At 41.3% G+C, this 144,179-nt stretch overlaps 1 pseudogene; it reads right to left on the bottom strand.

Annotated features, from left to right (window-relative positions):
• Positions 1–73,691: 73,691 nt before the first annotated feature.
• On the bottom strand, positions 73,692–73,787 carry LOC125358937 (annotated as a pseudogene).
• Positions 73,788–144,179: the final 70,392 nt, after the last annotated feature.

The following is a 144,179-nucleotide window of genomic DNA, read 5'->3' as shown; positions in this document are numbered from 1 at the left end:
GCCATAACTTGGGTGACCATGGGTCCAAAGTGGACAAGACCTCATGAATCACTGACAACCTTCCTGATTTCTGGCCCCACTTTCAACCGAAGATCAACCAGGAAAAGCCACATCTACACCTCTTCCCAATCGCAAGAGGATTCCCTGTTTCCGATGAGCCTGCTCCCAGTCTCCCCCTACCAACAACGCTCAGTCAGGGAGCACCTGTAGCCCTACTTTCTCCCAACTCTAAGGATTTCTTTCCCCCCTGCCTGTCCTTTTGGCTCTGCCAAACAAAATGTGGCCAACTCTCCTACCATAGCAAGCTCACAATAAACAGATTTTTGCCTTGCTCATTTGGTTGGTCTCTCTACACCATTTTAAAATAAGCTCAGCTAGTAATGCATTCATGCTTCTTTCCCAATTTATTGAACTAAATTCAGCATTCTTGTCCTCGGCCTTAGCCAAGCGTGCTGCCATTTCACCCAGCTTGCCCAGGAGGAAGGGAAGAAGTTGGAAGAAGAGTAACACAAACTCTCCTCCTACAATGAAAAATTTAAAGAGACATTATTAATTTAAGGATTGGTTTTGTGTGTGTCTTTTTTTGGCAGAGACAAAATAAGTTGTAGGCGAATACAAAACATTCAAATACTCGAAATGCACTCTTTATATTGCTTGTCCAAATTCCCCCCACCCTTGTTACAATTCATTTGCTACTTGGATAAAGACAAAAAAAATGAAATTATGAACATGCCTTTTCCATAAATAATTAATCTCATCATGGGGAAAAAAATAGTACCAAAGTTGGTTTAAAAAGGAAGAAAAAGACCCTTCCTCTGATAGTAATTGATATTTATCTCTTCTGTCTTTTTCACTAGTAAAATCTGCTCATAACACTTATTACTGTCACCGAGAGAAAGAATGTTTAATTCATCATAATTCCGGGTGATTTATATGTAGATTGCGAATGGGGAAGTTCTGCTCTCTCGCCATTCACAAAATGGTAAGCTTACAATAAATCACCAAAATTTTCATTCATGAGAAATACAGCTCCCCTTGCCCTTCCCTGGTCCTTTTACTCTTCCTTCGTACCTAATATTTTACCAGCTGAGTCACATGTAATAGCTCCCCAGAGCCCCCTGGTGCTTGGGAACCACTATGTCCTGTCCCCAGATCCAGCCTTGTGCTCTGTTCATAAAATCTCTGCTGAGAATACCATCAATACCACTGTCACCAGGGCGCTTCCCTGCAGGAACAAGATCAAGGACCCCAGCCAAGAGCCTCACTCAACAGATGGGTTCCTTTCACCTCTTCCATCTCTCCGAGGATACCAGGACCCTACTGTTCTTATTGGAAGGAGACACTGGACAGAGAACCTTCTAGAACCTTCTAGCATGTGGACCATTGATTCGCTAGACTTCAGAACTATGAGAAATAGGGCTGGGAATATGGCCTAGTGGCAAGAGAGCTTACCTTGTATACATGAAGCCCTGGGTTCGATTCCTCAGTACTACGTATATAGAAAAGGCCAGAAGTGGCACTGTGGTTCAAGTGGCAGAGTGATAGCCTTGAGCAGAAAGAAGCCAGGGACAGTGCTTAGGCACTGAGTTCAAGGCCCAGGACTGGCAAAAAAAAAAAAAAAAGAACTATGAGAAATAAATTTCTGTTATTTAGAAATCACCCAGTCTGTGATATCTGGTTGCAAAAGCACCAAGTTCGTAAAATGTCATAGTCTAAATGAAACTGACTGCAGTTCTTGTTAAAACAATTCAGAAGACTTTATTCAGGATTAGCCCAATGGACACTAAAAGAAGCATAAAGGAGAGAGAAAGAGCTTGGTCATTAATATGATTGACATCCAACCAACAGAATGAGGGCAGAGAAGGCACCCTTACTACTTACTAGGAGGAGATAATATGGGTAGAGAGGTCCTTGTGTAACTGATTTCACTATATTTTTGCTGAACATGCATATGACAGGATAATCAAATAGCACAGGTGGGGGTTTCTCACTAAACTGACTTAGTGGATTCTTTTTACAAATGGCAGAACGAAGGGAAAGGTTTGGGAATCAAGTCTGGCCAGAAAAAAAGGGGCTCAGAGGAGCCTGTTTAAAGTTCAGTCAGCAGGAAAGTCCTTATGACATCTAACCAGCTATTTGTCCCCCATTTCTCACAAAGTCCCTGGTAAAAATCATTGCCATTGTTCATCCTTAAAGTTCTTTCTGCTGCACCAAACCCAGGACAGGTGAGACTCCGCCCTGCTGTTCATCCACACAAGGTGCATCCTGGACTCCTTAACACAAAGCCAAAACTTAGTGCCAAATGCTTTCTCATGGTTTGTCCTGCAGTTCCCCGAGCCTAAGATTGCTCTCTCTCTCTCTCTCTCTCTCTCTCTCTCTCTCTCTCTCTCTCACACACACACACACACACACACACACACACACACACACACGGCCTTCGATTTTCAAAACCAACTAACTTCCCTTTCCTCCTGGCTTGGCTCCTTTTTCCCAGTACCAGCTAAAGAGCTCCATGCCAATCCTGCCATTTGCAATGTTCATGAGCCCAAGTTGCTTCAGACAATTGAGACCAACAGAGAAGAAAAAAAAATGGTCTTTTTCTCTACTTTTCTCTACTTTTTTTTTCTTCTACTTTTTCAAAGTATATGAACAGCCTGGCACTGTTTTCCAGCTAACCATGTAATTTCTGATATTCATAGCATATTCACATGAGTCATCTCACAGGAGTCAGATGAAAAATCTATTTTAAAAAAAAGGCATAGGAAGTACTTCAAACACACAGAGGTTCAAGAGGCTGGAGCCACAGACTAAATCCACGTTTGAGTGCAAACCAGGTCCTGTCTGTCTGCAGAACACTTCTTTCCGCCTATTATAACTCATGAACATTCTCTCCTAACAGAACATCTGGAAGCTGTGCTCCAAAGGCATTAAAATATCAAACAAATGCCCCCAAATGTGTATTTCTTTCCCCTTTTGAAATAGGATATTTGGATTTCCCATGCAAAGGTGGGGAAAAAAAAGATGAGATTTAGAGAGAGAAAAACTTAATTCTCAGCATTTCTGGCTAAAGTAGGAATCTGAAGGTAATCTTTATGCAGCTTCTAGAGAAATGGGACTTCAAGAAATGACTGCTATTTCCTTACAAAAGTACCATGCTTACTATGGAATCATGACGCTTCAAAATCATGTAGAGCATTCAACAAAAATAATTCCTCAAAAGCCGTGCTGTATCCTAAGCAGTATTTTTTCACACGGACTTTTGAATCTGTGTGTGTGTGTGTGTGTGTGTGTGTGTGTGTGTGTGTGTGTATGGTGTGTGTGTGCTGATAGTGGGATTTGAACTAAGAGCCTCCTGCTCTCCCTAGGCTTTTTGCCCAATGCTGTCACTCTACTCCTTAAGTCACACTTCCTCTTCTAGTTTTTTACTGGTTAATTGGAGATAAGAGAGTCTAGCAGACTTTGCTGCCTGGGCTGGTTTTGAATGCTGATCCTCAGATCTCACCTTCCTGAGTTGCAAAATTAGGGGCCACCAGTGCATAGCTTAAATTTACGTTTTTTTAAACAATGATAGTATGCAACATCCCTTGTTCCTCATGTGCAAGGGACTGCACTGTACTACGTCACAATACAAGGACTGCATTGGCCTTGGACATTTTTTATTAACATGCATTAGTGGTACAAAGAGGTTTCATTGTGATAGTTCCATACCTGCATATAATGTACTCTTATCAAATTCACTTTTCTTATTCTTTGTGATTTCTCCTTTCCACTTTACTAAATAATTTTCATGGGTTTCATTATTAAAGTTACTTTTAAGAAATCCTATACAGGGGCTGGGGATATGGCCTAGTGGCAAGAGAGCTTGCCTCGTATACATGAGGCCCTGGGTTCAATTCCCCAGCACCACATATACAGAAAACGGCCAGAAGGGGCGCTGTGGCTCAAGTGGCAGAGTGCTAGCCTTGAGCAAAAGGAAGCCAGGGACAGTGCTCAGGTCCTGAGTCCAAGGCCCAGGACTGGCCAAAAAAAAAAAAAAACCCCACAAAAAAAAAAAAAGAAATCCTATACATTCCAGATATTTATTAGCAATGACCCTGTGATGTAAATTGAATACTAAATATCCTCCTCCTAATGTCCCTGATTTACATATTGACTTTTGGTTTGTTGTTGTTGTTGTTGTTTTTGTTTTGTATCCTGGAAAAGAACTTCCTTTTTGTAGCTTTCAGTCTTCCCTTCATAAAGAGAATTAGTGGGTATTAGCAATTCAAAGCCGATAACCGAAGATTAAAAATGTTAAACATGGTCATTCCTATGGTGTCCAGAAGGTGGCAGAAAAGGCAATGTGGCAGTAGTCTTAACACACAACACACCAGCTCTGATGGACTCAAGGGCAATACAATTCCACCATCATAAAGACGGGAGGTCTGAGATCCAAATGGTTATATTACACTGAGTTTTTTTCTTTGAGTTAGTGAAGCCTGGAAAAAATGATTAAACTCCACAACTGGTCATCTGTACAGTAGGAACATATTCTGTGTGCTTTGTGGTGAAATTTATAACAAAGCAGCATACGTAAGGGGCTTAATATGATGCATGGCATATGACACATTAGCAAAAAAGTACCAATCATTATCTTAATCTGAAGAGTCCAGGGTAGTGCATAAAATGAAATAAAGCAGACCTACTTTCTGAAATGTGAAACTGTAAGGATATTCCAGGTTCTTCCATGGATAAACTGGAAGAGATCAAACCATCTCTCCTTTTGTTCCTTTGGGTTGGTGTGTGTGTCCTGTGAACTCATGCTTCTAGGATAAAGACATCTTCAGATGTCATCATTTGGAATTGATCAGCTTCAAATGTCTTTACCGAAACCTACCAAGTGTTCACAATGGATTTACAACTGTTCTTCAACTGCTGGAACTCAGACGGTGTCTCCAAGGTGATGTTCTTAGTAAGAAAACCAAGAACACTCAAACTTGACAGTCTATGGGGCTCATGGTCTACCAGTGTAGCAACACTCTATTAACACATGTGAAACACAACAGTCCATAGCCTGTCTTTCAAAGAAATCCTACTGAGCTAATTTACTGAGAATTGATTGATTACAAGACTAGAAAATATTTAATAACAGATAGTAAATGCAGATTTTAAGGACAAGAAAACCAGGGCTAGGGACATAGTTCAGTTTGCTTAGCATGTACAAAGTCCTCTGTTTAATCCTGGACACTGGGGGGAAAAAAACCTAGAAAATTGGTGCTGTTAGAGAAAAAAGTAAGTAGACAAGGAAGACTGACAAACAGTCCCACTTGTTGGTTGGTTATAAGAATTCAAATTTCTGATGTTCCTAAAGAATCAATACACACAATCTAAGAAATATAATTCAATAATGGAAATTTATCTGTAAAGGGGAGGGGTGAATATGTTTCCTTAAAGCAACAGAATATGATAAATTATGGGGAAATTTAACATCGATTGTTCAATACAGAACTCTCTCTTGACCTAATATACTACACTCAAAGCATAACAAAACATTAAGTTATCCAAGAAAAGAAAGCAAATAATGAACTGGGGAGGGGGGTAGAAAGCAGGCTGGCTTTACAATTTCACACAAGCGACATGAAACAGTATGAATTTTCAATTTATGACAATACATTAATATCCAACCAGGAGAATGTAAAATAAACCTAACAAAGAGTGAGAGAGAAGGGCTTGAGGATACTCATATTTTTATTGCATCATATCTGAAATAGAATGAATGATCTGTACTCAATGAATGTTCCCAACAATCCTTTGTCTCCAGTTATCTAGGAATATGAATGTGTACATGGCACAAATGGAAGGCTACCTCACTAGCCCATACCATTGCTCTTGAGTTGAAGTACATGCTTTTAGGGTATTCATATGAGACTAGATGAAATTTCAAGATAAATCAGATATCATCTGAGAATAAATCCATTGATTAAAGTTGCATTGATTTAATTCAATAGGACAAGGATTTCCACAGCTACGAAAGGACAATGGCAAATACTTTTGCCTCTGCAGTCACAAATATTCAATGCTGTTATTGGAAGCCACCAGTAGTCATAAGACAACAGGTGGGTGAATGGAAAAGAGCTTGTGTACACAACAAACCTGGCACAAAAACAGGCAGCAAATTAGAGAGAATGATATTGTACTATTCATAAAGGAATGGAAAGGCTTGGAAAAAATTATATTAAGCAAAGTAATTCAGATCCAGAGAGACAACGGTTGTATAGATTCCCTCATATATGGAAGCTAGAATGTGCCTATAAGCCCATAAGTGAACACATTGGGAGGTGAGCAAGTGCTTACAAATGAATAATGAATTAACTGAAATACAATAGACTCAAGGAAGAACACATATAGTGTCATTCCTTAGAAAGGAAAAGTCAAACTCCAAAACATAAGCACCAGGAAATGGGTATTTACAAGAGGGGGGTGGGATTCAGGGGGGGGTGGGATAGACAAATGAAGAGGAGAAGGTGGGGGGAGGGTCAGGGGAGAATGGAGTCAAGAATTCCATGTATGGGGCTGGGGATATGGCCCAGTAGCAAGAGTGCTTGACTCCTATACATGAAACCCTGGGTTCAATTCCCCAGCACCACATATACAGGAAACGGCCAGAGGTGGCGCTGTGGCTCAAGTGCTAGAGTGCTAGCCTTGAGCAAAAAGAAGCCAGGGACAGTGCTCAAGCCCTGAGACTAAGCCCCAGGACTGGCCAAAAGGAAAAAAGAATTCCATGTGTATCTGTCTTACAAAATGAAGAAAAATAAGGGACGGGGCGGAGGGTGGTAAGAACGTTGAAAGGGTTGAAACTGATCAGGATGCATTGTATTAATAAACTAATTGTTAAATGGCAACTCTTTTGCACAATTACTTAAAAATAATAAAAACAAAAGGTAAACTTAAAAACAAAAATAGATGGCCAGTCACAGATAAGACCTATAAAATCCATGGGTGGTAATTTGTGCACACTTGCTCCTGAGTCACAATTCTTGTGCATATCATGCTATAAATTTTTCTAACCTTTTCAAAAGATACCCAGATCCCTTATCTACATTTTCTCTTTGGTACCAGTACTAGGTCCTTGAACTCAGGGCATGAGCACTATCTCATATCTACTTGATCCATACCTTCACTTCCCATTTATTACTGGTTAATTGGAGATAAATCGACTTCCCTGTTCAGAATGACTTCAAAAACTTCAATCTTCAGATCTCAGTCTCCTGAGTAGCTAGGATTACAAGTATAAACCACAGTGCCCAGCCATCTACATTTTTTTTTCTTTTTTATTTATTTATTTATTTTTTTTACAATACACATGTAAAATAGATTTTTTCAGTAAGAAGTTATACAGCAGATGGTCTTGCATAGACACATGAATTGATGTATTCATATAATTTACATGTAATACGGTAACTTATATTGTTGTTGTTTTTTTTTTATTAATTGGACATAAATTTTTTTACAAGGTGATGTGCAAAGAGAGTGAGGGTGCAGTTACATAGTAGGGCAGTGTGTACATTTCTTATGATATCTTACAACCTGTTTTTCTATCCCTTGTCTAGGTCAGGTTGACATATATGCAATATACAGTGTATCAAGAACATATACAGTATTCACAGACTTGGTCTCTACTGTCTCTCCGTCTCCCTTTGTTAACAGTCATATATCAGGGAGATCATGCCCCTTTGTTTTCTGTGTTCTAGGCTTGTCTCACTCAACATTATTTGTTCGAGTTCCGACCATTTCCCTGCAAATAACAATATTTCACCATTCCTAATCGCTATGTAGTATTCCATTGTGTATAAGTACCATATTTTTTGGATCCATTCGTCTGTGGAGGGGCATCTGGGTTGTTTCCATATTTTAGCTATTGTGAATTGTGCCGCGATAAACATGGTAGTACAAATGCCTTTTTGATATCTTGGATTTTGCTGTTTAGGATAGATGCCTAGGAGTGGTATGGCTGGGTCATAGGGTAGGTCTATATTGAGCTTTTTGAGAAACCTCCATACTGTTCTCCAAAGTGGTTGTACTAATTTGCACTCCCACCAACAATGGAGAAGGGTTCCTCTTTCCCCACAGCCCCTCCAGCATTTGTTGTTTCCTGAGTTCAGAGTATAGGCCATTCTAACTGGGGTGAGGTGGTATCTCAGGGTTGTTTTTATTTGCATTTCCTTTACTAGCAGGGATGTTGAGCATTTCCTCATATGTTTCTTTGCCATTTTTATATCTTCTCTTGTGAAGTCTCTCTTTAGGTCTTTTGCCCATTTCCTAATAGGTTTATTGGGCTTGGAGGGGCTTAGTTTTTTGAGTTCTCTGTAGATGACCGATATCAGGCCTTTGTCTGTTGCTGTGCTGGTAAATATCCTTTCCCATATCGTTGGCTGTCTTTCTATTTTGGTGGCTATGTCCTTAGCTGTGCAGAAACTTTTTAATTTGTAGTAGTCCCATTTGTCGAGTCTTTCTCCTATTTGTTGTGCCCCTGGGACTCTATTCAGGAAGTTCCTTCCTGTGCCTATAAGTTCTAGTGTCTTTCCTACTCTGTCCTTCAGTAGTTTCAAGGATTCAGGTCTGATGTTGAGGTCCTTGATCCATTTTGAGTTGATCTTGGTGCATGGTGATAGGCTTGGGTCTACTTTGAGTTTTCTGCATATGGCTGCCCAGTTCTCCCAGCACCAGTAGTTGAAGAGGCTATGTTTATTCCATTGTATATCTTTAGCTCCTTTGTCGAATATCAGTTGGCTGTAAGAGTGCGGTTTTATTTCTGGGTCTTCAGTTCTAATCCATTGGTCTTCCGATCTGTTTTTATACCAATACCATGCTGTTTTTGTTATGATGGCCTTGTAGTAGATCTTGAAGTCAGGTATTGTGATACCTCCTGCATTGCTTTTTTTGCCTAGAATTGCTTTGGCTATTCTAGGTTTTTTGCTGTTCCATATGAATTTATGGATTGGTTTCTCTATTTCAGTGAAGAATGTGGCTGGGATTTTGATAGGTATTGCATTGAATTTGTATAACAATTTGGGCAGTATGGCCATTTTCACTATATTGATTCTGCCTACCCATGAGCATGGGAGGTCTTTCCATCTCCTTGTGTCTTCTTTGATTTCCCTTATTAGATTTTTGTAGTTTTCATTGAATAGGTCCGTCACGTCCTTGGTTAAGTTGATCCCTAGGTACTTTATTCTTTTTTTGGCTACTGTAAATGGAATTGTTTCCATAATTTCCTTTTCTGTTTGTCTATTGCTGGTGTACAGAAAAGCTGCTGACTTTTGTGGGTTGATTTTGTATCCTGCTACTTTGCCAAATTGGTTTATTAGGTGTAGGAGTTTGGGTACTGAGGTTTTTGGGTCCTTCAGATACAGGATCATGTCGTCTGCGAATAGGGATAACTTGATTTCTTCCTTGCCGATGTGGATCCCTTTGATGTCCTCCTCTTGCCTTATTGCTATGGCTAGGGATTCCAGCACTATGTTGAACAGAAGTGGGGAGAGTGGGCATCCTTGTCTTGTTCCTGATTTTAGGGGGAATGACTTAAGTTTCTCTCCATTTAATATGATATTAGCAGTTGGTCTGTTGTATATGGCTTTTATTGTTTTGAGGAATGTTCCATCTATTCCTGTTCTCTCCAAAGCTTTTAATAGGTATGGATGTTGTATTTTGTCAAAGGCTTTTTGGGCATCGACTGAGATAACAATGTGATTCTTGATTTTAGTTCTGTTTATGTGGTGAATTACGTTGATTGATTTACGGATGTTGAACCATCCTTGTGACTGAGGGATGAAGCCTACTTGGTCATGATGTATGATATTCTTGATCACTTTCTGGATCCTATTAGCTAATATTTTATTGAGGAGCTTTGCATCTGTGTTCATTAGTGATATTGGTCTGTAGTTCTCTTTTTTTGTTGGGTCTTTGCCTGGTTTGGGAATTAGTATGATATTAGCTTCATAAAATGAGTTTGGGATTTCTCCCTCCATTTCTATTTCGCGGAAGAGTTTGAGGAGTATTGGAGTTAGCTCCTCACTAAAGGTTTTGTAGAATTCGTTGGTGAATCCATCTGGGCCTGGGCTTTTCTTAGTAGGGAGGTTCTTGATTACCTCCTGTATCTCACCGTAAGTTATTGGTTTATTTAGCTGGTTTATTTCTTCTTGCTTCAGTTTGGGCAGTTTGTACTTCTCTAAGAATTGATCCATTTCTGTAGAATTATTGTTTTTTGCTGAGTAGAGGTTTTGGAAATAGCTCCTTATGATTGTTTGAATATCGTGTGTACTTGTTGTAATTTTTCCTGTGGAGTCCCTGATTTTACGAATATGAGTCTCTTCTCTTCTTTTTTTTGTAAGTCTTGCAAGGGGTCTGTCAATTTTGTTTATTTTCTCAAAGAACCAGCTTTTAGTCTTATTTATTTGTTGAATGGTCTTTCAATTTTCAATCAGATTTATCTCTTCTTTAATCTTTGTGATCTCTCCCCTCCTAGTCGTTTTAGATTCTGTCATTTCTTGTTTCTCCAGTTGTTTTAGTTTCATCGTGAGGGTATTCACCTGCTCTGCTTCCATTCTTTTAATGTGGGTGCTGAGTGCAATGATCTTGCCCCTCAGTACTGCCTTAGCTGTGTCCCATAGGTTTCTTTGTGATGTGTTTTCTTTGTCATTGTGGCTTATGAATTCGTTGATTTCATCTTTAATTTGATCTGTGGCCCAAGTGTTGGATAGCAGCGTGGGGTTTAGCCTCCAAGAGTGTGTATAGGCTCTGTGGTATCCTTTGTTGTTGAGGGTTACCTTTAATCCACTGTGATCAGATATAATACATGGGATGACGTCAATACTTTTGTATTTGCTGAGGTTCTTTGTGTGGGCTATGACGTGGTCTATTTTGGAATATGATCCATGGGCTGCTGAAAAGAAGGTGTATTGGGTCTCTGTGGGGTGAAAGGTTCTATATAGGTCTGTTAGATCCATTTGGGAAATGGTGTTATTTAGGTCCTCAGCTCCCTTACTAATCCTCTGGGTGTTGGATCTGTCTCTTGGAGAGAGAGGAGTATTAAAGTCACCCACTATGATTGTGTTTGCGTCTATCTTGCTCTGTAATTCTTTGAGAATTTGCTTGACATATGTCGGGCCTCTTTTGTTTGGTGAGTATACATTTATCACCGTGATTTCTTGATTCTGGATTTTTCCTTGTATTAATATGTAGTGTCCTTCTTTGTCTTTTTGAGTGGACTTTAAAGAGAAGTCCAGCTTGTCTGAGATCAGGATGGCTACACCTGCCGTTTTGGTGGATGCATTTGCTTGGTAGATCTTGCTCCATCCTTTCACTCGAAGCCTGTTTTTGTCCCTTGCTGTAAGGTGGGTCTCTTGTAGACAGCAGATGTCAACTTTTTGTTTGCGAATCCATTCTGCCAGTCTGCTCCTCTTTATTGGGGAGTTTAAACCATTTATATTTAAAGAGATCGAGGATAAGGGTGTTTTTTCTCCTTCCATTTTCTTGGTGGGCTGTTTTTTCTTCTTCTTTTTTTTTTTTTCTTCTTGTCTTTAGTGAGCTTGTGTTTCTGCTGGACTTTGGCTATTGAAGTTTCTTTCTGGTTCTGTCTGTGTGTCTTTTACGATCTCTGTTGGGTGGGGTTCCCCTCTTAATATTCGCTGTAGGGCTGGTTTTTTATTCACATACTCCTTTAGCTCCTCTTTGGTGTGGAAAGATCTGGTTCTCCCTTCGAATGTGAACTCCAATTTCGCTGGATATTTGATCCGAGGTTGTAAATTGTTATTCTGGAGTACTTGGATGGTGTTCTTCCACTCGCTTCGAGCTTGGTAAGTTTGTGTGGATAAGTCGGATGTTATTCGAATCCTCTTCCCATTGAAAAAAGTTTCCTTCTTCGCTTTGGCTGAATTCAGAATTTGCTCTTTAATCTTGAGGTCTGTAGTCTTGAATATTATGTGCCTTGGGGTGGCTTTCCTGGGGTCTGGCCTGCCAGGTGTCCTATAGGCTTCGGTTACCTGGATGGGGTCCCCTGTGAGATTGGGGAAGTTTTCTGCAATAACTTTATTGAGAACATGATTAAGCCCTCTGCTCTGGTATTCGGCTCCTTCTTCTATTCCAATTATGCGCAGATTATATCTCTTTTCTTTGTCCATTAGTTCCTGGATTAGTCTTCCCTGAAGCTTCACGTTTTCTTGGAGTGTGGTCATTTTCTGGTTGTTGTCAGCTGCTTCATCGTCCAGGCGAGAGATTCTGGATTCTATATGGTCTACTCTTTGTGTCATGGTTTCAATTGCGGAGTTTATGGATGTCAGAGAGCTATTTATGGTTGTCATATCAGCTCTGATCGTGGGGATTTCTTCCTTTAAAGAGTTGTATTTTAAATCTATTTTTTCATGCATTTCAATTCTTAGGATGTGGAGATTTTCTTTAAAGGCAGCTTGCATTGTATCCATTTTTGCTTCCATTTCTTTAAAGCAGGTTTGCATTGTATCCAGTTTTGCTTCCATTTCTTTCTTGGCTTCCTGGGTGTCCTTCCAGATTTCCGCTCTAAATTCCTGGAATTGTTTTCTGATTTCATTTCTGACGCTTTCGATCATTCCTGTTAACATGGCCTCATTTGCTTTTTTAGTCTCCATCTCCTCTTCAGTCGTGCTGCTTTTTGGAGCTGGCGAGTTGGCTTGCCCTTTGATGAACTGAGTTATGTTTCTTTGTGATTTGCGCATCTGGAGATCTGGATGGCTTCTCAGGTTTGGTTTGTAGCTCCTCCCTCCCTCCTGTGTAGACGTGTCTACGACAGCAGGTGCTGTTGCTGTGTCCCCGCCCACCAGTGCAGGGTACGCCTACCAGAGCGGGCGCTGTCGCCGGGGGCCCCGCCCTCCTGTGCGCTGTGCGTCCAGTGCAACAGGCACTTCGGCGGGATATGCCTCCCAGAGCAAGTCCTGGGTTGTTGGGTTGTGCTTGCGCCCTCCCACGAGTCCGTTGGGGGGGGGTACGTGTGGGGCCCAGTGGGATCCGACTGTCCGGGTGTGGCTTGGCACCTTCAGACCTCACCTCCGCTGCGAGGAGGGGGGACGTGATCAGGCTCAAGTGACCCTGCTGGGCTGGTATTGCCCACCAGCGCCTGTGGTTTTAGTTGTAAGAGTCTTCGAGGTCCAGGCGCCTCAGGTGGGGCTTGCCCTGCCGGCCGTCTCCCGGCCCCTGTTGGGAAGGGGGTGGGGCCGGTTCTGCCAGTTCAGGAACCTGTGGGGTGTTGGTGCTGCTGAGCCCTTCCCCTGCTAAACTGACTTCCCAGCACCTGATGGGAGCTTCCCCACCTGATTTGTGGGTTCTTTGTTCCCTCAGGGGTGGGGGAGGGAGGAGGGAGGGCACTCACTTTTGCTGCTTTGTGTGTGTGTCCCGCGCAGCCGTTGGCCCTCCAGGGGTTGGCTAAGTGTCGTGGTGGCTTCCCTGGTTCCCGATTTCTGCCGCGCTGGGTTCCCTTGTCCAAACCCGGTGTGGACCCGAACTTCTCGTCGCTGCCGGTGTGTCTTGGTCCGCACCCTGCCTTGTGTCCGTGGGGTCTCCCCCTATATGAATTCTGCGCTCCTGGCAGCCTGTCTGCCGATCGCCGGGTTCCCCTTTCCCAGCCTGACCCTGTTTGGGCCAGGGTTGGCTGGAGGGGGGAGGGTGCCCCGGTGAATCTCCTGCTCCGTGTAGGTTTTCGATTCTTCTTTTTTGCTCCTTTTTGTTTTCCTGCGTTTCTCCACTGCTTCTGGCTGCTGGTTTTGCTGGGTTCTTGATGTGGTGTTGGGTGTTGGGGTTCCCAGCTCACTATGCCGTTGGAGCGAGTCGGGGTGCCTCTCTATTCTATCGGCGCCATCTTTCTTCGGTCACATTTTTTTGATATTTACTTTTAAAATATGTAAAAAGTTAAAACTAAAAAGGAGAATAATTATAAATAAAATATTAGAATAAAAGAGAAAAATATGTAAAAAGTTGAAGAGTCAGAAGCATATTTTGAAAAGAGAACAAAAATGATTCATAGTTGCATTATTCAACACTAGAAGCTCTAAAAAAGCAATGTATTTCCATCTTTATATGTATATCTCTTTTCAAATGATGCTACATTTATGGGCTTAATATCGATGGGCTTAATATACCTAATGTTGTAACATAAAGACCTCCCATAAAAGTAAAACTTTTGTCAACCTGATTTTTTAACAGATGCATAAAATTCTGTCATACAGTCAGTTCAAGATTTGCTTATTTATCCTCTTTTCTTGAGCATTTGGTAATTCAACTTCATCCCCTATCTATGTCTAAAATGCTCACCTTTGTATTTAAGATTCTCTTTCATATTTCTGACTCACATTATTTATTTGTTTGTTTAGTGACTGTCTTGGGGCTTGAACTCTGAGCACAGTCTCATGAGCTTTTGAGCTCAAGGCTAGTGCTCTACCACTTGAGCTCCACTTCTGGCCTTTTTGCAGTTAATTGCAGATAAGAGTTTCACAGAATTTTCTGCCCAGGCTGGTTTCCAACCATGATCCTCAGATCTCAGCTTCCTGAGTAGCTAGGATGGCAGGTATGAGCCACCAGCACCCAGTATTGGCTTTTTTTTTTTTTTAAGTACAGTCTCCCACAAGTAAAGTTACAGAATGTGAGGATGTTTGTGGCTCACAACAAACTTTTCTAAGTTCCTTCAAACCTCCCATCTATGACGTTGAAGATAAAGTGGCACAGGCTCATTTCGCACTCTTAATTTGGTGATAGAAATCTGGATTTACATGAGATTTCTCACCATCCACGTCAGTAGAAGTTGAGTGGCGCTTGGTTCCAAGGAACTTTTTAACTGTGTCTCTATGGCAAGACATATGGCATTTATTAGCTTCAGGTTGGGGGCTGAGGGGGCACAGTGGGGCTGGGAACAGGTAGCATGGCACAATTCATCACAGCAGACGTTTCAATGCCAGTGACATAAATCAAAACGCAAACAGTGTCCCTCGCTGAGTGATACGAAGTCCGCAGAAACATGGAGAGGGATCTGATGCTTGTCAGCTGCTGATATGTATTTTTCATTTCTCCTACAAATAAGAAGTAGAGCGAACGCTGCACATGAACACTTTCAGCCCTGTGATTTATTTCCTCTACTGAGTATTACTCAGATGGGGGGGAGGGGGCCGCAACAGAACCTAGCTCCCAGCCTCCTGGCACCAAAACAAAACAAAAGATAACAGAATCTAAATACCCGTATAAATCTACCCAGGAAATCCATCAGGCTTAAAATGATTGTAGAACAGGTTGACAATTCAACTGCTGAGACAGCTTGCCCATCACAAACAGAAGGGGGAGAAAGAAGATGGTCTCTTCCAGGTTTGGGCAGATGAGAAGGTGGAAGGCAATCCAGAAGTCCAAGCCCATAGACTGCTTTCCTGATTACACCAGGAAGAAAAGAACCATTCACATGGACTGTCGTTAAGATAGAAGTAAGAAAATACACACAAACTGATTACCACGGTCCTAGGAGGTATGCGATTCTCAATCAATGCCGAATGAATCAGAAACTCTTTCTTACATGCAGATAACCAAAAATTATCTTACTTTATATCCATCTGTAATCATGTAGCGTCTCCCTTCATGAGAGTACAGATAAGCTACACCTTTTTATGTCACTGGCTAAAACTGGATCCCAACTCACCACAGTCCTGATTGTGAATTTCCAGGAACTCTGTTTCATTCTGCTGAACACAGAAACAGATAAATAAGGCTAACAACGTCTTGCCACATAATTAGCTAGCTGTTCATGTCTCTGTTGCTCCTAGAAATGCACCTGAATCTCTTTTGGGGGGAAGAGATTCTCCTATCCACCAGGTACCAGGAAAGCCTGGGGTGTCGAACAGATGTTGGTAAGGACACAGCCTCTCTTCCCTTTAAACAGAGCACAGAGGGTCTGGAGTCTTCCATATCCTGCAAATGAGCAGCCTTCTCTGGGAGCTTCCAGAGAGCATGGGCTCATGGGAGCACTTCATTGTCCAGTGACATTGTGGCATGAATGAATGAATCAGAAACTGGGGGCCCATTAGGGAACTCTTGAACTTACTCTTCCTGGAACCAACAGTAACTTCAAATACAGTCGTTTAGAAAATTGCAAACTCTAGGTATTGGCTCTCTAGCTTTCTATGAGATGTTCTGCTTTATTGCATTGAAAGTCTGCATTTCATGGCAGCATACAGATAATAGGAATGTGTTCCAAACACAGTGGCAAAGGGTGGCCCAGTCACAGTTTAACCTGATCTCTGGGGTTTCCTACTCATCTCATTACACTCGGAGCAGAAGTTGTGGGGTTCAAGTCTGCAAAGGAAATATTCTAGGTTCCCTTTTAAACCACTTCATATTCTCTCCTAAGAGACCTTTTGAGAAGTTAAAAAGTTCATTTTAATATGGGCACTGGCAGCTCTTACCTGGAATCCTAGCTACTCAGGAGGCTGAGATCTGAGGATTGTGGTTCAAAGCCAGCCCAGAGCAGAAGAGTCCATGAAACTCTTATCTCTAATGAAACACCAGAAAACTAGAAGTGGCACTATTGGCTCAAAGTGGCAGAGCACTAGCCTTGAGCAGAGAAGCTCAGGGACAGCACCTAGGCCCAGCGCCTAGGTCATTGTAAGGAAATGAATAAGTATATTTAGAAATTATCTACAGTTGACACTTTTACACTCCCCCACTCTACAGAAAATACAAACTTATTCTTTTGTTGGAAGAAAGTTCTGTTTAAATAATAGTATTATTACACAAGGTAGCAGGATTAAGTAAAAACTATGCTAATGAAGATGAATGAAAGAAGAGAGTGTTACATGGAAATTTACCAAGCATTAATATAGCAAGACATTAAGAAAAGATTAATAAGTATTACTTAGAGTAAGAATTTAAGAAGGTCTTAAAAATATTGGATGAATGAGGAAATAGACCTACTCCATAATTTGGAGCCACATTTACCAAGAATGTCATATCCTGTTCAGGAAATAACATAATTATGTATAAAACAATAAGTGTTAGTACTTGGTCATAAATTACAGAAAACATAAGTTGAAGTCACTGTTTTACTTATTGGCTGAGTAGCTTAGTGAGTCACCTCTCCAATTCTTCTAGGCACCAACGAAAACATAATAAATTGACCCAGACACTGGTGGCTCACATCTGTAATCCTAGCTACTCAGGAGGCTGAGATATGAGGATCTTGGTTCAAAGCCAGCCCAGGTAGGAAAGTCTATGAGATTCTCATCTCCAATTAACTACCGAAAAAGCTGGAATTGGAGCTGTAGATCAAGGGTTGAGCACTAGCCTTGGGCACAAAAAGCTCAAGGACAGTGCCCAGGCTCAGAGTTCAAGCCTCAGAACTGGCAAATTAATCATCATCCTCACCATCATTGTCATTGTCGTCGTCATCACCATAAATTAATCCCCAACTGCCCACTAGGGACAGGACACTGTAGCTGACAGAGAAAGAACACACAGATACTTGAAATTTATCATGTCATTTGGGAAGGGCGGAGAAAGCCTTTAGATGTAATGTTCATTGTGGTTTATTCTTCGCCATTTTCTGCTTAGAATTGTATCCAGAGCTTTGTTTGCAAGGACGGTTGCGAGTTGACTTGTACAACATGACTGGCTCTGTAACTTCTTGCTACACACTGCTCTCTAACCACTGATTTGTGTGCACACGGGTGTAACACCAATTTGGTTGGTCTGGGTGGCTCTTGGGCACAGATTGTGAGGCATGGTAAAATGTCATCACCATTCCCAACCCGGGCCTCAGTTTCCTCAACTCAATATAACTGACCTAAGGGACTGTGAGTTTCTTCCTATTCCTACCATCTTTGAGTTTCTGAATAGGTTTATCTGGCATGGTATCAACCAGGAACACTTATGATTTGACATATTCTTATTCATCCAGTACAATGATAATCAAGACAAAAATATTATCCAGTCACTTATAGTAAAATAAAATATGATATTTCTTATACAGATGAAGTGCTATTGATCTCCTCCAAATTACTGGAGGATTTGAACAGGAGCCTGCTGAAATGTTAAAAATAGGGAAGACACAAAGACATTCTCTCTCAGTGGTTCCTCACAAGATAGCTTATAACCCCATCTCCTGTATGGTCTATGCAATCAGATTCAGGGCCCTTATTACATCAGGTGTCATAGGAAATCTCAATATATGACATTGTGCCAAGAGATCCAGGGGGCTGCTAGTCCTGGGATTATACTGAGAACCCATGGTTTAATCTAACCCATCATTTTCCTCTCCTCCAATGTCCCAGAAATGAAGAGATGAAGGGTAGAGGTTAGATCTCCCACTGAATCAGCTCCGAGACTGGTCTCCTGGCCTTTATACTGTTCTGCAGCCACCCATGTTGTCGCAGGCTTTTCTCTAACATTTGGACACAAAGAACAAGGTGCTAACAGGTGTTGTTGGGATGTTTTCCTGCATCCCAATGCTACATATAGGGTCTCACACAGGAGAGTGTCAGCCATGAGTGAGGCCTACATCACAGAACAGGAAACACACAGGAGAACTACACAGTAACTACCTCTTCGCATGCTCAGTATAACTTGGCATCTGCATTTTTTTTTTTACTTCAATCTCTCATTTGTAGCCAGGTTCTGTGGCCCACGCTTATAATCCTACCTATATTGGAGGCTGAGATAGGAGAACCAAGGTTCAAACCAAACAAGGCAGTAAAGTCCTTGAGACTCTGATATCCAATTAACCAGGAAAAATAAAGTGTAAAATAGAGCTGTGGCTCAAGTGGTAAAGCACCAACCTTATGCAAAAATGCTAAAAGTCTGCACCTAGGCCCTGAATTCAAGCCTAGCACTGGCACACACAGAAAAGAAAAGAAAAAAGAATTTCTTATTTGTAACCCCCTCTAACTTTTCAAAAGTGTTAACATTCATTCAATTACCAGAAATGTTAGTTAAAATAATAAAAACAAGCCAGAGCGCCACTGTCCCTGTGACTATAGCTACACAGGAAATAGAGATCAAAGGATTATGGTTCAAAGCCAGCCTGAGCAGGAAAGTCTGGGAGACAATCAGCTCAACTTAACCAGCAAAAACCTGGAAGTGAAGTTGTATCTCAAGTGGTAGAGCACCAGCCTTGAGCAAAAAGAAGTTCAAGGACAGCATTCAGGCCCTGGGTTGAAGCCCCAGGACTGGCACAAAAATAATAAACATAATCACACTCAGAATAATAGCTACTTTACACATTGATTCTTAATATGGAAAATTAAAAGGGAATTTATACATAGAATAGCTTCAACTATCCAGAACAACATCTATCCCATGAACAAAATGAATGAAAAAGCTTTGGTGGGAATACCTAGGATATGCCTTAAAATGAAAATTCCAGATATCCTAACTTCGAAACCCATGATGACTGCATTAATCTGAAGACAAAAGATGTATTGTTGGCTCTATCTGGCTTTGTGGCTGTATACTGTAAAGAAAACAGGAACACTAGCATGTTGTTATTATATTTTGTTTCACACATACATACACACAGACACACACACACACAGAGACACACACACACACACACACACACACACACACACACTCCTTCATCTTGGCTTCTTCCTTGAAGAAAGAGGAGAATGAGGAGTGAAAGAGCTACAGAAAGAAAACAGGGCTGCTTCTCCCACCATCAGAGCCTGAAGAAATCTGACGGAGCACAGCGAGGCTGAGCAAGACCTGAGAACAGAAAAGACTCTGCAGCCAATCCAAACAGCAGGCCCTACTAATTGGAGCATTTCATGGTCACTTGTGTTAGAGCTCAGCAATAAATCACAAGCTGTGAAGGAGCTGAAACTTTAGAACTGCATGTCAGAGGCACCAGACCAGATTAATAGGGCTCCAGGAAGTGAGCTAATTAAATCAACCTCAACATTCCATAACCATCTCAGAAGTTTGTTTCTGATTTTTTTTTGAGAGCCCAAGTATCAAGATACCTGACTCACAAGTCCTTACAAAGAACAGTAGTCTGGCACTAGTGACTCAAGCTTGTATAAACCCAGCAATTTAGGAGGCTAAGATCTGAGGATCATGATTTGAGGCCAGCCCCAACAGGAACGTCCATGAATATCTCCAATGAACCAGCAAAACCTGGAAATGGAGCTGTGGCTCAAGTGGTAGAGCACCAACCTGGGGTGGGGGGAGCTCAGAGACAGCACTTGGGCCCTGAGTTCAAGACCCAGGACCAATACACACACACACACACACACACACACACACACACACACACACACATATTGCCTGGAGAGATTAAAACAAAGAACACACATGTCCAGGTCTCTAACAGGAACAGTTACATGAAGATCTCTATAAGGGTCCTCTTCAATTATTATTGGCACAGCTTAAGAAAGATTTGCTTAGGAACTTCTCGACAAAAGTGAATAAAACACTTACCAACATCCAGCTCTAGTTCTCTGCCCTGTGGAACACCAACATGCACTGGAAAATGTAGAGGACAGAGGAAGAGCCAGGCCTGGTTAAGAACCTACTCTAATCACCCTGGAACATAGCCTGCAGAGCCTGGCTTAGCATGCACTAGCTGGTTGACCTTGGTCAAGTCTCCTGACCTTCCTGTAGAAGGAGATCTTTTGCCATCTATAAAAGAAGATGGCCATTTTTCTTATTTATGTCATAAAATATTGCAAGGTTAAATCACTTAGGTCAGTACTTATGGCACAGTAAGTACTAACATAACTTCCAAACCTCTCCAGAAAGAAGGACAACAGAATGATGTAAACATCCTTCAGAGGGAATGGGACGCCTCTGCGGGTTTGAGTTCTGCCAATATACCTGCTGTGTGATCCTGCAAACTCTTGTCTTCAGAAGAGACAGAGAGAGAGAGAGAGAGAGAGATCACACAAAAGTACTTGTATAAGCCAGGCACCAGTGCTTTCCACCTGTAATCCTAGATACTTGGGAGGCTTTAATCAGGAAGCTTGCAACTGGAAACCAGCCTAGGAAGAAAAGTTAATGAGCTCCCTTCTCCACCCATAGATGTACAGGGTAGCACACACCTAACATCCTAGCTCTGTGAGAGGCTGAGACAGGAAGACAATTTCAGGTCAGCCCTGGCAGAAGATACTGGGTGGGGGGAGGGGGATTCAGAATATGATGCTCTGATGAGAAACCTAAAATAGACAGGTGTCAGTCCAGGTAGGTTTCTGGGTGAGAAGCAACACCTTCTCTCAAAAATAACCAGTGCAAAGCAGAACTTGAGGCACCATTCAGTGGTCCGGTGTTTGTCTAGAAAGGGCAGAGTCCTAAATTCAAATCCCAGTACTGCCTCCAAAAAAAAAAAAAAAAAGTGTGCCTTACTGGTTGACACACCTGTAATCCCAGCACTTGGGAAGCTGACACAGGAGGGTCATGAATTTGAAACCAGGCTAAACTACACATGAGACCATGGCTCAAACAAACAAAAAGTGATCTAAATGGCATGATGTGAAATGGTATTTTTTCATGGGCGTAGCATAGCTTCTGGCTCGACACTCAGCCCTTACTGTCATTAATTTAGCTAATATAAGGAAAGGCAACTGATTTTTCCATGTCGGGCGACAGAGGTCATGGCAACTGCAGAGGTCACAAGTTCATTCTCCAGCAGGGTGATGGGAAGGGAGCTCAGTCCACCAAGGCACTGCACACCTCAGACATCCCTGGGAGAAAAGGGATCTTCATCAATTCACCGCTACTCTCTCCAGTGCAGATGGGAGAGCCAGAGGCCTCTTAATTATAAGCATCTTCCCCGATTAATCTCCATAATTCTAATATTTCAGAAATTAACCTCTTGTCCTGAGAAGGGCAAGGTAAATGTCAGTCCTGGATGGGACCTGGAGCGGCATTCAGTTTCCCCATCGAACCCACAGCTGGGAACATGGCTGTAAGGGCTCCCTAGAAACTTCCATTGATCTTTCCAAAAGCCCGAATCTACAGATGTTCAAAAACAAATGACAACACTGAGGTGGGATTTCTTTTTTTTTTTCTGTCTTAGTCAGAATGCATCTGAAAACTCAGTAAGGGACAAATCTGTGCTTAGCCCAAAGCCTCTGTGAGGCTGACAAGAGGTACTTACAGGTCAATAGAACAAAGAAGAATACATCTGGTCTTTGCTGGTTTGATGGTGTTGCTGTAGCTGTCTCAGTGGCTTCAAGGCTAAAAGATGAATGCAAATGAAGAAATATATACATCAAACCTTTGATTATCAGCAAAAAAATAAGGATCTGTACAAATTATATAGCTGGGCTAGGCATAGTGTCTCATATCTGTAATCCCAGCTACTTGAGAGGTAGATATAGGAGGGTCATGGTTTGAGGCCAGCCTGAGGAAAAAAAAGTGAGCAAGTCCTATCCCAAAGACAAGCTATACACAATCCTACATGTCTATAATCCTGGCTGCACAGGAGGCGAAGGTAGGAAGATCAAGGTCAAAATGAGTCCAGGAAAAAAAACAAAAAACCATGAGACCCTAATGGGAAAATAACTAAAGGAAAAAGTGCTAGGAGTATGGCTCAAGTTGTCCAGCACCTGCCAAAGAAGAGCAAGGCTCTGAGTTCCAAAGAACAACATTGCATAGACGGATGGATGGATGGATGGATGGATAGATAGAGAGATAGACAGACAGACATATATATGTAACTATACAACTAAATATATGTAACTATGTATTAAATTATTTTATATTACATATTTCATATACAATTACGTATTCTATTTTATATATGATTATATAATATATACACAGCTATATGTAATACATAGTTATATATATATATAGAGAGAGAGAGAGAGCTAGAGGACTTAAAGACTCAGAGATGAAATGCTATCCACTTTTTAATTCCTCAACGAATTGTGCCTTATATATTCTATGGTGATTGCATTTAATTCATAACATGACAGAGACAGTATGCAAATACACTTGCAGCTTATTTTTAATAAGTGCTAATACGTTCGTGCCATTCTCGCTAGACTCCCCCCTACACACAAACATTTGGCTTCCCAGATTATATCCATGAAAATTAATGATCTGTCACTGGCTTGCCTCCGTCCTAATGAAGTGGTTACTTGGAGTGATTGAAGCCAGGTGTGTGTGTGACTCTCTCTGCCGCTGAGCATGACAAAGCCCTTTCTTCATTCTCTGCACAAATTTAATTAGGTGAACCCAAAAAATAATAATAATAATAATAATTACTGCCACACAATGATTTTTTAAACTGTGAAAAGGGGGTTTTGTTGGGCTTTGAAAGCTTTTCTGCACAGAAGTGGCAATAAACAGAAGTCATACCTATCAAATTTTCAAATGTGTTTATAATGTCTTTGCTTTGTAAAAAGCCATCTCTGAGATTCACAATATGTATATCTTCACTAAACAACTTGTAAATAGAAAGGTTTGGTTTTCGAAAAGAAAAAAAGTACCTGAAAGACAGAAGGGAATGACTGAAACCAAGGAGGACCACCAGGGAATGTCATCAAAGGGAAAGGCACTCATTCCAAATCTACATGTCAAGCCCAGCAGGGTGGCTCTTGCCTATAATGCTAGCAACTCCGCAGGCTGAGATCTCAGGATCTCAGGACAAGAACATCTCCTTTCCAATTAATCAGCAGAAAGCTGGAGCTGTGGCTCAAGTAGTAGAGCAGTAGCTTTGAGCAAAAAACCTAAGGGACAGCACCCAGGCCCTGAGTTCAACAAGGAAGGGAAGGGAAGAGAAGGGAAAGAAAGGAAAGGGAAGGGAAAATGAAAGAAAAGGAATCAAGTCAAGGTGGAAGGAAGGAAGGGAGAAAATTAAAGTCTACACATCACAAAGCCCCAACCCCAAGGAGGCACAGGGGAAGAGCCAGGCAGAGGAGACATCCAGGGTAAAGATCCAGAAGCAGGTGCCATTCTATCACTTTAGGCAGAATTAGACAACTGTTGGCACTTGGGCTGGATAATTTGTCACTGGGCATTTTCTTGCGCATTATGGCATGCTTGGCACAATTCTTTCCCTTCCCCAGTAAATCCCCCTTTGTGGTTGTGACAATCAAAATGTCTCCAGGCGTTGCTAAATGTCCCCTCCCAGCAGGGGAACACAGAACCACAGTAACTGAGAAACAGTGCTTTCAAGGAAAAGCACAGATCTTGTAGGCCATGAGCAATGTAATGAGCAAAGTAAAATTAAACTCTACAGCAAGACACAAAATGAAGGCAGAGCTCATTGTTCCCTGCCAGCCCCACCACAGGCCTCCAAAAGCTGAGACCCTTGATCTGGGATGCTGTAGCTTTCTAACACCAGCTCACACTGGGACCATTGTAGTCTGACAACGCCAGGGATTTCTCTGTCCCCAGGAACCAGGGACCACCCACTGGGTTGGGTGCCCTGTAGCCTGTGTGCCTTGTCAGCATTCCTATCTGCCCACTGTGCCCACTGTACCAAGCTATGGGCTGAGGCTTCGCTGAGTCCACCCTCGCCAGCTCGGCCTTCGGCTCTATGCAGTCCATTATTGCCTTGGTAGCACTGCAGAAAAGAGAAAAAAAAGGTCTCCAGATATCAAGATTGGTGAATGAGCCCAAGCTTTTAGGAAAATGACCTCATGAATATAAAAGATGGTTGAGGGTAGAGTGATAGGGTTAAGAAACAAAGGAAGGAACGACATTGTCCAAAAAAAAAAAAAAAGAAAAAAAGAAATGTGTTCATTACTGACTTATGAAATGACAGCCCCTTGGTACAACACCTTAATAATAGCAATAAAATCCTATTTTAAGTATTAAATAAAAATAAAGAATTAAATCATGAGCAATTAAGCGTTCCACAATTTAATTCACATTGTATGCATGTTCTGTAATCTGGTTTCTTTATATTGTCCATTTAGTCACTAGACAGATTGATAGGGAGAAAGAGGCATTGCAAAAGCAGAATCCTAACTCTGCCATGGACAGTCATAAAGGAATGATGGAAAGGAAGCAAAGAAGAGCGCGGTAGGATGACCATAAAGTAAAAAGATAAATGATCCTGGCACTGGTGGCTCATACCTGTAATCCTAGATTCTGAGATCTGAGGATCACAGTTCCAAGCCAGCCTGGGCAGGATGGTCCATGAGACTCTTATCTCCAATTAACCACTAAAAAGCCAAAAACAGAGCTATTCCTCAAGTGGTAGAGCACTAAACTTCAGCAAAAAGCTCAAGGATAGTTCTCAGGCCCTGAGTTCAAACCCCAGGACCAGCACCAAAACAAAACAAAACAAAAAAACAGAACCCCAGACTCCCCCTGAATATAGGAGACATTACATACTGCTGGCTCGATACAATTCCAAAGAAGGGCTGTTTCTTTGCTTTTGTTTGTCAGTGTGGATGCAAATCAAATCAGACGCAGAAATGCCCTAAGAGTCAAAGGACTAAAAGCATAAGACAAATGGACATTTAGGGCACACAAAAAGGAAACAATCCCTGGCTATTGGGGTTCAATGATCCTCACCAGATTATTTCCATCATTACATAGATTTCTGTGTCTAAAAATGTAATACAAAAATCACAGGTTATTTATCCAATTAATCAGTAGCCTATTTCTAATCAGGCACCTTCAGTCCTCTCCTGACCCCAGTGGTTCCTCCTGACAGAACCTGACACCAGACACATGAGTCGGCAGGTTCCAGAAGGGCTTCTCTACCCCTACACCCCCTGCACCCTGTTTCCCGCCCCTCGACCCTCAAGATTACTGATTCAACATCCTTTCTTCTTTTCATTTTCCTCAATTTACAAACCATAATAAGTAGACAAGCTCTCAACAGTGGTATTTCAGGTCTGGGAGGCAATGAATAGCAAAATACTCAATTTCAGCCTTCAAACCAACATATGTCCTAATAAAGAAAACGTTACAGGCTTCCTGTGGGCGCAGTTGAGGTCCTAGCCAGCACTAAGAAAGAATATCATTTGCATATAATTAGAGTTGAAAAGCAAACAGAACTGAAAGATGGCAGGGGTATCTGTACATTTTTATGTGTGGAGTGTTAATGTAAACACACACACACACACACACACACCCCAATTATCAGCTTTCATGAGCTCATTCACCATTATTTGTCTTAATACTCCTGGATAACAACAGTATGAAAACCTGGTGCTTTTCTTGAGCTCCTCTCTAAACCAATCATGCTGAGATTGCCACACGTATATAAATAAGTGACTCTTTAATACTGCAATAATGCTTTGACCAGAGAAGGAATAGCCGAGGGTTATTCGGTGTTACTGAAATAATAGGAGAGGAAAATTGGGAAACAGAGAGCTGAAGAACATGACAAGGTGTACATAAATGAAGATGGCTGAGGCAGGACTGCAAAACCCAGTCAGGCCGCAGCATCTCCACTCATCTTCACCACGTAATCAGACTAAATACCCGTCAACCGCCCTTTTCTTTTAAATCACACACAGGTCTGTCCATATCCCAACCAGGGCCTCCTCTCTAGAGACAACCATGAGGAAGACATATGGCCATCTCAGTGTTCCTACACAACACATCTCAATGAAGACTACTGACTCAGCGAACCAAAACGAGCCAGGCAAAACACAACTGGAGTTGTTATTAGGCAAATGATAGACCATAAGTTATACATGGAGACTAGAGACACAAGCCCGGTGTTTCTAAACCAGCTTCCTATGGGTTGTGGACCCAGCCGATGCTGTTTGAACAACCACATCAACATGTGGATTCTCTGCCTGAACTCTCCTGATTTCCTTCTTGACTCAGGTAATGCAGATTAGGGCTAAAGTCTCAAGTAGATCTCCATTTTCTCAAGGACCTCCTCTCCCTAACCACATCAAATCGCCCCAGCATCTGCCCGGCCAGTACAGAAACCTCTTCACAAAGCTCACCACAATCAAGCATCGTATTGAATGGATTGCCCATATACTTTTTTTGCCCATATTTCTGAAATCCCTACTTTCAAAGCACATATTCTCCTTCTTAATGGCCGGGCTGCCTTGGTTTGGAAGAGACTCTGTCCATGTTAACCTAAACAGGTGACATAGGCACCTTTGGAATGATTCACTGAATGGGAGAACAAAAGTTCCCATTCCTGTGGGGGCAACTAAGAAGCAGAAACCCTCACCCCATCATGTTCTTCTTAAGCAAACTCAGCCACAAGAACACACCATGAATGAGGCTGTCCTGGATTGCCCCGGGACACAAGCTCATGAGTCGGCATGAATTCATTCCTGAGATGAGCAGATCTCACAGTGGCATAAAAGGCAAGGGGTGCTGTCTCAGGATTTCTACCAACTACCATAACAAATGTAATGAAAGCACTTCCTTCTACAGGTTTATTCTCCCCGCCTGCCCCCCCCCAAAAATAAATCAGGGACAATTTCTAGAAGCATGGCAGACAGCAGAGAACCAGAGGAGCAGATCAACTGCATATGCTACCTCTATAGCACACCAGCAAGTAGAAGGGTATAAGAATTTTCTGGAGTAAAGCTACTCACTACAACCCTGAAGGGAAGAAGCCATAGTACTGGGGAGTCTATCGCCAGTTTGTTTGTGTTAAAGAAAGCCAGTGATGAAGCAATGCTCCCAGATACATTGTGTTTCTATTTGAACATAACAAGGCTCTCTTCTCCAAGAGCACAATCTTCGATCTCAGCTTGTGCAAGATTTGGTTTCTTCATAACTGGGTGTTCATTCTCAATCCTCATTAGCCAGGGATTCGGTGAAGGCAGAGCTAGGCTGCAAGGAAAGTTTTTCACTATGGTGTCATTTGTCATAACATGGTCCCTTCCCATCATGAGCTTGGTGTTACAGCCCATTCTATGAACTCCCTTCCAGATGGTGAAAGCCTATCACATTTGTGTAAGCATTGCAACCATTGCCATATTGGATGGATTTTTACTCACCCATCCCCATCTCTCCCTGAGTACCTCAAAGCCTCCTGGAAAGGTTTCTTGCATGCGAGCCCAGGCCCTGGGTGATCTTCACAGAACCAGATGCGGCTTTGAGTGCCAGCCTTGAATTCCTGGCGATGTTGATTACTCCAAGGTCTACATTTTCTTTCTGCAAAGGACAAGATAGTAAACATTTCCCATCTAGATGGATAGAAAGGCTCTGAAACAACTACTGAACTCCACCATTATCTTACACACACACACACAAAAGTAGCCTAAGACTACACAGAAATGGGTATTTTGGTGTTCTCACAAAATTTTAATCAGTAGAAATTTCTATTTCATATAACTTTCTGCTGCTTTAAAGTATTAATATCTTTGACATTTTTTCCAGCCATAAATGTTAGAAAAAGAAAGAGAGGAAGGAAGGAAGGAAGGAAGGAAGGAAGGAAGGAAGGAAGGAAGGAAGGAAGGAAGGAAGGAAGGAAGGAAGGAAGGAAGGAAGGAAGGAAGGATGGAAAGAAGGAAAGAAGGAAAGGAAGGATTAGTCAGGCAGCAGTGGCTCGTGTGGACCACGTGGTAGAGCACCAGCTTTGAGCAAAAGAGCTCAGGGGCAGCACACAGGCCCTGAGTTTAAGCTCTAGTACTGGCAAAGAGAAAGAGAGAGAGAGAGAGAGAGAGAGAGAGAGAGAGAGAGAGAGCATTCTTTGGCTTCTCCTTTAAGAGACGGAATCCCTAATCACTGCTCGAAGGGCACATCTCCCAATCACGTCACTTTGGGGTTATTTTAGAGGGACACCCACATTCAAACCCTAATAATTATAGACAACATTGTTCAACTCATTGGAGTACTTGGTTTATTTGCTTCTTTGGGTTGGGCAAAGCATCTCTTGGGATCAGTATTTTACAAAAGACCCTGTAAGAAATCCATACATGTTACTCTCCAACGATCCAAGTCAGCAGAGCTCTGAGTGGACAAGCAAGGGGAGCTGCTGCATGTCCTCTGCAGGATGACTGCTTCCCTTCTTACTAGCAGGGTCCACCACACCCACTCAAGCCTTCTGTCCCGCCCCTTGATTGGACTCCCAACCAATCAGCCATCAGAGCTGACTGTGCAGGTGACAGCCCACATCTGTCTGGGAAAACAGCTGTCTTGGTCCCTAGTCCCCCATGTCCACAGCAGTCCAGGTTGTCTGATCTTTCACTTAGGGGGGAAACCACAAAAAAATCAGATGTTTCACAGTCAGATTACCAGCGTACAAATGGCCCATAATCAAGATCCCTGAGCAACGGCAAAACAGATGGAGGCCTCTCTCCTTCCAGGTTGATTGTTATTGCTATTATGGTACAACTCGGTCTCATTCCATATCATTATGTTTGATAGCTGTCATAAACCTGAAATCACTGCTTTTTGATGTCAGCACAAAAGTCATTCCCTGAGATGAACCAGGCCAGCCCAGGTCAACAAGGCCCTGTGAGCTTCCAGTCCTACAACCAGGTAGGTAACCTGCCCTACTGGTCATTCTGCCTAACACATCAAGCAAAGGATGCTGTCCAGGTGCTGAGCTGGTCTCACAGCCCATAGGATTTCTCATGAAGAGAAAAAATCCACACCAAACGCAATTTCCTTCAGACTATATCCAAATTTGATGTTCTAAAGTCTGGAACAAAATGAAGATATTTATAGAGAACCTTGAGAGAAATTTGGTTGTGATCCTTAGATTTATTTTTTTTTCCAAAAGCAGTGAAGGGTTGAACAGATTCTAGTCCCAGTGTTCTAAAGCTTACAGTCGAAGACTCAATTCAATGTTCAATCCCCCTGTAGTTCTGTTAGCAAAATCCCAGAGAAAAGCTCCAGTTCTCAGGGCAGAATTCGCTCATTCCTTCTCTTCCTGCTCTCCCTGAAGAGAAAATCTATGGGTCATTGCAAGAATATCACATGTCCAGCAGGAGAACAGATGTTAAATATTCTTGCATGGCCAGCATTCACCTCCGTGCATACTAAATGTCCATGCCCTTCCTGTGGTTATGTTCTTCCTACAGAACATCACTCCGATTGCAATATCCAAAAGCAAGAGCATCACTTCAAGGCTTCAGTCTGCTACTTAAACAAATTTCTACTCTGCTTTACCTTACAAGAACTCAAAAGAGTTTTCGTGATACTTTTCCGTCCCTCCCTTCAAAATGTAAAGCTAGAACCCTGGAGACATGAGCTGGAAACACAAGCTATGATGTAAGACAGATCTGGATTTAAATCCTGGCTCCATCGCTTTCTAGCTGGGCATAGGTTTCCTCCTGCCTTGTGATGAGAATCATATTTGAAACCCCTAAGTGGATGCTGAAATGGAAGTAAGATGATGCATGCAAAATTCTTAGACCAAAAGAGAGACAAAGAAACAGACAGAGACAGAGATAAACACAGAGAAAGGGAGGCACTGAGATAGAGAGAGACAACAAGACAGAGATAGAGACAACAGGCAGAGACAGAAATGGAGAGGCCAGAGATACAGAGATAGGTACAGAGTGACAGACAGAAGCACAGAAGGGCAGAGAGAGAGAGAGGCAGAAAGAGACAAAGAGAGAGATAGAAACAGAGACAGGCAGAAAGGCAGACACACACAGAAAGAGGGGAAAAGAACAGATACACTGACACAGAGATAAATAGGTAAAAAGACAGAGATTTTTTTTTTCAAATTGAGCCATACTCTCAGAGTCCAAATCCTGATCCTGTCACTTCCTTACTATTTCATCTTAGAAAAATTACTAAAATGTCTGTGTTTCACTTTCCCCCTCTATAACACTGTCCACCACGCCATGTCGTTTGGAGAAGTAAATGGGTCAAATGTGTGCAAAGGGCCTAGTGCAGTACCTGGCCCTTAGTAAATTTTGTATGTGTTACCTGTTACTACCTAAATGCACATCTCCAACCTTGTCAGACCAGGCTGTTCCCTCCAGCAAGGAGTCCAAGTAAGATTACCTAGTAGGCACCGATGGTGCAGAAATCTGGTGTCCTAACTACCCTGTTTCCTTGATGATTTAAGGGCACCTTTGATAGGCAACATAATTAGAGATGCCCAAAGGATAAAACGTGACTTTGGGCCCCTTAAAGTAGAAGCCTTGAGGATGTGAAAATCGTGGCTTTCGTTTCATAGGAGTCCGAAGCACGGAAAATGACAGACACGTGTAATGGCCCACAGTGGGTCTCATGCACCACTCAACTCAGAGTCTGTTTCCAGGGAAACTAACCTACAACAAGTGGTCTAAGAACCAGAGATAAGACCAGACCAATACTTATATGGAGCAGCTGCATGTCCAAGGCAAAGAGTCGAAGTACAAGATACAGATGTGAAATAACTTCTTTCATAATGAATGTAGATAGCAAATTTTACAAGGTAGAAATAAGCCAGGTAAAGAAATAAGCCAGATACATAAGGTAATGGGAAATTAGAAGGCTCCCTTTCAGGAGAGGAAAGGGTTATTGTTTTTCTTAATTGATCATCGAAAGATAAACTTCAACATCGATCAAGACATCTTTTTCCCACAAAAAGAAAATGTATTGGTTCTTTTTTTTTTTTTTTCTTGGCCAGTCCTGGGTCTTGGGGCTCAGGGCCTGAGCACTGTCCTTGGCTTCTTTTTGCTCAAGGCTAGCACTCTACCACTTCAGCCACAGGGCCACTTCTGGCCGTTTTCTACATATGTGGTGCTGGGGAATTGAACCCAGGGCTTCATGTATACAAGGCAAACACTCTTGCCACTAGGCCATATCCCCAGCCCCCCCTGCACTGGTTCTTGACCAATAAAATAAGGAGTCTAAAATGGCATAAACAAAGAGCTCTCATTGTTACTTGCCTAAAAGCCTCTGATTATAATTTAAACTACATAATTTGCCCTTAGCCCTGAACATGGCCTTTTCTCCGAATGCATTTATAGCTTTAGTCATCTATAACCCACTTGGTTATAATTCCAGAAGCCTGGCTGGGCAACTGATGACACTTTATCTCAAGATAAATGGTAAAAGGATGACATGGGAATTCTATAAAGCACAACTTTGCCTCGTTTAGATCTTCTTAGGCAAAATTCCCTCTGGCCTATGTTTTTGTTCTACGTTGACTTCAGTGCTCCCGTCTTCTCTGTATCCCCTCGCCCCTCTCCTGGACAAAGGACATGATGAGCTGTACCAAGGCAGAAAAGGCTGCTTGATTCAGAGCTGGGATAGGAGCAAGTCCAATCAGAATCCAATACCAGGCACCATCTTCACTACCTAACATGATTCCGAAACTCCCGGAGTTACCATGTTAAGCCCTGTTAGATTCTGAAATGAGAATTCTGACAAGGTTATGACACTAAGATTCAATCCAGGCTGTCACATTACATTTCTGACACAGTTAAACATGACAGTACAAGATTTGACAACTCTCAGGGGAGGATCCAATTTTCATACATCTGTAAGTAGAACCCAGCTTCGTATTAACCAACCTGCTTTGTCCCCACTTTGAAGACTAAATATCTCATAGAGTGTTGGGACTAAAGTAGAGCAGGTGTAGAGAATAACCAAGAGAAAAAACAAACTGAAGTTACTTGTCAATAACAAGCATATTTTAAATCTAGGAGAGAAATCAAACTCCACTTCCCTGCTCTAGGAGTTCATCAATAAGTAAGCCACCTTCAACAGGTTAAAAAGCATTTTTGAAAAAATAATAATAATAACCAACCATTCTATCTAGCAGTGAGAAGCAGGGGCAGGGTGTCTTTGTAAGTCTCAAACGCTGCAAATGAGACATTCCCAGGACCAAGAATCTGCTTAGGGAAGTAAGTATTTGTTAGAAATTTTCCTTCCCCGTTACCCCAATTATAACAAAGGGCTGGTGAATATTTTGTATTTTATCAGGTAGTTCTATCTCTCAATTAACTTAGCAAAGATTAAGCTCTAGGGACTCCATGGTCCCTATGACATTGATTCCATTTCCCTTCTCTGCATCTCTAATAGCTCCCAGGATGATGCGTGCCTCTTCGCTTGTATCACAAAGCCATCAACAGCTCTCGTGTTTTCGGAAGCAGTGACACCTGGCTGAGTCTCCTTGCATCTCTTCTTGCTCCCTCTTAGCTCAGTACCCGCGCAGATCAGACAGGTCACATCTAATGAAAGATTGTGGAAGAGAAAAGGCCAGTCTCTAAAAGGGAGCGAGGGGCTTGCGCCAGCAGCGTGGCACTAACAAGGAGGCCTGGGTGTTCTCCTGTGGCCCATGAACCCTCTCGTAGAACCCCAGCGTCAGATGAGGCTGCTCTGTGGTGATGAAAACACCACTCCCTAATCACGTCTCAGCACAGACACAGGGTAAAGTGTCAACCCAAAGCCCAGCCAAAGAGTTCCTAGTCCTGGATAATGCGCCCACAGGAACACGAGCTGCACCTCACCCCACGCTCAGAAATTAAGATAACCTCTCCCACCCATGCTAGGTTTCCCCCTGAACTTTCTGACCTTATTTTGCAATGACAATGAAAGCTAATATGTTGAATTAACAAAGGGCGTGTTTCTAGTGTTCTTCGGGTTCTTAATTGCTTTCAAAAAAAAGAAAGAAAGAAAGAGTTCCTGGGACCAAATGCCACCTCTGCCACTTAATCCCCCATCTCGCCACGTATTTCCTAAAGCCAGATCCCACGGCTTTGCTGGAACTCGGTTTGCTCATTTGCAAACAGGCATCCACATTCTTTCTTGGCCTCTTTGTCAGAGTTTCCATGTATGCGTGTCATGCCCATGGAAGACAGGATTTAAAACACACAGCAGATCAAGTCAGGCCTGCTTATGCTGATAGCCGCAGTCATCGCTGAGACTTAGAAGACCCTTTGGATTGCCTATGTCATCAGTCCCAGGGCACCCCCGTTTTCTCTATAACATGGGGTAATAGAATCATTGCCACTCCTACCATAAACAATCATGATAACTAATAATAATAGAGGGTAATAGCGATACCAATGCTATCACAAAGATATGGTAAATGTCCTAAGTACAGCTGGCTATGTGTTTGAAACACTTCTCCACACCACCACTTCATAGGGATATCATAAATATTATTTTATCTTCCTGCTGGAACAAAGTGCTAATTCTTTATTTTAATTTAATTTTATTGTCAAGGTGATGTACAGAGGGGTTACAGTTACATATGTAAGGTAGTGAGCACATTTCTTGTCAAACTTGTTACCTCCTCCCTCATTTTCCTCCCACCTTCCCTCCTCCCCAACCCCTCCCCCAAGTTGTCCAGTTAGTTTACAACATATTGTCTTGTAAGTATCGCTGTTGCAAAGTGCTAATTCATTCATGTGCTTTTTTAATCTCTAAAATAGTAGCATTCAATTAAACTACTGTAATCAAAATGGTATGCAGCAGAATGTCTGCAATGAGACTGAAGTCTTGCTACCTGTCACAAAATTAAAAACCTACACAAGCATGAGTCAGAGAAGAGACAAGAACCACATATAAAGAGTGTCACGCATACTATATAGGTCCACTGCAGGATTATTCAAAAACAGGTGAAACTAAGCTACGGGCACTAGCACCCAGGTTAGCGACCACAAGGAGATACAAAGAGGCTCTGGGGATGTTGATAATACTATGTCTTTTTATGTGTGCCGGTACTGGGGTTTGAACTCATGACCTTTTACTTGGCTTGTGTGCTCACAGCTAGCACTCTACCACTCGAGCCATACCTCCATGTCCAGCTTTTGGCTAGTTAATTGGACATAAAAGTCTCTCGATATTATCTGCCTGGCTGGTAGTCTTCAGATCTCAGTCTTCAGATCTCAGGCTCTTGAATAGCTAGGATTGTAGATAGGAGCCACCAGTGCCCAGCAAACATTCTGTTTCTTCATCTGAAGGCTGTCTATCCTGCCATTTTGAAAATGCATTGATTATTCAACTGACATTCACTGATAACTTTTATCTTTTTCTATATGTGTATTCTTCTTCAATAAACTTTTCACCTAAAATGTCGAAAAGAGCCGGACACCTATGGCTCACATCTGTAATCCTAGCTACTCAGGAGGCTGAAGATCACAGTAAAAAACCAGCCCAGGCAGAAACGCCAGTGAGATTCTTATCTCTAAGCTACTACCAAAAAGCCAGAAGTTGAGCTGTGGCTCAAGTGGTAGGGCACTGCTCTTGAGTAAAAAAAAAAAAAAAAAACTCAGGAACAGTGCCCAGGTCCTCAGTTCAAGCCCCAGAACTGGCGCGCGCACACACACACACACACACACACACACACACACACACACACATCAAAATGCCTGTCACTGTATAGGATACAGTGCTGGGAAACTGAATCAGGCCTGCATTTCCTGGTGTTTACAATGTTGTAGTTCAGCCATGTCCAGCTGAATGCCAAACTGACATTTCTCTGTGTGTGTGATAGAACCACAAACAGAAATGTCCCAGCTAGCTCGTATGAGAACAGCCTTGGTCACGTCACATCCCTAACCCACATTCCATAATGTCAAATTGGTAACTTGAAATCAGTCAAGGTGAGAATATTAACACCATAATGATCAGCAAACATTACAAGTTAATGACTTGCTACTCTCATATCCTGAACCTTAGCAGATTGTGAATTAGCAATTATTAGCTAAATATTACTAAATATTACTATTACTAGCTAAGTAAAATGAAAATGTTCTTGGGATTACCATGAGAAAGAAATATTTGTCTATCTTAACCTATTCCAGTCCAGTGACACAGAATGAAAAGCTTTCTTTAAAAAGTTCTAGAAACCATATTTTTTTTTTTTTACCAAATTAGAAAAACTAAAAGGCTATAAAGTCTTAGCTCTGGGCTGTATCACCCTACTGCCCTCCAGTGGTAAATAAAGTTTTGCACAGTCCTCTGAAAACTGGGTTGTAGCCAACATATTCTAGGCATCTCACATAATCAATGATTTTGTTTAGATTGCAGCAGCTGAATGGCACTAATTCTATAAAATCCACACTTGTGGAGAGATAGAATTGATAGGATATATTAACATACAAAGTATCAAATTTTCTCTTGCCATCGCATACAAATATTGGAACTAAGGGACTAGGTATAGAATAAAGAACTCAACAGATGATGATGCTTCAGTAAACTAGAGTCAGCCACCCCAGCTAGCCCAGCAGTCTATGCACAAATTTACAAGAAAGCCTGTGGAATTTCACAAATCCTACAGCCCATTAATAATGCAATTTGTTTTGTGAAAATTGTACAGTGAATAATACATCAGATGGAGAGGATCAGAGATCCAGAACAAAGGATAAAACCGGGGAGAACCTCAGGTAACTTGAACTGAGAGCTCCAAGCTATGTAATATTGCTAATGCCGACACTCCCTGATCCATAGTGTATTTTTAAAAAAAGAAGAAGAGAGGAAGAAAGGGATAACAGCTTTAGCTTCTTAAGACTTCAAACAAGAATGCATTGTTGGGAAGGATTTAATTCCTTGGACAGCCAGATAGTAAGTTAGCTGTGAACATTCATTTGTTGATCTTCGCAGGGCCCAGAAGAGTCACCAGAAGCAATCAACAGTCAATATAAAAAAAAAAATCACGTTGCTATGGTAGCCATCTATAGGGAAGGAAATGTATGCTGCCTGTCTTTGGCGACAGCTGGCTGAATAGGTATCAGAGTAGGTCTCCTTGCCTGTCCTGGAGCCCGCATTTGCTGCCTTTTGCTTATAGACACATGGCATTTAATCCAAGTCTACCCAATGCTAGGGCCCCACTCTTCCAAATGAAATGACCGACCATGGTATTGGTCTTAACACCGAGGCAGAGCCAACCAGAATCCTTCCTTCTGTGTCCTTTTAGCCTTACTCCTTTCAACTTTTATTTTCCTGTAGAGTCCTCTAAACAGAGGGCAGGTGAATTTGGAACTGTATGCAGTAGGGGAGAAGTATTTTGCCTATGCATTCACACAGAGAAAGATGGGTTTTCAAAAACAGAGAAAGAGATGGAGACTCGATGACAATCCCTGGATCCAGCCATGTGAAAGAGATAAAGTGACCTCAAGACTTTTCCAATTGTTGAATGAGATCACAAGTCTCTTATTTAAAAAAAAAAAAAACTATATGCAGTGGGGAAACCTCACAAATGCACGAGGGGCAGAGGAGCCCATATCGGAAATGTCTGTTTGCCTATTTCATATGAATACTGGCTTATTAGCTTGGGGAAAAGAAACGGATTAAGAAACAGCAAATACAGATAAGAAGTGAAAAATCACAAATAAACCTATGAAGGAGAATTCAGGGCCTACTTGAAATTCGACCAGACAACTTTTATCATTCTTGAAAGAGAAGTAAATTTGTTTTAAGTTTACCAGCCTCCAGTTTAGAGCTCAGGAGGTAGAATCCTCTAAGTAGGGGAAGATCATATAAGCCACACATCCTTCTGAGCAATGACACTCCAGCCTCCAATGTTTAATTAATGAATTAATATGACAGAGGAAGAAAGGAGGGAGAAGAGAGGGGAGGAAGGAAGAAACTGAGGCACTGAGAACTCAAATAATTGGCCCCAAATCACAGATCCAGTAAGTGACAGAGCCAGGATTTACACACCAAAGCAGCCTTTAAATACTAGTCTGTACATCCCAGAAAGCACAGGAAATGGCAGCACTGTGATTTCAATGCAAGCTCTTACATTCAGTTTATCTGCCACCTCATTTTTGCCTCTGAAAAGTAAGGCCTACGTGGTCCAAAAGAGGAAAGCAGAGGGGCTACCTTGTCTTTCACGTGGGCATTTCATGACAGCCCTCCAACCCAACGCAGCAAACCTCAGGTGGGGCCTGCAACCTCTGCTTCCCTCCGTGGTGTGCATGGTTCCTTTCCTGGGCAATGGTGTCTCAGGAAGCCCCGCCCCCGTGGCTCCACACTAAGCCCTGCCTCCTTCTCAAACCCCACATCGTGTGGTCCCTCCCTCCGCGCCCATAGAATGCAACTTCTTTCACTTAGTCACCTGCATGTCTAACCATCCTGTGACAGCCCGCACACAAGGCACCGAGGGTCCAAGGATGCCCATTTCCTGTGACGTTCTGGATGCCTCGCTGGCAATTTTAAAGTGAATTGTTTAACCCTCACCCAGTCCCACCTCCCCACCCTGCATCGCCTGTACAAGTCAATGGCTCACTTCTCAGCCTTCATCCAAGGCCTGTGGAAACTCAGCCTCAATTCAACATGTCAGCCACATCTCCCACTAGTGACCCCACAACGCAGAGTTCCCTCCCACTCAGTCACCCCACGGTCGTCCAGCACTGTCTCCATTAAGTGGAAATGTCCACGCCACCCACACCAGTGGGGCAGAACGCTGAAAACAGGGCGGAGGGTATGGATTACCTGATGATGTTGAGAAAGCAGACCCCTCGCCGATTCCCTCTCCAGGAGTTGTGGGTCAGCCCTGCCAAAGGTTGCCCTCAAAAAAGGACACCGTGGCAAAGTCTTCAGAGAAGATGGGTCTTTCAATCCCTAAGAAGATTATGTCTACTCTGTGAGGCAGTTTCTCAGACTCCCAAGTTAGCTTGCATCTGTGGAGTGGGAGGGAAGGAACAGGAAACACGAAGATCTAGGGCTGGCAAAGTCTAAGAGACCGCCGTCCACGGTGGCCCACGTGCTGCCCAGCTCCAGCACTACGGCTGTTAACTTATGTGGAATTTGGCACAAGGTAGCAGAGGAATATAGGTAATAAGAACCCTGGCCAGCCAGATACCAGTGGCTCATGTGTGTAATCCTAGCCACTCGGGAGGCTGCAAACTGAGGATCACAGTCTGAAACCAGCCCAGGCAAGAAAGTCCATGAGACTCTTATCTCCAATAAACTACACAGAAAAAAAGCCAGAAGTGACACTGTGGCTCAAGTGGTAGGGCCCTAGCCTTGAGCACAAAGAGGCTCAGGGACCGCACCCAGGCCCTGAGTTCAAGCCCCATGTAGGGAAAAAAAAAGTTGGGGGGGGCGGGAAACCTGGCTATCTCTGGCTCTATATGTGTCCGTTACTAAAAAAAAAAATGATATCCTGGGGAAAGATTGTGGTTGGACTCATGACACTTAGGAAAATGTAGACCGTGGCTTCTCAAAATAAATCACTTCAGGGCTGGGGATATAGCCTAGTGGCAAGAGTGCCTGCCTCGGATACACGAGGCCCTAGGTTCGATTCCCCAGCACCACATATACAGAAAACGGCCAGAAGCGGCGCTGTGGCTCAAGTGGCAGAGTGCTAGCCTTGAGCGGGAAGAAGCCAGGGACAGTGCTCAGGCCCTGAGTCCAAGGCCCAGGACTGGCCAAAAAAAAAAAAATTAAATAAATAAATAAATAAATAAATCACTTCAACATACTTCACGGGAGAGGCTGGAAAGCCACCTTCCCTGCTACAAATGTGGCTGCAGCCTTCACGGACACAGAATATTCTTCTCAAACTTGACAAGCTCTTCACATCACCCTGGACATCACGACTAACTTTTGTATGTAAAGACAGCCATGTTAGACCTCAGGGGAGGAGAAACCTATGACCATAACCTGCTAACTACACAGCCAGCAACACTGACTGCCAATTTTCAAGGTATTGCTCCAATACACATTCAGGTCAGATAAAGCAATCGCCCTGTCTTGCCAATCAAAATTCATAGACAACAATCAAACTGCCAGCCCCAACTTTAACTGAAGTCACTGGATCTGAATGGGGGGCGGAGGACATGGAAATGGGGATGGAGAGATGAGGTCTCTATTTCCCAAGTTTCAAATCTTTGATACATTCATCCCAGGAATCTGCCCTACTATTGATTTGAACATTAACTTGTGGCACTACCTTACTGTAGCTATTTCCTTCCTACCCCAAGCCACACAGATTTTGCTAAGCAGAGAATGCTTACTGTCTGTGAGAAAAGCTCATGGCTCCAAAAGATGTTTTGGAAATATGTGTCTGCCATAGAAATCCTTGCTCTGTGTGGATTCACACTTTAATGTGACACCATTGGCTTCCTGCAATAGAGTAGGAAGTCAGTGAGGAAAAGTGTTGGAAATATTAATAAGCAGAGTGTTATAAATTCTCTTGGGTTTCACAGCCTTGATTTTACAGTAAAGGCAATAATGTTTCCCACTTCATTCTGGGCTTCCATAGTCTCTGTCTCCCTGACTCCTAATACCATTGAGCATAGCAGTTAAAATGAGGGACGAATTGGAGCTAGGTAGATGGCCTAGTGGTAGAGTGCTTGCCTCATATGCATGAAGCCCTGGGTTCAACTCCCCAGCACCACATATATAGAAAAAGCCAGAAGTGGCACTGTGGCTCAAGTGGTAGAGTGCTAGCCCTGAGCAAAAAGAAGCCAGGGACAATGCTCAGGCCCTGAGTTCAAGCACCAGGACTAGCAAAAAAAAGAGTGAAGGATTAAACTTTCCAATGGATAATATTGCCAGGAAAACTGCCTAACTACCATTCCAGGTCAGATAAAGCAATAGCTTTATCTGTAGTAGAAGAGATCATTGTGAATGCACATCTCTATTGCCCATAACAAAACAGAGCTAGAAAACTTCCCTCTGAAATTTTATAGTTTTGAGGCCCTACAGAAAAGAAACTGGAGGTCTGAAATCCAGACAGAACATTGCATCCATTCTTACAAGCCTTTTCCTGTAGTAGAACTTGTGTCTACAGAGCACCTGCAGAGCTGGAGAGAAGGGGGGAGAAACGTGAAGAGGTAGGACTGGGAAATTCTTGTTTTGTCTGTGCCAGTCCTGGGGCTTGAACTCAGGGTCTAACATTTTTACTGGGTTGGTTTTGTTTTGTTTTGCACTCAAGGCTGGTACTCTACCACTTGAGCCACCCCTCTACTCCCAGCTTTTTAGTGGTTGATTAGGGGGTGCGGGGGGCATGGAGCCTTAGAGACTTTCCATCTCAGGCTGACTGTAAACTGGGATTCTCAGATCTTAGCCTCTTGAGTAGCTGGGATTTCAGGTGTGAGCCACAGGCACCAGCCGGTAGCAAATTCTAAGCGCTGTCCATTGACTATGACCTGGAATAAGCTTTGGAGCCTGTACCTTACCTGGTGTCAAACTCAACCAGTGCTTCTCTCCGAGCAGATGGAATTCGAAGTAATTTTTCCACAGTGATAAAAAAACACAACAGAAAGTTTCCTTATACTTTCTGCTCACGTATAAGAAAACCAGTTTCATATGGGCTGGTAGTTTCTTTGTGTGCCCATCACATCTCAACACGTGTACTCATTCTGCCCAAGACAGACCTCAGATCTAGTTTTCACCAAATTTCTGAATGAGTAACTAAATCTTACTAAAAGTATTTTTTAAACACTTTTACTTGCTGCAAGTTAAAAGACTGGGCTCATCTACTTCTGGACACCACTGCATTAAAAAGAAAAGTTTTTGGAACATTGTAATTTGCTAGTTCTAGAAGACTAAGGCTTTGTACTTCTCACTTTGTTATGCTTCCATGGCTTGGACCATAACTCTACTACAGTAGAACAGCTTGCTTAGGAAATGACTTGAGAGCATTGTCTCTGGGGGCAAAATGCTAGGTTCACCCCCACCCCCACCCCCCTTAGCCATGTAGCCTCCAACACAATAACCCAACCACTCTTTGTTTCAGTCTCTCCTTCGGAAAAATAAGAAAATAATAAAACCTAACTCAAGATATTGCAAGCATTACAGAAATACTACGCACAGAACACTTATACTATAATTAGAAATGTTTGGTAGCTCCGATAGGCAGGGAGAATTTCTATGAGACTTGCATAAAAATGATACTAGTTTATTAGCTATTTGCCATCCTAAGAGTAAGGCATCCACTCTTAAATACATGTGAGTATTTTGTTACCTAAGTCTGAATCAAACATATGTTCGCTAATTACTCTCTTTTATGTTTGGAGAAAGCTAGCTCATATGTCAATATTATTTTAGAATCGCAGCTCCTTCTGTTCTCTCTAAATTGGGGGGGGGGGATGCAGGAGGGGGGGGTGTGGTGGCGAGGGAAATGAAAAGCTTCCATTAAAATGCCCAAATGGCAAAACAACATAATGGTATTTGTTCAGAAAGGTTTCAAGGAAGAAAAGTGATTCCCAAGCTTGTCTGAACTGACTTGGCATCTAACCCTTCAGACGGCTCTAATACTCCTCACTGCCCACAAGAGACAAAATCCCAACACTTGGGTCAAGCATGCTACCATCTGGTCTATGCATTGCGCATGTGCAACCATCCACTAGACTCATGCTCAACATGATGGCTCTTGTCAAATTCTGAATGTACCCTTTACCTTCTCTCAGCTCTTTCATTTCAGCTGAATGTACAAGGCATTCTCAATGCTACCTTACTAAATTCGATCAACCTTTCTCTTAGAGTTTGACTTCAGAATATACCCTCAGGACCTTTTATTTGAGTACTGGTCTCCAAGCTGGAACTACTGGGAGGTGGTAAGAACTTTAAGAGGCCAGGACTTAGGAAAGCTAATTAGGTCTCTCGAGGCCATATCTCGAAAGCATGAAGAATAACTGCCTCACCTCTGTCGGTCCCCCTTTCTCATCTTTGTTCAACCATGAGCTTTTGCTCTGTTTTGTATACTCCCCACACATACCAACAGTCCTAAAAGCAATGTGTCGGCCCAATCACTGACAGAACCCTCCAAAACTGCAAACCAAAATTAATCATTTCTCTTTATAAACTGATCTGTCTCCGGTATTCTGGTACAGTCACAGAAGGCTGACTAACACACTGTCAAATGGTACCTACACCTCCCCATTCCCAAACCACACACCATCCTTCCATACTTTGAGTTTCCACATGCCTTGCAGGTGCTTCTATGCCAGTGAGTCTAACAAATACTATGCAGGATACTGGAAACAGATATTTCTGCTGGAGGTAGGGAAGTGATTCCTGTAATTCCCACACTGTTATAATGTACAGAACATGGAAGCATGAGAAATCTATTCTGAAATTTCCATTGCAGCCCGGTGAATCAAAGCAATTCCCTCTGGCTTAATCAATGGCTGAATTACACCATTTGTTGGAGAAACTTAGCACGCAAGTCCTGTCTTCTTGAAAGCAAAAAGAGGACAAAGTAAAATTCTGTGCTGGAAGCTGTAAACCCATGGAATCAAAGATTCAGCAAGCTCAGAAAACCATCAAGTCTTTTAAATTATTTACACTAATTGTTATGATTTGCAAACCCAAGGCCCTCTTTCTACCTTCAAGCAAGCTCAAATATTAGTACATACCTGGACTCTATTCATTTACCATGTCTTTTTATTTCTTTCTTTCATTTTAATTCTTTTTTTTTTTTTTTGGCTAGGTCTTCTCAAGTCTGCATCATTACCCATTCTGTCTTTCATTTCTCCCATTACTCAGCTTAAATATGAGTTGCTCTGAATGCGCATTGGTAATTCACATAAAATATAGTCCTGTTACTTTCCTTTTCTTTAAAAGGAGCATGATAATTGCAAACTGCAACAAACGGAGCTGAAAATAACTCCCCAGGCAGTTGTGCATTAGGAATTAGATTAAAATGAGCCCAATTTATTTTTAAATGACCTGGTAATTTGTAGGAAAAGATTTAGGCTACTTAAATTTTCATCAGTTGGAAAACCAGGAGGCTCAGGCAAATCAACACATGGTCAGTGCCACAGAGAACAAACCCTTTCACAGTAGTCAGAGAGGTGGCCTTGATCCACTTGTTGAAAGATTTACATTCCAATGGCAACAAGAGAGAGGAAAGATCTACTTTAACCTGAATTTAATCTTCTTGCAAAGTCTAACATGAACTAAGTTCAATGTCAGCTCACAGTTCTAGATTTTATAAACCTACACTTGGCAACTAATTTTCCAACTGGGATTTGACATCAAAGTGCTAGGAATTTTAAAAATTGTAGGCATTTTGATGGCTCGCATTTGTAGCACACAAAGGATTCAATTTTCAGTGCAAAGAGTATGGTGACATTAAAATTCTCTTGCACCCAGGGAAAGACAGGTTTGGTTGGAGCAGGAAGGCAGTGTCCACACCATCTCTCCTTTCATATCCATCCCCACTGCCCATGGGGTAGAAGAGTTCCCATAAGGCCTTCACTGAAAGGCACTTCTGCTATTCCTGGTCCCCTGGTGCTTACACAACAGCTATGACTGTAATGTTCCTGCACATCAAAGAGACTGGCTGAATTGGATCTATTCTCATGCAGAAGCTACTCAGATGTATTGATCCAAATTATCCCCCTCCCCCGCCCATAGCCTTGGAAGGAGACTATGGCAATACTTCTAATTATGCTGCATTTAACTTAGTATACATATAAAAGTCCTTCAAACGCGCTAACTATGAGTATCACATTGCACATAGTATTATGGTATTCAGATATTTTCTTGGCATATATGACTATCATTCGCCCTTCTCTTGTTGACCATCAAGAAGTCCTTTGGGCTTCAAACACGTAGACACATTGATAGACAGATGCACATAGGTACATACATGTATGTATGTATGTACATGTATATATACTCATATGTTCACATAGATATAATGTATTTCATGTAGCCACTATCAAAAGAAACAGTGTGATTTTTTTTGATACATCATTCAATTCTTTCGTGTTACTCACTTCAGGGAGAAATAGGCTAATAGAGGTGATTATTTTAAAAGAAAAGAAAAATGTTCCATGATGGTTTAACTTGTCAGTAAAAAACAAAATGCCTGTGTGTGACCTATGTGCCAGGGGCTCATGACTGTACTCCTAGCTACTCAGGAGGCTGAGACCTAAGGATCATGGTTCAAAGCCAGCCAGGGCAGGAAAGTCCGTGAGACTCTTATCTCCAGTTAACCACCAGAAAACTGGAGGTAAGTTGTGGATAAAGGGGTAGAGCTCTAGCCTTGAGCTATAGAGCTCAGGGAGAGTGCCCAGGCCCAGAGTTCAAGCCTTACAACTGACCAGAAAAAAAAGAAAGAAAGAAAAAACAGTGTATATAAACATACACTACACTACCTCAAGCTTTTCATGATGCCCAGAATACGCAAAGCTCTGGTGAGGCATGAAAAATGTGAAAAGATGAGCAAATACTGGACCATAGGTAGTCCTTTGATTCTGTTTTTCTACCACAGAAACACTCTGCTCTCTGGCCCTGCAATGCTGACATCTTGGTATTGCATCAGTGTCACCAACCCTGATTTAGCAATGGGCTTGGCCAACGGGTGCTCCGGCAGAAGACCAGAGAGAAGGAGATGCATTCTCACGCCTGAGAACACGTATCCCTCCACAGTTCCCTCCGCTCTTCAAGGCTGCCTGATTGCCAACTGTCCTATTTGTGGTCCTGCTTCGTGCTTCTGTTCCTCGCCCCCTTCCCGGAGCTGGAAGCTCCCGTGTGTGGCCGGCGTTCCTTTGGTATCTCTTGGGTTTCCTTCTCAAACCTTTGCAATTGTTCTTTCTATAAATAAAGCCTCGCCAAACTATCTTCATCTAAGTGTGCCATCTGGATCCTCCTACAACATGGCTGACTGCAGGTGGCATTCCTGTCTTCCCAACTTTTTAAGTCTGCTTAAGGAGAGGAGGAAGATTCCACTTAATTCCAACAGCTGCCATGAGGTAGATGCCAAAGCATAGAGAGAGGGGGAAGAGAGAGAGAGAGAAGAAGGCAGGGCTCGCTTTGAGTGATTAGGACCTAGAAAGGTCCGGTGGCCCCTGGGTGGCATTTGAAATGGACTTTCAAGCACTCTCGGGGAAGAATGGAGGAAATGTAATCCCTACAAGGCACAAAAGGAAGAACTACATCCGGACTTGAAAAGCAGCAAAATGCAGGCAGCTTTCAGAGACAGGTAGATCACCAGGTTAGGGAAAGATGGGGAATGGTGGAAACCGGGGACGTACTTTAGAGAAATTTGAACCTCAGGCTAAGCAGCCCTCACCAAGTCTATTCTGTAGAAAATGAAAAGCTTCTGAGAACCGTCATGTAAACGAGCAATAGGGCGGTCCTCGCTGGCCAGGCATGTGGTCCTCAGGATAGTGGTCCTTCCCACAGTGGCTTGGGTCAGGACCAGAGCTCAGTCCCTCCAGAGATTAGGGTGCTCTAAATCTCTTCAGGGACAGCATCGTGGCTCTGAATGGACTCTTCCTGGCAAACTCAGCAACCTTGCAGCCAGATGCCATTCTTCATCAACATCTGTCTGCCAGCGAAGTGGTGGCACCATTTCACTGTGGAAGCAGGGACGCAGCTGCGTATTCTCCTCTCTCTTCAGCTCTGAGGTAGACTTCTTCACCCCATGGTTGAGAAAGCCTACTCATCCCAGTGCTTGTTAGGCACAAATAAGTGGTGTATCTCTCTCGTGCTTTTCACATTGTGCGACTACTCTTCCTTTCCCATGGAAGGTTTATTTAGCACCACACCATAAGCTGAAGGATGTAATGGCTCACACATCCGTTGCTGCTTGCCAGGTGTTGGTAGAGGAGTTTTGTCTTTTGGGGAAATTGGAATTCCTTATATCGCTCTTGTGATATACAACATGACAACAGGATGACACCAGATTGTGGTGGGGGAGGTGTTGGTGGGAGAGGAGGTAGATGAGTGAAAAGAGAAGGGGACAGATACAGCAAGAACAGTCCATGTGCATATGTGGTAAGGGATGTGGGAAATGGAGTCTTGGAGGAGGGAATGGACAGGACGGGGAGAATGATGGAGGGGGTGACTCCGAGCAGGAAGCCCTCAACACTTAGATGCTCACATTATAGTGTTACCTCCTTGTACAACACTTGGGAGTTCAGAAAAAAAAATTAAATTTAGTTTTAGAAAAAGGTAACCTGACTTTAGAATAAGAAGCTCCTTGGAAATGAGAAATATCTACCTAACTTATTGGAAACAAAAGACAAATAAAGTAAAAGTCAATTCTTGGTTTTCTTGACTCCCCTTAATCATTCTCTTCAAGTGTGTAAAAGATGTATACTTGATCTGCTTATGTTATTCAAGAATTAAATCACGGTGAATTATATGTTTAAAATGACATATATATTTAATTATATGTTCAAAGTTAAATCATAGTTCTATAGCTTTTGTACAAGGTAGTATAGTGCGTGTTTTATGTAACTTAGTTAATGTCACCCTCGGAGAAATCCTGTAAAGCTGATGGCATGAATGGCACTTAACAGTTAAGAATTTAAGGTTTCGTTAAGTCTAGAAAATTGTCCTGAACGGTGCAAACTTAAAGTCCTACAGCAATATTGGTCTGATCAGATCTGAAGTCTACATGATTTCTTAACTCTTTCCTGTTTCTGAGTTAGGCTTTAAAACTATGTGTGTGAGCACATATGGGTTTACGCATTCATGGACATGTAGGTATACTTAAAAATATAAGTGAAAGTTTCAAAGTCAAATGCAAATGAAAACATAGCTCATCCATTTTCCAGTGCTAGATAACTGATACTGGAAAAATAAATGGAACAAGACTCATTTTCCCAACATGCCCTGGGGGTGGGTCAAAGTGTGAAGCATCCAAATTAGCTTAGTTAACAACATTTACAAAATCCAAAAGCACTCACGTTTACATTCTGTAACTCCCATTCCCAATAGTTCCTTAAGAGATAAATCTCTTTTCAAAAAACTAATCTCCACCAACTAATTAAGTTGATACTGAAGGAGAAGAACTCTTAGTATGATTTATATTTGCTGAGATATTAATGTATCTTTTTTCTATCATGATTTCCCCCCAGGCAAAACAAAGCAAGTACATCACATTTTAAAGTCATTTCACAGATCAAGTCACTCAGAGATATGATATAATTAGTCTTATGACAGTACACATTTAATTAAATTAGGGAGGAACAATTAATTAAATGACAAAAGATGAAAACATCAAAAATTAACATACCATTGACATTAATCCGTCAAAATGAAAGTGTCATTATGGATACAAATATTTAAACTGATAGGATTCTCACCAAGAATAAAAAGTCACTGTTGCAAGCATTCTGACGATGACAGAATTAGAAAACCTTTTCAAATTACAGGAATGGAACTATGTATTCCCCCACAGTGTCTATGAAACATTTTACAAGTTAATTTTTCAAAAGGAAATATTTATAGCTTTAACCTAGGAAGATTGGGGGGGTGCATATTTTCCACAACATTCTACTGAATTTTTGTATTCTTGAGATCACACGTGCTTGAAAGATTCAATGTTCACAGCCACAATCTCAGCTCAATAAAATCTCAGATCCTCACACTGAATGAATGAATGCCTGGAAGCAAGAGTTGTACCAATAATCAACAGACTCTGCTAGCTACTGTTGTTGAGAAGTCCTAATGACTTAAGTTGACAGGTACTTAATAACAGAGACCTAACATGAATTATAGACTTACAGGACACTCAAGAAGTAGAATGAGGCAGGATGATATTTAAAAAAAAAAAAACTTTAGCACCTCCTTTTGCTTGCCAATCAAAGATCTGAAACCACCTCCTCCTAGAGAAGCACCTTGAATCACTCAGCTCTATGTGTAGATGATTTTCACTTGGTTTTCCTATTTGTCCCAGTAGAGACAACTAGAATATCTAACAGTTTTTCTTCTGTGGTATTATTGGTAGAAAACCAATCAATTACTTCCATAAGAACTACTAAATGGGCAAAGGAGCTAAGGAGAGACTTCTCAGAAGAAGAGGTAAGAATGGCAAAGAAACACATGAGGAAATGCTCATCATCCTGGGCAAATGCAAATCAAAACAGTTCTGATATTCCATCTCACCCCAGTTAGATTGGCCAACATTTTGAATTCAAACAACAACAAATGCTGGCGGAAATGGACGGGTGGGGGGAGAGGCAGGACCCTACTGCATTGCTTGCCGGGGGAATGTAAACTAATAGAACCACTCTGGACAGCAGTCTGGAGGTTCTTCAAAAAACTAAACATAGACCTTCCCTATGACCCAGCCATACCATTCGTAGACATCACGAACCAGAATATGATAAGGACACCTGCACATCTGTGTTCATCACCATGCTATTCACAATAGCCAAAATGTGGAAACAACCCCAATGTCCCACAATAAATGAGTGGATTCAAAATATGTGGTACCTATATACAATGGAGTTTTACACAGTCATCAGAAAGAATAAAATCATGTCGCTGCAGGGAAATGGATAGAAGTAGAACAAATCGTACCAAACTCAGAGAGACCAACAGCGCATGTTTGTTCTGATATGTAGAAGTTAGATCTAAAATGCACTAAGATGTGACAAATTACCCAGGACTCCAGATACTCACAGAGGGTGAGACCGAAAGAGAGAATCACAAAGGTGTGCAATGCCTAAGTGCCTCTTTATATGGAAATAAAGTAATATACATACTGAAATGAACTCCTAAGACATGGAAACAGAAGACTTTCTTAACTTGTATTTTTTTTTCTTTTTCGGGTGATTCTGTATTCTTTACCTTATATACAGTGTATTCACATGCACATCTGTGGGAGGGTGGGAGAGGGGACAGAATTGGAGGAAAAAAGGTGGGAAAAGTGCAGCAGTGGAACTCACTGGACATTGATGAAGTGAACTATGCAAATCATGGCTGGAGATGGGAGGGAGGGAATAGGAGAGAACGAGGGAACAGAAGACACTGTACGAAAGGAAATGGACTCATTACCTGACATATGAAAATGTAATCTCCTGTGTATCATCTTTAAAATAATAATAAAGTAAAATTTTTGAAAAAGAAAGTTTTATGTTCTTACAGAAAACTTGACTTCTATATAATATGTTATTAATTATTATTATTATTATTAACCACATGAGTCAATGGCAAGCCTCAAAAACATGTAATCCCTTGTCTCCACGCTTCAGATAGCCTTTTACTTCTAAACATTTTTTTCCATTTGTTCAATGTAATAAATTCATATACTTGCTACTTTTGTTTTATTTGTATTTTTAGATATTAATTGCATTCAAAATAATTACTCACAATGTTTTATAATGGCAAGAAACCTAATAATATCATCGTTTTCTCTTAAAAACAAAGAAAGGATATTTCAGAAGCATCATAGGAAACCAAGAAAAAAAATTAGAAAGCTACTACTGAACAAGAATCTCAAGAAATAACAACCAAAAAAAGTGAAATACTCATAATAAAAGCAGCAGTATAGGATTATAAAACCCTTAAGACTTTCAGTATCTTTTCCCAATAAATTATGGGTGGGATTAAATATGGATTAAAGAAAATAGTCTCAATCCAAGAGACACTACACTGCTTTACCCCTAAATAGAATTCCAACTGAAAAATTAAAGATGCCAAAAGCATATAATGCAAATACAAATAAAAGGAAGCAAAGATTCTGCTTTTAACATTAAAAAGATGGAATATAATCCAAAGGCAATATTAATCATAGGAAAGAGTCTATTTTGCAAAAGAGGACAATTCATAATAAAATGAATCACTGTAGATATCTAAGAATTACAAAGCTTAACAGGAACACTCATAAACTAGGAATTGTGTAAATAAGATTGAACAAAGCAGAATTTCATTAACTTCTGTCAATGGCATAGCAAGTGTTCAAAAACCTAAGAAGGCAGAACACATTAGCAGAATAATTAACAATATCTCCTCAATAGGGCTGGGGATATAGCCTAGTGGCAAGAGTGCCTGCCTCAGATACACGAGGCCCTAGGTTCGATTCCCCAGCACCACATATACAGAAAACGGCCAGAAGCGGCGCTGTGGCTCAAGTGGCAGAGTGCTAGCCTTGAGCGGGAAGAAGCCAGGGACAGTGCTCAGGCCCTGAGTCCAAGGCCCAGGACTGGCCAAAAAAAAAAAAAAAAAAATATCTCCTCAATAAATATCTAATGTTAAAGAAAAGTTATGCTTTCTTTTCAGATACTAATATAACAGACCTGAAAACTCACATATACAGCTGGATAAATGTGCTTCCCACCTATAATTGTGGCTATTCCGGAGGCTGAGATCTGAGGATGGAGATTCAGAGCCGGGCCATTTAGAAGAACAAATGGTAATCTTGTCTACTCTGCAGTAAAACCCATAAAGTCGGTTTTAAAAATTAAAGACATTGTTCTTAAGTTCATAGAAGAAGAGACACTAGCTACATTTTCAGAATTACATTTAAAGAAGTAAGAAAAAAAAGGCAGTTTGGAGGAAACTTAGTCTTCAGGACATCAATCTATGGTGCAGATTCCAGATGACTTCGCCCAGTTCAGAAAGTTTGGACTCATGCCTGGCAAGGGTGCCACCTCCAACTTCGCTGCTCATACACTCACAGGGTGAGTGGAAGGCGCTTCTTCCCTTTGCTATTTCTCCCTGCTTAACTCTATTTTACAAAAAAAAAAAAACTTTGCACAATTTTAAAAGAAGAAATAGTCAATGAGAAATGTATCAGGCAGAGTTCAACAATCTTTCGGACAAGAATGTGGAAAAAGGAAACCCTATCACACTACTGATGGGAATATAAATTAGTGCAACCATGATGAAAGGCTGTCTGGAGGTTCCTCAAAAAAATAAAATAAAAATAATAATAGAACTACACGACAATCCAGCAAAACTACCCTCAAGGATTTATCTGAAAGAATGGCACCTGCACATCCATGTTTGTTGCTGCACTAATACAATAGCCAAGTTGTAAAAACAACAAGCCACATGCCCTACAACCAACAAACAGAAAGAAAATGCAAGATATGTGTGTGATTTGTGGCACTATATATTAGATAGATAGAGACATGTAATGGAATTTTATTTACTCATCCATCAGGAAGAAGAAAATCATGTCGTTTGCAGGGAAATGGAGCTGGAGAAAAATCCTATTGACTGAAATAAGCCAGGCTCAGAGAGACAAAAAAAAATATTTTTTTCTCATATGTGGATGCTAGACCTAAACTATAAATACACACACACACACACACACACACACACACACACACACACACACATCACATACAGGGTCATTTACATATATATTCAGATTGACAAGATAGGGTACATTCAGGAATGAGAAGCCATTTGAACAATTTAATAGACAATTAAATAAACAAACAAAGTAAGTATCAAGAAGCTGCAATATATCTCTACTGGAGAAGGGGAGCTGATGGAAGGAAACTTAAAACAGCTTTCAAATATCTGCAGAGAAACAGGAGGAACAGCTTTGAAGTAACAAAATGAAACAGATAAACAGGAAACAATAGAACTAAGAAATGAATGCCCAGCATTTCAAAAGCAAAGTCATTCCTTGGAAATAAAGTAAAATAAAGCACTAGCTACAGTCCAAACCACTTTGACCCAGTAATTACACCTCTGGAAATAGGTAAGTAAATGTCTCAGGAAATAGCCCTTGGAGATTATAAATGAATGGGTGGAAATTGTTTCATCCCCGGAGAGAAAACAAGCCAGATTGAGTGAACTGTTTCTTGTCACGTTCAAAGGCAGATAAAATTTCCCAACCACCACCGAATAATATTCAATGCATATCCTAGGAAACTAGGAAAATTGAGGGGAATGATGGGGTTGGGAGGGAAAAGGGAGCAAGATGAAGGCGGTGATATCAATCAAGATGCCTTGTATTTATAAACTGACATGCGGAATGATAGCCCTTCTGAACAACAACTTGAACATCATAAAACTTTTCCAACGGTGTTAAAAGAAGTTATAAATAGCTGTAAACAAAAAAGTAAACAGGCCCAAAAGCAAAGAGAGTGCTTCACTTTTAATGACTGACCATTCATCAGTTCACTTACACAATCCAACTGTAAAATTCAATTTCAAAAGCCCTCTAAAGTGAAGTACTATAAGATGCTTATAGTTTAGTTTTTTTACCTCAAGCCCTGGGGCAGAGGTTTTACTAGCATTTTAACATGGGTTCTCTTCCTGTTCCGGTGAAACAAATATCCTGATTTGGTCAGGTTTTAACTAACAATGGAAATCAGATCATTATACCAACTGAATATTTAAAACCGAAAGAAAAAAAAAACAGTATCTTTGAGATATACATTTATACACACATACACATCTATAATCTTTTAACAAAAAGGTTATTTTGCCAAAGTGAATACCAACCATAGTATTACTTTTCTAAACATGAAGATGTCATTACGGAATATGTGGGAAAATGTATGGCTTCTACCAATTAGAGGCTAATCCCACCATACAGACCCACTGGGACATCCAAGACCTGTCTCTGGGCAAAGGGAAGAGGAAGATAACTGCAAGAAACCTACTGGGCACCACGGGGCCATGTTGGATTTCATTGTCCACAGCTGTAATGTGTGTACACCCATGCCCCCCTGTGCAATATTTAAAATCAAACTTAGGATAAAGCAAGTTGAGTCAGCTCCTAGGGCCATTACCTCCAATAATGGCAAGAGTTGTACGAGATGGAATATGTAAGTATATTTGCATGTGCACATGCTCCAGGATTCCTAGCTAATACAACACTCATTGTGGGAGGATATGTTGAAAGAATTTGCAGCAGGGTGCCAGTGGCTCATGCCTGTAATCCTAGCTATAAAGGAGTCTGACATCTAAGGATCAAAGTTCAAAGCCAGCCCAGTCAGAAAAGTCAATGAGACTCTTCTTAATCTCCAATTGAACACCAAAAGAGCCAGACATGGAGCTGTGGCTCAAGAGGTAGAGCAGTAGCCTTGAGTGCCTTGAGAAACACTACCCAGGCCCTGAGTTCAAGCCCCAGGACCACCACGCCCACCCCCAAGCGCACCCCCCCACACATGTAGAATGTGGGTCTGTTTGGGCTTGTTTTTCATCTCACTTACAGGGTTGCTTACAAGTCCCTCGTGAACTAGCAACTGGATACATCACGCCCAGTCCCCACCTAAAGCTTCCCTGCTTAGCACCTAGAAAGTTTGCTGCATGACAGATTCCATTTTTATTATTAATATAGCCGTAGCGATATAATTTTTTATCCTAGTGCTTTCCAGTCGCAGAGTTTGGGTGGTTGTTTTTCATAAGCCAAATCCTTCTGTACAAAGGCAAACCAAGCAAATATCATTTTCATTATCTTTTTAATATCAGAGCTCATGTGGATATCCTAGTTGTCTCTTGGAAAGTCGGTGACAATCTTTTCCTTCCAAGCAAGCATGTGCTGCTCTGCACAATCACACACACACACACACACACACACACACACACAGAGCAGGTGCATCTTCTTCACATTGATCTTTGGTGATGACCTCCACACCCCTAGCTGTCCATGAACTGGATCTAAGAAGGTTAGATCTGGGCACAAACTAAGCACCTATAAACCACCAAAACTACTCTGACGGCTGGGTGCTGGCAGCTCATGCCTGTATTCTTAGCCACTCAGGAGGCTGAGAGCTGAGAAACACAATTTCAAGCCAGCCCAGGCAAGAAAGTTCATGAGTCACTTATCTCCAATTAACCACCAAAAGGCCAGAAGTGGAGCTATAGCTGGATGGTAGAGCACCAGCCTTGAGCAACAAAAGTTCAGGGACAGTGCACAGGCCCTGAGTTCAAGCCTCAGGACCAACACACACACACACACACACACACACACACACACACACACACACAGTGCTCTGAAGCATCATTTTTGTTTGTAGTAAAGCCATAAATGCCCTCACCATAAAGAACAGCTAATCCATGGCACATGGATCACCGTTGCAGGACTGTTGGAGAGGCATCATCAGTCCAGTCCTTGCATTAAGCATACTGATTGACAAGGGAGTGATGCTGTCACCACTTGGGAATGTTAGTTGTGGGTGTTGGGAATGTACCCCAAGTTGGGACCAGCCCAGAAGTAGAACAAGTTTAAAAAAGAAGCACCCCACCAAATGGTTTGATGTTTGCCCACTTAAAACCACATGAAAACTCCAAGAGATACAGTATTCCTTCCATCCCCACTAAAGTCCTACACAAAGTTACTGCAAATCCTATCAACCAGTCAAATGCTCATTTACCTCTGGGGGGTGGGGGTAGGGGTAGGTAACAACTCTGCATATTCCTTTCTAGAATGGAATTAACTTAGCTCAAGTCTTAAATACAATTACCTCTCCTTCCACAAAACAAATAAACTCCAGAAATTAAAGTTCCATCACCCAACTTAGGGATCAATTTCATTCACAGCCAGGTACCAGTGCTTGGCACTTGTGTTTGGTCCACCTAGATACGTGGGAGGCTGAGATCAGGAGGATCAGACTTGGAGGCTAACCCAGGCATAGACACCCGACTCCTTTTCAACCCATAGCAGGGTACAGTGGCATGTGTCCGTCATGCCAGCTGTGTGGAAAGCTGCATGGGTCATAGTCCCAGATCACCACAAGACACCATCTCACCAGAAAGAAGCCTCACATGGTGGCATCTCTCTGCCATCTCAGCTTCAACAGGAAACCTAAAATGGGTGAATCCTAGCCCACGTACGTGCCCAGACAGGAGGCAAGACTATATGTGTGTGTGTGTGTGTGTGTGTGTGTGTGTATGTGTGTGTGTGTGTGTGTGTATAATCAGGGCTTCCAGATCGGAGTCCTCACTCCAGACACTCAAGAGCAACCGAGGCAAACCCTGCCAATACCAAAGTTACAGGCCATTTAAACTGGACAGAGTCTAAACTTGGAACACTCAGTCAGCTATTCTATTAAATGGGAATACCAGTAATCCTTACTGGATCAAGAAATCATTCACATAAAAAATTGTTTCACATTTCTAGGATGCTATTTAGGTACTGACATAGCACAAGTAATGCAAAGCTTACTTACAAGGTAAATGGTGCTTACTTTCCCTGCCTATCAAATCACATACTACCCGGAAGAGAACAACGTTGAGCACGTGAACATGATGTATGTCTTAATGTATGCACATGTGAATAAAAAATAGGACTAGACACAAACATGTTATAAAACTATATAGAACATATATATATATGTCCACATGCATAACATGTAAACACACACACACACAAACTATAGACATATCCAGACTCTACATACCCTCTTAAAAGATGAGGATGGTATCAAGGCAAATACTACCAATGGTTATCTTGCCCTAGAGTGAATTTAAGTGTTGCAAATTTTCTTCATTGAATAAAGGTCAAATCACAATTAAACACATAACCGAAATGGCTGTCTTTTCATTTACATTCACTAAAGGCAATAATGCCTCCTAATCTAGGAAGTCATCTATTCTGCAATCAGAATGCCTGGGTGATCCAGACGCCACTATTCTCTTTCTTTTTTATTTCTAACACGATGTGGGGAGCGAGTCTCACATTCATTATGACACTGCTTACGTTCTCAGGGTTCTCCACATGACCAGAAATGAAGCAATCTTCTCCAAGGGGGAGAAGCGTTTCACTGAACTGGCAATACACTGGAGATATTGCCTCGGGTTTGTTTGATGTTCAAATTGTCCTGGCTCTTGAAAGAACTTGTTCTGCTTGCAGAAATTGTCCCTGGATCATCATCAGAAAGCAGTCCTCTCCTCGCTCCTGCAAAAGTAGGTCTGACATCTCAACACACTCCTGTCTGTTCATTTTTTTCCTCTGGCTTAAAATAACCTCTGAATTTGATGAAAACCAGGATGTGCATTTGGGGGTGTCATGTCACTCCCCACTGCAATCATCTCTACTTCCCTGGAGTACCAGGGGCGTTCATCTGACACCCTTCCTCAACTGCTTCGGGGGACCTCCTCTCCATGCCACAGCCTAGGCACTTCTGCAGGGTGGCTCCTGCCTGCCCCTCCAGCCTCCCCTACCCATGGCCCACCTCAGAACCCTCTGAGGGTTCGCTGCTCCCCAGTGTCATCCCATCCTTGTGCGGCTCCCTTGCCTGGGTTACACTTGATGTACACACACGAAAAGGGAGCCAGGTAACTGGAGGGGATGAGTGGGGTTGAGGGAGATGATGATGATGGAAGTGATGATATTTGCTGACAGACAGACAGACGGTAGCCATATCCTCAAGAAGGCTGATCACTTGATGTCCTCAAAGGAAAACTTCCTTCCACTCCTTTGAACCTTCAGCACAAGCTTCTAGTTCTTTTCCTATAATGCCTGTTTCTCAGGTCGGTGCCACTGGCTCACACCTAGAATCCTAGCTACTGGAGAGGCTGGGATCTGAAAATTTCAGTTTGAAGCCAGCCCCGGCAGCAGCCACGTCCATGAGACTCTTGTCTCCTATTAACCACCAAAAAGCCTGAAGTGGGACTGTGACTCAAGTGATAGAGTAACAGCCTTGAAAGAGAAGAGGAAAAAAAAAACTCAGGGACAGTGCCCAGGCCAAGTTCATAGTACTAGCATACTACTAGCACACACACACACACACACACACACACACACACACACAATAAGCCCAATGTCACTGCTGTCTCCTCACGAAACACCTGTCGCCCCCAAAGAGATTTTTTTCTTCCCATTCCTTTAAACCTTCAGCGTATCTCCTGATCTCGAAATCTTCTGAGCCACAAGCATTCCTTCAGAGCTACCACAATCATTCATTCAGCAAACATGCCTCTATCACTCCCATTATCGCCAACATACCAGGGGCTCTGAAGATTCAGGGAGAATGTAGAGATGGATTGTACCTCATGGGACAGACTTCTGTCTTTCCAGAAAGATCCCTTCCTTACACCTGACTACATTCCTAGTATCTTAAAGTCTGCGAGGATCCTACAGGAAAACACAAGAGACTGGATAGCTCACTCATAACCGAAATCTATTTCTCAAGAGGCTAGGCATCCAAGATCAAGGGGCTCGCAGATTCACTGTCCAGTGAGGGCCTGCTTTCTTTTGCTGCTCCACACAACATCTTTACTCTGTGTCCTCACATGTCAGATGGGATAGCAAGCTCTCTTCATCCTATCTATTTACTTCATTGCATATATACATAGAGAGAGAGAGAGACACTCAGGTTCCCCTGTAGATACCAAAATCATCTCTAGTTTACTTATAATACCAAATGAAATGAAACTTCTGTATGAAGAGTTATTATATTGTTTCGGGAATCGTGACAGAGGAAAATATCTGAATATGTTAAGTGCAGATGATTTTATTTCTGATGCTTCTTATCCATGATGGGCTTGACATATGGACGCAGAGCTCATGAACGCAGAGAGCTGGGATGGTGTGTTGCAGGGAGCAGAGGTAGGGGCGGGGGGGGGGGCGGAGACAGGGACAGAAAGACAGACAGAGAGCAGAGACAGACAGGCAAGAAGCACAGGACATTCCAAATGGTTTGTGATTGCAAGGAAAGATGCCAAAAGGCACAGAGCCTAAAACTAAAGAAGAGAAAGATACCCCCAAAAGCTTTATCTGAGTCACCACAGTGCCTTAATTATACTGAATGGGAACTTCTGGGGGTGAAAGGCCAGTTTCATTCCACCTCTTCGGTCCCATCTCTAAACCCTGGGCAGGTCCAGAACTAGCAATGGAAGTGTGGCTGATGGACAAATTGCCCATGTGCTAATGGGGCTGACACCACATGACATTGCAGAGGCTGCTGACAGCCCTTGGGTATCAGAACCCAGTTACTCTCAGACTGAGTCGCACGTACAGTTGTGCCTGCAGGACAAGACTCTATGAGTTTAGTCACTCACACTGGACTTCAGAAGTCGCCTGCTCGAATCAGCTATCTGTGGAAAAAAGGAAGTCTTGTTTACCAGAAAGCCAATGACTTGCCTAAGGCTTGCATTCATTCCTGGCACCAAACCCTCTTTCCATTGGCACTGAAATCTCAGCTGAGATATATTTATGCCTCTGGAACCATAGCTAGGTAAATGTCATCCTAATTTCTAGCCAATCTAGCCACAGTTCTGGCCAATCTTATTTCATTCTCTAAATGAGGAACTGATTAAAGCAGGAAAATAAATATATTACCAAATTTCACCAGAGGCTGGGGATATGGCCTAGTGGCAAGAGTGCTTGCCTCGTATACATGAAGCCCTGGGTTCAATTCCTCAGCACCACATATATAGAAAATGGCCAGAAGTGGCGCTGTGGCTCAAGCGGTAGAGTGCTAACCTTGAGCAAAAAGAAGCCAGGGACAGTGCTCAGACTCTGAGTCCAAGCCCCAGGACTGGCCAAAAAAAAAAAATTCACCAGAAAATATACTTACTGTATTATCTCTCTGACATGTTTTTACTCTCTCAAAGGATCATTGGATAATGAATGATTTAATCTTCTTCTAAGTAGACATGTTCCTATGATAACCTTATTAAAATAATTAGATATATTAATTATGTATATTACAACCTAGGTAATGCTTACAAATATTCTATTCAAATATATTTCTATATAAACACCTGGGTAGATAATCCATAAATAACACCGAGAAAATGGGAAATTGGGGACTGTGCAGCTGTCCTTCACATTATAACGAGAAAGGAAAACAGCAAACAATTTATCTTAACTCTGATTAATTAACTACACTGTATTAAGTACTAGCCCCTAGGTAAGGGAAAAAAACAAAACAAGCAATTAGGATTCTCTCAAGAAAAAAAAAATTAAACAACTTTTTCATACGTGTGTCAATTTGTTCTGTCCTGTAGTCAAATCCTTGGTGAAAAGACACTAAATAGTGAGCAAATAACTTATATAAAGGAAACTTAGAAATTCCAAAACTACTGACATGTGTTTTTTTTTTTTATCTTTTGATTTGTGTGCAGATAGTAGAGTTTGAACTTGGGGCCTGAGTGCTATTTTTCGGCTTTTTCCCTCGAGGCTAGTACTTGAGCCACAGCTCCACTTCTAGCTCTTTGGTGGTTAATTGCAGATCAGAGTCTCAAGGACTATCCTGCCCCAGCTGGCTTCAAATCTCAATCCTTGGAGCTCAGCTTCCTGAGTAGCTAAGTTTACAAGGTTACAAGCGAAAGCCACTAATGCCCAACTTAAAAAAAAAATCTTAGTCTTGAAATAGAAAACTCAAGGATTCTAGATGGCTAAAAATAGAGTACCAGCACCTCCTATTCAATGGCAGCCAGTTGAGGTGCCTAGCTGTAAGGAAATGATGGCATCTAGCAAGAGGGGGGGGGGCCTTGGAAGACTTGGAGACCTCGAACAGCAGAGTTCCTCAGCAATGACAACCTTGTCTCCACTGCCATGAGTGGGGAAACCCCTTTCCTAGGGAAAGGATGAATGAGAGAGTTCCAGCAACTCCATCTAGCACCGAGGTTGGCCATGGTAGCTACTGCAGAGTTTCATAGTCATCACAAGCATTCAGCCTAATTAGAGGACATTCTGCAGTGTGCCGGGTCACTTTGCTTTGGAGAAGGATCTCATACCATCCCTCCCTGCTCCTCTCCAGCCCAGGCTGTTGTAGCCAGGAACCATCTTGAAAGGATAGCTGCTGCCCGAATTGGTGGTGCCCTAGGGGTTCGACAGACTCTCCACCCCTCTGGAACAGTTCAGTGGGGCCTCACAAACTGGACTGGACCTAGTAGAGCAGTGCTAACCCCAGTACCTAATCAGCGGCCTCCATAGAGAGAGATGGGTGTTTGGCCATAAATGGGAGAGGAGGATGTCAAGCTCAAGACCTAAGAGGCCAGAGCTCTTTCCTCTGGGACCAAGGTGATGGGGATTTGCATGACGTCAGGGGCAGGGCAGGCAACTAAAAGGTCCTCTCAGCTACTCTGCCCCAATAACCATGTCCAGACAAGCACTGCTGTCAGAGCCAGAAGCTGATGCCCTGGTTTTGTTCTATGGGAATTCAGTCATGAGATACTGAGAAGCCACGTTTTGAGAGGTTGACTTGAGAGTCTTAATTCGAGAGCCAGCAACTGCAAGCCGATACATGCCCCCCCCCCAAAAAAAAAACTCACAGCCTTGAATACACTTAATAATGTTAGAAAGCTGAGCCACGAGGGTCCTAAAGCAAAGAAAGAGCAGAAAAACAGTCTCAAGAAACCAGACCAACTCTAATGCAGAGTTGAAGTAGGATGCCACAGTGATCTGAGGACAGTCAGAAGACATGAGGCATGGCACAGAATGGCGGTTGAGGTGGTTGTGGTGCCTAAATAGGTCATGGTCAGGGGGCAAGGTCACAGGGAGCTCAGAGTCTCACAAGTTCATGGAATGGGTCTGGCAGGTCCAGGAACATGTTGCCCAGGCCCTACCCCTGCCTCTAGGAATTCAGGCACATCTATCACCTGGGGATGGGCCTTCCCCTTCATCCTCCAAGAAGCCAAGATGGCTCCAGCGAAACCTAGTGTCCTTATTTTGGTTTTTGAATCACCCTTGTGGCACATCTGAGCAAAAGTGCTGTCAGTACGCCGGTGAGAGCAACCCCACAATCTCACACTGCATCTGGGCACCATATGATCTGTGTACTAAATAAACTCACAATCAAGTAGAAAGGATACCTACATAAACAAATAGTTGTAATCGTATGCTTGAGGTACCAGAAGAATGAAACCCCTTTGTACCACTAATTTTCAATTTAAAAAAAATAAATAAAAGGATGAGTTGGGCACAAGTGACTCATGCCTATAATCCTAGTTACTCAGGAGGCTGAGATCTGAGGGTCACAGTTCGAAGCCAGCCCATGCAGGTAAGTCTGTGTGACTCTCATCTCCAAATAACCACCAGAAAACCAGAAGTAGAGCTGTGGTTGAAAGCACTAGCCTTGAGCAAAAAAAGCTCAGGGACAGAGGCAGGCCCCAAGTTCAAGCCCCATGACGGACCAAAAATAAATAAATAAATAAACAAATGCTCCTCTAGAATTAGCAGTTAAACTAGACTTTGAATACTGTAAGCAAAGTAAAAGAGAAAATTCATACAGACAGAAGCAACAGCTCAGATAAACGCTTGGCACGTTAAACAAGAGCTAAGAATAGAGTTTCAGATTCTAGGGGAATAAAGCAAAAGCAGGCCAATGTCAGGAGACCCTCAAAACACTGGAAAGGATCCTATCTCAAAGAACCTGGTTGCACTGACTCCTTCAAATGTGGCACATTTGAAGAGTATAATTGGCTATGCATATAAAAGTAGTCATTAAAAAATCCACCAGCTAATTCCATTTCTCAGAGTCATTCAGATATTCATTCCCAATTTTAATAACTGGTTATTTGTGGCATGAGATCCGTCCTTATCCCATCCCCGTTAGAGTCACACCTAAATGTATAAAATTGAATTTATGGCTGGTGAAGGGTAACAGATTAATAGCACCATAAATTAATCTAGTCATCCCTATACTAAGAATAGAAAACCTAAAAAGAGGCAGTTCAATCTAACACCATCCATTACTATGCTTTAAAACGCAAGCCCAGGGAAATGAGATAAAAATTTATAACCCAACACCAAAGAGCAGGGGGGCATGCAATGGCTGTAATGCTTGATTTCTGGAACTTTCTCAGAATGACACTTTGAGGCAGAAAAAATTAAGTTACCTTCATCTATATACGTATATGCGTAGATATATATACATCTGCATGCATATGAATATATCTACATATATGATCGACCTGATTAACATACAGTATATGCATAATATGTATGTGTACAATACCATGGTGGAGCTCCTTTGAGCACTTAGCAAGCACTTTAGCAAAAATAAAGATTAGGAAGCTGAAGCATGTTGTATCGAGGGTGTAGGTACTAGTTTGGCAGGTGGGAGAATCAACAAAGAGGGCAAAGCAGGTGAATATAAAATACTCAGTGTGAAAATGGGACAACAAAGCTTGTTGTGAGGACTGTGTGTAGGAAGAGAGTGGGAGAGACGTAGGGATAAAGGGCATGACTCTGATCAAGGTACATTCCGTGTAGACATGGACATGTCAGTACAAAACCCCCTTGAACAAATAATTAACGTCCACTTAAAAACTGGAAAATAAATGATGCTCCCTTTTCACCAAATCAACTATCGGTTTCATCATATTATTAGTATACCTGGAAAAACATTTCCATAGGGCTTATTTAGGCTATCTATGAGTCAACGAATAATTAGATGCTAGTAGTAATAACAAATGAAAACTTAAGGATATAAAGGATATATAGTATGTTTAGAATTTCTCTTTTAGACGGAATAAGACTTTCATAATATTTCTTTGGCCACAGCTTAGGCTACGGTCATCAAATATAGACACAGCCAAATTATACCACCTTCATCTCTCTTAGAGCTGGAGACATCTCTCTTAGAGGCCTCCCTATCATCCGTCTTTCCTTTGTCCTTCTGAGCCAGTTGTCCCACACTGCCATTTAGAATTGAAAACCACATAATGTCAGCATGAGCCAACAGTATCCCTTTCTTTTCCTGACCAAACCAGATTTTTCCCATTCAAATCCATCTGCCACCGTCTGGTTTTACAAAACCATAGTTATTTTTCTAAAACTCAAGGTAACCATATGTACCATAAGCTACCTCATTTATGGTGTATTGCATGTGGTTTTGACCAAGTGCAAGCCAAGGAATAATAAATGATGTGAGGAGGGATGGGGGGGTGGAAGAAAATGAAGGAAGGGGTAATATTACTCAAGAAGCATTATACTCTATAACTTGTCTTACAGAATAGCAACCCCTTAGTACAGCTACTTAGTAACAATAAAAAATAACAAATAAAAAGAATCAGAAGAAAGTTTAAGCAGTATTTGAACTCCCTACATGTGCATCTCAGTGGATCTGGAAAAGCTCCTGGTACCATGTTAAACTTAGTGGTGTTTAAATCATTGTGTGAGAGGCTGAGTGCTCCCCACTCTAAATTTTGTGAGTATACACCTCCCAAAAAGCTAATGATACCTTAAGAGCAAGGTAAAGGCTATGGCAATAGGCAAAAGGGGCAATGTGATGTGCTTCAGTGAAGTGCTAAAATGAAGATTTCAGATGCGGTACAAGATAATGTGTCCTTCATGGAATGTGGGCTGCATTATGGGAAAAATAAATCAAGCAGCCACAGTATTGGAGAGAGAGAGCATGCAAAAAGATCTAGCTTTGGGTGACTAGTATTAAGGTATATGACAGTAATTTTGTGACAGTGATGTAGCCTACTCTATGTGGTTTTGAGCTCTGGATACTTGGACCTACTGTTCATACCCTACAATAATTGGGTAATTAAAGAGTACCAGATTCTATGCATCCTGAACACTCACAGTGTTTCCTCCATGATGGCCCCCTTGGAATCATATACCTATGGGTGCCAAGAGCTGAATGAATACAAATTGTTTAGCTCAGAATACCTAACAAGACTTTTTACCACATAGACTTTTGCCATCTTCTTTTCTGGCCTTACCCCTATTCTCTTCTCTGTCACAAACCACATTCAGCCACATAAACCATTCCCTCGGATACGCAAAGCCCTTGAATAACATCTTGACTTTGCACATGCTGGTCCATGGTTCTTTTTAGTTGTATTTTTTTTCCGTTTTGTTTTGGTTGGTTTGGTGCCAGTCCTAAAGCTTGGGCTCAGGGCCTGGGCACTATCTCTGAACTTTTTTTGCTCACTACCACTTGAGCCCCAGTTCTACTTCTGGCTTTTGGGTGGTTAATTGGAAATAAGAATCTCATGGACTTTTCTGCCCAGGCTGGCTTCCAACTGTGATCCTCAAATCTCAGCCTCCTGAGTAGCTAGGATTCTAGGTGTGAGCTGCAGACTCCTGGCTCCACTGCTCTTCTTCTTTACCTGGTAAACAGTTCTTCATCCTGCAACATACAAGACAAACATCCTGTCCCTGGTGATCCTTTTGTAATGGATATCTACCACCATCCATTTCCAGTCAGCCATATTGCATCTCTTCCCTACCCCCGGCACCTGGAACTCAGGGAAAGCTACATGAAAGGTCCTGTGACTTGGGCCTGGTTAAAGAGAAGAGCATTCTCCTGGAACACAGAGACTGGCTTACAGCTAGACACATGGCACATGCTGTAAGGAGTAGGAAAACTTCTCCCCTTTGAGTTCTCCAAAGCACCCCCCAAAAAAAAATCTTACGAAAAGTGGTTCTCTCGTTATCACTGACCATTTCTAACATATGTGTGAAGAGCCTCCAGACAAATTAAGCCTTCAGGCAGAAGTTGACAAGACAGACACCACAAGAGACCAGTTTCTAATGGACACTATTGAGTTCTGGATTCTTTTTTCTAAAGAGTTGGCTTCAGGGTCTTGTTTCTGGCAAGAGAAAAGGACCCAACTGATATATTTCCCATGTGTTTTCCAGGAAGAATTACTGGATCCTTCGTACTTCCATAGCTCTCTGTTTGAGGTGCCTAGAACAGCAATTATCATATCCTGTTGTAATTTATTTGTTTACAGAGAGTGTCAGCCACTGTAATGTGAGCCGTGGCCAGATCTTTATCCTCTGTTCAACTGAGTCACTAGAGATGTCTGTGGAATGGATGGGTCAAAGTCAGAGGAGATGCCTGTTGAATAAATGGGCTGAAAAATAAAATCCCATCCCACATTTTCAGTACCATTTCCCTCTCAAAAGAAAGAGCACCAATGGATACCAAATTCTCCCAATTTCTTCCATCTTCCTCCATAATTTCCAATGAAATGAAAGGTGGTAAACATTCCAGGATAGCTTGCCAGTCTCTCAGACCATGAATGTATTTATGACAGAATTTTCATGGAGTTAAGTGTTCTAAGAAATACAATATTAAGGTTGTACTTGGTATGTAAGAACTGCAAAGAAAACCAATGTTTTTTCATATAATGTAGGAAAATTAAAAGCTAATCAAATATTTTTGGCGGGCAGGACCATGAATATTCTTGTGTGTTTTCTTTTTTGTACTGGTACTGGGCCTTTGAACTCTCATTTGGCTCTCATTCTCATTTTGCTCAAGGCTATTGCTCACTTCTGGCTTTTTGCCAGTTAATTACCAATGAGATTCTCTCCAATATGTCTGCTTGGGCTGGCTTAGGCTGGCTCCGATCCACAGACCCCAGCCTCCTGAGTAGCTGGGATTACAGGCATGAGTCACCAGCACCCAGCTCCCACAGATAGCCATAAAAATCTGGAAGGGTACGTACCAAAATATTTAAAGAATTATTTCAAAGTGATATAACCTCAGATGGCATTTGGAATTTTTCTTGTGTACTCCTTTCTGTGCTTTTAATTGCATTCATGCGAAGTATGAATTCACATTCTGATAGGCACATAAAAATTTCTTTCATTTTTGAAAAAATAAAGAGTCACAGTCCATAGTGTGTCCCTTTGGGCTTGTTATAGCAGAAGGGAAGAAATGCATCTTTACGTGAAGCTGAAACCCAACGCTGATAGCTCAGCCTCACACACTAGCTCTTCCTCAGATCCTGACACCTTGGCAGAATTACAAATAATGGTGGCTATTCCCCAGCGCATTTGGCTATAGAGATGCCACCTTTAGGAAAATATCCCCTCGAGCGACCTAAGCAACAATGCCACTACCCATATCTGTTGTTTTAGAATAGTCACTCTCCACAGTTTCGAAGATTAAATGTGAATCATGATATAGCCATATGGCAGTCAAAATGAATCACATTTGCAATTAAAATTTCATGCACTCACTCATGGACTGTGTCTTGACGTTTCATCTAAAAATAAGTACCAAAAAAAAAAAAAAAAACAAAGTCGATCTTTCCCTCAGTTAACATTCCATTGCAGGTATTTCCAGCTTCTTAAAGCAACTAAAAAACTTGAATATAAAGTAGCAACCCCTAAAGAATATATGAATAAAATATATCAGGCTCCACATGCTGCTTATTAGAAAAAAATATATGTTTCAGGGAGGAGAGTGCCGGTTACCAAAATTGCCAACAATGACGTCATCCTCCACGGATTAGACCTTACATGTTCTAGATGCATACAGGCCTTACCAAATGTCTATCCAGGCTTCTATGCCTTTCAGTCCCAAGGCTCAGTCTAAACAAAAGTGTTCCAAAAACTGTCTTTTCCCAAAGTACCACCTGTGCGCCTGGAAATGACATGTGTGTAAATCTTCATCCACCAACTCTGATTGAGTAGTCAGGGCCTGGCATGTCCAGTTGGCCCCTTCCCATGATAAATTCGTCCGCCATGATGAAGTTCAAAGCCACCAGGGTGAGAGGAAGCGCTTGATGCACATGACCAGATAAACAATGAACACGCAAATGATGGAAAGGGCTGAGATGACAGGAATAAAGAGATAGGCGAATAATCAGGAAGTAAGGGCTTTGGAGTTCTGATCTTGGCTTGTGAGATAATTAATTATAACATATAATAGGAGACTATCTCATATGTGATTTCTAATGTTTATATTCATGAATACCTTTAATTTCAATCATTCCTACTCATAAAATGTTTTCTGACTCAACATGCCGCACTTACAAGTCCTAATGCTGAGCCAGCTCAGTGGTGTCAGGTCTTAGGATAAAGTTGAGGGACACGGGAAGAAAATACGGCCTCTGCCCACAAGAAGACCCTGCTCCCAGAGGGGCCCTCACGCTCAGAGGAGAGGTGTGTGAAGGAATGACACCAATGTGGAAAGTGCAAAGTGGAACTCTCCATGGAACACAAAAGGAACCAACAAGCTTGAGATGTCAGGTGAGGCATTCAGGAAACGCCTTGCAGAAGGTGCGGTGTGGGTCCGAGTCCCCCAACAACACAGATGTGGAGGAGGGAGCACACACACCACCCAAGAGAAATCTACGCATCCTCGCCCGGGAACTCAAGTAGACAAGAGTTCCAAGGCAAGAGAAAAAGCCAGATACTTTCTGAGAATTTTAAAGCACTTGAGGCACCACGGGCGCGTGAAGGAGGGATCAAATCTTTATCCTTGCCCAAAGAAAAATATCCATACAAAAGTGAACTTCGTAAAATTATTTTGAGGAGCCAAGTGTGGTGATACACACCTGCTATGCCAAGACTGAGGAGGCTGAGGCAGGAGGGTTGCAAGCCCACTCTTAATGGGCTACCCAGCACGTTCCTGCTCAAAAAAAGAAAGGTTTTCTAATTCTTTAGGTGTAATGAAGAAATAGTTGATACACAGCATTGAGCACATTCACTGTATACATTATTGTACACACATACGCATAGACGCATCCAGGATACCATGGCCAGAAACAAGCTACTAAGCATACACTTTGCCTCCAAGGTTTTACTTATGTTGGTAGTGGTAGTGGTGGTAGTGGTGGTGGTGGTGGTGGTGGTGGTGGGATGTGGGTGTGTTATTGTTAGTCTCTTTCTTTGATAAGGACTTGTATATTAAAGTTCATTGTATTATCTACTCTGGGTTCTAAGTTGCACAACAGATCTCTAGAATGTTTTTCTCTCACCTAAAAGAAAGTTTGTACACATTGAAGAATAATTATCCACTTCCCTCTGTCCTCAGAACTTAACAATCGCCAGTCTATTCTTTGCCTGCATGTGTCTAACCATTTCAGAGGCCTCATGTACATGACACTGTGTAGTGCTTGCCTTGGGACTGGCTTATTTCACATAGCCTAATGTCATCCGTGTTGATCTCTGATGTCACTGAAGGCAGGATTTCCTTCTTTTACTAAAGCTAATAGAATATTCTACTGTCTGTCCTTATTACCTTTTCCCTACCCACTGACAAACATCAAATTGCTTCTATAGTGTGACTATCATGTGCAATGCTGAGCTCCGAACACAGGAGTACAGATTTATCTTCAAAACTCCCAATTCTAATTCTTTTTGGATCTATCCCAGAAGGGGAATTGCTAGATCATATGGTAGTCCTATTTCGGAACTCAAAATACATTTCCTAAATAGATCGTTATATCAAATCCCATAAGCATTTCAGTATTTATTTGCTGTTTAACGTGCTGATGGAGACATAGAAAGTTACTTCAAATAAAAGAAATTTCAAAACTGGGTGAGATACCATACCCACTTTTAAACCACTTCCACAAGCTACATCAAGCAGTAGTACATGAAAATCCATCTGCCATGTACAAAGTGCTTGAGTCCCCCAAGCCTGTATGTTGGAATTCTAACCCTCAAGACGATGACATTATCCAAGTGTGGCCTTTGGGAGGTGATTAGGATGAGAATGTAGAGCCCTCATGAAGGGGACTCATAAAAGACACCCCGGAGAACTAGCTACGCCACTTACCATGTGAAGGCGTCCTCAACTAGGCTGAAAGTGATGGCTCCTCAAACACAAAACTTGTAATATCTTCACCTGGGGCTCTCCAACTTCCAGAACCATGACAGATCGCTTGCTACTGCCTACAACCCACCCTCTTTGCAGTACTTTGTTACAGTGACCCAACTACACTAAGACACAGTCTACACACTCTTGTAGCTTGCCCGTGAACACGTGGAAAGGGCTGTCCTAGATTCTGTGGTACACCTCCTAGATCTCACTTCAGTCACGAAGGGGTTTCCCATGGGTGCTAGAATGGCAGTCCCCTTTGAAAAAAAGCAGCCATGTTAGTATTTGAACCCCACCCTCAAGGAAGCTGACATCCAATTGAGGATCCGTGAGAAGCTATGCTAGGGATTGAACCATGTTGGGCAAGTGCTCGACTCCTGTGTTACTTTTCCCATTCATTACTCAACACAAATCAGTCAGTCATGAATCAGAAGGAGACTGAACGAGGTACTATTGTGTAAACCCGGTGTCATACTAACCTGACTTTCAGGAAACTGCTTGTCCTTCAAGTAAGGCTTTCAACCTTTCAGAGAATATTCCCATTAGAAAACCTGACCATGATGAAGTCAAAAACAAAGTTTTGCCATCCCTCAGCCAGGGAGACCTCTCTTTTCTCTACACCATGATAGGGACCCATGTCTCTAAACAAAACCAGGAATGTAGGGATATTTGTATTTTGTGCAAATATTTTTGGAGCTCCCTTTCTGATCTATGACAAAATGTATTTCTGAGCATAGTAACCTTTGTCAAGATAAGTTTTTACCAGTTTTCCCTCTGATATGCCCTATATAACTATTTACCATGAAATACAACCTGTAGGTTGTATTTGGCTCTCCAACCATGTCCCCTGAGCATCCATGTCACCTGGGAACGTATTAAATGCAAATGCTCCAAGACCTACTACCTCAGACCTACTGGGCCAAACTCTGCGGTAGGCCTCGATCTGAACAGCCCTTCTGGAAATTCTAAGTATATTAGAGTAGAGAATCACACAGCAACAGAATTATCTGAGAATCATTTAGAGATGAAAAGTGCTGTTTAACCCAGGGTAAATAAATATATTCTGTCAACATGCAGCAGAATCACTTTAACTTTAGTCTGAACCTTTCTTCCAAAAGTCATAAAAAGAAAATGGTTGACAACTTTTACTTTATTTTGCAATTTAACGGGCCAAGCAATAAACCCAACCACCTGAATTATCTGTCTTATCAAAACAAGGCAGATTCTGTTCTGGTGTGATATACAGTGGCAGCCACCAGATTCAAAGAAAATCAATATGCAAATCAATACATTCAATTCCAAGTCTAGTCTGTCAAGACTTTCATATAAACTAGCTTAATTAGGAGCTCAGTGAAACGCAAGATGAGGCCTAACTCAGTATTCCATGCCAAAGTGTTATCAATAATATATAATTTTCCAGAAGATGGCCCAAAGGATCAATAAGAAAGCTGCTTTGCCTCAGAAAATGGAAAGGTAAACGCAGAGACAACTTGATAATTCAACTTACCATATGTCGACAAATTGGAACCAGAAAAAAAGATGAACTTTGAATTTCAATTTATATAGATGCATTGTCCTCCCAGAAGATCTCACAAATGCACAGTATGACTTTAGTTAGCAGCGGTTACCAGAAGAGGGGAGGGTAACAGGCATGTAGACAAAAGTGGGTTACAAGACACAAAACTTACAGATAGCAGAAAGGAGTTCCAGTTCTATAGCACTATATGGCACCCCAATAATTTAGCATGTATTGCAAAACAGCTAGAGGAAAGGATTTTGAATCTGCCCAATAGAAAGAAATTACACGTGATTGAGCTGAGAAATCTGCTAATTACCTTCATTTGATCATTGTATATTATATAAGTGTAGAAAAACATCACTCTATCTCATAAATAAGTACAATTATTGCATGTCAATTATGATTTTTTTAAGTTCAGCTAAACTTTTAAAGACAACATTTCTGAAGAATATATAACAACAACAAAAAAAAACAGAATCAGATCTCAATCTGGGCTATAGGAGAGGACCACCCAGGATTAGAGAGGTGGGGGAGAATATATAGAGATATATAGATATAGATGAAAGAGAGATGATGGATGGATGGATGGATGCATACATTCACACAGACAGATGATATATAGAGATAGATAGGTGACAGGTAAAGAAATAGATGATAGAGACAGATAGATATGTGATATATACAGATAGATAATATATAGATGACATATAGATACAGATAGGCAGATAGACAGAAGGAAGATAGATAACAGATAAATATAGACAGATGATAGATATAGATAAAAGATAGATATAAACAGAGGAAAGAAAGAGAGATAGATAGATAGATAGATAGATAGATAGATAGATAGATAGATAGATAGATAGATGATGGGTAGATAAAACCTACTTAAATGCCCACAGCAATAATAGTGACAGCTCATCCTGTAGATGGTACATATGTTGCCCTGTAAGTTGACAGTGTGAGAAAATCCCCTACCCTTTACTCAGTATTCATAGTTCTAGGCCTCTATCCCATAGAAAACATGAGATAGTATTAAGTTTTCACTCACAAAAGTGTACCTGCATTATTCATAAGAGTAACAAATTTAAAACAACCTCAATGTCCAAAGCAGCAGAGTTGTAAAATAAATATGGCACATCCATACAATGAAAATTGTAATGACCAGGAAGATGACTTACGTCATAAATCAAAAGAAGCAGGAAATAAAACTTTACACACACGATGACACCAAATATACAAGTGTACACATATGCAGATAGAGAGAGCAGAGACCAAGAAATGAACCGTGATGTTCAGGGGTTTCCTCTGCCTGTGGGAAAGGGGATAGATTATTTCTTTTTCTGTACACATACTGACTTTTCCAAGCTTTCTATAATTTATAAGAGGAATCCATTCACAATATAAAAAGGTTTTGAGAAAGTAGATTTATAATTTTATCTTAGGTACCTGTGACAAAAGGATCATAACCAAAGTAAAAAGAAACTAATTCATAAAATTTGCCTTTTCTTTCTCCTGGACAGAACTATTTCTTTTTAAAGTTTATTAATCCTGAGCCCACAGAAATAAGCACTTGACCCAATAGTAAAATATTGACAATTTTAGCACACCAACTAATAAGCAGTTTTCACATTTGCACTTTTCTGCAAGAAAGTTTTCTTTTTCCAAATTGAAAGCTTTATATTGCCTTTCTAGGCAATATAAAAATGTTACAAGTGGCACCCAGAACATCCAAGTCAGCAATTTCCACCTTGGGGACCTCCAAGCCTTAGAAAGCCACTCAGAAACTCTGAGGCTAGAATTTCTAGAGTTAAAAGGTTACTTGGTTTCTCAGAAGTTCAAACCAGGGTTCTCTGTAACTCACTGCCAAAGAATAATTGTGATCTCCTCCTTCTGAATTATAGGTTTTGAGCCTGGATTGAGCAACTGTGCAATGTCCCACTGTGTATGTGAATATAAGTTTCTTCAAAGGTGCCCAGAGTTCACACCGCCCAAGAAATGGATCGATACACTGACAAGATACACAGGAGCCTTACTCCATAAAGGGTCCCTTAGGTTTTTAAAATGTAGTTTTCTTATCTGGGCGCCAGTGTCTCACACCTGTAATCCTAGCTACTCAGGAGGCTGAGACCTGAGATCGTGGTTCAAAGTCAGGTCAGGTTAATTACTGTCAAAAAGTAGAATGGTGGTAGAGCACTAGCCTGGAGCACAAAAGCTCAGGGACAGTGCCTGGACCCTGAGTTCAAGCCCAATCCTGGCACCAAATAATAATAATAATAATAATTATTATTATTATTATTATTATTATTATTATAAAATCATTTTCTTTCATACCATGACTTGTGACCACAGTATCTTTGAGGAAATTCAGTCCAGGCTAGGTGGATTTTCATTCCATAGATTGCTGTTATAAAGCCAATTGTAATGAGCTCAGCCCAACTCGAGTGTAAACTAGAGTGGCATTACTTCCACCTGGCACTGGGGACCAATGGCAGGGGAGCCAGGCTAGAGGGAAGAGTATTGCTCTGCTTCTCCGCCATCTCACTGAGAGCAATTCTGCTCTTCTTTGTCTTTCCTATGAGCACTTCACACTGTATGCAATTTGCAGGGAGAGAATCACTAGCAAAATTGGTAATTAACAGCCTTCCCTTCAGAGCTGACCCTTTCTAGGCTAGGATCAACTTGTTGAGGAAAGTAAAGGCCATCCTCTGATGCAAAAGTTGCTCCCATTAACATTGTATAAAGCAATCTATCTTATTTCCTTGGCCAGCTAGATGCTCATTTATATTTCTTAGTGAAATTTGAAGCAGACAATGTAAACTTCCTCTGTTTTGTTTTCAGTTAATAAATATAATCTTGGATACATTTTCACTAGATGTAAATCTAGATTATTTTCCACCTGAAGACACTCACTGAATGGGCTTTTACATAAAGATATCTGCTATAAAAAGCAATTTTCTAGCTGGGTGTGCTGGCACACATCTGTAATCCCAGCTCCCAGGAGGCAGAGGTAAACCACAGAGATAGATAGATAGGCCTGGCCTCAGAGACCCTATAGATATATAGGAATCTCCAGACCAGCCTGGCCCGTGATATCCTGTCTCAAACAGTAATAATAATAATTTTCTAAATCACTAAGCACACAGGAAAAGTATTTTGTTTTGGTCAGGAAGATAAGGCCTTTCCTAATACTGGAAATCATGCTGTTGACCTCTTCTCTATATCTGACTTCACATAAGCTAAAGCTACCTCTCAGTAGCGGTCAATTAAATTTTATAAAACAAAACAAAACGTCATGCTTCACGAATTTGCGTGCCATCCTTCGCAGGGACCATGCTAATCTTCTCTGCCACCATGAAAAGCTGTTTCTCATCAGCCACCAGTTTCATGCCAATTTGATATCCCCAGGTAGATAGTAAAAGCCATCATTATTGTCTTAAACATGGTTAGAAGGAACTATTCTTGTTAGATCCAGGGCCTCACAATACTAAGTGATCTGTAGAGTGGAACCACCATGAATGCCCTCTCCATGTTGTGGTCTCTTGGCTTATGTCTTCTTGAGAACCCTCAAGTCTCTCTCCTCTCTATCAAATTCCCCCGACGGAACATCGTGGTGCAGTGCAGGTATTTGCGGGGACCTGGTCCCTGCACAGAAACTACTTCAACGCTGGCTCTTTCTGTCTGAGCAATGGTTTAAAATTCCATTCAAAATGACAACGATTCAAGCCTACTCAAAGCACACTACAGAACTCTTGATGGAGACCTTTGTGTGAAGCAGATGTGCTTGGAAAGATTTGTCTGGGTATGAATTAAGTACCTCTGGAGAAATTGGCTTCACAAGTGATAACTCCTTAAGTATTTTAAGTGAAAAGGTATCAGATTACAAGAGTAAGGACTAAATCTCCACCACTCCCAGTCACCATTAGCCACAGATTGATCCATCCATTCCTCAATACTGGAATTCCCTTTCTTAAAATCCTTCAATGAGCCGGTGGATTGTGCCTGTGGTCAATCCTAGCTACTCAGGAGACATGAGTTCTGAGGATCATGGTTCAAAGATAGCCCAGGGAGGAAATTCTATGCAACTCTTATCTCCAATTAACCACCAAAATGCCAAAATGGGGCTGTGGCTCAAGTGGTAGAGTGTTAGCCTTGAGCTAGGAAAAACCTCAGGAAGAGTGTCCAAGCTCTGAGTTCAATCTCCAGGACTACCAGCAAAAAATAAATTACCAGAACAAGAAATACATTTTTATTATGCTATTTGAAGGAATAATGTAAAAAGGTGGCAGGAAAATAATCATGGACAGACCACATTCACTGGTTCCTTATGCAACATTACACAGAGTGGTAAAGAAGCAAAAAATAGGGGCTGGGGATATAGCCTAGTGGCAAGAGTGCCTGCCTCGGATACACGAGGCCCTAGGTTCGATTCCCCAGCACCACATATACAGAAAACGGCCAGAAGTGGCGCTGTGGCTCAAGTGGCAGAGTGCTAGCCTTGAGCGGGAAGAAGCCAGGGACAGTGCTCAGGCCCTGAGTCCAAGGCCCAGGACTGGCCAAAAAAAAAAAAAAAAAAGAAGCAAAAAATCACACAAACAGTCATGGAATGATATAGGGAACCAAATTATGTCCACGGGACAGACACCGAACTAGTGTTTATATAGACAATGCAGAAAAGAAGTGAACAAAAAAGTAGGATCCACATATAGATATAAATATGTATCCTTGTTATATATGTTTGTACTATATAATATGCATGTAAGTTTAAATTCTCAGAATGAATTATAATATGTAACATAATTTCAGATTTTTAGCCCAAAGCCCAGGAAGTCCGAAACAATGTAAAGTTTTTAAAATTCTATAAACCTACACATGAACACCTCTCAAACCATTAGAAAATCAGAATTATCACTCTGTTACACCATTGTGCTGTTAACCTGGTAATACTGTGCTGATATTTTTTACTCTTCTCCATTTGGGGATATTTGGGTTAATATCAACTTGTATAATGCAAAATAAATTTTATAGGAACAAATGACATTTCAAAAAAGAAGCTCTGAAAGGCTCATATGACAATCACATATCTGCGGTGAAACCTACCTGATCCTAATATATTGTGGTATTTATATATTTATAGACTTTGTAGGTTATATATTTACAACTGCTACCAGATTAATAAAACAGGAGAGATTCCACAACAGTTGAAATTATTTCTTGAGCAGGAAATCTATAGCTTTCTGGAATAAATTAAAATTCAGTCTACTCTGATAAAAATTATATACTTTTCATTTCAAAAACTCTTAAATGTATTTTATGCCTTCAAAATGGCTGGCTGTGTATATTCTTAGAAGAAAAAGTGGTAAGTAAAAAAAAAATACTCCAACTTAGGTTTAAAAAAAGGTACCTTGACCCATAATTATAAAGTATTAACCAGAAGTTACACAAACTAAGATAAAAATCTTTTTAATATTAGTAAAATTTGTTACCAAGAAGAGCTATAAATTCTCTAAACTTTTCTACCAAAAATTTCAGTAATAACATAAATTAGCTTAGCCTGGAAATACAGTAAAATATTTCCAATCTTAGGAGGGCATGAAGAATAATGAATTTTAAGTATCAATAGACTTAGACCTCATTCAATCAAAAAACAAAAGAGGTTAAGTACGTGCCCTTTTTAGGTTACCAAGTCTAAGAACTTAAATTTTAACACAGTTGGCACTCCTATAAAACAATGTCACCAATTATTTTACTCATTTTTCTAAGCATGATTCCATCTAAATTCCATATCATTGTGTATATTGTGAAACTAGTTTAATAAAAACCAAATAAGCAAATGCTCCATAAACTGATTCAAGAGAAGTTAAAGTAAAAAAATAAATTTTCATTCCGTTTCATGGGATGGTCAGCATTAAATACCAATCTCCACGAAGTCATGACTTTAGCCAAGTCAGAACTATTGAAGCCTGGGATTATTTCATCAGAAAATTCTGCCTTAGTACATTGGGGAAAATTACATAATTTATTTTCTCCACTCTCAAAATTTATCGGTGATCATCAGTGGAAGAACCTTCCTTGCCTAGCTTCTTTGCCCTACTTAAAAGTTACAATGAGACATTGTATCCTAACACTGATATTGCTATTCTACTTTTTACCTCCTGAAAGTCAAGATCTTACCATCTCTTTGGTAATAACATAGCATCAACCCTCAAAGAGCAGAAGTCCAGACGTTTCACTGGGTGTGCCGGTGACTCATGCCTGGAATCCTAGCTGCTTTGGGAGGCCGAGATCTGAGGATTGAGGTTCAAAGCAACCCAGGAAAGAAAGTCCTTCAAAGTCATCTTGAATTACTCTCGAATGGCTGGAAGTGGAGCTGTGGGTCAAGTGGTAGCATGCTAGCCTTGAGCAAAAGAAGCCCAGGGACAGAGCCTACATCCTGAGTTCAAGCCTCAGGATTTGGGGGGGTGGGGGGGTGAGTTTCTTCTTGACAATCTTGACTTGGCAGTATTCTAAGTTTCTTTTTTTTAACCTGTTGATTATATTTAAGTAGCTGTACAAAGGAATTTCCATTCCACAGCTCAGTTTGTGAGTACAATGTCTTTTGATGTCAGCTACCATTTCAGCCTTCTCACCCATCCCTCCCAGCCGACTCTTTCCCTCACACTTCATAATTTTGTAGGACATACATTGAATTTTGTCTCCTTTCTCCATCTCCTTCTTCTCTTCACGGGTCTATCCCCCTCCTCTAGATCCTAACCTACCCCTTTCCATTACTTGCTTCCTGGTGTTTACTTTGTTGAACTATGATTACGCCTTTCTAAGGAATTACACTTTTTTTTGAGTCCTGTAAGTTTCCTAATTGTATGATTTTCTAGACACAAAAAAATTTTACCCTGAGCTTTTATGGTCAATAATAGAGTTATACTACTTGAGCCACAGCTCTACTTCCAGCCTTCTGATGGCTAATTAGAGATGAGCCTCATGGACTCTCCTATCTTGGCTAGCTCTGAACCAGGATCCTCAGATCTCAGCTTCCTGAATAGCTAGGATTACAGGAATCTGTCACGAGCATCTGGCCCATGTTTTACTATTAAAAGAGTCTCCTGAAAGATCTTTACTAAGGTGGGAGGGAGGAGGCCAACACAAAGACTTTTATTTTCTGAGACAAACTTTGTAAAAATTGAACAAAGAAAATAGCTTCTTTTTAAAATGTGAATGTTGGAAGTGGCACTCTGGAAGTGGTAGAGCGCTAGCCTTGAGCACAAAGAGGCTCAGGGACAGCACCCAGGCCCTGAGCTCAAGCCTCACAATTGGCCCCCCAAAAATATATGAGGGTTTTCCCAACAAGCTAATAGGACTTAAAATCGCAGAAGGTACATTCAAATGAATCATTTTGTAAAGTAGTCACCTTATGTAGCAGCCCCCTTGTTTATGCATGACTATTTGTCATTTTTTAATCAGTGCAATTTTTTTTCTTTCTGGAATAAGAGTCTGTTTTCTTTCTGGAATAAGAGTCTCAGGTTTGAACTCAAAGCAAGCACTCTACCCACTTGAGCCACAACTGCAGCCAAGAACTATTTTTCTTGTCAAGATGATGTACTGAGAGGTTACAGTTACATGCTTAAGGTAGTGAGTACATATACATTTCTTGTCATACCTGTTATCCCCTTTTTTCTCCCTCCTCCCCCCCCCCCGCCCCGGCCCTCACCCCACCCTCTTGCTTTCTTCATTATTTCTTCAAAAATCAAAAAAAAATATTATCCTTAATGTACATTGTCACTCTAGTCCACAATGCTTATGTCTTTTTTTTTTTTTTTTTTTGGCCAGTCCTGGGCCTTGGACTCAGGGCCTGAGCACTGTCCCTGGCTTCTTCCCGCTCAAGGCTAGCACTCTGCCACTTGAGCCACATCGCCGCTTCTGGCCGTTTTCTGTATATCTGGTGCTGGGGAATCGAACCTAGGGCCTCGTGTATCCGAGGCAGGCACTCTTGCCACTAGGCTATATCCCCAGCCTGCTTATGTCTTTTATGATTATTAACTGTAAAAAAAAAATTCCTTCCAGATCAGGTGATATATACATATACATCTCTTTTCTTTACCTTAGTGTGATCTATTCCATCTTTTTCTCTAAATTTCCCCCCTCCCTGCTGCCCTTAAGCTGCTTAACTTGTTCTCCTCAGTGCCCATTGCAGCTGTTGGGCCCTTTCGATTATATTTTCCCCCCATTTTCTATTCATTCTATGCCCTCCTCAGCTTCTTTCAGATGTGCACCTGTGTATATCTTGTGTGAGGTAAAGGGTATAGGGTCCTTTAGTTTCTCTAAGATTGATTACAAATAAGTCTTTTGCTTCTTTATCTTAGGTGTTCCTTACAGCCTGGACCTTACCCCAGTCATATTGGCATACACACTGAACTCAGGCAACAACAAATGCTAGAGGAGATGTGGAGAAAGAGGAACCCTACTGCACTGCTCATGGGATTTTAAACTAGTATAACCACTGTGGAGAACAGTACGAAGGTTCCTCAAAAACTTAACATAGACATGCCATACGAACGAGCCATACCAACTCCTATGTATCTATTCTGAGGCATCTATTTAATAATAATAATTTTAAAAAAGAAATGATAAAATAATGACATTCACAGGGAAATGGACAGGTCTTAAACAAATAATGTTTTTTGTTTTTTTTTTTTTTTTGGCCAGTCCTGGGCCTTGGACTCAGGGCCTGAGCACTGTCCCTGGCTTCTTCCCACTCAAGGCTAGCACTCTGCCACTTGAGCCACAGCGCCGCTTCTGGCCGTTTTCTGTATATGTGGTGCTGGGGAATCGAACCTAGGGCCTCGTGTATCCGAGGCAGGCACTCTTGCCACTAGGCTATATCCCCAGCCCTAAACAAATAATGTTAAGCGAGACAAACCTAGAACATAGAGAATGGCGCATGGTCTCCCTGATATGTGGAAGTGAGAAATAAAATACAAAGAGACATGACAAAGAAAGCAGGACCCAAAGTACCAATTCACAGAGAGACCAAAAAAAAAAGGGAGGGGGGTCAGCCTTTGGAGAAAGGCGCCCAAAAGTGAACCACAAATGCTAGTTCATATGTACATAAATCCAAAAACCATTTCTAAACTTATGTACCATCAGGCTTTTCATTTTTTTCCATCAAGCCAGACAATTCCCCATATTCAACAATTTTGTCAGGAGTGACTTGTGTCTGTTTCCAAGAGCATCCTTGCAAGTGTTCAAGAGAACATACCGTCACCTCCAGGTATATGAGCTTAAAAGAATTGCAAACTCTATTTCCTAACATCAGCATCTTCAGAAGTGATTACATGCTGGCAGCAATGGAGGGAATCTCACAAGTGGATATATAAAGCTCTGAATGTGTTTATTAAATATTGATCATAGGAGCCATTGTAAATGCATTTTTTTTGCAAATAAGTTAACAGGGAAATTCTCACAATATAATTGATGAGGAGAATAAACACTACTTGCTTGTCCCTTCAGAGAACCCATTACTTACTGAAGTCCTGCATGCTACACACACTGAGGTGCTGGAGACCCTCAGGGGAACACGTTTGTAGTTGTGAACCGACTTAGTTCAGAAACAAAGGTCTTGATTAAATAGCTCCCATTTTGACATATATTGCAACCTCTGACATGCCCATGTTACAGAACTAAAAGAAACTACTAAGGCACCAGTTTCACACAGAAGGAAATTAAGCCACCTTATTAAGTGGCCTGCCCAATACAACCGAGGCATCTCAGCAGAGCTAGATCCACAAACCGGGTTTTTCCCCTCTTACCCAACACTGTGTTCCACCCCATGCTCAACTCGAGCGTGGTCCTCTCTACTCGCTCCACACATGTCCAAAACGATGGAGATCAGGACACATCTGAGATCCTAAAGATCCCATCCAGGTTGAACCCTCAAAGCCTTTCTTCAGCAAATAAAATGGTGACGAACGAACCATCCCAGTAAATTCCGGCACTTACTCAAAATTCTGTCTTGTCTGTTTAATTCCTCAGACGACTTCCTCCTTCTCCGCGTGAAGTTCTTTGGGATCCTAATAAAGCAAGGCTCACTTGGTTATCCTCCATAGTATTCTAAGTTACTAATAAGGATGAGGTGTTTTGTTGTTGTTTTGTTTCTCTATCTTCAGAAAAATCCCCAAATACTAAAATGATATCATACTGAAAACAGGGGACTAAAGATGCACATCTGATGGAATTTCATGCACATCTCCCTCCCCCAGCAGACAAATCCTGACACCCCCAAAGATCAAACAGGATAGAAATGTGGTCACTACTGATGGGGAACCCAATGTGCGCAGCGTCTGATGGCCTTCAATGTGGCCCCCTGGGTGTCACAGCTCCTTCTGGTTGTGTTTCTCTTGATTCCGTTGGACCCACCCTTCTTTAAACTTTAAGGTCTCCATCCAGATGTTGAATGCAAACAGACTCAAGGTAAACACAAGTTTGCTTCTTAATCACTTTGGGAAATGATATTCTATTGGGCAGCACCAGATTTAGAGGCCTGCCGGGTCTACAGGATTCTGGGAAATGTAGTTCCAGTGAGGAGCCCTCTTGGCAGCTGGAAAGGGACCTTGAATCTTTGGAGGTCAAATGATATGTTGGCCATATATCCTAACCAGATGGTTAGAGAAAATTAACAATGGAAAGGTCTGGAAAACAATCCCCCATAGGAGAGAGACTGAAGAACACAAATCAAAATAAAGCCCGGGCAAAGTAAGATCTGAAAGTCATGTGAGATATTTCAGGGTACTGGGGAGGAAGAATGGCTTGGCCACAGGGAATTGAGATCAATTCAGTTTCAATCAATAAGAGAGCAGAGAAACAGTTCTATTTTAAAACGGTGCCCTGTTTTCAGAAACTGCAAGCTGAGAAGAGGCACACATTTAATTGCTGCTTTGTCAAAAGGACTAACTCCCTTGATTGTGTTGTGGAAACAACTGGTGAAGAAAATACTTTTTAAAGCCCTCACAGAAAAATTAATATTCATATCCAGCTGGCCATTTGAAACCACATGAGGTCGAAGTCGATTATTAGCATGCCCTGAAAAGTTCCAGCAAGTGGCCTTATGTTATTTTCTTTTTTCAGATATGCCTTTCCCTCTTAAATAAACATGTTGATTGTCAATGTGAAATGAAAATAACCGGATAATCTGGCAGATCAAGTTATCCTATGTGGAAAGTCACTCTTTCTAGGAGCACCACACATCTGGATTTGGAATTGTTCCAGTTTAAAAGGGGAGATTTCAACTGCTTACTTTAAAGAAGGAGTGGGTAAGATGGAGTGAGTCCTAAATCTGGCTTTTTAGAATGAAGGGAAACTTTGTCATTACCTAATCCTGCCCAGATGAAGAAATCGAGGTTTTTAAGGGATTCTAAAACTTGGCCAAATGATTTTTTAAAATAGTGGTAAAAATTATGTGTAGAACAAGGATTTGTTGAACAGGGACTATCCATTAAACAACTGTTCACACATTTCAGCCTGGCTCTCAAGTCACATAGTGAGGTAAATAATTCAAGGAAATCTTGCTTCCAAAACAGGCCATTACAACAGGAGAAACTGACCTCCATAGTGGATAGGCCTACAAGCATAATGAATGACAAGATAGTAGGCAAAGGGCAAGAGAGTAGACTACTATGAGGTAGATTGCATTTTGAAAATACACAACCCTATGAACTGACAGTTTCAGGTACCTTCTGATTCTGTACCAATTATTGGGTCTAGGCCACTGACATAGTCTCTACACTAAATGGGGCCTGACACTAAGACCTCAGATTCTTTCTGATACTATTGTCTGGGGGGGGGGGGGGGAGAGGGTACATTATCTGTCTTTAATTTATAGCATAAATACATTCATCCATCCATTTTGCAAAGCTTATTTTAATTTAGGTCCAATTGTTAACTGTAAGAAAGTAAATGGTAAATACTAGACACATGTTGCTTTTGAGAGGTTCACTGTGGGTTGGAGAACAATTTTAATTTTTTTAATGCCACCCCAGCCAGGCACTGGTGGCTCACACCTGTAATCCTAGCTAATCAGGAGGATCTGAGGATCTTGGTTCAAAGCCAGCCCAGGAAGAAACGTCCATGAGACTCTGATTTCCAATTAACCACCAGAAAACCGGAAGGGGCACTGTGACTCAAAGTAATAGAGCACTAGCCTTGAGCTGAAGAGCTCAGAGACAGTGCCCAGGCCCAGAGTTCAAGTCCATGACTGACAAAAAAGAAAAAATACCACCCCATTATCATCATAGCCATACGCTTGTGATTTTCCTTGATTTGCAATTTTTGGATAAATGCACAGGAATTGTATCACTGGATCATAGAGTAGTTCTATTTTTAGGGTTTCTTTTGTTAATTCACCTTTTAATTATAAAATAAACATAAATCTCCAAACCAATGTCAAGTCTTACATATCTACATTCTCTCTGTAATGTACTTATTACCTTACTTATGTAACCTTAACCCCTCTGCATATCACTTTTAAAATTTAAAAAAAAAACAAACATAAATCTCAAAATGTTTTCTCCTTTAAAAATAAATGATATTAATATTTTAAAAATAAATAATTAATGATGTTTTTTCTTTCTCTTAAAGCATTTCCCATATCTTTTGGGGCTTTGTATTATGAGCCTGTCTTTAAAATATCAAAATGACCTCTAGTGGCAAGGGAAATGCCCATCTCCGACTTGTTTTGTATCTATGTGCTCATGTATGTTAATTTTTTATTCGCATGCTTGTGTGTGTGTTATAATTTTTTATTTGTAAAGGTGATACACAACAGGGGTTACAGTTACATAAGTAAGGTAATAAATACATTTCTTTTCGAACAATGTTACCCCTCTCTCATTTTCTCCCGCTTTCCCTCCCCTCCCAGACTTCCCTTCCCCCCCGCCCCCAAGTTGTAAAGTGCATTCCAACATAGTGTCTAGTGAATATCACTGTTGCATTGGGGCTGAATCTAAGATAATAAGCTTGAGAAGTATTTTTATTTGAAACTGGACGCCTTAAATAGAGACAGATAAGTACTGACAGCTCTATTCTTTCTTCATTCCAATATTCTCTGCCTCCATTTACTCTTCTTAGAGTAAATAATAATAACCTATTTCTTCCCTCTGGTGATCATGAACTATCAAGCCCATTCTTGTTTTGACTGTGTCCATGGGTTTCCTACATGACCTTACATACAAGTATTCTTGACCAACTTTCTCATCTCAAAGGCAACATTTGTAACTATGTGGAAAGCCCAGTTATCTCCCAAGGATTTTGGATTCCAATATAAGAACCTGCATGCTGTGGAATTCCATTGTGTGTATGTACATTTTCTGGATCCATTTGTTCACTAAAGGACTTCTGGAATAATTCTGTATCTTGCCTATGGTAAACAATACTGCAATAAATATGGTTGTGCTGGTAGCTTTAGTGTGGCTGTTTGTGGTCTACTGGATAAATGCCCAGGAGTGGAATTGCTGGATCATAGGGAAGTTCTATGTTTAGTCTTTTGAGGAACCTCCATGCTGCTCTCCAGAGTGATTGAAAAAATTTACATTCCCACCAACAGTGAAGTAGATTTCCCCTTTCATTGAATCCCACTAGCATCTGTTATTGTTAGTTTTTTGATAATGGCCATTCTAACAGGTGAGATGGAATCTCAATGTTGTTTTGATTTTCATTTCTTTTATGGCCAGGATGTTGAACATCTCTTCATGTGTCTATTGGCCATTCTTCCTTCTTCTTCTGAGAAATCTCTCTTTAACTCTTTAGCCCATTTATTAATTGGATTGTTATTTCTGTGAGGGTTTATTGGGGAGGGTTAATTTTTTTTAGCTCTAAGTATATTTTAGATATGAGGCCTTTGTCTGATGCAGAGCTAGTAAAACTCTTCTCCCAGTATGTGAGCTCTCTATTTATCTTGCTTGCTATGTCCTTTGCCATGCAGAAACTCCAGTGATGCAATCCCATTTACCCAGTCTTTCTTTAATTTGTTGTGACTCTGAATCTTTACTTAGGAAATTTTGACCCATGCCTGGGAGCCCTTGTGCTTCCTCTACCCCTCTCTGTAATAGTTTTATGGTATCTGGCCTTACCCTGAGGTCTTTGATCCATTTGGAATTGATTCAGTTTTATCAGCCTTGTAGTCTCTAGTTTAGAGTTTTCTGTTGTACTCAGCTCTATCCTGACTTCAGTATTGTATATATTAATCACATGGCACACCTAACAATTTCTTAGACTGTGCAGACATCAGCAGAGTCATTTTGATAGAAGAGATATATGAAAAGAAGATAGTAATAGTTCTAATTGTGGAGAGATGGGAGGTAAGGAATCGCTGCTGGAGGGAGATCCAGGAGAATGGAGATGACCAAGATTCACGAAGGTATTGCATTGTACAAACAGACGGGTGAGAGCCATATTATTGGTTAAAGGCCATTTCTTCTGCTTATATTCAGGTGCTTTGAGGATTTTTACACACACACACACGCACACACACACACACACACACACACACACACCAGCTGTGCAGACAGCTGTGTGCCATGAGGTTCTGTACCTATCCAAACAGGAAACCTTTTCAGGGATTGATGGGCCATGCTGAAGCAGTAGGCAGAGCTCTGAAGCTCAGTATCAATCATGTCTCCTCTCACACGATCCCTTTCCTTGGCTTAAACAAATACAAAGGGCTCTGAACTTACTGACGCCCTTCACCTCCAATTTGCACACCAACCACATTGCCTCTTGATAATAATATTCCTTCCCGGTGAGATATCCCATTTCCACATGAAATGCATCATGTCTAAAATAAGAAATTATTGTAAAAACTATTACTCCAAATCATGCAGAATGACCTTTTTTTTTTTCCAGAAAGACAGGCATAACCACAAAGAGGAAATCTCAAGAGTAGGATGGTTAGTGAATGCTCAAGACAACTGCCCAGGACAATGGACAAGGTTTGCCATCTAATTATGAAAGGACTAGCATTTGAATCCAGGATGCCAAGACAACTCCTTTCATCCTATTTCCACAACTTCCCTGATGAAAAGCATTTAAAGGTCCCTTTGAAGTACAGTCCTTCCTCTTACAGAAATTGGGACTTCAGGAAAGTTGACCTTAATGCTTTGAACACCAGATCTCCTCATGTGCAAATGGAGATAATGTCAGCAATCCCTGTTGCCCAAGAGACCTTCTGTACATGGGAGGAGAGGAGAGGGTTTTATTTTTGCTCTGCTTTCTTTCTACATAACAATAATCACTACCTTAGCATATTCCCTTTCCCGTGTTTTTCCATACTCATACCCAATTGCAATCATAGTTTATGGGTACTACAATATGTTGGTTTATTCATGTTGCTGTACAATCTTCAGAGTCCTCATTTTAATGGATCCATTCTATACTCTGCTATACTCTGACTTAAAACATCATTACCCAATTGTTAGGCTGCTTTGCAAACATTGCCTTTAGATATTTGTAAACAGCTTCTTTATGCACTCAATTTTATACACATCTTAAAGTTAGTTCCTTAGACTAAATTCCTCCAAAATAATCATTTGGGGAGATTTTGGATACGCAGAATTCTCTGAAATTATATTTTACTGTAAGAAGTACTTAAGTCACCGCAGCCCATACACATGATTTCTGCAATTCAAAATTATACATATAATATGTAAGTATGTGCATATATATGTATACATAACACATATATTCAAAAAGAAATAAAATCACCTCTTAGAGACAATGACAGAATAGATTTAGATCAAAGATTTTTAATGGCATATTTCAACACAAGAGTAGCACACTACTTGTAAGAAGTTTGATGGATGAGAAAGATGTAGCTGTGTTCATGTGACTCAGAAAAGAAACCATTTGTAAGGACTGGGCTTATAGAGAAAGAGCTAATGGTACTGTATGTATGTAGTTACAAGAAGGAAGCTCAAGCCAAGCATGGTGGCACATTTCTGCAATCTCAGCACTCCAGAGGCTAACTCAGAGAGGATCATGAATTCCAGGCCAGCATGTGCTACTTAGTGAGTTCAAAGCCAGAAGAAGCCCTATCTCAAAAAGAATAAAAGAAAACACTATTGCAAAAAAAGAAGAGAAACTCAAACATCCTCTGTGTTTGAGTAAGCTTCAGAAAAGTAAACAAAATGGCAGACATTTGCCATAATCTGCATCTCATCCTTTTGCTTAAAAACATTCTTATAAGAGTCTATGACACATTTTCTTCTACCCTCCCAGTTCCACCCCATTAATATTAAACTTGGTTATCTAGTATGAGTAAGAGAAGGAAAGAGAGTCATCCTCTCATGAATGAGTCACTTTTACTCACTGTACTTGGCTCTCTTTGTGCCTTGCCAAGCTATCAGAACCCACGGAACCGGAAAGAGAATATTGTAAATCATGTAGCTGCCGAGTTTCACAGTCCAATAAATAATGAGTTACTGCTTCCTTTCTAGGATACCTACTATTTCTTACCTCATATCCAGCAGAAGAAAAGAACATGAACATGTTCCCTTGTGTCATATGTTTTCTAATTCACACATGAAAAGCATATCAGTATGCATGCTATTATTTTTCTATTACCTTGTATGCCATGGGTATATAATGCTTTGTTTCACTAGTCAGTAGTGATTGTTAAAACACAAAATTCAAGATGGTTGCTGGTGGCTCAGGCCTGTAATCCTAGCTATTCAGGAGGCTGAGATCTGAGGATGGGACTTCAATGCAGGGCCTGGTGCTCTTGCCTGCATTTTTTGTTTAAGTCTGACACTCCATCACTTGAACCACACCTCCACTCTGGCCTTTTGCTGGGTAACTGGGGATTTTTCTGCCCAGGGTAGCTCCAAAATGGAATCCTCAGATCTCAGCCTCCCGAGTAGCCAGGATTGTAGGTGTAAGCCACAAGTACCTAACTTTTATTTACTCTTTTGTCATGGATTTTGTCCTTTTCAGTAGACAGGAAATTCACATGTGCAGGACTGAACTTTATTCTGGGACTACTACAATATCTGGCAGACAGTGATTGTTAAAACCTCTGATGTCCAGTGAAAACCATTATGTGCTGAGTGTCCGCTGTTGATCAGACGTTGACCTTTAAGTGTTTTGCCTCTACTGGCTCTCTTAATCCTCATTACAAACCAAGATACTTTGTATTATTATGGCCACTTTAAAGATGTGCAAGTTGAGACACATGACTGTTAAATAGCATGAGCATTAGCATTGAGTGATGTCAGGATTCAAACCTGAGCAATCTGTTAAATATCCAGATTAGTTGACCAGTAAGTTCAACAAACAACAGTGATAAAGTAGATGAACAGAAGCCTAGAGGGCAAAACTAGGCCGTGTGTGTGTGTGTGTGTGTGTGTGTGTAGATGGCCAAACTAGATTGTCTTACATATAATAGTTTATAGATTTATATATAAATAAAATAGATTTATGTATAAATAAAATCATCTGTATTATATATATACATATATATTAGGTAATAATATATATATATTATTATATATAATATATATATATATACACACATATATATTATATAACCCAAACACTCAAAATCCAATGTGGCCAAAATGCTCTCTCTGAATCTCACAGTGACTGTTTTTTCTCCTCCTTTTTAATCAAGTTCTTTATCCCTGTGCCTTGTTCAAATTTGATGGCTCAAGAAATTTGAGATAAGCATAATGTCTCTTCCAAACCCAAGAGCTTGGATGTAAATTTCTACAAGTGACTCATTGATGTATTTATTACTGGTGAATAGCCCACAGCTCCCTTTGGGAGCTCCCATTCCTGCCATTAAATTGAAAGGCCAAAAGTTGGGTTGGGTAGGACCAACAAACAAAGTTGGCTTTGATTTCTATGTCCCAACAGCAAGAAACTTTCCAACATTATGCTCATCTCACGGTGATCTCAGTGGTCATTTTTAATTCAAAACAAAACTATATGTAATCTTGGGTGATTCAGAGAGTTCATGGCCTGTCTTGAGTCACTCTGCTTTAGGTGCAATGCCCGTTTCTAGTCATTTTCCTCTAGAGGAGAATTCTGAAATGTTGATTTAAAGAAAGAGTTACTTGCAAGAATGGTCATCAGGTAGCTCCCTTGCTATCAGACCTAAGACACAAGCTTCCTCTCTTCTGATTCTGAATGAAAACATTCAGTCTGTAAAGTAACAAAAGCAAAAAATAAAAATAGAACTGAGCACCATCTGTCCATATTTCACATATTGGTATGGAGCTTACAAGGAGTTTGAAGTACTCATGCCTTTGGGAATCTTTGTGGATAGTTCCCAAGAGCCAGTTCTTACCTGGCTTTTGAAAGATCAGAACTATGACCAGAAAAAGGTTTGTTGTTTTTGTTTTCGTTGTTGTTGTTGTTGTGTTTGTTTGTCATGGGGCTTGAACTCAGGCCCTGAGCAGTGTCCCTGAGCTTTGTTCACTCAGGGCTAGTGCTCTACCACTTTAAGCCACAGCACCATGTTGGACTACATAAATTGTGGGGGACACTCGGCTCTGCGTGCTACTCCCACTGGCGGGAGGGCTGAGCATGTCCCCATTGAGACTAAACTGAGATGGGGTGGAGCCAACGAAACCCCCCGTCCCAAGCCCCCCTTATGTAGAGCAGACACTGGACACGGAGATTTCAGGGAGCCGTCTGATGAACTACCAAGAGAGTTTTATTCAGGGGAGGGGTTTATATAACAGTAATGGCAGCAGGAAGAGGAAGGACTAACTGGGTATTAATGATTGGCTAATGAACTGTCCATCACGGTGATGTCACGGAACTTCCCACAGGGGCGGAGACCACAGTCCCCCCAGGACCGGTCCCCGGCGCCATTACGAGATGTGCTCGCAGACGAGGGGGGGGGCTGGTTTGGCTCCCTCTTCCGGGGGAGGTTTCAGACCCGGGGAGAAGGTAGGAGTGGCTAACAGCCAGCAGTCCCAGGTCTTAAAGGTATAGCCATCCCCGACAGCACCACTTCCAGTTTTCTGGTGGTTAATTGGAGATAAAAGTCTCACAGGCTATCCTGCCTGGAGTTGGCTTTGAACTTCGGTCCTCATAGCTCAGCTTCCTGAGTAGCTAGGAATACAGGCGTGAGCCACCAGCAACCAGCTTCAGAAGAGCATTATTGAGCTTCTACTATTTGCCAGGTTCTGGCCTAAGGACTAAGGGCATGTCAGTGGATGAGACAAATTGGATCTTTGTTCCCATGAAGTGTGTGGCCTCAAGATCAAAGAGCTATGAAAAGTCCTCAGTGTGGTGGGGGAGTGGGCGAAGGCATCCAGAGTGATTTAGATCATGGAACCAGAGATCCCACAGGGTCTCCTGGACTCTTTCTACTTAATAGCCAACCACAGGGTGCCAGTGTTTCCTTGCTCTACTTGCTAACTACTGTGAGTAGAGTTGCTCTGCTCTACTGTCGTGGTTCCTGGCCACGATGGCTTAGAGCCTCTGAACCTCTGAGCCAAAATAAATCCTTCATCCCTTTCAGTTGTTTTTTGTCAGGTATTTTAACACAGTAATGAAACTGACTAAAACATACACATAAAAACACTAACTCAAAATAGATGAAAGTCCTAAATTTTTTTTTAATTTTTAAGCCTCCAGGAAGGAAATGTAGGAGAAAACTCGTGACATTTGAGTTGGCAAGGATTTCTTGGAAAGGACACCAAAAGTACAGGAAAAAAGAAGAAAAGAGAAACAGGATCTTGTCATAATTAAATGACTTTATCACAATTTAAAGACTTCTGTGGCCAGGCACTGGGGACTCATGCCTGTAATCCCAGCTATTCAGGAGTCCAGGATATGAGGATCATAGTTTCAAAGCCAGCCTGACAAGGAAAGCCCATGAGACTCTTATCTCCAATTAGCCAAAGCTCAAAGGCTCATTAGCTTTGAGCAAAAGAGCTCAGGGACAGTGCCCAGGCCCTGAGTTCAAGCCCCACAACCAACAAAAATAAAAAAGACTTCTGTGTATTAAAGGACACAGTCAACAGAGAGTGGAATGAGCTGACCCCATTCTCCTGTGGACTCCCACCCCTACACAGGCAAGACATTCATCACTTTCTAGTCCCCAGTTGGCCACATCTATCATTCCCCAGAAAATTCTCACCTTGGCCCTAGTAATAGATTCATTATACCTTATCATGTCAGATTGTCTGGTTATGAAAGCACTCTCTGTCCCTTTGTCTCCTCCCTCAAAGCAGAAAATAAAGCCAAGAATAAATGAAGAAATCCTAAGCTCCCATTTCTGCCCCCTCAAAATAACCACTATGTATAACATGCGTCTCAATACTTTCATTTGTGCGTACCTTTGACTCGGTGACCGTGGTCTTTTAATAAGTTTGTGTTCTGATTTGAGCCTCTCAAGATCACATTGTGAACATTTTCTAAATCATCACAAGTGCTTAGGATTCGATTTCTTATGCATCACCTCCTCATTGAGCATCAGCTAAACTCCCACTGTATGTTAACCTTGAGTGAACGTCATATGAAGATGAGTTCATACCTTCAAGTGTGCTCTGGAATAAACTCCCACTTAATCTCTTTAAGCCTCTTTGCTAATCTAGCTAATAGGGATGTCCATGTCATCCAACCAGGGTTGCACAGATTGTTAATTGAAATACTATACAGGAAATACTTAGAATTGCGTAGATAAATGGTAAATATGAATTCCTTCGGAGAAGAAAGCTTTGCATGTAGAGACAGTAACTTATCTCAGGAAATGGAGAATTGACTTTTCACTAGGGTATGAGGAACTCTAACAGAACTTTCTGTAGGTTGAAGCCTTGGTGTTCAAAGACTGGTTCATGGGCCCAATGCAAACATATCACCTGGAAGCTTCTTAAGACTGCAGAACCCACCAACCCACCGGGTGCTGGTGGCTCACACCTGTAATCCTAGTTACTCAACAGGCTGAGATCTGAGGATGGCAATTCAAAGCCAGCCAGGGCAAGAAAGTCCATTAGATTCTTATCTCAAAAAAAAAAAAACCCTACTAATAAAAACCAGAAGTAGCATGATTCGTGCAAGTGGTAGAGCACTAGCCTTGAGCAAAAGAAGCTCAGGGACACTGCCCACACCCTGAGTTCAAGCCCCAGGGCCAGCATAAAACAAAAATGCATAATTCCAAGCCACCCCCAGACTTAGTCAGAATCTGTATTTTTAACAATACTCCTGGGTAATACATACACCAATTAAGATCAGAGGAACACTGAGCTAGACAGAGTCTTAATGATGGGGGGGAAAATTAAATGTTCTAGAACAAAGAGGTCAAGGGAAATCCATATTTAGGGAGAGAAGAAAAAGGGATTTTGTAATCCAAGATACTGAAATGCTCTTAGTGGTACTTTATTTGAAGTAAAGCATTGTGTGGAGATACACTCAAAGCTGTATGTATAAACCTGAGCCATATGATTCATGCCTTTAGATTCTACACAAAGAAGTTGTGTTCTTATCCTTCCTCTGGTATAATATATTTGTTGTACATATTCCCACAAGTTCCTATTTCAAATACAGTTACAAGCCTATCAAAGTCATGCCTCCTAAAGTGTGAACAGATGCACATCCAAAACAGAAAGCCTAGAAAGCTAAGTGGAATTGCAGATCACTGGCCCCACTGATTCAAATTATCGAAAGGTGGATACTGGAATCTAAATTGGGGACCACTGTTACCCACTGTCCACCAGAAAGACACGATTGATAGAGAAACCACATTAAAATAAATTAAAACTTCTGTTAAGATTCCATTTCCTAATGTAAAACTAGCACTAGGAAATCAATCCATATGCATTACTTAAAAATGATCAACCATGATCAACTTCCCGTGTCTTCATTGCCAAAGTTAATAAACTTGGGTGATCAATAACTGCTTATTGAATGAGTGAACAAATGTAATGGGAATCAAAAGACTTAGTAGATGAATCGTTCAGAATAACTCTAAAATGACATGCATACTTCACACCTACATTTTACACCAAAAGTGATGATGAATGAACCAAATTATAACTCATTTTTGAAAGGGAAAAAAACCCACAATTGTCTATAACTATACTTCTTTTGAAAGGGCTAACATCTGAGCAACAACTAACCAATAAAAAACGTCAGGCCAGACACCAGTGGCTCATACCTATAATCCTAGATATTCAGGAGGCTGAAATCTGAGGACTGCAGTTCAAATCCAGCCCAGCCAATGAAACTCTCGAGGCTAGAAATGGTGCTGTGGCTCAAGTGGTAGAGTGCTAGCCTTGAGAACAGAGAGGCTCGGGGACAGAGCCTAGGCTCTGAGTTCAAGCCCCAGGACCAGAAAAAAAAATTTAGAAGACTGAATTTTTCCACCATGTAAGGGTAAAATATTATTTGGGTTACCAAAATTACAGTTCTGTTAGAGCCCAGATGATGCTGATAATCTATAAGTACAGCACACGTCAAAATGAGATTTTTAACACTAGGTTTGGAATTAGAACTAAACATAGAACTCTCAGATTTTATTTCAACATTTTTGTTACAATAAAAGCATGGAATTGATGGGGCACCAGTAGTTCAGGCCTGTCATCCTAGCTACTCAGGAAGCTGAGATCTGAAGATCACGGTTCAAAGCCAGGCAGGGCAGGAAAATCTGTGAGACTCTTATCTCCAATTAACTACCAGAAAACTGGAAGTGGCCCTGTGGCTCAAGTGGCAGCCTTGAGCTGAAGAGATCAGGGGCAGTGCCCAGGCCTAGATGACCAACAATTGTCAGAGACTGATGACCTGGTGTGTGCAATCCTAGCTACTCCAGAGACTTGCCTGCCCAGGCAAGAAAGTTCCTGAGAGTCTTATCTCCAATTGATTAGCAAAAAGCTAGAAGTGGAAGTATGGTTCAAGTGATAGAGCACTAGCCTTAAGCAAAAAAGACAAGGGACAGTCCCCAAGCCTTGAGTTCAACCCCAAGTTCAAGGGGGGTGGAAGGAAGGGAGGGAGGGTAGAGGGGGAGGGAGGGAGGGAGGGAGGGAAGATTGATTTTTTTTTCAGGAATTTTTTTCTATCAGTCATCTCACAGTAACATTTATGGAGTAGGTGAAAATTGAAAGAATTTGGAATGTGTTAGAAAAACTCACAAGATGAAAAGGAGAGCATTCCTTCACATTAACAATGATGAATTGCATCTGACAAAAGGGAATTCGAGTCACTGTACTGAAACAGCCTACTTCACATGCTGATTGCAGGACACTAACAGTGTCAGCACCCCGTTTAGGCAAATTGCTGCGGAGAACCTGGAGCTGGGAAGATGTTTACCATTGCAAACAGAAAAATCCAACCCAAACTGCTTAAGCAAACCTGAAAACGAAATTTAAACCTAAATCACATTTCTGAAAATTACACCTTTCTTTTAAATCTCCTCAGCTTTATGCAGAGCACAATTTAGGTCTCAGACAATGTTATGAAATATAGAATCACACGCCACTACTCTGCCCTTGTCAACCTTGGCTTCAATCCTGAGCCCCATGGAGTGATGGCAAAAATAATTGCCAGCAGCTACAAAGAAACAGCAGGTGGGGGAAAGGGAAAAAAAAAAAAAAAAAAAAAAAAGCTTTCCCTGAAATCATTTTAAGCAAATTTTAAAATAGTGAAGCTGATTGGCTGAGGCTGGGTCATGTGCCCAAACCTGAACCAATCACGGTAGTTCTAAAGCATGCTGTGTAACAAGCTAGGTTCACATGTACAACTCTTGCATCTCAGGCAGGGCCTTACCTGACAAAAGCCCAGATTCCAGGACCAAATACAAAGGGGCCCTATTGGGTATATTAGACTGTATCGAGTTCTATAGGGAAAAATATACTGAGCAAAGATACAGGTGGAATGCAATTTTTAAAAGTGAGATTAGAGTAGGTGTCGTCGAGAGAGAGAGAGAACAGCATCTGGGCAACAGTGGCTCGTACCTATAAACCTATCTACTCAAGAGGCTGAGTTGTGTGGATCCCAGTTCAAAGCCAGCCCGGCCAAGAAAGCCCATGACACTCTTTAAGGAACTACCAAAAAGCCAGACGTAGAGCTGTGAAAGAGCACCAGCCTTGAACAAAAAGCTAAGGAACAGCATCCTGAGTCCAAAGCCCAGTAGCAGCACAGAAATGAAAAATACCAGTAGAAGAAGTACCATTGAGGAATAAGTAGGAGATCAAGGGTGGCAGAGGTAGGGAAAAGGAAGAGAGGATGATGGTGAGAGGGGAAATGATCGCAGTCTGTTATTTGCATGTATGGAAATATCACAATGAAGCTCATTATTTTGTATAATCAATAATGATAATAAAAACAACTATTTATGCCTAGTTGCCAAAAGATCTGATCTACTTTTAATTTCCAATACAGCAGGACTACAAGTTCATTGGAACTGCCATTGTAGAATAACTTCGTAATGCCACGGGTTTTTGTAGGCAACCAAAAATCTTAAGAGAGAAGGAGAAAATTTTTAAAATTAAAAAACATTTTCAGCCACCATGTGGACTGACTTAAAAAATGTTCATTTGCAATTCATCTGAGAATTTAATGGGAAGGCCTTAATTACTTGGAGAAGCAAATATCTATTAAGATGTAGGGAAATCATGTAATGGTTGTGATGATTTTCTTTTTATTACTGCTTTAATAACTGAAAACCTCAACTGGTACCCACAATCATATTACTATTAACGCCTATTTTGTTCATTAGAAGTTGAAAAACATCTAAGCAGTTAGCTTGAAGATTTTTTTAATCCTTGGTAATGATAAGCTTTCTTATTTGCCGTCTTCCCATCTGCTTTGCTTCAATGCAATGATAAAGAAAAGAGTATAACAAATTTAATTACGTGCGCCATGTTTCCAAGACTGATAAAAAATTTAAAAAGTACCCTACTGAGAACACATTCAAGTTCAAACTCCCAAACTTACATGTTGATTCCATAATGCACCTTTGTTGTTGCTGTTGTTAACTTCCTAAAATGGTTCCAAGGATTCTGAGCAAAAACATCTCTTACAAAGGCTGCAATAATATAACAAACACCAACTATGGTAATTCTAGCTCGTTTTTGTTAATGGGTTCTCTGGGCTGGGCACCATAGCAAATGATTTAAACATCACTTCCCCCCATCTGTATGTGTTCCTGGTAAAGAAAGCACTGTTGGTAATCCCACTGAATCCGGAACTGCTTTCTAAGCGGTTACAGCCCTAGGGTGCTATGTGATCTTAGCCTCTTAGCCATTGTGGATTGCATATGGGGAAAATACCTGCTCAAAGCAGGACCAATCAGATTCTTCCTCCTGGAGAAATGAGTTCCTTACAGACCAAGCTTGGCCGAGACCTCCCATGTCATGGAGACAGAGAAGTAGAGAAAGAGAGGCTCTACTATAACCATAAAACAGAGACAGAGGGTGGAGAGAAATCCTTTAGTTTCCAGTAACTCTCCAATAATACCTGCTTCTGACATTGGACCACCTTTACCTCTGCTCCTGATAGGCATAATTAATGTGTTTCCTGTTGAAGACTATGCTACCTGAGTAAGGATTTCTCTTACTTCCACTTACATACATTGATTAGTGTTGACTCAAATTCACCTTTAATGAGAATACCTTTAATTAGGAATCTTAATGTGCCCCATTAATCACCAGAGAAAGTAGAGAAGTAAAGATCTCCCTGGTCAGAGGCAACGGCTAAATCTGAATGTATTACCAAAACTCTATCTTATCAATAACTCTACATTCTTGTTAAGAGACATCTATACAGAAGCAATGTTAAGTAATAGTAATCCCTTACATTTCTTTGCTCAAGACATTCTGGGATTTTGACATTTTTTTCCCTAGCCAGGTATCAAGTAGCTCAGGCCTATAATCCTAGCTACTTAAGAGGCTGAGATCCAAGGATCACCGTTTGAAGCTAGCCTAGGCCAGAAAGTCCCTGAGCTCTTATCTCCAATTAACAACCCAAAAGCCAGAAGTGGAGCTGTGGCTCATGTGGTAGAATCCTAGCCTTGAGTGGTAAATGCTAGAGGACAGCACCCAGGCTCTGAGCTCACAAGCCTCAGTACTGGCAAAAATAGGAAATACACATTACAAAGTACTCATTCTTCATTGGTTCTAATCTCCTTACAAGCTGTGCCTTCCAATCAAGCTATAATAAAATGAGTTGTTTACAGCTCATTTCTCATTGTCTTCTCTGCTGGACTGGGAACTCCAGGTGGGCAAATTAAGGTTTTCTGGAGCAGTAGATGGCATAGAATGGAGTCGGGAAATTATTAATTAATGAATCCTCTTCTCCTCTATTAGATGGGTTTTTCAGGACCTCAAAGGACTCAAAAGTATGAGCACATCACTTGGATTGGGTTTCATTTTGCTTTTTTGTTTGTTTGTTTTTCCACACTGCCATTCAAATCCTAGTGCCATACCTGTACTGTGCTCTATTTTGGAGCTTCATGCCCAGCCCAACACAGCAGCGTTGAGATCCAGTTCCATCTAACTCGAAGGCTCCTGCTCCTTCCACATTGCTTTCCCTGTCTCTCCAGAAATGTCCATATTTTTTCTTTAACTACATGAAATTCTACTTTCCAATGGCTATAATATTTTAGCAGACATTTAAGGATATTGAACTTAGCGCAATATTCTTGGCAATAAAAGCAATTGTAAAATATTAACATTTCCTCCCTCCCAAAATAAAATTCCATTATGTAATTACCTAAAGTTGTGGGTAATGATTAGCTATGGTACAAGACACCTTTATTGTACATATTTTTTCGAAGCATCTCTTTAAGTTCTTTTAATATGGGAATAACTAAGTAGAGATTAAAACTAACTTCTAAATGTGCCTCAAAGCAAGGCTCCCAGGTAGAATTGGAGTGTTTTTCCTCAATTACCATTTTGCCAGATACTCCCCTCTCCTCTTAAAAGACAGCCATGTTCGGACCCTGATATGGGCCAGAGATGGAAAGAAACCAGGACAAAGAGAAAACAAGTGGCAGAAATAAAAGTGATACATATGGTAGGAAGGAAACATAAACCAATACAGTACACATCATCATCATGCTAATAACTGCCGTTTAAAAAGAAACTAGAGTGAGTGTATACAGCAGGTATTGTTCTCAAAATGGTACATGAATTAATTCATGCAGTCATTACAGCTTCACTATTAAGTCAGAGCAATCGTTAACTACTTTTATAGAAAGGAAGTCCATTAATGAAAATGATTCATGTGTATAAACAGTATGCATGATGGGGATTGGGGGGGCTGGGAGAGATGGGAAGAAAATGATGGAAGAAATGACAGTGATTAAGATGGATGGTACTTACAAATTATTAGATTGTTTTGAAACTACCTTGTACAATGACTTAAAGATAATTAAAAATTAAAAAGGAAAAAAACAGTGTGAATGATATAAGGATAAATAAGTGAACAAAAAATACAAAGAGACTATGATGCATCATAGACACTTAAAAATAAGAAACGCAGCCCAGCACCAGTGGCTCGGCCTGTAATCCTAGCTACTCAGGAGGCTGAGATCTGAGGATCATGGTTCAAACCAGCCCGGGCAGGAAAGTCCATGAAACTCTTATCTCCAATAAACTACTTTAAAAAGCCAGAAGTAGAACTGTGGCTCAAGTGGTAGAGCCTTGAGCACAAAGAGGCTCAGGGACAGTGTCCAGGTCCTGAGTTCAAACCAAGGACCAGCAAAAAGTAAAAATAAAAATCACAACCCAAAAGGTCTTGCCTGATATGCTAGAGTTCAAAAACTGACAACCTATGGAACAGACTTTGCCTTGATCTGAATATGAACTATCTCACAGGTTCATGTGTTGAATGCTTGCTTGCTCCCAGGATGGTGGCACTATTTGGGAAAGTGGTGGGAATGTTGGAAGCATGCCTTTGAAGAAAACAGCTGGTCCCTGGTCCCTGCCTTCTCTTCTGCTTCCTTGCTCCCACCATGAAGCTCAAATCTGCAGAGCTATGGGGTGGAACTCTCTGAAACAAACAAATCCATCCTCGCTTCAATTGTTTCTGCCAAATACCTTGTCATAGCAATAAAATGTCTGCCTAACACAGACAACTGCATCATTTGGACTCATGTACAGTGATTTAGAAATCAAATATATAAGCCATAATTTACATGTAGCTGACTTGCCAGTATTAGGTAGATGTCTTATTTCCCTTGAGAAATCCGGAGTCCTCTTTAGATAGATGGCATCTCTCCAGTTGGTCTGTGCCCTGCCACCTACTCCCTGGTCTCTCCAGACTCATCCATTTACACCCTCAGTTGTGTCGCGTGTGATCTGAATTCAGCATCTCCCTGGCTGGTGTCATAACTCTCTTCTCATATTCTCAGCACCTCAGACTGGCTTCCTTTCAGCTCAAGGAAGTCACTGAGGTTCTTCAAATCTGTACAGGCCAATCGTTAAAGAGAAAAAGAAGTCCAGCCAACACAGGTAAATCCTCCATACTCCACAGGCTGAGATTGGGAGGGCTATAGTTCAAACAATCAATAACCAACAATAAGCTGTCTTGTGTTTTCCCAGTGCCAGCCCCGGAATAAACATTTCTCCACGGAGCCCAGGCTCCTTTTATTAGAAAACAGTGTTTCAAAACTAAGCTCTTGGCAGTAAGGATACTTGATTACTACTGAGGTGCTAGCACTTACAGGCCTTCCAATAAGACAAGCTGGATGACTTCATTTGTGTAAAATAACCCAAGTATGAACACATTCAATCTATATTTGTATCACCTAAAAAAGAAAAGGAAAATAGCAAAACCATGAGTTCATATTGATATTTAGATTCAAATTCTAACCATACATACAGTGGTTTTGGAATTTCCAACTCCCCCTTCTGTAAGAAACACATTTACATAGCTCTTCTTATCCTTAGCTTTACAGTAACCTGTCATGATGGTGGTCTCTGAATTAATGTCTATTAAATTACTCACCTTTTTGAGTAACTAGGATTACAGGCTCTCACCACCAGCACCAAGCTCAATTATCTATTGACTTTATGTTGTTTTGTGAAGCAAGAGGGTTTTTTTGTGCAGTCAAATGTATCCATATTTTCTATGGATATTGAATCCTAATGCAAAGACTATTTCCTATGTTAAAATTAAAAAGAAAGCTATTCATTCCTTTATTTCTACCACTTTTGTGGCTCCTTTAGGTCCCTAATCTATTTGCATATGGTATAAAATATGAATATAATTTTGCCTCTTTTACAGATAGCTACCAATTTGCCCCAACACTATTTGTTAAAAGACTTGTTTTTACTGGTTTCAGATGCCTCTGCTGTCTAACCTAAATTTTGTTTGCATCTATGTCTAATTCTGTTTTTCTTCTATTAGTCTGTTAAATCATACAGGTGCCAGAAGCCTACCATGCTCTAGTTGTAATTTTCCAAAAGTTTTTCAATTTATGCCTATTTGCTTTCCTACATGAACTTTAATAATAATTTATCTAATTATCTAGCTCCATAAAAGATCTTATTGGAAATTTCTATTAGGATTGTATTGTCCTTGATTTTTTACCATACATTTAAAAGATTCTGAGAAACTGTGAGTAGGATCTTTCCAACTCTGTCTCTAAAAGGGAAAACCTGGCTAAGTGGCACAAGATTTTTAAGAGCAAATGCTGAATGAAATAGAAACTGCATTAAGAGATCTCCCACCCATGAAAAGCCCAGGTCCAGATGGATTCACAGCGGAATTGTATAAGGCCTTCAAAACAGAACTCACACGAATATTTCTCAAACTCTGCAATGAAATTGAAAGTAAAGTTTGCTACCAAACATATTCTATGATGCCAGTATAACCCTTATCCCAAAACCAGACAGGGACTCATTGAAGAAAGAGAACTATAGACCCGTTTCCTTGATGAACATTGATGCAAAACTTCTCAACAAAATTCTGGCCAGTTGACTTCAACCAGTCATCAAAAAAAATCATACACTATGATCAAACTGGATTCATTCCAGGGATGCAAAGCTGGTTCAATATACGCAAGTCAATCAACATATCCACCACATCAACTGGAGCAAGGTCAAGAATCACATGATTATTTCTCTAGATGCAGAAAAAGCATTTATAAAATCCAGCACCCTAGTGTAAATCTACTGAACAACTCATGGGGGGAAAGGGAAAGGGGGAGGGGGGAGGGGGGAATGAGGGAGGAGGTAACAAACAGTACAAGAAATGTATCCAAAGCCTAACGTATGAAACTGTAACCGCTCTGTATAACAGTATGACAATTAAAAAAAAAAAATCCAGCACCCATTTATGATAAAAGCTTTGGAAAAGCTAGGATTCCAGGGAACATTCCAGACTGTAATAAAGACTGTCTATGACAAACTTATACTAAGTGAAGTGAGCCAGACCCAAAGAAACATGGACTATATGGTTTCCCTCATAGGGAATAATTAGTACATGTTTAGGCTAGTCATAGCAGAGGATCACAATAGTCTGATAGCTCCACGTTATGGAAACAAGTGGTAGTATATTGTTGTTGTAATTATTTTCAACATGCCATGTGAAACCATACCCTTTTTTTCTCTCATATTCCCTTCCTGTGGTTTTTACCCCTTCTATCACTGTATCTGCTCTTAGTGCCCTGGATACTATATATATATAAGTGTATTGGAACTAAGGAAGGGAAAGGGAATACCAAAATTGAGGGACAAGGGATAAAAAGACAAACCATTCCAAAAGCAATACTTACAAAACCATTTGGTGTAAACCAACTGAACAACTCATGGGGGGAGAGGGAAATGGGAAGTGGGGAGACAGGGGGAAAATGAGGGAGGAGGTAACAAGGTGGATAAGAAATGTACTCACTGCCTTTCATATAAAATTGTAACCCCTCTGTACTTCACTTTGACAATAAAGAAGAAAAAGAGAGTAAAAGCTGACAATAGAGTTGAAAATTACCCACTCTGTCTGATAAGGAGAGGAAAAGCCTACAAAACTAAAGTGGCTTTCAGGATACTGGTGCTGGTTGCTAACTTCCTTTAAATGTATTTTCAATGTCCCTGAACCTTACAGATTCTCCTTCTTGAGAATTGACTTACCAATTGGTCTCTTCTTTGCATCCACTGTCATTGCCCGAATTCTGCTACTCAACTTTTCTTATCTTTCCTCTGGCAGCAGAGTCCTTAGGAGTGCCCAGTCATCTTCTGAAATCAACCATGCCCTGTTCTATCTAAAACTTCAATCTCATTGCTCAATAGTATTGTAACTTAAAACCCTGTAATAATTCCCTGAAGCTTCAAGGAAATTCTTCCGAATGGTTTAGTACAGCACTCATGACCCTTTAAAATCTGACCTAGTTAAATTTTCTAGCCTGTTTTGCCTCTATCTCCATCAAATAATGCTACCTTGTCTGGCACTGTCATTATAGATCTGCATGCATTGGCCTAGGATGCTCCCAACATTTTTTCTCCTATGGAAACTTCCTTCTCATTCTACTTCACTCAAATGCCAGGCTTCCTAGAACACGACTCAAGTCTTCAACCTGTGCTATGTACTTAACTGAGCGCCAAACAACAGAGCTGATGGATTTCTAGAAGGCAGAAACCTTCAAAGTTTACTCCATCTTTGGTCCAGCACTGTGACAGAGTACAGTCACTGTTACTTTGGCAAACTGACCAAAGGAAGCTATAGTTAGGAAAGCCATAAAATCCACTCAATCTATGGGAATTCAAAGAATGGCAAGTAGAACTTGGAATAAAGGTAGGCATTAAAAACCATGAAAGGCAGATGTGTTGTCTACGCGTTATGCAAGAGCAACTAGACAGGGCTGTGGTTATTGCTAGGACTTCAGTGGATACAGGCCACGAGCAAGGCCACGTCCACGCCTATCTGCTTGCATCACCTTTCTTTAGGACAGGCCCACTGGTCTTTATTTAGTCTTTGGGCAAAGGGGATCAAAAGCATCCTTTTCAATATACTTCACAACCACCTGCTAGAAAATTGCTAATAACTAGTGAGTATATCTTGCATAGGCTAATATAATCGTGCACATATATTATTACTTAAAATAGTACTTTGTGATTATATGCAACATACGAATCTGTTATATAGCAAATGTATAGTGCATGTTATTGGTATAAATGTAGTCGTTTATGGGGGCTACCTTGTGACTGCCACCCTAAAAGTTTGTCTGAAGAACCACCTGCCCGACCACATACATCCAACCTCTCTCTTCTCCATGACCACTCTCATGGCCAGCCCCCACCAGACCCTATGACAGGTGTCGGTCTCCAGGCTCTCTGAACTGTGATCGTTTCTTGCTTTCCAGGTCCCCAGAGAAGCTCACACTCAAACAATGGCCTCCTTGTCGCCATGGTGCCCTTTGGGCATTTTAAGGGAGGGGGAGGGACAATGTGGCTTCTTCTCTAATGCCAAGCAGCCTGCCATGCCTGAGAGTCACTGTTGCACTGAATAGACACACACACACACACACACACACACACACACACACACACACTGAATTTGAGGCACATGAGAGCTGTGGGGTTATCCCTTTACACTCATGTTTTGAGTGCTTGGTTCCTAGCTAGTGATGCTATTTTGGAAGGTTCTGGAAACATTAGGAGGTAAAACCTGACTGGAGAAAGTTAAGTCACTGTGGGTATCTCCGAGGAAGACTAGATATTGTTCCAGCTCTCCCTCTCTCCCTCTCCCTCCCCCTCCTCTTCCTCACTCTCTCCCTTTCTTCTCTCCTTCTCTCCATCTCCTCCCTCCCCCTCCATCCTCACCCCTGTATCTTCCCCCTCTTCTCTCCCCCTCCTCTCTCTCCCTCCCTCTCTCCCTCCTTCCCTTCTTCTCCCTCTTCCTCTTCCCCTCCTCCTTCCTCTCTCTCTCCCCCCTCTTCCCCCACCTCTCTACTTCCTGGCCACCAGGAACCACTCTTCTCTTCCACATCCTTCCCACCATGATGGATTGGAACCTCTTATACCATAAGCTAAAATAAACCCTTCCTCCCTCCCTGCAACTTGTATCTCTCTGGTATTCTATCAGAAGTAACAAGAAAATAAACTAATATAAATGTATATCTAAAAACCCCTTCTTAAGGTATTAGAGGAATTGCCATTTATCTCAGAGAGTGTTAGAAAGGATTAAATCAGATAATTTATATAAACACGCCGGCAAAGTATTTACAGACTTCAATCATGTCCCTTTCAGACTAGTCTGAACACTCTTTACTTTTTTATATCATTTTTTTTGTCTGAGATAAGACTTGAACTCAGTATCTGAGGTTTGCTTTTGCCCATTGGCTGGCACTCTGCAACCAAATCCCAGTGTCTAAGCTCTACATTTTTACCTAACCAGACATGGGTATTTGAATTCACATTCTATATGCTATAGGAATATATACATATCTACATTTTATGTGTGTGTGTATATATATAATGTCTCAGATGCAGATTTCATTAGCAACTCATTTCCCAGCTCAACTAAACCATTTCTTTCCCCTAGAATTTGCATCTTTTATGGAAATCAAATATAAACTCCTTCTCTCCAATCAACCAAGATGTTGTTACACACCAATATTTTCTTTTCTGGAGTCTTACTATCTTTTGCCAAAGGAAGGTTGACAAACACAAAGCCAACAACAGAACCAATAATGATGCCAACAGGGGCTTTCCTATTGCTTTGGATCCAAGCAAATGCTTTCTGCTAATATCTACATCACATGGTGATCCACGGAAATTGGGTCAGATCTCAATTTAGGGACAGACATTAGCGTGGTATATTCTGGCCATCAGTCAGAAAATGCAGTCCTAAAAGAGACTGCATTTGTGAATGTGGTTCTGACTTTGATTACCTTGCAATAGGACTTAAGAAAGGTCAGCCATTTGTGGCATATCCCATACAGTCACACTTAAAAAGTGAATATATGTATTTATATATTTGTATATATTCATTTGTGTATGTATGTTTATATATTTATATTATATGTACATATGTATGTTTATAAGCAGATTTCCAGTTTGTATTCTTGTGTTTTTAGACCAACAAATAAATAGGTTGGATGCCCAAACAATCTAATCCATTTGTCTGTCTCTTAAATACAGGAATATTGCCAGGAACCTGTGGCTCATGCCTATAATCTTGGCTACTCAAAAAACTGAGAACTGAGGATGATTGTTTAAAGCCAGCCTGGGCAGGTAAGTCTGTGAGACTCTTATCTCTAATCAACCATCAAAACAGAAAGCCAGAAGTAGAGTTGTGGCTCAAGTGATAGAGTGCTAGCCTTGCACAAAAGAGCACAAAAGTTCAGAGATAGTGCCCAGGTTCTGACTTCAAGCCCCAGAACCAGCATACACACACACATACACACACACACGCACGCACGCACATGCACACGCACACGCACGACATGATACAGGTCTCTAGGCATTCACACACTGTGAGACCAAAGGAGGACATTCTTAGGAGAGGAACACAAAGGCACAACACATAGGTGTGCATCTGGTCATATAAAATAATACTGATCTAAATTAACTCCAGGAAATGGAAACAAGAGGGCTTTTGTTGCTGTTTTTCTTTTTTCTTTTTTTCTTATTAGTTCATTTATCTGTCTTTGGGAAGGTAAGGAGGGGTCACAGAAATGGTGGGACCAATGGTAAACAAATGCAACAGTAATACTCACTAGACACTATGTTGAAAATGAACTACACCATTCGTGGGTGGGAACAGGAGGAAAAAACTGGGAGAGAGCAAGGGATGACTTTGTCCAATAAGAAATGTACTTATTACTTGACTTTTGTAACTGTAACCCCTCTGTACATTACCTTTGTGATAATAATTTTAAATACATGATTAAAAAAAGAAAAAGAAAAGAAAGGTTTTGTAGCTATACAAAAAAATTAATTTAAAATTTTAAAGATTTAACAGTGATGATAGAATAATCTATTTTTCAATTAAAGTATATTGGGATTCTGAAAGATAATAAGAATTTTTTGGGTTAGTAATGGGGCTTGAACTGAGGTCCTGAGCACTGTTCTGAGCTCTTTCTCTCAAGAATAGTGCTCTAGCACTTTGAGACACACCTCCACTTCCAAGAAATGTTTCAAATTTACCAAGCAAATATGTCAAGAAGAAATGCTCCTAACTTCAAGTAGCATAAAAAGAAGAAAGATGCATTTTACTATAAGACAATCCAGAAATTACATCTTCAGTTCAAATGCAATTGCAATTACATGTTGTGAAACTCATTACAGTTTTTTTTAATGTTTAAATTGTGCTTAGACCAACTCGAAAACCATTGCTTCAAATTCGAAATATTTTTGAATTTTCTCAAAACCCTTTTCTCACATCTGAACATCAGAGACAGGCCTCTGAATTAGACAATGGCAATATTCACTAATCTTTATCATGTATTTTCACTTTGCAGATTCATTTATGTTAATTTTCTTTTATTGATGTGATTTGTGGCCAAATGACACTACCAAACAATAAAAATTTATATGATTAAAAACAAACAAACAAAATTAGAATGTCCCTTTTTCAAGCATCTCAGTTAACAGATGATAATATCAAATGTCAATGACAAACATTTTAAATGAGTAGGGTTTTCTGCTTCCAATTAAGATTCTAATTTGTTTAAACTTGAGAGTAGCTTCTAGAATCAGGGCTCTGGATGCCACCACAATCCGCCTCAGAAAAAAAGTTGTGCTTGATTAGTAATGTCTGCCAAGAACAATAAGTAAGGCAGAAGTGGCCTCTATACCTTCTCCCCCTTTAGAAGGAGCAACAGTAGGACAAAACAGCCCACACGGAAGGAAAGTGACAGAGCACAAAGACAGATTCTCTAGCCTTGTAATACATATAAGGTAACTGATACTTTGAAAGGCAAAACAACTTTCTCTAAGTAACTGAAATGATTCCAAGACAGGATGCAGATTCGAATTCAGGTCTGTTTACCACCACCACCACCACCCAGAACCTATTGACCATTACACTATAAGGATCACCACAAATGACTGATACTTTTCCATTAGTCCTTCTCAATACTACTTCTCACTTGGCTCTGATAAATCTTATCCTGAAATAGCCTTGGGACCCATTTATTTCCCATTTCAGTCACTAGCACTGTTAGCTTCTGACAGAAAGGCACACTGTCACATGTCAATCTTCTCTTTCAAGTCCAAACTTTACCATTTTCTGAAACTCGCCCACTGAAGTCCCCAGCTTTTCTTTTTCCACCTGCTTGGTTTACTCCTATGTGGAGGAATGACTCATGAGTCACAGGAATACAAACCCAGCTGTGTGCCCGAGATAATTATTTTAGCGTAATTAAAATGAGCTACAGGCTGCCAAATTAAACACCAAAACATGATTCTGCACTTTCACTCTTATCTGCCGATCCCTTCTCTGTCAAAAAGAAACTGCTTGCTTGGATGGGGCTCCCCAGCCCTAATGCATTAATCTCCACTCCTCAGCTGCCTGCTTAAGGGATCATCTCTGAAGTGAGTCTTCCTATATATAGCTCAAAGGGAAAACTCAGATGCAGAATCCAAGGGCTCCACAGCGACCCCTGTGGTCAATTGCTGTTGGTGAAACCCCTCCCTCCCCACCCCTACAGATCTGTGACAAAGGCTTTGATCCAAACAGGGAGTTGCAGGGTAACACAGTGGGGGAAAGGAAGAGAAGGTACAGGGAAGGAAGAAGGGAAGGAAGGGAGGGAGGGAGGGAAGGGAGGAAGGGAGGAAGGGAGGAAGGGAGGAAGGAAGGAAGGAAGGAAGGAAGGAAGGAAGGAAGGAAGGAAGGAAGGAAGGAAGGAAGGAAGGAAGGAAGGAAGGAAGGAAGGAAGGAAGGAAGGATCAGTACAGCTTCCCAACCTTCCTTAATCCACCATGCTTGCATCCTGTAGCCCTTCTTTTTTTTTTTTTTTTTTGCCAGTCCTGGGCCTTGGACTCAGGGCCTGAGCACTGTCCCTGGCTTCTTCCCGCTCAAGGCTAGCACTCCGCCACTTGAGCCACAGCGCCGCTTCTGGCCATTTTCTGTATATGTGGTGCTGGGGAATCGAACCTAGGGCCTCGTGTATCCGAGGCAGGCACTCTTGCCACTAGGCTATGCCCCCAGCCCCCTGTAGCCCTTCTTAACACCTCAGTGTAACTCTTGAGTGCCTCTATATTTACTGAGATAGATTCTCCAGCAAGTGATTACTTACAAGAACACATGCATAAAAGAGGCTGGACATTGTAGACAAAAAAATGGGGGGGGGGGGCTTTCCCGGGAGATCTCAGCCTTATGACAGGAAGAGTTGAGAAGTATCCCTTGTAGCACAGAATTCAGACCACATGGAAGCAAGGAGACAGGTGAGCTCTAGTCAGCCTCCGTTAGTCCACACTGAGGACCACACTTGTGTCTGGGAGTTGGATGTACTTTTTCTCACGTATTAATTACAGTGAGATAAGAACAATCCTCAGAAAAGGAGGGTAAGTGTGACCACTAGTACCAACATTCACAAGAGCTGGGAGAGGGGGTCAGGAGTGGCCCCAGTTAGGTAAATGGATCTGAATGGGGCACAATCTGCCCCTAATACGCTCTTAAATTGACTAATGCTGTTTGGACAGAGTTTGTTCAATCTGTAAGGAGCCTCAAATCAGGGGTCCTGAATCGGGGGGCTATGGTGCCTAACATAACCACCATGTTTATATTTTAGTGAGCCACTGAAACGCTTTTCAAAATGTGCATACAGGAAATTGTCAGCGCAAGGAACACAGGATTCATCCGATTCTCTATAGTGTATATGCTCTTCTTGGGTTCAGAAAAAGACCTCTGAATTTCCTTGTGGAAAAAAACAGAGCTAGTGTGGCCTCTCCCATGAAGTCTTCTCTGGAATTTCTGTGGTGCACATCTCAGAGGCATAATAGGGGCAATAGAAGTAGACTGTGTGTGTATGTGTGTGTGTGTGTGTGTGTGTGTGTGTGTGTGTGTGTGTGTGTGTGCTGGTCCTGGGGCATAATAGGGGCAATAGAAGTTGTGTGTGTGTGTGTGTGTGTGTGTGTGTGTGTGTGTGTGTTGGTCCTGGGGTTTGTAGGGCCTGGGCACTGTTCCTGAGCTTCTTTTGCTCAAGGCTAGTGTTCTATCAATTGAGCCACAGCGCCACTTCTGGCTCTTTTTTTGTGATTAATTGATTAATTGAGATAAGAGTCTCATGGACTTACCTAGCCAGGCTCACTCTGAACTGCGATCCTCAGATCTCAGCTTTTGGAGTAGCTAGGATTACAGGCATGAGCCACCAGCACCTGGCTTTTTTTTTTTTTTTTTAATTTTGAAGACGGTGAGGACACTGATTAAACTAACATTTACTGAGTATTTGCTATGAGCCCATTGTCATTCTAAATTTTGATGTGTAATTGTTATCTCATTTAATTTTCAAGACTATCCTCTGAAGTATCAAACCAGAAGCGGGAGTTATTAAAATTTTATGACTCTCTTAACTCCGCCTTCTGAGCCATGAGCCTTTACACTAAGGTTTTTTTTTTAGATTTTCCATTACCAGTGGCATATATGGGACATGCCCTAGGAGACAAGTACTCAAAAAACATTGCTTCTAAAAGGGAATACCCCAGGGGGGCTGGAAATGTGGCTTAGCGGTAGAGTGCTGGGTTCAATTCCTCAGTACCACATAAACAGAAAAGGCCAGAATTAGCACTGTGGCTCAAGTGATAGCGTGCTAGCCTTGAGCATAGAAAGGCTCAGAGACAGAGCCCAGGCCCTGAATTCAAGGCTCAGGACTGGCAAAAAAAAAAAAGTGAATATCCCAAATGGAATAATATATGTCATATAAGTACACCAAATGGAATAACATATGTTATATAAGTGAATACGCCAAATGGAATAATGTGTTATATAAGGGAATACACCAAATAGAATAAGATATGTAATATAAGTAAATATAACAAATTGAATAACATGTTATATAAGTTAATATACCAAATGGAATAAGTAAAATGATGGCGTAAATGCCTGACTTGAGCCAGGTACTGGTGCTTATTCCTATCATCCTTGCTACTCAGGAGGCTGAGTTCTAAGAGTGGCAGTTCTAAGCTCAGGCTGGCAGGAAAGTCTATGAGATTCATATCTCCAATTAACCACTAATAATCCAAAAATGGATCTTTAGCTCAAGTGGCAATGATCCATTCAAGGATAAAGGTCCTTGAGGGGATAAAGCTCAGAGACAGAGCCCATGCCCTCCCTGAATATCAGCACCTCAAAAAATGCCTGGGTTGGTTCCTAACACTTAGTAGGTGCTCAATTCATGGTAATATGCTACCCTCTAAAATAAAGAATGTTCTGTTTAGCCTCCTTCATCCTCAGACATTCCACAGCGTCTCAGAAAGCAGAGCTGGGGGAAAAGCTACTAAACTAAACTAGATGGACATTTAAAATGGGGAAAATGCAAAATCAAAATGACAAACCAAAAAGGAGAAAGAAAGAAAGAAAGAAAGAAAGAAAGAAAGAAAGAAAGAAAGAAAGAAAGAAAGAAAGAAAGAAAGAAGAAAGAGGGAGGAAGGAAGGAAGGAAGGAAGGAAGGTAGAAAGGAAGGAAGGGAGGGAGGGAGGGAGGGAAGGACAAAAACAGAGAAGGGAGGAACAAATAAGCCAACATTTCTTTTGCTAGAGGTCCACCCAACATACCCAGTCAGCTGGATGCCTTTAATACACGTTTGCGATTTTACTTGGAAGCGTCCAGTAGTGTAGCTGGCATCTGTAATTGGATTTTCCTATGCATGCCCAGATCTGAAAGGGGAAATGCTCACCTGAATTGGAAAGGCATTGAATGAGAATGCATATTCATCTCCCCTTGCCCCTCCAAGCCACTTGCCTCCCGCCACTACACACACACACACACACACACACACACACACACACACACACACACACACACGTCTTTTCCATAAATGTTCTTTCTCTCAGCATTTTCCTCACACACATCTTTGTCCCCACAGCGCCATCCAGTGTCTCTGGATGCTCAGGAACGAGGTTTGCCTGGGCGAGGGACCTGAGGGAGATTTTTCCCATCCCGAGCATGCTTGAGGGGACCAATTCATCAGTCCTGTGACAACCTTAGCTAAGGCAAAATCGCCACTCAGCATTCCAAATTGCTGGCTCCCTCTTCTCTCCTACCCATTGCCTGGTTCGTCCTCCACCCTAAAGCATTTTCTCACAAGAATAAATGGGCAATTCAAGAAGAAGGAAAGTCTCCCAGGAAATTAGACATGGTGTTAGCCCAGCTACAGATTTTCTTATACTTTGACAGAGATGATGTGTGACTGGAAAAAAAAAAAAAAAGAAAGAAAGAAAGAAAGAAAAACCTCAATGGTGCTAAAACTATTTAATGGAGCTAATGACTCCTGGAAGTGCCCCTGAAGACTGATATTGCCCACTGCCCCTGCCTCGTCTTAAGATCAATGAGAAGAAGACTGTCAACTGCTAAAGGACTATACTTGGCCTCAAGCCCTAAATTCCTGCCAATCGTTACAAAAATAGTTATCTGAATGCATGGTGCTTGCTGGAGAGGGATAAAGTAAATCTCTCTTCAGTTACCCTGGCCAGGTTCAATCTCTTCTCAGGGAGCTCCCCAAACACACCTGCAAAGCACGTTTACCAGCGTGCCAGACTGGACCTTCCTTTGACCACGGAAATAACTAGTGTGTCTGTTATTTCCCCTCTCAGATCAGCCCATGCCTGGCTTCTCCATTCTGCTATGCAGTGCCAAGGCTGAAACCTCCAATATGGGGGTCCCAGATGTCCTGGTTAACTGGCCTCCTGTGGCATGTACTGGAGGGATTCGGAGGAGGAAATGGAAATGGCACTGTCCTGTCTTCAGTTCCTCTGGGCTTTGCTTGGACAGCAGAAGATAGCTCCTGCGACAACTGGTGTTGGTGGGGTCAAGACACCTGTGCCACTTTGTCTCCAGTCTCGGGACAACTGAGTGGATAAAGTACCAGACACATGGCAAGTCCCAGTGTTTGGGCATCGGCCCTGTGGTGCACATCCTCTCACCCCCAAACACCCAGCACCAAGTGTTACATCGCTTGGTACCTAGAGTAGTGCCTGCTCTGCCAGGTCCTCCTCATGGAGTCCTCCATCATCTCTTCTCCATCCTCAGCCTCCCAACACCAATGTAACCAATTCCCTTGTCATATCAGCTCAGTTGGAGAGTTCTAGGGTGCTTTTGGGTTCTGGACTTTATATTACAGATGTTTTACACTGATAGATAGGGTTATGGAAAAGGGAAACTAAGAACTACTTTACATACCCTTCCATGTCTTTTCTCCAGGATGGGATCGACTACAGCTAAGAATAGGCATCATGGTCAAGCAAGGGAGAGGGGTGGGTATCTGGTTGTGCCACTCCTGGAAGAGTCACAGACAAGTTATATAAACACTCTGGCTTAGTTTTCTTATCTAGAATATTATCTACCGAGCTGTGGGGGGATGAAAGGGTATTTGGATGCAAAATGCATTTACAGAGTGCAACACATAGTTAGCATATAGTGTAATATAGATTGTAGACAGGGTCTCACTTTGTACCCCAGGCCAGCCTTGAACTTTAAATCTTCCTAACTCCCTCTACCTTCCTGCACCAGAATTATAGGCATCGACCATCATGCTTGTTCCTCACTGGATCATTATTTTTATCATCAGCATGACCACTTTATAGTAAGGAAGTGTTGTGACTCTAATGTGCCCCCCCCCCAAAGTCATGTGTTGAATATTTAATCCCCAAAGGGTGGTTGCAGGAGTGGATAAGTTACCAAGCGGGTGGGCTTGTTAATGAAAACAAGTTTAGCTCTCTCTTTCTATGGCTCTCATGGAATGACATAGCAAGAAGACCCCCTGCAAATTAAGATCCGTCAACCTTGACTTCTGAGCCTCCAGAACCGTAAGGATTAAATTTCCGTACCTTAACAATTCTCCAGTCTCAGGTAGTCTGTTACAACTACAAAAGAAGGAAAATTCCCAGCTCTGGGGTTATGCGAATAGCTATTGCTCTCAAGAGTCTATATATCTTTGAGGTGATGTCAGAGGCAAAACCAGTCAAACAAAACTTCAGCCAAAGAGCTATAACAAGCAAGCAGAGACTTGATCATCAACACACTTCATCAATGACCAATATGTACAAATGTTCTAACATGTTTATTCTTGTAATTTAGACAACCAATCTATTAGTTGTGTGTTATTGCCTCCGATAAATAGATAAGAAAACCATGCCTCAAGAGGCTAAAATAATAATAGTAATAGTAATAGCCAGGCACCAATGGTTCATGCCTGGTATCCTAGCTACTCAAGAGGCTGAGAACTGAGGATCACAGTTCAAATCCATGTTGGACAGGAAGGTCCATGAAACTCTTATCTCCAATTAACCACCAAAAAGCCAGACTTGGAGCTGTGGCTCAAGTGATAAAACTCGAACCTTGACAGAAAAAAAAAATTGTTCAGGGAAAGTGCCCAGGCCCTGAGTTCAAGCCCCAGCACCAGAACAAAAATAATAACAACAAGAATGAGCTTGCCCCAAATCATGCCAGGAATCTGTCAAGCTCATCCTTGGCCCCGAGCTGGATTTGTAATTCTGAATTCTTCCCTCAGCCTTTAAGCGAACCAGCAGAAGGACCAGTCATGTTGCAAGTTAAGAGAGTGAAGAAACAGAAATAAGAAGGAATGAAAAGGATGCATTCCACACTGGCCAGTGAAGAAGACAAATTAAAAAACAAAAACACACTGAGGCATAAGCTGCCTGTGTCATCCTTCTAGAAGGATGCCTGGCCCTGTTCCCTCCTGCAGCTTGCATCCAAGGCCAGAACTCAGGCCTCCAGACTGAATTGGTGCCTTCTCTGCCTCAGGAGTATAGGAACTGGGGAAGGGGCTTCTGAAAAATAACAGAAGGAAAACGAGCAAAGCCTTCAGCAGTTTTCACCTCCTTGGATCCTGGGAGGCTGCAAGGCTTTGCTGATCTAAAGTCATTAGGAATGAACTTCCTGCTAGCCAGGCCAGGGCCTGAGCTTCCAAAAGCAGAGTCCCTCCTGGCAACCTGGCAACTGGGCCACCCCAACTCCAGAAGGTTTTGTGTGTGGTGACCTAGACCTGAAGCCACAACTCCTTTACCAGCATGGAGTCCTCAAGTCGGGACTGCATAATGAAAGCAATTGCCTGGGGCGGGGGATGGGGGTAGGGTACAGCTTCCCCCCCCCCAAAAAAAAGATGTGTAGTTCTGTGTGCAGCACTTTGCCCTGATATGTGTTCTCTACAATAAACCCCAAACAATATATTTTGGAAAAAAGAAAAAGACACATTCCAGAAACAAAAGGAACAAACAATAGGTAGACGTAGTACCAGTGCTAGTCGTGGGGCCTGAACGCAGTGCCTGGGCTATTCCTGAGCTTTTTCATTCAAGGCTGGTGCTCTACCACTTGAGCCTCAACTCTATGTCTGGCTTTTGGGGGTGATTAATTAGAAATAAGAGTCTCACAGACCCTCCTGCCCAGGCTGGTTTCAAACTGTAATCCTCAGATCTGTCTCCTGAGTAACTAGGATTACAGGTGTGAGCCACCGGCACCTGGCTAGTACTTTCCTTTTGTAAAGAAAGAATTGGGGCAGTATAGGAGGCCAAGCAGAAGTAACTACCAACTAGCTGAGTCAGAAGGATTTTTGAGTACAAGGGTGGCCTTGAATACATAAGAAAACGCTGTCACAAAAAGAAATGGGGAGAAAGAGAAGTAAAGAAAGAAGGAAGGGAGGAAGGAAGGAAGGAAGGAAGGAAGGAAGGAAGGAAGGAAGGAAGGAAGGAAGGAAGGAAGGAAGGAAGGAAGGGCGGGAGGGAGGGAGGGAGGGAGGGAGGGAGGGAGGGAGGGAGGGAGGGAGGGAAGAGAAAGAGAAAGAAAGAGAAAGGAAGGAAGGGAAGAAGGAAAGGTGAGAGGGAGGAAGAAAGAAAGGGAGGAAGGAAGGAAAGAAGGAAGGATGGAAGCAAGGAAGGAAGGAAGGAAGGAAGGAAGGAAGGAAGGAAGGAAGGAAGGAAGGAAGGGAAGAGAAGATACGCTCTTAGTCTACAATTGCAGAAAATCATTGACCGCTGTTCATAAAACACGTAAGCACTTCTCACGTCCTAACTGACTGCCGATACTCCGTCCAGTAGGGCCCAGCAGCAACTATGTCACGAGAATGAGAAGTCGGAGAAACCTCTTGCACAACAAGGCAGCTGGGGAAAGGCCCCCCAGGACATACAGAATGCCAGAAATCCTCCCTAAGCTAGGAAAGCAGAGAACGGGCTGGTGAGACAGTATAAAACCTTTGAGTTATTTGCCTACATTTATCAAAACTGATCATTTCACTAAAAAAAAAAAAAAATCACTGAAAGAAAGCTCCCCAACAGGATCCTCCCTGAAACACTGACCTACCTCACTGCTTAAGGGAAAGGACTCAAAAAAGGAATTCAAGAGTGACTGCAAGAACAAGAAATGATACACACACACACACACACACACACACACACACACACACACAGCCAAAGAGCACCACAAAGGGCTTTGATGTTATAGCAGTCCACGTTATTAACTCTAACTAATAAGCCACCTACCACAGACAGAAAAGGTCTCGGTTCTTAATGCGTCCCTGTAGGTGGCTTTGTGACTGTTGGGAAGGGAACAGGAAGGAAACATCAGGGTTGGTCTGGAGTTTCCCCTGGGTTATGTGGGGGGTCATTGCTGGTGACCACAATGTGGCAACAGAACAAATGAGCTTCTTTCACATGTTAGAGAGATGGACAGCTTCAATTAGACTTTTAGACTTTGAAGGCCTGCAGAGGAGGTACGCGTCCCACACAACCTGCCAATCACGCCCTTTCTTAACAATCCAGTATGCTTGGACTGCTCTGTTCCTGAGGTGGAGAATGCATGCTAACATGTTTTAGTCCTGTGTCAAGGTCAATGGCATGTCCTTAGCAGGTTTGCAAACTCTGAAGAACCAAGAGAAGACTATTCCAATTGGCCATCAGGAATAAGAAAGAACACACCATTCGCATGGCATTCCATCAGTCCATGCAAGCAACAGAATAACATTTCTTGTTTTGTTTTCTCTGCCTATCCTGGGGCTTGAACTCAGAGCCTAGGCACTGTCCCAGAGCCTCTTTGTGTCCAAGGCTGTCGGGCCTCTGAGACCCCTTCTCCTCACTTCTCCGGAGGAGATGCCCAAATGTTGGAGTCTCTAGGACCCCCTTCCCCCATCTCCCGGGGGAATGCCTGAACCCAGAACTATGGAAGAAACTCCGCCCTACCCCTCATACCGGCAGAAGGAGTAAGGCGTGTCCTTACCGGACTGCTCTAAGCTGAAGTAGGATGCTGAAATCCCTTCCTTGGCCCCCCCCATAATGTGTCAGGAGCCGCAGGACAAAGATTTCGGAGAGACAGTTAGGTGTTCCATGCTTCTCACTCCCAGGGGAGGCAGGGAGAAGGATTTATTAAGGACAAAGGCGGAATGGGAAGGACTTGGGCCATTGGCTAAGCCGGGCTGCCCATCAGGTGATGTCATGAAACTTCCTTTGTGGGCTGGACAATCCCTATCATGGTGGCACGCACGTGTTTGCCTCCCCCAGGGGCGGGGTCTTCTCTTCCGGTTGAGGCTGGAAGGTGGGAGGAGCTAGCTTTTTACACCGTCCCAGGGCTGGGGGAAGGGCACAGTCTCGGGAGCTCTTGTCGCCCTTCCCCCATTAAGGCCAAAACTGAGTCCCCAACACAAGGCTAGTGCTCTACCACTTGAGCCGCAGCACCACTTCTGGCTTTTTCTGGGTAGTTTATTGGAGATAAGAGTCTCACAGACTTTCCCACCCCGGCTGGCTTTGAACTGTGATCCTCAGATCTCAGCTTCTTGAGTAACTAGGATTACACATGTGAGCCACCAGCACCCAGCTCCAGAATACTATTTCTAAATGTGTAATATGCTTATCACTGATGATATTGTAAGAGGATTTAAATCCAGAATTTTCTTTTTTCATTTTCCTCTTGGTCCTGATCATTATGTTGATGCTGGCTGCATTATAAATGCCTTGGAAACCAGATTGAACACATGTGAAGTCTGCATATAGCTCACAAAGCAGTCTAGGAAGTTGATACAGTTTGAATGGGAAGAGAGGCAATGTTAGGATTTGAGTGCATCTTAAACAGCTCTCAAGGAGTTGCACCAGTGGAATTCCCCTCTGCCTCTACTGTTAATGCATTTGTGCATACATGCATAGGACCCATATTTATTTACATCTATTTCTATATGTATATAAATGTTTTATATATTTATACTTACACATATATTTACATAAATTAACTCCTAACTTCCACCTATGAGAGAAAACATGTGCCCTTTGTCTCTCTGAGCCTGACTTAGTTCACTTAATGTAATTTTTTCCAGGTCCAATCCATTTCCCTGCAAATGACATAATAGTATCTTCCTGACAGAGGAGTAAAATCACAGTCTGTCAAAAATGAATACCAGGAAGCTGGAACTTGTGGTGTCACCAGAAGGTGAGAGGTTGGTGGGGGGGAGGGGCGGGGGAGAGAGGATAGAGAAAGGCAAAGAGCAAGGGTGGGAGATGGCAGTTGTAATAGTCCATGTGCATCTGTGAAAATGGAACTAGAAAAACCGAGGGGATGGGTAGAATTGAGAGAGTTGAGGAACAATGATGGAGGGAATGACATTGATGGACTGTACTCACACTGACCTTTGTACAACTACTGAGAATAACAATAACAATAATAATAAACATCATTCAAAGGCCATGCGCTGAAGGCTCGGTTGCCAGCCTGTATTGGAAAGTGATGTGACCTTTTTTCATTCCTGGTTCAGGGGCTTGAACTTGGGGCCTGGGTGCTGTCCCTGAGCCACTTTGGGCTCAAGGCTAATGCTCTACCACCTGAGCCACAGCGCCACTTCCGTGTTTTAAGCCACCTTTGGCTCTTTTGAGGACTGCATTGGAGATACAGAGTCTCACAGGGACTTTTCTGCCTGGGGTTGGCTTCGAACAACGATCCTCTGGTCTCAGTTTTCTGAGTGGCTAGGATTACAGGCATGAGGAAGAAAGTTGTGGTCACAGAGGCATGCCTTTGAAGAGGCTCCTGAGACCTCAGCCCGCCTCTTCCTCTTCTGTTCCCCACTGCCTTGAGGAGAACAGTTCTGCTCCCCCAACAAAGCAATGGAGCCAAGCAACCACAGACCAAGACCTCTGAAACTATGAACCAAAATGAACCTCTCTTTTTTTAACTTGTTTATTTCAGGTATTTTGTCACAATAACAAGATGCTAGCTAATACCACAGGACAGTGCCTACCTGTGGCCTACATCCGTGTACCTGGTAACTAAGAAAACCACCTCACTTCTTCCTGGGGCTCATCAGTCCTCAGAAAGCTTGGAATTGCTTCCAGCCAGACAAGAAATAAAATTATACATAACATATAATATGTAAGTGTATACATGTACATATTATGTGTTATGCATAATTTATGCTATATATAAAGCAAATATATTTACTGTATATATATATATATATATATATATATACATACATACACACACATATACTTCTTATAATTCTGGGGCCATAAGTGACACCCCACTTCTACTGATACCTCAGTGATGAGATCTAGTCTGTGGATAACAGTGATGAGATCTAGTCTGTGGATCATATCTAGATGGAAGACAGAAATGTGGTCCCTAACAAGAGTTACTCACCAGAAATGATTCTTTTCTTTTTTTTTAAATAGTAGGGGGGAAAAAAACCTTCTTGTCAGAAATTATTCTATAAATCAAGGAAGAGACAGAAACACTGGAATACAGCAAGCTACCAGTGTCATACTCCCTGTGAATAGGTTTGCACACTAGGAATATAAAATAAATTTACTTTCAAATTTATGCAATAAGCCCTGGGTTCAAGCTTCAGTACCAGCACACATAGGAAAGAAAGAAAGAAACTGGTATATGATTCAAGTAGCATAGTGCTTCCCTATCAAGTTCAAGTTCTTAAATTCAGTCCCCAGTACCTAAGATAGAAGACAGACAGATAGATAGATAGATAGATAGATAGATAGATAGATAGATAGATAGATAGATAGATAGATGTAGATACATATATATGTTATAGATTCATATACATGAATATTCATATGTATAGAGGAATGCATAAATATGAATATCCACACATATGAACACATGCAGAGTCTTTGTCTCCAACAGAAAAATCAATGGATACCTATGAGAATCAAAAGGAAAGGATATAGAGCAGGCAAACACACATTGTCCACCGTATTTATCCCAATCCCATGCAAAGCTCTCCAATTAAATGGGACAGACAGGGAGGGAGGCAGGATGAGATCGAGCAGAAGGAGCCAGTGTTAAAGCTCTTCTATGTGCAAAAGCCCACCTAGCCCAGAGCCACTGTGATGCCCATGGTTGTTTTCTAGGCAAACCCATACCACCAAAAATAGACACCAATTCAAAATTTATCGTAACGCCTAATAAACACTACAAGGCCCTGGCATCCTGAATTAATGACCATCAATGAGTGGCCCGAGATTAGAAAAGTGAAAGGCGTTTTGTGCAAAAGCAAGCGTGGCGGGAAGGGCATTAAATCAAGCTACAGTCGCAGAGAGAACGGCGAAGGAGAAGTGCAAAGGATAATTTCTCAAAAAGTAACTTTCTGACTGTGAGAATGGATGGACTGTTCTCTTCCGTTCTTTATAGGAAAGTTCCCAACAATGAATTTCCCTGTCATCATGATCTAATATCGGCTACCCACGATTACTCTCATTCCTCATGTCCCACATCCGGGCAGCAATATAAACAATATCAGGGATTCCTTCGGTTGTATTTCACAGTGCTTCTTGGACGGGCTGGATTTTGTATTCAAGAACAAACCAAAGTGTTCCAAATCTATCTAGGCTCATAAAAACTATAAACGACCTGCATGGTGGCCCAGCGGTGCTATAAAATGTAAGGCTGGTTTGCCAGCAGTCTTCCATGCTTTGGGGAATTTACGTACCCCATAATCAGATTTAAATTAGGCTGCTCACTGAAAAACTCCACACACATGAAATCACGGTGCTTCTGCTCACCCCCCAGCCATTCCCCCATCCCCTGAGACTTCTAAGCTCCACTCTTCCTCTTTCTCGGCTCCTCTCGCTGCCTTCCATCGTGTGTTAATATTCTCTGCTGAACTTTATACAGTGGCATGAGCCTTCGCCATAGCATCTCAAGATGTTGTATTCACTTCACCCCTTGAGGGACACTTGAGGAAAATATGGGGCGGGGGGGGAAGGAATCAAAGAAGCAGAGGATTCTGTTGACTGCAGCCTGTACATATTTTCTAAGATCTCATCCAATGATCCCTGAGCTCCAAACACATTTACAGTAGAGCAGGCCTGAACTGGCACAGTTATTAGAAAGCCATTAACCATTGCCAGATACAGTGACGCATCTCCCAGCCCCAGGGAATGGAAAACAAGAGGACAACAGGCTTCAGGATATTCTGGGCCATATGCCCAGACTCTGTCTCAAAAACAATAACAACACCAACAAAAAAAAAGGACTAAGGATGTAACTTGGTGATGGGGTACTTCTTTTTTTCCACTTTCTGGTAAGACATATGGCTTGACCTCAGGACTTGAGCTCTGTCCCTGAGCTTTTCTGCTCAAAGCCAGTGCACTACTACTTTGAGACCACCTCTAGTTTTCTGGTGGTTCATTGAAGATATCATCGGAGATAAGAGTTTTACCAACTTTCCTGCCGGGGATGGCCTTGAACTGTGATCCTCAGATCTCAGCCTCCTGAGTAGCTAGGATTACAGATGTGAGCCACCAGTGCCCAACAATGGGGTAGTTCTTTGGCATGCTCAAGGACCTGGACTTTGAGCCCAAAGCTAATAAAATGAGAGATGGATGGACCAGCAAGTAGACAAAGGAAAATTGTCAACTAGCAAGAGCACAGGAGGGTTTACAGATGCCAAGACACAGGTCATCTTTGTTTGACTAATCCAGTGCCACAGATAAGTATTAGCGAGGGAAATAGCTACTGTTATCCAAGATGCTGGAGCATAGAGGCCTCTTCCTAACTAAACAAAGGCAACCACAAAAAGCCACCTGTGGTCTGTTCCATTTATATAAAAGGGTAAGAATCCACAAACCTGTAGGTACAGAAAGATTTTGGTAATAGTTGCCAATGGATAGTGGGAAGAATGAACTGAGTGATTGCTGAAGAAATAATTTTACTTTGAGATAATGAGCAGGGTCAGAAATTTAGCCCAGCCCTGGTGGCTCATGCTTATAATCCTAATAACTCAGGAGGCTGAGATCTGAAGATTTCAGCTCAAACAAAGCCAGATTGAGCAGGAAAATAGTCTATTATATTCTTGTCTCCAATTAACCAGCAAAAACCCAGAAGCTGAGCTCTGGCTCAAGTGATAAGAGTCATAGGCTTGAGCAAAAAAGCCAAGTAAGAAGTCAGAACCCTGAGTTGAAGCCCCATTACCAACACACACACACACACACACACACACACACACACACACACACACTTAGATAAGGGTAGGGGTTGCTACTGCATCTACATGCTAAAAACCATTGAACTGAACTACTCAAATCAGTGTATGAATTACATCTCGGTAAAACCTGGATTACAGAAAAGCAACATAGGATTGTCCGTGTATGTTCCTGTCAGCTTCAATAATACCTTGTATCAGAAGTGTAAGAAAAAATTGCCAAATGCTAGTATCCCTGAATGTGGACTCTGAGTGTCTCCAAAATGCTTGTCAAGAACTTGTTGAAGCTTTATGTTCCTAAAATGTGACATAGAACTCAGACTCATGGCCAAGAAATTTTATGGTCCATAAAGGACAAGTCCACATGCCTTTTGTCTTTAATTCTGTGTTTGCTGTGTTAAACAAGGAACTAAGGACTTCCAGATTTCCTGAGAGCTCTGTCATGCCTGTGTCATTTACACAGTTGTCCATGTTGGAACAAGGCTGGTAAGCAAACAGCCGCAAATGCTTGGCACAGAACTTGGAAATAATGAACTTACATGCGAAGTTTCTGAAGGGCTTCGAGCACCTAATGAAAATAAGGTAACAAATAATCTCGCTTCCTGGGAGGAGTAGTAATAGTTGCTCTTGAAAAATATGTCTTTAGCAGTGGGTAAGAGATGAAAACAATTTACTCAGCTAACAAGCTACTATGAGGAGAAAGCGTATGATGTTGGAAGGAGACATCTGTAGAGCTGTCCGCTAATGTAATCATTTATTTCTTGGGAATCTTGTTTGTGGATCATTTATGACAAGCCCAACAAAGTCAGCTAGGCACTAGTGGCTCACACCTGCAATCCTAGCTTTTCAGGAGGCTGACCTGAGGATCACAGTCAAAATCAGCCTGGACAGAAATGTTAGGTCCAGTTAACCTGGGGAAAAAAAGTCAGAAGTGGAGTTGTGGTTCAAGTGGTAGCGCACTGACCTTGAGCAAAAAAGCAGAGTGAAAGCACCAAGCCCAGATTCCAAGCCCAAGGAAAGGGAAAGAACAAGGGAAAAGGAAAGGGAAAGAGGAAGAGGAAGGGGAAAGGAAAGAAGGAACTGATTTTAGTCACTAACCATTTACTATGAATATCAATATGTTTTAGTACTTCAGTCACTGCTTAAAATGAAAATATTTCTAAGTCCTAAATATATCTATCCTTAAGATTTTAAATAACAATTATGTTCTGCACAGCCTTCAGTGAGTTTCCTTGTGCCATCTTCATACATAAACATGGAGTACTTCAATATTACTCACGCTCCCTCATTCCCTGTACCATTCCCTCCCTCTCATCCCCACAGCTAGGATCGTGCTCTATATAAACAATAGGAAGTTAGAGAGTAATCCTAGTAAATTATAATGTATGCCCATGTGAAATACCACTGTGAAAATGCTTCATATAATTAATAGGCACCGAAAAATGAATGACAGAATTGCAGGGCAGGAACCGGTAAAAGAAGGGAGAGCTATCAGAGAGGGTCAATGGGGATGAATAGGGTGGAGTACTTTGTTGACTGTATGGAAAATAGAATAATGGAACTTGTTGAAATATATCAGATCCTATATTTAGATCTTTGGTTTTTTTTTACTGTATGAGAGAAAGGAGACAACCTTCCGTCTTCTGAAAGAGGAAACCGTTTTTCCAGTTCTGTTTGGTGAAGAGACTCTCCTTTCTTCCATGAATGGGTTTTGGCACCTTTGTAGGCAGTAAGTTGGCTGTGGTTGTGTGTATTCATTCCTGGGTCCTCTATTCTATTTTCCTTGTATCTGTGTGTCTGTTTTAACACCCAAGCCATGCTGTTTCAACATACAACCCCTTTTGGCTTACAAACACTTTGGGGGTTACTGTAGCTCCATAGTATGTTTTGTAATCATTCCAGCTTTATTCTTTGTGAGGGGGAAATTTGAACTCAGAGATTGGATGCCATCCCTGAGTTTTTGTACTCAAAGCTAGAGATCTACCACTTTGAGCCACAGCACCACTTCTAGTTTTCTGGTGACCAATTGGAGATAAGAGTCTCAAGGACCTTCCTACCTGGGATAGCTTCAAACCACAATCCTCAGATGTGAGCCTCCTATGTTAGCTAGGATTACCAGTGGCTGGCTTCCAGCTTTATTCTTTTTTCGCAGCATTGTGTTGACAGCATTTTTTTTTCATGCTTCTTTATCAATTTTAGGATTTTTTCCTAGTTCTATAGAAAACATCATTGGTATTTTAACATAAGGATGACACTACATCTGAGATAATCTTGGACAATATGGACATTTTAGCAACATCAATTCTTCCAATCAGTGATCTTAGGTGTTTTCATCTTTTAATATCTCCAATTTCTTTCATCCATGTTCTCTAATTTTCACTGTGGAGGTCTTTCATTTTCTTGGTTGAGTTTATTACCTGGTGCTCTACCAACTGAGCCAGGGAATTCTTACACCTATGTCCATCAGTCTCGTAATCTATAGTTTTATTTCTCTCCTGTGTTCTTTCCTGGTTTACTTTTCACTCTTTTCTCCTTTATTTTAGATTATAAACATTTTCATGTTTTCTTGCTTTTTAAAAGTGCTAGCAATTGTCCCTCTAATTTTTTTCTACTCTTCTGTCTTGCATGTTTTTATCTCACTCATTTCAGCTATTACCTTTATTTCTCCCTCGCTACTTTGTTTACACCGATGCCTTTCTAAGGAAACAGTAAGTTTCTTTAAATCTTCCTTAAATAACAGAAACGTTTAAAGCTACACATTTGCTCCAATTAACAATTCAATTGTATCCCTTATGTTTCTATGTAAGTATATTACTTCCTTAAGCTATTTACTTTTTTTATTTTCTATTTATTCTAAAAGACATTGACGCATATGTGTGTTAATGTGCCCAGAGAAGGTTTTGATCAAGCTTTGTTTTTGTCTACTAAATTTATTGTGATGCTTAGAGGCTTTTTTAACAGTATATAAAATGTCTATTTGTAAAAATCTTATAGATTTTTTTCATTCAAATGTATGGGAGATTTTGTAGACATTTTAGAAACTTAAGATGTGAATTAGATGTTCTTTAAGTGAAGGACTACAAGTTTTTTCCTATCAATTCAATTTACTATGTTGTGTGTAAGACCTCTTCATCATTTGCTTTCTAGTAAATTGGTCCAATTTTAAGAGAGCTATGCCCAGCTCACCTGTTATGCTTGTGAATTATTTTAAGTTCTCTTATAATTTCTAATATATAATATCTATCTTTAACTGCTTACTTAGTGTTATATATGGTGAATATATTAATTTATACACAGTAACAGTGTTTATACAAACTCATAGCATACATACTAATCATGTTTAAACATACATATATAAATGGTGTTTAAGCCTATTAACATTTTCTTTGGCCTCTCAGTTCTTTAATTCTTTCATTATTTTCAAACTAGATTACTTTGTGTGTGTGTCTTTTTGCATCCCAGTGTATTTATTAATTTTGTATTATAACAATACCTGATAACATGATAGATTTAATGAGCACTTATCAACAAATATAGCAACCAAAATATTTTCTTCTTCTTTTTTTTTTTTTGCCCATCCTGGGCTTGGACTCAGGGCTCGAGCACTGGCTCTGGCTTCTTTTTGGTCAAGGCTAGCACTCTGACACTTGAGCCACAGCACCACTTTTGGCCATTTTCTTTCTTTTTTTTTTTTTTTTTTTTTTTTGGCCAGTCCTGAGGCTTGGACTCAGGGCCTGAGCACTGTCCCTGGCTTCTTTTTGCTCAAGGCTAGCACTCTGCCACTTGAGCCACAGCGCCACTTCCGGCCATTTTCTGTATATGTGGTGCTGGGGAATCGAACCCAGGGCCTCATGTGTATGAGGCAGGCACTCATGCCACTAGGCCATATCCCCAGCCCATGGCCATTTTCTATATATGTGATGCTGGGGAATTGAACCCAGGGCTTCATGTATACAAGGCAAAAACTCTTGCCACTAGGCCATATTCCTAGCCCCCTTCTTCTATTCTTTCCTTATAACTTCATGCAGTAAGTTTTCTACTTCTTTGTGTAAGATTCATGTTCTCCTTCATTTCTCTGGTTTCATTCAGTAACTATCTTATTCTTTCTCTCCTTGCTAATTTGTAAGTCCTACTGCACATTTTCATTCTGCTACTGGTTCCCTTCCCTTTTCAGGCATAAATCATTTCAAAAGCCCACAGGACTCTAAAAAGCAGAAATACTGAACTCATACCTGAATTCACTTTTAGGTTACTTAAGGTTGGTTAATGCTATCAAAACGCACTTAATCCTTACCATATTCTCAAGTCCAGCAGTAAAACTTGTGAGAATTTACTTCATTTCTTTCTTAGATCTTACTTAATTTACTATATTTCACTTTCTGCTCTTCCACAGTTTAGTGTGAAACTTGATAAAGTAACTTGAATGTGAAATACTATAAATTTTCCCCTCTATGAAAAGGCTGTAATAATACCTAATGTACCTTGTGCCACACTTATGAGAATGAAATGACACCATGCCATAAAAACCAGTTAATAACGATAAAAGTGTAAGTATAATGAAACTTTAGTTCTACTTACCCCAAGACATATTCCTTAGGACACTAGTGTCATTAGATTCTCTGAGGAGAAAACATGGTTCCTGAAAATATGGTTGGAAAATGTTGTCTACACTGATTTCCTCTTAGAGATTCCCAATGACTATGAACTATTCAGAGTTTTGGGAGATTCTCAAGTTTAATTGATTAGAGGTCGGCACTTACCTTAGATACACTTCAGTTTAGATTTTAGCTCATTCATTTCATAGGCTATAAATTCTGAACTGGTCATTCAAGCTCCACAAACTCCCATCTTCCCATATAACCACATAAAGATGAAATAATTCCTTCTTTGCAAATTTTTTGAGGAAATTCATGGAAATTGGGGACTTCTGGCAAGACGGCAGAGGAGCAGCAGAGCCCCAGCTGAGCTCCCTCCGACATCACAATTTTCTCACCCCATAGAAACTTTTACTCCTAGATAGACAGCCAGAGTAAGTTCTCACAGTACAGGGATTCTGGCCAGGAAGGAAAAATTGACTTTGCTCATCTGAAAACACAGATTCAAGCTCTGGGTGGCGTCCCGCCGCCGCGCCAGTGCCGGCGCCAGCACAGCGCCCGGCACAACACCAGCACTGCGACCTGCACTCCGTGTGGCTAAAGCACACAACGGAGACCAGGGAGAAATCCTCCAGACGGCGGCTGAGCACGGACGACCTGAAATCGCAGAGAAAGCGTGAGTATCCCACGAAAGCTATTCTCACTCGCACCCACAGAGCAGCTTCTGGAAGGTAGTCCTTCCCCCACCGCCAGAGCAAAGCGCCATCTTTGCCACTGGCATAGGGTCAGACCAGATTGGAACTAAAGCGGGCCTGGGGAAAGCGAGGACAAAGGAGCCATCTTTGAAAAGGGCAAGAGGGCCTGACCAGTGAGAGCCAGCTTTGCCCAGGAGAACGCCCCCTGCCCAGGCGGGAGGCATGTCCTGGGCGTGGCTTAGCCAGAGGTGCCCCTGTCCTGCCCACCGGAATTTCTAAATTTAAAGCGAAAGCGGCGAGCAGCTACCAGCAGCACCAAACAACCAGACGGGGGAACAAACAGTTCCTGAGAGAGTTAAACAGTCCCGTCACAGAGGAAGCCCAATTCCCAGCCCAAAACGGAGCTGAATTCCATAGCCAGCTCCGCCAGGCAGCCGCCCCACCAAAGAGGGAGGAATCTCCCCCAGGCAAGCAACTCTCAGCCGGGTAAACCAGGCCAGAGGCGCCCCGCCCTGCTGAGTCCACAGCCTATTCAAAGCCAGGCATTAAAGGCAGTGGCCCCACAGCAGACAGAGGCGCCACGGTTCCCGAGACTGCTCACGTCCCCATCTACAGAGGACACCCAAGGCCTACCTGCAAGCTGTGCAAACCACAGAGACCCAGGATTGCACCAACAGGGGAGAAGGGTCAGAACAGATCCACCTCCTGCAAACTGAAATCAAGTCAAACCAGCCAATCAGAAAAATAGACTACAGACCATCGCAAGGAAACCAGAGACTGGGGAAAGACCACCCAAACAAGGAGGACTCCATTTTTTTTCTTTTCCAACATTTTTTAAACTTTTTTTTAAATTTTATTTTTAATTTTTTCACTTCTGAAACGTCCTTGGTTTATTTGTTTTCCATTTTTAACCGTTTGTTTTATCAAGTTTTTTTGTTTGTTTGTTTGTTTTTGGTTGTTCGTTTTTCTGGGTTTTTTTCTTTTTATTTTTTTAAATAATTTTTCTCTGTTTTGTGCATCTGTCTTCCAGTATTTTTTCTTTATTTCTCTCTTTTTGTTCTCTTTCTTTAAAAATTACTTTCCTATGAATAACACCTCCACTCTTTTCTGCTAACTCTTCATTGTCTATCATTTTAACCTTGTTCTTTCTGCTGATTCTACTCTTCTCCACATTTCCACGTCACTGAAAGTAAACCAAAATCATCACCCCCCCCCCAATACATTTTACTCTGTTCTCTTTACTACCTCTAACTTACCCTCCTGACTTACTGCCAGGACCTCCAGGTTCCATTGACTCCTGGTTATTGGATAGAGGGTATCCCTGCTTAATCCGAGTGAATCAAAGGGGTTCATAGAGAAAGCCAGTCCTAAAAGAACTTAATATAAGAACAGGAATTGCTCATAGGGTTGTAACAGTAAATAAGTAACTACTGAATACAGGGCCCAGGATCAGTTGTTATATTGAAATTGTATTCTTTAGGAATACCAAATCTAATTTTATAGACAGGTATACAAGGTATCTGTATATAATTGTAAACTTAAAGATTTACACAACAGTGCTTGGTAAGGGCTGCTTTGGGTCTTAAACGGTGCTCAGAGGTGCTTGTAGATTGGCATTTCCAATCCAAATGGGCAGAAGAAACACAAGAAAGATGGCAAACAATGAAGTCTTATCCCCCACTCAAAACAAGCAGGAAGCAGAGCAGTCAATCAAAGACATAGAAGAGAACCCTCAAAATGCTCTACAAAGTCTACTGATAAACATGTTAAATGAAAAGTTTGAATCAATACAGCAATCCTTCCATAAAGTAATAGATGGTTTCATGGCCTCAACAAATAGAAAGATAAATGAAACTCAAGAGTCAAATGAAAAGATAGCTACCCAAGTAAAAGATATGAGAGACAGCACTCAAAACCAAATTAATGAAGTAAAGAAGTCCATGCAAGACCTAAGAGATAACATGGAAATCATCAGGAAAGACCAGTCAGAAGGAAAAGAGATTCAAAACCAAGTAGCTAGCCTACAGTCCCGACTAACTGAAGCAGAAGATCGAATCTCAGGAGCTGAAGATTCCTTAGATTCTATGGAGAAAGATAAAAAATCAATAACAATCCAGTCCAATCAACAAAACAGATCGCTACAGGAGATTCAAGACATGATCAGGAAGCCCAATTTTAGGATAATAGGTATTGAGGAAAACTTGGAGAAAGAAGTTAATGGGATAGGCAACCTATTTAACAGAATATTAGCTGAGAACTTCCCAAATATCCAGAAGGATAAACCTATACAGATACAAGAAGCGTTTAGAACCCCAAACCGACCAGACCAGAATAGGACATCCCACCGACACATTGTGATCAAAACAGGATCAGTAGACTACAAGGAAAGAATCCTTAAAGCTGTTAGGGAGAAGAAAACAATCACATATAAAGGAAAAGCAATCAGAATTACCCCCAGACTTCTCAGTAGAGACCAGGAAAGCAAAGAGAGCCTGGAATGAGGTATACCAAACACTAAATAAAAATAACTACCAACCAAGAATACTGTACCCAGCCAAACTCTCATTCATAGCCGAAGGTGAAATAAAAGTCTTCCACAGTAAGGAAACTCTGAAACAATATATCTCCACCAACCCAGCTTTAAAGAAAATCCACAAAGATGTACTATACAGGGAAAATAATCAAGATCCCAATACAGACAGAGATATGAACCCTAAATAGTAAACATAAGATCAAGAAATGGGAAGACACAGCTTTTAACAAGATAGTGATAATGAAAGGAACAAACGATCATCTCTCAATCCTGTCAACATTAATGGACTTAATTCTCCAATCAAACGACATAGGCTCATAAGTTGGTTCAAAAATCAAGATCCATCTTTCTGTTGCCTCTAAGAGACACATCTATCCAGCAAAAGTAAACATCTTCTAAAAGTGAAAGGCTGGAATCAAATCTATCAAGCAAATGGCCCCCATAAGCAGGCTGGAGTTGCAATCCTAGTATCAGACAAAATCGACTTCAAATTTAAAAAGGTAAGAAGAGACAAAGAAAGTTACTACACACTAGTAAAGGATCTCTCCTACAGGAAGAAATAACCATTCTAAATATCTACACACCAAATGCAGGAGCACCCAACTTCATCAAACAAATACTACTGACTCTAAAAACACTCATAGACCCAAACACATTGATAGTTGGGGACTTTAACACTCCACTATCACCTCTGGCCAGATCAACACACCAAAAACTGGACAAAGAAACCACAGAACTAAATAATTGCATAGACCAACTAGACTTAACCAACATCTACAGAATATTCCACCCAGCAACAACAGAATACACATTCTTCTCCGCAGCACATGGAACATTCTCCAAAATAGATCACATTTTAGGGCACAAAGAAAATCTGTACAAATTCAGAAGTATCAAAACCATTCCCTGCATTCTCTCAGAACACAATAGAATAAAATTAGAGCTCAACTCAAACAGCCACCACAGAAAATCCTACAATTCATGGCGACTAAACAACACACTGCTGAACCATCAGTGGGTCATTGAAGAAATTAAAACGGAAATTCAAATGTTTATGGAATTCAACCAAGATGAGGACACAAAGTACCAGCTCCTTTGGGACACAGCAAAGGCAGTACTCAGAGGAAAATTTATATCTCTGAGTGCATACACCAACAAACTGGAGAAACAGAAACTCAATAATTTAAGGAAGCACCTTAATTTCCTTGAGAGAGAACAACAAGCCAAACCCAAGTCAATCGATGGAAGCAAATAATTAAAATCAAATCAGAATTAAATCAATTAGAGACGAAAAACCATCGAACGAATCAACAAAACAAAGAGTTGGTTCTTTGATAAAATCAACAAGATAGACAGAACCCTGGCAAACCTGACCAACAAATGGAGGCAGTACACTCAAATAAACAAGATAAGGGATGAAACAGGTAATATCACCACAGAAATAACCAAAATTCAGAAAATAATAAGGGACTATTTTGCAAACCTTTATGCCAACAAATTCGAGAACTTGGAAGAAATGGATGATTTCCTAGAAAAAATTCATATCCCCAAACTCAACCATGAAGATGTAAACCTTCTAAACAGACCCATATCCAGTATTGAAATAGAAATGGTAATAAATGATCTCCCATCCAAGAAAAGCCCAGGTCCAGACGGACTCACTGCAGAATTCTACAAGACCTTCAAAACAGAACTCACACCAATATTTCTCAAACTCTTCAATGAAATTGAAAGAGAACGTTCACTACCAGACACATTCTATGAAGCCAGTATAACCCTCATCCCAAAACCAGGCAGGGACTCATCATGGAAAGAGGACTATAGACTGATTTCCCTGATGAACCTAGACGCAAAAATTCTCAACAAAATTCTGGCCAATCGACTTCAACAGGTCATCAAAAAAAAAATCATACACCATGATCAAACTGGATTCATCCCAGGGATGCAAAGTTGGTTTAATATACACAAGTCAATTAATGTAATCCACCACATCAACCGGAGCAAGGTAAAGAACCACATGGTTTTATCTCTGGATGCGGAAAAAGCGTTCGATAAAATCCAGCACCCATTCATGCTAAAAGCTCTGGAAAAACTGGGATTCCAGGGAACATTCCTGAATATAATCAAGGCAGTTTATGACAAACCAACAGCAAGCATAACTCTAAATGGTGAAAAACTAAAGCCATTCCCTTTAAAATCAGGAACAAGGCAGGGATGTCCACTCTCTCCCCTGCTCTTCAACATAGTACTAGAATTCCTAGCCAGAGCAATTAGGCAAGAAGAAAATATAAAGGGGATCCAAATAGGAAAAGATGAAGTTAAACTTTCTCTCTTTGCACATGACATGATCCTATACCTAAAGAACCCCATTGACTCTACCCCCAAGCTACTAGAGCTGATCCAAAACTTTGGCAAAGTTGCAGAATATAAAATAAACCCTCAAAAATCAAGGGCCTTTCTCTATGCTAACGACCCGAAGACCGAGGCTGAAATCAGGAAAGCAACTCCTTTTGCAATAACCCCCCAAAACATGAAATACCTAGGAATAACCTTAACCAAAGAAGTGAAAGACCTCTTTGATGAGAACTTTCAAAGCTTGAATAACGAAATTAAGGCAGAACTAAGGAAATGGAAAAACCTCCCATGCTCCTGGATTGGGAAGATTAATATAATCAAAATGGCAATATTGCCAAAGGCTATCTACAAATTCAATGCAATACCCATTAATATCCCAACACCATTTTTTAATGAAATAGAGGAAGAAATCCAGAAATTCATATGAAACAATAAAAGACCTAGAATAGCAAAAACACTCCTAAGCAGAAAGAACAGTGCTGGAGGAATTACAATACCCAACTTCAAGCTGTATTATAAAGCTATAGTAATAAAAACAGCTTGGTATTTGCACCAGAACAGGCCTGAAGACCAATGGAACAGAATTGAAGACCCAGAAATGAACCCACAGAACTATGCCTACTTAATCTTTGATAAAGGAGCTAAAACAATAGTTTGGAAGAAAGATAGCCTCTTTAACAAATGGTGCTGGCAAAATTGGTTCAACACATGCAACAAACTAAAACTATATCCTTATATATCACCCTGCACCAAAACCAATTCCAAATGCATTAAAGACCTCAAAATCAAAACAGACACCCTGAAAACACTAAAGGAAGGAGTAGGAGAAACACTTGGGCTCCTTGGCGCAGGACGGAACTTCCTTAACGAAGACCCAGAAAGACTACAAATCAAAGAAAGGTTGGACAAATGGGACTGCATCAAACTGCAGAGCTTCTGCACGGCAAAGGACAGAGCTCGCAAGATAAACAGAAAGCCCACAGACTGGGAGAAAATCTTTACCGGCCATTCAACGGACAAAGGCCTCATATCTAAAATATATGCAGAACTAAAAAAATCACCTTCCTCCAAAACAAAACCACAAAGAACCAATAGCCCCCTCATCAATTGGGCTAAAGACTTACAGACTTCTCTGATGAGGAAATGAGAATGGCCAAGAGACACACGAAAAAGTGCTCTACATCACTGGCCATAAAAGAAATGCAAATCAAAACAACATTGAGATTCCATCTCACCCCAGTAAGAATGTCATATATCAAGAAAACTAACAATAACAATTGTTGGAGGGGATGTGGCCAAAAGGGAACCCTACTTCATTGTTGGTGGGAATGTAATCTGGTTCAACCACTCTGGCAAGCAGTATGAAGATTCTTCAGAAGGCTAAATACAGAGCTGTGGTTGTATCTACACTATCTCTGTAATCTTATCTGAGTATATTGGAAACCATGTATACTGGTATTAGAACTAGGAAATTGAAAGGGAATACCAAAATTGATAGACACAGGGTTAAAAAAAAAAAAAGACAAACAACTACAAAAGCAATACTTGCAAAACTGTTTGGTGTAAGTGAACTGAACACCTCATGGGGAGAAAGGGAAAGGGGGAGGGGGGGGGGAATGAGGGACGAGGTAACAAACAGTACAAGAAATGTATCCAATGCCTAACGTATGAAACTGTAACCTCTCTGTACATCAGTTTGATAATAAAAAATTTGAAAAAAAATTCAGGGAAATTATTCACAAAAGGCAATCTTAGCTTAATGTCTGGTACTTTGTAAGAACCCAGTAATTGGTAGCAATTAGTAATTTTATCTTATGAATTCTAATATTGTAACAATCTGTCTGCTTTAGGGTTTTTTGCGAGTCCTTTGACCAAGAAACCCTTTCTTTTCTTATATTAACATAGCTATTCCCAGCACCCCACTGGGAAATCCCTAAGTAAAATAGTATGCTTCTATCCTTCCCATTTCCTCCTTTCTTCACTTTGTAAAGGCTAACCTCCACAGTCATAAATCAACAGTGAAACTTCTCCAGAGAGGAATTATTCCATGGACTCAGGAAATGAAAGAACTCTTTCTAGAAATGAGAAATATTTCCAACAATACAGGACAATATGTAATTAAAGTATACGGATGATCTGGTCATGGTGGCCCATGCCTACAATCTTAGCTATTCAGGAGGCTGCTTTCAGAAGAATCACAGTTTGAAGCAAGATTGAACAGGAAGAATTCCAACTACAGATTGCCCACTTAAAGTGAAAAGGAACAAAGCTTCCCATGCTTGATGCGTGTGTCCACACTTCCTACAAAACAGTGACGCATGAAAGGTGGGGATGGAGGGACTCACTCTTACAAGGGAAAATCCTGATGAACACTGTGATAAGCAGTTAGTCAATGTTCACATCAACATTGATAAGTCATGTTGATAATATACACCCTTTCTATGGTAAATGAGCAGTTTATTTTTGTAACAATAGCCTCCAAAATCCATGACAGTAGTCTAATCATGAGAAAAACACAAAGTTCCATTTCAAGAGCATCCTCCATAATATCTTAACAGAGCCAGGTATCAAGGGCCACATTTATAATCCCAGCCACTCAGGGGGCAGAGATCTGAGGGTGGTGTTTTGTAGCCAACCAGGGCAGGAACATCTGTAAGACTCTTATCTCCAATTAACCAGCAAAAATCCAGAAGAGGAGCTGTGGCTCAAGTGGTAAAACAGACTTGAGTGAAAAGCTTACAGACAACTGAAATACCTTGAATTCAAGCCCCAGTACCAGCACACACAGACATCAGTCCAGACACCAGCACATGCATACACACACACACATACACACACACACACGCAATACCTGCCTAGCATTCCCAACACTGTCAAAGTCATCAAAAGCAAATATCTGAGAAACTGTCCCACCTAAGAGAAATCTAAAGAGCCACAAAGACTAACTGTAATCTAATATCCTAGATGAGATCCTGAAACAGAAAAAGAATATTAAGTAAAAACTAAAGAAATACTGAATAACACAATACAGTCTGTATTTAATAATACTTGTCCATGAATAGTTATTATCAATTAAAACACATTTACCTAATATGAGATTTAAACAAGGAAAACTGGTATGGAACATATAGCTCTCTGTCCTACATTTGCAATTTTTCTGTAAATTAAACTTATTCTTTCAAAAAACCTAAAAGGATAAAAAAAAATAGCACCTACTTTCCACATTGAAACTCAAGGGAGGATCTAATTTGTAGGATATTTCCTTTCCCTCGTGCCGTTCACATACTGTAATTCTAATTTTGTCTGGAAGGTGCAAAAATGCATATCTTAAAGTTATTCCTACATAAATAATTCAGCCTGTGATTAGTGCCAAAAGTGAATAAATTAAACCTGATCAAGATTACCAACTTTGAGCAAAACTCGGCATAAGAAAACAACACTATGGCCGGGTGCTAGTGGCTCACACCTATAATTGCAGCTACTCAGGAGGCTGAGAACTGAGGATCGTGGTTCAAAAGCCAGCCCAGGCAAGAAAGTCCATGAGACTGTATCTCAAATTAAATACCAGAAACCCAGAAGTGTGGCTGTGGCTCAACATGGCAGAGTGTGAGCCTTGAGTAAAAGAGCTCAGGGACAGCATCCAGGTCCCAAGTTCAAGCCACATAACTTACAAGGAAATAAAGGAAGAAAGAAAGAAAGAAAGAAAGAAAGAAAGAAAGAAAGAAAGAAAGAAAGAAAGAAAGAAAGAAAGAAAGAAAGAAAGAAAGAAAGGAAAGAAGAAGAAGAAAGGAAGGAAGAAGAAGAAGGAAGGAAGGAAGGAGGAAGGAAGGAAGGAAGGAAGGAAGGAAGGAAGGAAGGAAGAAGAGAAAGAAGAAAGAAAGAAAGAAAGAAAGAAAGAAAGAAAGAAAGAAAGAAAGAAAGAAAGAAAGAAAGAAAGAAAACGAAAGAAGAGGGAGGGGAGGGAGGGAGGGAGGGAGGGAGGGAGGGAGGGAGGGAGGGAGGGAGGGAGGGAGGGAGGGAGAGAGGGGGGGGGAGGGGAGGGAGGGAGGGAGGACGAAGGAAAGAAGAAAAGTTTGTTTTGCCACACAGAGAATTCCAGTCCATCCCCATTATCCCATCACTTTGATCCTGTGGCTGGGTAATATTCCCTAAGGTCTATTTTTAAAACTGCCAAAGAAGTAGCAAAAATAATATGAGTACAATTTATTCTTATTCAAGATATGTCATGTGACTAACTTTGTATCAGGATTAATGTTCTCCCAATGAAGCTTTTCTCCAGTGGAGAAGGGAAGTGGACAGATAAGTGGGGGATGTCGAGTTTAGGTGCATAGCTGACTAATCCAGCTTGAGAAAGGCATTCTGGCCTTCCCTAGAGGGAACAGTTCTAATAAGTTACTGCAGAGCCCACAGTGTAATCCGGAAATGAAAGCTGGATTTAAACTCCTTATGTATTTTATGTATGTGTTTAAGACTAATTTCAGCAGAAGATGGAAGAACACGCTCTATTTTCATTCTCCTCAGCAGGCAAACTTCTTATGCACTACTGAAATATAAGTAACATTTCTAATTGCATGACAAAAATATTCTACACGGCAACAGCTCTTAATAATATACTAATGGTTAGTCATTTCATTACCTGATAATTACCAGATCATTAGAGCAAATAATACATCCTTATGGAATAAACTTATGGCAGTAATTTCAGAGAAAAGAATAGGAAAGCTCTCTTAAAAGTTGCTAGCAGGCAATGTACAGAATTAGCTACTGAACTAAATGAATATAAATGAACATTTTAAAAGTCAACAGTGGTACAATGCTATTTATTGTTGAGCTCTGAGATCATAAAACCAAAAATGAAATGGAGAGAAGATACCACCAACTCTCCCATGTTACAGGTAGACAATGAGGCCACTAAGTCATGTTACCAATTGGCTAAAATAGTAATTCATGAGAGACTCAGGAATGTGTATGGATCACTGATCTCTTATTTCAAAACTCAATCCTCTAGATGACGTGTGTGTGTGTGTGTGTGTGTGTGTGTGGTGTGTGTGTGTGTTTAAAAATCTTGATCAACTGAAATAGTTGGGAAAATGCAAAGCTAGTTGATTGGATTTTCTAGCTAAATTGGATTTGAGCCAAAAAAAACCACCTAATCTTTTCTGATTCACAATTTCCCAACAGCTAAAGAGGTAAGATGGGGGCTGGGAATATGGCCTAGTGGCAAGAGTGCTCACCTCGTATACATGGAGCCCTGGGTTCGGATCCTCAGCACCACATTTATAGAAAAGGCCAGAAGTGTCACTGTGGCTCAAGTGGCAGAGTAGCTAGCCCTGAGTTCAAGACCCAGGACTAGCAAAAAATATAATAAGAAGAAGAAGAAGAAGAGGTAAGATGTCAATGTATCTCACTGGCCCCAGAGAATCACTATTTTGGCCTGAAATACATTCATTCCCCTGCCTCCAGCTGATCCAGCCTCCTCAGCCTTCAGATGACAACTTAAACACCCCCTTTCTCAGCCTGGCTTTTCATACCTTCAGACTAAACAAGCTCCTCCCAATGATGTGCTACTATGGTTGTGTCTCCTGTGATGAAATCACACCATATAATTTTGTTTTGTTATTGTATAAGTGATGTGCAGAGGAGTTACAGTTACATACATCAGGTAATGAGTATATATCTTTTTGAACAGTATCACCCTCTTCACTCATTTTCTCCCAGTTTTTCCCTTCTGATGCCCTCCCCACAAGTTTTATAGTTCATTTTCATCATAAAGTCTAGTGAGTATCAACTGTTGCATTTGTTCACCCTTTTTCCCACTGTTTCTGTGCTCTCCCCCTTACCCTCCCAAACAGATAAACTTACATGCAACACAAAAGTTACGGAAACAAAAATAATGACACAAAATTCCATTTCTTTGAATTCATTTCTATAAATATCATTTTATATGCACATAGCTATTGAGCCTTTATGATCGTCCCCTAAGAATATCTTCCTACAGTCTCACTGTGTGAATGTCTAGAGTCCAGGATAGTTTATCATGTCCAAGTGTAATTTTTTGTCTTTTACCATACAGTGCATTTACTTGTAGATTTATAGGTACATTCTAGTCCAAAAAGTGAGAGGGGCTGGGGATATAGCCTAGTGGCAAGAGTGCCTGCCTCGGATACACGAGGCCCTAGGTTCGATTCCCCAGCACCACATATACAGAAAACGGCCAGAAGGGGCGCTGTGGCTCAAGTGGCAGAGTGCTAGCCTTGAGCAGGAAGAAGCCAGGGACAGTGCTCAGACCCTGAGTCCAAGGCCCAGGACTGGCAAAAAAAAAAAAGTGAGAGAAACCATGCAACCTACATTTCTTTGGATCTGGCTTACTTCACTTAATATATTTTTTCCAAACCTTTCCATTTCCTTACAAATGATATAGTATCATTCTTTCTGATGAAAGCATAGAATTCCATTGTGTATACATACCACATTTTCTTGATCCATTCATCCACTGAAGGGCATCTGGGTTGATTCCATATCTTGGCTATGGTAAACAAGGCTCCAATGAACATGGTTGTACTAGTAGCTTTAGTAACGACTTCAAGAGACACTTCCCAGAAAAAGTAAGAATGGCCAAGACACATGAAGAAATGTTCTACCTCTCTGGCTATAAAAGAAATGTAAATCAAAACAATATTAAGAGAACTAACTATAACTATATGCTGGCAAGGATATGGCCAAAAGTAAACACTACTACACTGTTAGTGGGAATGTAAACTTTTCAACTACTCTGGAAAGCAATATGGAATTTCCTCAAAAAGACTAAACATAGAGCTTCCCTGTGACCCAGCAATTCCACTCCTGGGCATTTATCCAGTTGACCACAAACAAGGCCATACTAAAGCAACCAGCACAACCATGTTCAATGCAGCACAGTTTACCATATTTTTAATTAGTCATGTCCTATCTGTTTCTCCTGCATTCTATTACTAGCTCGTGAATTTAATGCATCAGAATCAACTGAATAGCTTGTTAAAATACAAATTTCTGGGCCCTATTCTTAGAGGTTCTGATTTGGCAGGTTTGGGGTAGGGCCTGCGAATTGGTATTTATAACAAGTTCCCAGGGGATGATAGAATTTCATCTAAAGCCATTAAAGAAAGAGTCAGTTCTATCTTACTTTTTATTCCACTCCTAATGTTACGAGTTTGAGAGTGATCCCACAAGACCAAGAATTGAATACTTAGTCCTCAGCTGGTGGCATCCTTTTGAGTAGGTTTCAGAAGTCTTACAATGTGAAGCCTAGCTGGAGTAAGAAGGCCACTGGGACATGACTGTGAATGTTATACTTAGTCCTTGGTCGCCTCTTCACAATGTGCTTCCTGTCTGCCATGAGATTAAGAATTCTCACCATACACTTCCATCTCCACAATCCCCTAACCAAGTGCATGGGACCAAGCTACCAGAGTTACAGGGCTGAACCCCCTTGTAACTCTGAGCCAACGTAAATTATTCCTCCTTTACATTGCTCTCCCAGGCACTTTGGGCACAGGTACACAAATTTAATACACTTAGAGTCTAGTACAGTGCCTAACACATGGTAGGTTGTTAAAAACAATATTTGATATATGAAGGATTTTTCTCTCTGAGAAAAAGGACTACATGGTTCCAACCAGCTACATTATAACACTAAGAGAAGGTTGATGAAGAGTATATAGGAAATCTGAGGTCATTCACAATTTTTCTGTAAGTCTCAAACTATCCCCAAGTAAAGATGGTATGCAAATACACTCACACAGTCAACTTCAGAATATGCCCTGGATTTTTTTGTAATTCAGTTTCCAATACAAGTTAATGGAAATGTCTCTTGATCTTCTCCTCTTACTAGGGAATAGAGCATGTAATCCAGTCCTAGGTAATTGAGCACCCAGGGTTGGCTGGCCTTTAATAAATAGCTGCATCAGTCCTCTACCTGTAATTGTGGCAGACCCCTCCGACTTCAACTCCCCTGGACCAAATGAAGAGCAGATGTGCACCTGGATGATGCTTTCCATTATTCAATGGAAGTGTCCTAGTAATCAGTAAATTACTTCCCCAATGCCCTTTGTGAGACAGCAGGATCTGTCTTAGGCAAGAGCTGAGACAGCAACCACCTGTTCAATGGGTGATTTATGGCTTCTGAGAAGACTTCTTGGTCCCCAAATGTCTCTACCCCTCCCCATTCCAACCTGCCACTGGGCTGAGATTTCCACTAGGAGGAAAACCACCCTTGGTTTTCAAGTCTTGCCTTTTTGCCTCCTGTTAAAATGCCAATATGGTAGCACTTTCAAATGCTATCCATCATTTTAGCCCCCAATGGGATTCATTTATCAGAATCCTTTCCAGTTTGACAGCCAGCCCAAGAAACCATGAGGAAGCTATGTGTGGAAAGTAATACAGGGTATACTAGCATAGAACCCTGGGACAGGGAACACAAAGAGAGCTGGGTTTCTGTGTCTAAAGCCGACCAAACATCTTGGCAAAAAAATAAAGTGACTAAATGATATATACCACATGTTGGTCAACCATGGGACCCACTGAGCATTTTCAACCAATCTCACCAATAAAAAGATATGATCAAGCTAGACACCAGTGACTCGCACCTGTAATCCTAGCTACTCAAGAACCTGAGAGCTGAGGATCTCAGTTGTAAGCCAGCCAGAGCAGAAAAGTCCCCAAGAGACTCTTATCTCCACTTAACCACTGAGAAACCAGAAGTAGGGCTGTGGCTCAAAGTAGTACAGCACTAGCCTTGAACAGAAGAGCTTGGGGACAGCACCTAGGCTCTGAGTTCAAGACACATCACTGCCCAAAAAAGCAAAATCCACAGTAAGAGCAAGAAGCCCTGAGTTCAAGCTCTAGTATCAGCATGGGGGAAAAAGTGAATAAAGCTAAATAAAATCAACAAATGGCACTAATGTCATTTACTGGCTTGAAATTGTTCTCATTACCTAAGATGCTACCATATGGATGCAAAGGCAAGTAGTCAGACCCCTGGGGCTTGAAGGGAAAAGTAGAATTTGTAGAGAGAGAGGGCAGATTTGCCAAGGGAAAAGGAGCCTTCCCCACCTTCCTCCAACATCCCTGGAGGGTACACATTCTCCCATCCCCATCCACAGAGTACCGGCTACCCAGAGACAGAAACACACGTGATGCAGCAAAGCCTAAAGACCATGTCATATCCTTGCCCTTGAAAGCTCCATGGTCATGGAGCTCAGGAGCAAGTGCTCTGCTTACCCATCCCTCACAGACAGAATCTTTTATAGCAAAGGAAGTAATGGAGGCAGTTAAGAGAATGTTGAGGCACATCGGATAACACACCTTATCCAAAATGCTTGAAACCAGAGAGATTTGTGTTTAGGAGAGTTTTATGTTTAAGAATATCTACATAGACATGATAACATATCTTGGAGAAGGAACTCATCTAAACACATTGTGGAATACTCCATACATGCTATCATGTCAGTGCTCAGAAAGTTCTGGATTTGATAGCATTCCATACTTTGAAATTTTTTTGGATCAGAGATGCTAACGTTGCATTGGAAACACAATCTCTGAACAAAAGTAGCCATTCCTAGAAGGACCAAAGGCCACCCCAAGGTTGTTGTTGTTGTATGTGTTGATTTGTTACTGCAGCTCTATTTTGTGCTTGTTCAATTGGGTGACTGAATAACAGAAAACAACTATCTTTTGTTTCTAGAGGCTGAAACTCTCAAATCAAGGCACCAACAGGTTGTCATCTTTTGACACTTATTAGAAGAATCCTTTTTTTTTAACTCCTGGTGAGGGCCATCAGTCCTTGGCTTGTAGCTACATCACTCTGCCTTTACTACCTTCATGTGACAATCAGTTTCATGTATGTGGATATTTGTGTGTATGTGTGTGTGTGCGTGCATTTTATAAAGACACACAGTCATATTAAACTAAAGCTCTTCCTTGCTCCAATATGTCCTCAGCTTAATTTAGACCTAAATGATGCCTGTGAAAACTCCATTTCCAAATAGAGTCTCACTCAGAAGTACCAGGAACTCCTTGGTTTACTGAAACATGGTAAGAGTTGATGGAATATTTGAGGCCCAGATGGCATTTTCCTTCAAGAGCAAGTTCAGCTATCTTCCACAAAGATCCCAAGCACAGGGGATGTATTTGACCCTGTTGTCATGCCAAGCTGTTTTAGTGATCATTTATGGCAGGGCATAAAAATGATCACTGTTTTGAAAGAGACAGTAAACTGGCATTCCAGGTAATGGCACCTCTGGGCCAAGTCATTATTGTCCAGCCATCTTAATGAGCAGAATGACCAGACGGCTGCTGCTTCAATCCTTGCTGTTTCATTGGCAGGGTCTGATGTGGTGGTGAGCTTTGATTTTCCCAGATGCCCCCAGTTTCATAAGTCTTCTCATGTTTCCTCCACGCTAATTCATTCACAGAAATCAAGTTCATTGCAGAACCAGGCCCGATATGTACACATACCCAACTCCTGACTCCCATCATCAACAATGCGGCATCTGAATGCCAGAAGCCAAGTTCAAATCCTGGAATGGAAGGCATATTCCTCTGCTCTTCCTGAACTTCTGGTTCTTCATCAGTTCTGTGGACATGATACTAACCACTACAAACAGATGAAGCTCAGGACTGCATATTACATGTGCATAAGTGTATAGAAGCCACCCCACAGAACTACCTAATTGGCATTAAATGGTGATGTAACTTATCTGTTATTGCAGCAGAATCTAGCTTTAGTCTGAATAAACTGATCACGGTTTTACTTTGCACTCTGACAAGAGCTAAGGGAAAGCAATCTCTCTGACCTCAAGTAACCCCAGGAAACAGAGACTTATGCTATCACACTGAATTATTGCCCTCTCTGAGAGTGGAGAGGAAGGTGGGAAAGCCTATGTTATATCACCGTAATATGCAATCTGCTTGTTTCGGGGAAATCTCACCCTTTAAATTAGGTTGTGTCTCCCCAGAAGCAAACCCGAGGCAAGCATTCAGATGAACTCATTCCTTTGGGAAACATTAGTAAGGTAGCGGGGACATGAGATCGAGATGGGAAGTAAATCATTCTCAAGGTACACTGTTGAACCAACTTAGTGCTGTGGCTACCTGGAAATCAAGTTTCACTAGGGAATTCTGGGACAGGTTGGAGAATATGCCTCAGATTTATTCCACCCAATGAGCCAGAGTACTTACTTGCCAACTCTTCACTGTTCTCTTTCTAAGGTAAGATCCAGCGCTTCCATCTGGCCACCCCCATTTTCCCACCACTCACCACATACACACATACACACAACACACACACACACACACACACACACACACACACACACACACACACACACCACTACCACCATTAGAGAGTCACTGGTATTCACAGGTCTACTGTGTTCAAAAGTTCATGCTAGAGCATATGTGAAAGGCACATACTTTGTCAGTCATCTTCTACCAAATTCTGCCGGTACCAAATTCAAGCCCATGCTAACCACTCAGAAAGTCTCATTCATGAATATAAATCCTTCTCCCCAAGCAGGAAGTAGCATGTCCCTCTACTTAGAATCATGTCAACAACTCCAATTCTGTATCACAAATACAGGAAGTCACTTGAAAGGCCATGGAGCCCCATCCACCATCTTTGTTCATGTAGGGATGCTTGCCTCATTCCAATTTGAGCCATTCTTGTTGGGTTAAGCATGATGGAGTCCCGGCTGTTCATGGAATGTCTCACAAATACATCCTCTGAGCACAGGGTTCCTGGCCTGACTTTGTATTGGGCAGAGCAGAGACATCCTGAAGAGGAGCAATTCTCTGGAAGCACTATGTTATATAATCAACAGCACTTACCGTCCATGTTGGAAGTTCTCTCTCCATAGGCCTCCATTGTTGTAACAAACTGCCTAATCTTGCACGTTTTCCCCTGCAGAGTGGTGATTATATCCACCACCCTTATTATGGCCAGCATGGGTCCTTCCTGTCAAAATGAGCTCGAATCGACTGATTATTCGGGCACCACTACAATTATTAACTGAGACTTTGTGAGTTGAAAAGGCCCACTGAAGAGTGTGGTGCCTTTGTTTCCTGCTAGTGAGTCAATCTAGGAAGCTTCTGGAGTAGCAGAGGAGTTGAGCTGACCAATGAGATGTGGGGTTCAGCGAGGGCTTGGGAGGGAACTGTAGGAATGTATCAGCACCCACATCAGTTTTGTTTCTTCATTTTATTTTGTTTTGTTTGGGATCAAGCCAGGGGATTAGTGAATTCCAGGCAAGTTCTCTACCATGGAGTTACGGCCCAGTCTTTAACTTCAGTTTCAATGAGACAACTATTAGAACTCTAGTAAAGTCCTCAAGCCCAGCCCACTGACTAAGGATGCCACAGAAGTGCCATTGTTTTCCCAATAGTCAAGGTGACACTAACATGACTTCCACACTTGTAACTAGGTAAGTTTCAAAAGTACTGATTATTTTGCATGGTGGGAATGTGGCTTAGTGGTAGAGTGCTTGCCTAGCATTCATGAAGCCCTGGGTTCGATTCCTCAGTACCACATAAACAAAAAAAGTCAAAAGTGGCACTGTGGCTCAAGTGGTAGAGTACTAGTCTTGAGCACAAGAAGCTCAGGGACAGTGCCCAGGCCCTGAATTGAAGCCCCAGGATTGGCACATAAGATAGATAGATGATAGATAGATAGATAGATAGATAGATAGATAGATAGATAGATAGATAGATAGACAGATAGATAGACAGATAGATAATTTGCAAGTATAGTAGTATGTCTGGTAAACCTCTAGGACTGAGAGTAACCATAAATCTACTAGTGACTCACAGCCTACATTGGAGAGCCACATGCATAACATTACAAAACAGGCACTAATGTACAATTTAATTTTAAACAAAACTGTCTCTTTGCTTTAAAAAAATGGAGGTAGGGACATTAGTGATTAGTGGTTAATTTTGAAGGGACAGGTGAATTAATTTAATTGTGTCACATAGGGGAGGGAGGGAGAGAGGGAGGGAGGGAGGAAGGGAGGGAGGGAGGGAGGGAGGGAGGGGGGGGAGGG

Source organism: Perognathus longimembris, chromosome 10 (assembly GCF_023159225.1).
Source record: "Perognathus longimembris pacificus isolate PPM17 chromosome 10, ASM2315922v1, whole genome shotgun sequence".
Classification (NCBI taxonomy): Eukaryota; Metazoa; Chordata; class Mammalia; order Rodentia; family Heteromyidae; genus Perognathus; species Perognathus longimembris.
The sequence above is the reverse complement of the archived record's forward strand: the minus strand, read 5'-3'. Positions and strand labels throughout refer to the sequence as shown.